This window comes from Lutjanus erythropterus, chromosome 21 (assembly GCF_056507025.1).
Source record: "Lutjanus erythropterus isolate fLutEry1 chromosome 21, fLutEry1.hap2, whole genome shotgun sequence".
In the NCBI taxonomy this organism is placed as follows: Eukaryota; Metazoa; Chordata; class Actinopteri; order Lutjaniformes; family Lutjanidae; genus Lutjanus; species Lutjanus erythropterus.
This window is the reverse complement of record NC_139337.1, coordinates 7,076,753-7,216,742: the sequence shown is the minus strand read 5'-3', so window position 1 is coordinate 7,216,742 and position 139,990 is coordinate 7,076,753. Positions and strand designations below refer to the sequence as shown.

Below are 139,990 nucleotides of genomic sequence, written 5' to 3'. Positions count from 1 at the left end.
GCAACAACTCTAAATTTCATGGTCATTTACTGCAATAGATTTTTGAGTTTTGAGGCCAATTCAAACGATTAATTTTTTTAGATAAACTTTACAAAGTTTTGCCAACCAATAATCTGTAGTTTTCTTCTTTGAATAAACTTGAATCTTTGAGTTTTCATTTGAGTGTACATAAAAAAAAGCTTTTGAAATACAATTTTGTGGGGGGTCTAAAACTCAAATAATCAACTTTATCTAAAGAGGACAAGTAAATTATCTCAACAAAATATTAGTACTTGGTAAAACCTTTTCAAAGTTTGAAAAAAATCCATTTGAGTTGGACTCAAACTCAGAGAACTCATGTTTAAGAATGTTTACTGCAGCAGCAGAACATAGTTAGTTTTTGGCGTCTGGGTTCAAACCTCATCACTCCTCACAGATTATGTTTACATAGAGATATTGATGAGTGATGAACACATATTTTGGACCCTCTGTCGGAGCCTGCAGGTGGATGCTGGGGTGGTGGTGGGGCTGAATGAACAGGCAGCGACGCTGATGCAATTGATCATGAAGTAATCATTAGGCTATATCGGCTTTATAAATTTTCATAACACCAACTCAACTCAACTCTCTTCTGTTTTTTTCATTTTAAGTTTAATTTAAGTTTTATTTTTAACCGCAATTAATGATAAATCATTAACATCCCTAGTCTGGGCTCAAAAATCTTGTGTCATGGATGATTTGGGGTTTACAGTGTATAACAATGTGTGTTATATTTCACTTGATGCATTTTAAATCTTTCATATGTTTGTACAGTAACACTGACCACAGTTTAGGTGGCAGCAGTCAGAGGGCACTACAAGTCTATGAAAACTTCTCTAGAGATCTATCGCAACATTTTGGCTTGTTTTTCTTATATTACATTCCTGGAAAGTTGCGATGTGTCTGCTGAGGATACTGAGTCTCATGCGCACAATATGTTTGACATTTATTAGCAGAAAAACTCTTTATGAAGAACCAGTGGTGCAGAAATTAGGAAAGGGCATTTCCACGACTGGGATGAGTTCGATGAGAGAAGGAGAAGGAAGAGAGGATGGACCGAAGACGAGAAGGAGGGAATGAGTGAGGTAGTGCTCCTAAATCTGCATAATCCCCCTGACAGCAAGGGTGGACAGGGTGGGATGAGTGTGGTGGTACGGACCACCCTGGATCTGGCAACCCAACAAACAGGCAGCCAGCAACCAAACAGGCTGAAACACTGCTGTGCTGCTGACAAGACTGACAGCGACAGAGAGGCCGTGGAGCCAGAGTGGTTGGATTTGTGTCGACCGCTGTCTGTCTGACAAACACAAACACGGTCATACTCACACACACACAGACACACACACACACACATGCAGGCGGAGGAGACGTAAACTACCTCACACAAACAGCCAACTGAGACACAAACAGTCGCACAAAATAGATCCATGCAAACATTCACAGACTGAGAGAAGGAGACATTAGTGTGTGCACGCACACACACACACAAACATACACACCTGATTTCAGACTTCTAAATTGTTGTCCACATCTCCATTTTTTCGTTTCGTTACGGTTTTGTGTTCCTCAGAAAATAACTGAGCCAATCAGAGGTTTGTCAGAGAAATTCAGAATAGCAGAGACTGATGCAGCTTCACAGGTATAAATAAACAACTAAATAACAATTCTTCAACCCTTAAATTAGCATATATCTCGCTGCCTGCTAAACATGAGAAATTTTCAAGTCACGATGAAACAAAAACACCTTTTTAACCCCTTTAGATCACATCATCTGTCAAATTGTGCATCTATTTTACATATTGTGTACTTGAACCAACCAGTTTCAATCAATATCATAACATCCACCCATCAATCAGTCGTTAGTACTTGTCCACTATCTCTCCTGAGACACTGTCTCCAACCATTTAAAAACAGTGTATGCAATAGAATACCATGTGCACAAAAATATGGGACAAATAGTGTCCTGTATTAATTCAGTAAGGTACAGTTTATTTTATTTTTCATTATGGGACAGTCCTGCATTATTTGAAAATAAAAAAAATGGCAACCCTAATTACAGATAAACTCTTGGTCTAGTGTAGCTTTAAGTTAACTGCTTGAAACATGCTAACATTGTGACGACTGAAAGTGACGTCAGTGGGAGCGATACATCACACACTGCTGATTTGATTAGAGTGATATAACCTCTCCCAAACAGAGAGCAGCTGAGATTTCAGAATGTCAGACTGAATAACCAAAATGGCAAATCAGTCTGTTCATTCAATCTGTTGCACGCCCACTTGCAGGGTAACATAGCTGTGTTCTCTGACAGTCATGGTCCTTAACCCTTCCTACGACTGAACATGCTCAAACCAAACCTTTGCCTGCCTGTCTAACACAAAGAGTGGACACATTTGTATTACTGGCTGACACTTTTGTTGAAAATTGCACAAAAATGCAAAGGCATTTATTTTTTGTGCTGATTTTCTAAACTGGTCTCATGCAGAACCCCTGTTTTGACTGCTAGTGTGCAATTAAATGATCTTACATAAATACTTGAATAGAAAATTCTTTTTAATTTTTTTTTTTTTGACCAAGTGACTCCAAATCAATACCAAGCATTATCAGACCTGCTACACAGGACCAGTGGTGGAAAGAGTATTGAATATCTGTACTTAACTACAACTACTGTTACACTACTACAATATTACTCAGTCACAAGTAAAAATATTGCTGTCAGAAACATACTCAAGTAAAAGTTCAACATATTTGTCTCTAAATCTACTCAGAGTATTAGTTACTTTCAACCGCTGATGTCACAGTCTCCTCTCCAAACTTTGTGCATTTTCCTGAATGAGAGATAAGATACAAGACAAATAAATCACTTTTCTCATTTTTATGTCAAAGTTTAAGTCTCTTCATTCAACAAACACTCTGCCAGACAAAACAATGTCAGATGAGGTGCAAACTACTGCCATGAACATTAATTAAATATCCACAAATACATTTTTACATTTTTTTTAATTAATTAAATTCTTAACAACAATCATTCAGTTAATGATTAATCATTATCGTCTTTACTTCAAATGTGTTATGCAGTAGTGTTATGTTTTGTTTTTTGTCCACATGTCCTGGTTTTCCTGTCCTGCTCCATTTATGATCAGATCACCTGCTAAAATACAGATTAAAGGTTTGGACATAAATTCAAATTGCACTCAGTAGTCAAGTAACTAGGTAGATTACATCCTGTAATGCATACTTAAAAAGTAAAGGGTTGAAATTATACTTAGAAAAGTACAAGTACCAAAAAAAACTAATTAATTACAGTAATTATACTGTACTAATTAATAATTAGTATTTGTAATTAGTTACTTCCACCCTTGCACAGGACAAATAAGACACACATCTTTTTGTTGGAGCTGAGTGCATTTTTTTTGACCCACCTGTTGGTGCTTGTTCACTGACCACACTGGAAAGTTCTTTTCTTTATTTGTTCTTGAAATTAAATGTGAAATGTGCGCAGAAAGATTGCATCTGCAGCTGAGTCTGTGTTGCATAAAATTTAGACACTTTTGTCAGTCAAATCATGATTTTGTGACTTAAACAAACTGTTCAAAATGGTCACGTCACGTATGTTCTCCGGCCTTTCTCAGCTTTGTCTCAAAAACATAAAAGAAAGACCTGCTTAACCGCTTGAAAAGGTTAGAAAAGAGCAAAAGGCCCTGGTGATTTGCGTGATCTCAGGTTTGGTCCTCACAATTGCAGAAATAAGAGTAAACACACACATACACACATTGTTTTGATCATCAGCTCACACGGCCTCAGTCTCTCACTTGTGTTTCCTTCCCTCTTTTCCTGTTCTCATCTTGTTATCCCCTCGTCTCTTTCATGTTTTCTCTTGTCGCGTCCCTCTCGCGTGCAAAGCCTTCCATCAACACCAGCCCGACTTGTAAGCAACACGCAGATTGCTTTCTGTTCCCTCTGTAATCTGCACAGCCCGCTGAGCTGTTGCATTATTTATGTTTGTCATTATTCTTCCTTTGAACCGCAGAGACACATGCTTTCCCAAATATTCTTCATTTTTCCATGTGACTTTTCTTTTTGCCGGAGTGGAATAACAGGCGTGGTTGGACAGATATTGATACGCTGTGGCACGTCTGCGGGGTCACAGGGGCTGAAAAGGTTGAGTATGATGCAGAAATGGCACAGTTAATTAATGCCATACATTTGCATTAGATCAGACTGAAAGTTTATCCAGCTGCATCACATTAAAGACAAAAAGTAGCTCACTTTTTCCTGTAACTTCAAATGAAGCCAAAGCTTATAGTTGTCTTCCACCCAGTTTTAATTCTGGATCTACTTAATATGAAAATGTATTAACTGTTGAAAAGTATGAGCAGGTTTTGTGCCGTAATCACGGCGCAAAAGTCTATGATTATCCACGAGCCATGACCTTATTGAAAATTACTGTGTGTTATATCATTCGCTCTGGCTCGCGGCCAAACCATCTCATATAATTTGTTGTTACTTCACAGTAATCATCTGCAGATGTGGATATCTCATTGGTTGGCCTCATCACAGGTCTCAATAATCTTAGAAAAACACAGCCTAGAAAAAAGACATCTCTCTGTCGTGACGTACAGTTTCCCTAATTCAATAGCACACATTTTTTTACACCTGTTTTTCATTTCTACCTCCACTATGTCTGTACAACAGAACCATGTCACATAGTGAGGTCACATGGTGTCGTTCATGTCGACATTATTGTGAAAATTCTGGTATTTCTAAACTCAAAACATGAGCAGAGTACAAATGGATGGATGTTCAAATCTCAAAACATAAGTACATTGATGCCTACTGAAAAAAGGGATAGTTCACTCAAAAATGACGACTCAGTCATTATCTACGCATCCTCATGCTGATTGAAGGTCAGGTTTAGTTTAGTTTTGTAGTCCACAAAACACTGCTGGAGTTTCACAGGACAACAGTGTTGCAGAATCTCCCAAAGAATGGAAGCAAATGGGGACCAGTTTTCAAACGGGACAAACTACTGAAAGAAAAAACATAAAATGCCTCCATACAGCATGTCAGGACTTTAGGAGACTTGGATTGCCCGGTTGAGCAGTACAGAGGAAATTTTTTTATATTTTCATTTTTCAAGTTTAGTTTTTGGCTGAACTGTCCCTGTTTAAAGGACCAATTTGTAGGTTTTTAGTGGTGACCTGCTGTGAGCTTGCAGATTGCAAATACCTTGCCCCTCCCACCAAACATGAAAGGCCCCGTCTAGAGTAATTAGTTACTTCCACCCCTGTAAATTTGTAACTTAAATCTTGCAAATTTTCTCATAAATTAATCTTAATCTCCATAATTTGTTTTAACTAATGGCCCTTAGTTTTAACCACATTTCTGTATTTGCAAATATTGCAACATAATTTGCCTCCCCACTATAGTTGCACAGGCTATAGTCACATGACTAAAAAAAAAAAAAAAAGTCTGATTTACCATGGAAACAAGTCAAATAATCTCACTTTGCTTGGCCTGAATGACAAAGTTAACTTGAACATATTTTACAGTTCAGCTCCGCCTCCAGTCAGGGCTGTTTCCACAGGCCGCTGAAAACATGCAGTTGTAATTAGCAAGGATTTAATATGTAGAGGAAATTTATGGGGTCAGACTGGAATTAAAGTGTACCAGCCAGGATCACATCCATCCTGGAATAGGTCAAGACACACACACACACACACACACACACACACACACACACACACACACACACACACACACACACACACAGTCAGTGAACATTACAGGACATGTCCATTATAAGCACCCCAGTGAAAGATACTCATCTAAAAGAATACAATAGATTGGCAATATAGGAATTATGAATATTTGTTTTCTGTGTGTAAGTACACAAAGTACAGAGCTCCAACTAGCATTAGCTTAGCTTCACATAAATCCTTAAAGGGATAGTTCACCCACAAATGAAAATTCAGTTACTATCTGCTCACACTCATGTCAACTGAGGGTCAGGTTTATTTTGTTAGTCCGCAAAACACTGCTGGAGTTTCAGAGGAAAACAGTGTGGCAGAATCCCCCAAACAATGGAAGTGAATGGTGAGCAGTTTTCAAATACCAAAAAAAAAAAAAAAATGGAAAGAAACCATAAAATGCCTCCATACTGCTTGTCTGGTGTAATCCAAGTCACCTGCAGTCCTGACATGCATTTTACATTTTTATTCTGGTCACCATTCACTTCCATTGTTTAGGAGATTCTGCAAAACTGCTGTGAAACTCCAGCAATGTTTTGTGGACTAAAACACTAAACCTGACCTTCAATCAGCATCAGAGTGAGTGGATGATGACTGAATTTTCATTTTTGGGTTTTGAACTATCCCTTTAAAGCAGGGGAAACAGCCAGTCTGTAGTCCAAAGTTCAAAAGTGTCCAACGCCTAGCAACACCTCCAAAGTTAATAAATGTTTTATCATTTTAGTTTAATCTGAAGATAAACAGAAATGTAAAAACATCACTTTGTGGTTTTAATGGAGTTTCCTTCTACAAAAAAAAAAAAAAAAAAAAAACTATTGGCGAACAGTGCTCAGATACCAAATTCTAATTTTTACATCTCTGTTTGTGTTCAGAGGAAACAAACCAGATACAACATGTTAATCAGTGAACTTTAGAGGTGTTGGTAGGTTTATTTTTTAACTTTGAAGAGAGCCTGGCTGCCTGTTTACCCCTGCTTGTCCTAAATGAAAATAGTTGCCCCTGGCTCCAGCTCAATTAGCACACAGACATGAGAGTGGTATTGATCTTTTAATCCAACTCTCAAAAAGAAAGTGACAGAGTGTACTTTACAAAATGTGAGAAGATTCCTTTGAGTAATGGTTCCATCAAACTATGCCAGGACCAGGGGTGGAGAAACTTAAGCCATTACTTTCCAAAATATAAACTGTTTCTTTTTCTCAAGTTTCCAGAGTATAGATATATTATATTATATTATATTATATTATATTATATTATATTATATTATATTATATTATATTATATTATAATATATAGCTCAGATTGTGACATATATTTTCATCAAAACATAGAACAATGTCTTTTCTTTCAAACAAAATAACTATCAAACCAAACTGATATACACATTGAGGCCATGAGCCTCAAACTAACAGGGGCCTCGTCCAACTGACCCCTTTGACTCCAGTGTCAACTGAGAGCAGGATGTTCAGGGGGGAAACACAGAGAGGGACTCTTCTCTTTCACTCAGTTTTTTCTGACACCACAAACACGGGGGCTGTGGGTCTGACACGTCATGTTTCAAGTCCGCTCAAAATCCCCTGTCTCACAATAAAACTGAAACATTTAGGAAATGACAAAAGTCCCACCCCCCTTTTGCTCTGTGCTCCAGTAACAGACAAGCTTGATACACAGCTTTCTCCATCCCTGTTTCCCTTTCTTAGATATGGCTCCTCTATGTTGAAAAGAACAACACATTTTTGAAGATGGTTAAAAGATGTAGCTGGTGGGCCTGTAGTAGTAAGTTAGCTCACTGCTTCGCTGACAATGATGCCATTTTCTCTGGGTCAATACTGACCTCTGAACAAATACATGTGAACAGGATGCCACTAACTCATATTAGAAGAATGTGAGCTAACTAGCAGGATAATCTACATCCACCGTTTGCTGGCTGGAAATGAAACTGAAAATGAGAAAGGTTCCACCGTGTAAGTAAGGTTCCTTCACTGTCACTGGAGCAAAAAGCAAAAAGAATCAGGACTTAGGAATGGTCAGTTAGGGCCTTTGAATAATAAGCCTAAATTTGATTGGTGCCTTTGAACTTAATCTCTATGAAATGAACTGTCTGACCCAGGAGTAACTAAGCAGTCACCATCGCATGGTAACCTTTAATTAGAGGTGGGGATGCAGTTGATTGAGATTTGCTAATTAACCTGCTGCTCTGACATCTTTGAAGTTTACCAACCGGACTGACATTTCTGTTCAACTATTCCTCTGAGTAACAACATGTCATGTTAATCTCTGTAGTATTTGACTATGCAGCGGGGTAAAGAGCGAGGTGGTCCATTTTGAATCAGCTACATCACCTTCAACACATGTTTTTATGCTTTAAAACACGTTAAAGTGCTGATCTCATTTTGATGGTATGAGTGAAGTGAGGCAAAGTTCACCTGGCTGAGTGTTTGTTCAGGGTCACACTACGCCGCTCTCATCCAGCAGCTCCTCTCAGGGGTGTTGGAGCCCCTGGTGAAAGAATGGTATATGATTGCTGTGGGAAACTAAACTCTGAAAAAGGAGCTTTCCTCTTCTTCTTCTAAAACATAAAGGAGCTCAGCTGGCCTTCACCACAGCGAGGAGGACAAAGTTCAAATCCAGGCAGTGGGCTGTACAATCAAAGCTTTCCTGACGTCCAAGATTATACCAATTAGAGTACCCTGTTGGCCTTGAATAACATCTCATTTGGCTATGTTGGGCATCCACTGTAATTAAAACACAAGATATAGATTGCAGTGGGTGAGGATTCTCTCGCTGTTAAATGGAGCATTGTTGACAACTGTAATTTTCAGCAGGTGAGTTTTTCCTCGCAGGTCATTTCCTGCTCTGAGGCTGATGGAGTGCATCATTAGCCAAGTGGATGATGAGGAAGGCTTTTCCACAACCGTTTTCTCGTGTCTGTTTCTCTCATACGGCCATTATGAGCACAAAAGACAATGCTACTCGCAATCAATAATGATGATGCAAAATGCAATTAACAGTAATGGCAGGGAGGGGTCTGAGAAAAATCAGATCTGCAGAAGCAAACATGGTTACAAGGCGAGCAACAGTCCAGTCCAGTCCAGTCCAGAGATATAAAGAACAATGGAATAAAAGAGGGCTTGTTAGTGTATCCAAGGCTGCCAGAGTACACTGCTAGTTTGACCTCATTACTGTGGCTTATACTAGTCACAGAGTTGACGAGGGGCGGAGCGGCACAGTTAAATGCCCTCTACAGACACGACAACCCCATGCCAAGAATGCACACTCATTTGGCATGCAGCAATGAGACAGACCCACACAAACTCGCCCGTTGCTCTGAATCCTCACAAACATCAGCATGTTCATGACAGATTTGAGATATTACTGAATGTTTTGCAAGATCGGGAGCACAAGTAGTGAGCTGAGCATGCAGGGGAAGTATTTGCATGCCAGGCATTCACAACTTGTTGCAATAACCTTTTGTTTGACCACATTCTTGGCCGGTATTATTCCATTGATTCGGTACATATGAAATTAAGTCATTCTGGAAAAAAAGATGCATTAAGGAAGATTGTTGTAACCTCTGCAACAGGCGATAATAGTGGGGTAATGACATTATGTTATGTAAATGTTATGACATTATTACGATTTCTTTCCAACATTTGTGAAATGTCAAATGAGCTAGAAAAAATGGCTGGTTAAGAGTGAGAGATGTTGGAGATACTGGATGGAAAGTGAAACTCTGACACTAAAACTTGCTGTGAACTTTTCACAAACTGCCTGGATGTTGACAACATGTGTGTTGAAAGACATTCAGTCCACCTTATGTACATGCTCAGCGAATAAAACAGCCCTATCATGGACGAGCCCCCAACTTATGTCACAACCCCCAGAAAAGCTTGCGACCCAAAAAAGGTCTAACAGACAAGGAGTTGCAAAAAAATCAAACAGACCATAAATCAAAGTTACTGCTTAATTAAGGACGGCCAAAATGAACAAAAAAACAGGGATGGCACCTCTGACCAAAGGTCCAGCCAATCAAGGCTCTCCCCCAGTATCATTATGTTGATTGGTACATATGAAATAGCAGGGTTGTTGTAACTTCTGCAGGTGATAATAACTTTGGGATAAAAATATTGTATTATGTAATAGTTATGATATTTTCCTCCAGCAGTTTTTGTGCAATGTCAAATGTGTGACATAGAAAAAAGCCGTAGAATGAGAAATGTTGGAGAGCTGCGAACCTTTTTGGTTGACACCATGTTTCTTGGAAGACATTCACTCCACCATATGTAAACACTCAATGAATAAAATACTCCCATCCCAGACCAGCAGCCAAATTATGTTAGGACCACAAGAAAAGCTTGTCAAAGTCAAGTCAAAGAGTTGCAAAAATCTTGTTTCATTTATTGAAACAATGAAAGTGACCATAAATCAAAGGTACTAAATCAGAAATATTCCATACAACCCAAACCTCAGATTGTCTAAGGACTGATGGGGCGGCCAAAATGAACAAAATAAGGGAAGGCACCTCTCACCATCAGTTCAGACCTCTCCATCAGTATCATTATGTTGATTGGTACATATGAAATAGGAGGGTTGTTGTAACCTTTGCACCAGGTGATAATAGTTTTTAGGTAAAACCATTATGTTATGTAAAAGTCACTATTTATTTCCAGCTTTTTTATGAAATTTCAAATGAGCTTGATAGAAAAACCCTGCTAAGAGTGAGAGATGTTGGGGATACTGTATGGAAAAAGAAACTCTTCAGTAAAGAAATCTCACTGTGAACCTTAAAAAAACATGTTTCTTGGATGAACTGGTGACTTGTCCAGGACGCACCCTGCCTCTCGTTCAGTGTCGACTGGGATATGCTCCGGCCCCCGTGTGACCCATCAAGGGTAGGCAGTTACAGACAATGGATGGATGGATGGATGTTTCTTGGAAGACATTCAATCCACCATATATAAACATTTAGTGAATAAAACAGTCCAATTCCAACCGAGCCCACAGATAACACTACGATCACCAGAGAAGTTTGTTACATGAAAGAGGTTGAACATAATCAACAATTCAAGGAGTGGCAAAAAATCATGTTTCATTTATTGAAATGATTAAAGTGACCATAAATCAAAGCTGCTAAATCAGAAATGACCCAACAATCCAAAACCCAAATTAACTAAGGACTGATGGGCCAGCCAAAACGAACAAAAGAGGGGAAGCCACTTCTGACCAGACCACAAAGGTCCGGCAGATCAAGGCTCTTCCCCCTACTCTAAAACAGCATGCAACTAAACCCCAACAAACAGAAACAAAGCTGGACTACCGGACCCACCAGAAATCAAAGAAATGGGGAAAGAAACAAAAGCTAGATCAGGTCATAGTTGCTACTGCCAAGCCGGATGGTGGAAGAGAGTGAACTAAACTCTTTATTGGTTCCCTCGGTCACCCAGGGCACCCACACCTGCAGAGAAAGAAACACAGGACACCATGAATTAGACATCCTATGCTCAGCATGACCAGCAAGCAGAGTAAAATAATGTAAGATGAAGTGTCACCTAGCAGCTAACAACTGCACTGCAACTTCACTCTACAGTAGTGTAGCCCTGATTTTACACTTGGCAAAAGTTTTTGGAGATTTTGTATTTGTTTTTGTGACAAAACCAGCCCGTCCTAACCATAAAAATGCGCATGTTGGTCAAAAGTGCAACCAGCTTATTATGACTGATATGCTTGTGTATTGTTAGGCTGCTGTAGACGTAGTAAACATGACAGGAGGGGTATAACGAGCAACAGAGTCCACATTTTGACGGAGTTGGGATGGAGCAATAGTTCCAGCAAGAACAGGACCTTCACCCAGGAGACTGGGGTTTGAGTTCTACGTGAAATGAAAAATAAACGTAGACTTAATTAAAGTTTTGAATACCTTAAAATTTTGTCAGGTGACATATGTAAAGTAGTTGTTTTAATATAAACCATGACCTTTTCCTAAACCTAACCAAATAGTTTTTGTGTCAAAGCCTAACCAAAGTATAGCCATTTTACAACATAAACTATGTGTAACATGAGATATGACAGGTGAACCTTTGTAATGTCGTTAAGGTGACTTAAAGATTTCTTATTACAAAAGAGAAAGTTATGTAGTGTGAACATGGTGATCTGATGACTTTAAAAGTGACGCAGTGTGGCCAAGGAAACTAAAAAAAGAAGGAAGAGAAATTGACTAACTAAATTAACTTTGATGTCAGTTCAGTTGAAGCTTCTGGGAGAAGCAGTGTCAATCACTTGGACACCAACAGCAAATAAACACATTTTTAAGAGTTATTTCTTCATCAATTGTTGATATGTTGGGTTTTTGCTTCTCCATGCATCTCGTTCATCAAAGTCTGGCACCAAGCAGAACATAGAATGTTTTATAGTGATGTAATGTCTGTTGCTTATTTTTATTTTCCTTGAGCGTGACCAAGCTTGGAACATTGGTCACATGATAACAGGAGATCAGAAATATATTTAGCCCTACCAATTACGTCCATATTGGATGATTACACACTTCACAGTGTATGTCCAATGCCAATGTTCAGTCATGAGGCATAAAGTAAAGCTGCAGAAGTTGGTATAGTAGATTGGCACAATTTTATCAAAACAAACCATGTTTTCCCCTAACCTTAATCAAGTATTGCCTAGGTTTAACCACAGTTTATTTCCAATAACCACAGTCTTTCCCAAACATAACTAACTGTGCCTAAGAACAGCCTCACAGAGCTGTTAGTGTGCCTTTACACTCTTGTTTTTATCTTTTTACCTGAAAGGGCCATGCAGTGTGTAGGATTTATTGGTGAGCTTGCAGATTCCAAACACCTCACCTCACACTCCCCTTCCAAACGTGTAGGAAAACCCACGGTGGCTGCGAAACTCACAAGAAATGCAAAAGGCCTTATCTACAGCCAGTGATTGGTTTGTCCATTCTGGGCTACTGTAGAAACGTGGCATTGCAACATGATGATCCCCTTGGAAGAGGACCTGCACCCTCTGTAGATATGAACAGCTCATTCTAAGGTAACAAAAAACTTTACACTATTGGAAACCTATGAATATTACATTGCATTTTGCTATATTCTACCAGTATCACCATAATTCCAACACACTGGACCACTTCAACACAAGAAATATCACAATTTTACGGGCAGATTACCATAAAATTTACTTAGCAAAACATGCTCTATGGAAAACGAACCTTGTCTGTTTTGTACGTTCTCTATGTTTGGCTGTAGTACCACCATAAGGCCAGAATGACAAACAGTATAATCACATAATTATGTTGGTAGACTGCCATGAAATGTGTTGAGCACGTTTGTGCTGTAAGGCAAACCCTTTTGACTTTTATTCCTCTAGAGACACCCTCAGGATAAAGATTATATTTTTAGCTGCACGGCTGATAAGGTTCTATGTATAGAAAAATCATTGTTCACTGCATCCGTTCATAACTTCACATCCCTCTGTGGGATGTACATGATAAAACGGCAGCCTGTAAGGGCCATTAGAGGGGCTTTAGACTTTCACTATCTTTGAATATTCTCCTTCCCCCACTGTGACTGTCTGACAGAGGTGGCAAAAGTACACACATTCTTTACTCGAGTACAAGTGAAAAAAGATGAGCTCTGACATGTCTTCAAAGTACAAATATAAAAAGTAACCCTCTGAAGGACGTTTCTTTTTACATCTTTTATTACTTCGAACATTTTGTTACGTCTTTTTGTTTGTTGCGTCTTTTTTGTATCAACACATCTTTTGTATTCTTGCATCTTTTTTGTCTTGTTATGTCTTTCATGTCTTTTACTTCTTGTTACCTCTTACATATTTTGTGTCTTCTTACATCTTTTATGCTGTTTTGTTACCTCTGTTACATCTTGTTACCTCTTTTGTGTTGTCTTGTTATGTCATTTTTGTCTTTTTATGTCTTTTTTGTCTTGTTACCTCTTTTACATAGCTTTTCATTTTGTCTTCTGTGTCTTGTTACATCTTTTACATTGTCTTGTCTCTTTTTTGTCTTCTTAGGCCTTTTTACCTTTATTATGTTGTCTTATTATGCCTTTTGTTTTTTTTTCTTTTTGTTGTGTTATATCTTGTTAACTCTGTTATGTTGACTTGTACATCCTGGTACCTCCTTTACGTCTTTATCCATCTTTTATGTCTTCTTAAACACAAACATTTTGCAAGTAGAAAATACAGATATTTGTGTTCAAATGCAGTGAGTAAAAGTAAGAAGTTGTCAGAAAAATAAATACTCAAGTAAAGTGCAGTTACCTGAAAAATCTATTTAAGTACAGTGATGAAGTATTTGTACTTTGTTACTTCCCACCTCTGCTGGTTGATAACCCTGAATATTGAAGGTTAAAGACTTGCATCAAATATAAATCTTCAGTGGAGTCATTACCACCCCAGACTGATTCTTTAGCTTTGACTCGACTGTGCACCTCTGTGACTATGTTTGTCAGATGGCTTTCACTGAGCCCGTCTCTGTTTCATGTGATGTTTGAGAACCTCGTGGTCACCCGTGCAGTTCAGTATTCGCCAGATCCATGGATGCAACGTCACAACCTCAAAGGCCAGCTGGAGCCACATGTGTTTCTCGTGCGTCGAGTGCCAAATGGAATTGCCATCAAACCACTCCTGAAGTCCTGGAGAAGCTGTTCCTGCTCAGAGAGAATAACAGACTGTGTTTCTACATTTCTACATCAACAACATGGAGCTCATGACACGCATGAAGTAAAACTACTATTACTGGCCTTCATCTTATTCTAAGAAACCATTACAGGATATCTAACCAAATGTTGACTCACGCAAGCATGTAGGAAAGCGCACATACACACACAAATCTGATGGCTTGAAATATAATACGCCACCAGGGAGAGGTGAAAGGAAAACTTACAGTAACCTCACATGACTTACTGTGATAACATTTTGCTAAAACTGCTTCAAAGACCATCTACATCGAATGGAAAAATCAGTTTTCTCCATAAAGCCTAATATCACAGTCACAAATTTGACTCAGAAGGTTTTACAAGATATACATCATACAACAAACTCCATCAGAAAAAATACTAAAGGTAATATTTTTACATTAATAATGGTTAAAATGACTACATATAATGTGCACTATTGCAGGTGTGTTAGCTGTGTGCTAACTGTCCCCATTCAGACACATGTGTTTCCTCACTGTAAACAAGCAGCAACGTTTTGAGGCAGAAGTGTCTGACTATGGCCGATACAGCGTTCAGATGAGGATGTAATTCTGGGAGTTCCTACGCGAAACAACAAGGTCTGTGGATTATCTTGATAATCTGTGGAAAGAGACACTGCTGTTGAATTGTTCAGATGTATTGTTTTTGCTCTTCGGGCACCACAGGCCAACTAGTTCTGTTGTATTGGAGAGAAGGTGGATATCTCTCTGGCTAATATGTCCAAAACTCTGCAACTCACACCCTACAAACCTAGATGCACTACAGGTAAGAAGAATATGTAGTTTTGATTTTGGGGGTATGTGATGGTCAAGGCCACACAAAGTGAAGCAGTAACATTGTTCACACACACACCTAACTACTTTGTTAAGTACACAAGTTAATTTTATTTGCAGTCAACCACACCCCAAACTATTCATATCTAAAATTAAGTCTACATGTCACAGTTTATTTGATTTATAATCTATTTATTTACTTTTAGCCTCACACTGTTCAAGTGGAATGTACACATTTTCACATTGTAGGGTTAGAATGAACAATTTTATGTTATATGAATCATTTTCATTTGTTTTTTTGTCCTGAGTTCCCATGCTGGTGGGAGGTCTCTTCTGGGAGGAGCAAAAGGCATGGCAAAGGACGGAGCACTGTTAAATCCTGTACCCAGCTCATCAGGCAACACCATCTACTTCTAGTTTGTTTTCTCCTCTTGTGTCACTTTGCTCAGTTAACACCTTGCCTTGTTGCTGTTATTTTGAGTATAGTTCTATTTTGCTGACCTGACTTCTTGGTTTATATTGTTTTGCATTTTTTGAATAAATAAAAATCTTATTTTTTTCCCAACAAACTCCCTGACAGGAGTGAACTGTTTCCATTCAATTACAGAAGGAAAGAAGAGAAAGTTCTCCAAACAAAATAAATATATAGTGAAGAAATTCAAGTTGTCCCATTACTTCTCACATTTTAGTGGCATGTCTCAGAAAAAAAATAATTTGTCCTATAGTATAAATTTCCTGAACTATTCCTATCCATTCCTATCCATGTAGGTATAGAGACTCTTTAGCCATTTCCTGGGTTTTATTACAATGTCCTCTGTTTCAGTCTGATACATGCAGCTCAGTATGTTCACTGACAGAACCGTTCAGTTTGCAGGTCTATTTCTACTCAGAGAGCAGTAAATCATCCGATATGAGCGGTAACAGCAGAAGGTCACTCGGCAGTCTGTGCTCTGCTCGTCTGCCTCCTGCGTGTCTGATGTACGACTTTCACATCGTAGATGATGGCGCTTATGGAATGCGCTATTCAACAACATCACTGTCATCCTTTTCAGCCTTGTTTAAGGTATCTGGTCGCAGCTCAGCGGCAACAAAAGCATTGTGTGTGAGATTCCTCTTTTGTAAACAAAGAGTCCTTTATCTCTCATGGTTAACACATGATTGAGATACCAACATAGAGAATATATTTGCAACCACAATGCTGCATAACTTAGAACATCGCCACGCTGGAGAGGCTTCAGGCCTTGCTGCCAACCTACAGATCCATCCTCCAATTAACTCCTCCTCTGTGTTTTCCATATGGCTGCTGCTGAGTTTCATGTTCACTACAGGCTCATCAACTATTCTGACTGTGGTCGGGGATCATTTGTTTGCCTTTGGCCCGTTTCCCTTAGCAACGCGCTTTGAAACTCGCCACTGTGGAGACTATTCAAAGGAGGCAAAGTGAACAAAGAGCAGAGGTGACAAGTCAGTCTAACAAAGTCCCATGGTTACCTTTACTACTCTGTGACTCACATCTGACGGAGTGCTGTGACCTAAACGTCCAAATAGGGTTTGACAGCGAGAGAGGACGATCCGCTCACCTCCAGCGTTTTGCATTTTACAAGCCTATTAAGAGCTGGAGTCACAGAGATGGGAGCAGCTCAAACTGGATGTTTATCTGGGCTTGTTTCTAATGGACAGGATATGTGGATTGTTAACTTTGCCATTAGAGCGGCAGACTAAGAATTGATTGTCTGTTGCACAGAGGCTGACCCCATAAGTCACTGCAGGAAAAAACACTTTAAATGTGTTTGTGTTTGTGTGCATGTGTATCATAGAGATGACTGCCAGGCTCGAGAGTATTTTAAGTCAAGATTAATTGAAAAATGAGCTTTTTTTGTGGTAGGTTTGTGTCCATTGTAAAGTTATCTTACCTGTTCATATTTTTTTTTTTTTTACAAATCTGGGTCCCATGGGGCGCAATGGATGGTCGTGACCACACATCATTGCACAGCGATCCCAGTGAACACAGCTGGACTAGGACCAAACACAGACTCCAAGACTGACAAGGAATACAGTACTGAGGTCATACAGAGTTTTCCCGATGGAAAGATCTGTATAGAAGCTTTACTTGTTGCTGTAACTAACCGCTAACTGCTGTAAGCTCAAGTTCCCCACGCTGCTAAGGAGCCAGACCTGACAAGCGAACCATCTTTGTACTGTATTCCCTGTCGTCAAACCTACGTCGGTCTTGGATGCACTGTTTGGCCCCAATCACGCCGTGTTCTCTGGGTGTCTCAGTCCAGGAAGAGTCAAGCCAGGTTAATGGACCAGTGTTTATAGCTGCATTGTTTTTACAGGAAGCACATTAAGTACAGAAATAAGGAAGTAAATAGCACTCTGCCTTCTGTTTCATGAGGACAGGTGAGAAAACTGCAAACCTCAATTCATCCATGACACAAATATTCAAGACTGTCAAAATGTCATGAAAACTTTATGTTCACTCGACACAAACACTCATCCCTTGTGAGACTGACACATTTTAAATGATAAGTTGACAAGTTTTGATTTTTGAGTTAATTTTACTAAAATTTAGAAACTCAAAACTTTAGAATTACCTGAAGACCAATTAAAGCTATAATATGAAACATTTCTGCATTAAAATGTTACAAGACAAATGTTACATATTTTGTTAAGTTATGTAGTTATATTATCCTAAATGTTTCCAACAATGTTCAAACGCAGAGAAATCCATAATTTATTCAAGGTTCAATTTTCTGTGAATCGTTGCTAGTTAGTTGCTAGATGCTATAACATCCAGGAAAATGTGAGATATGTTGGACATGTCAGAGAGTGAGGAAGGAAGTCAGCAAACGTGACTAAATGTTAAATGAATAAAACTTATTATTTCATTCATGAACATGATTTCTCCACTGTATGTCTCATAGGTTTTCATCAGCTATTGTTTAACAGTGACGACAATAACTCCCATGATCCTACGCTACTTCTTACCGACATAAAACTACATCCTTTATTATTGTTATAATGTAATAGTTTGAAGAAAAGTCATGGTTATTTGTTTTCACAATAATAAAAACACTGTTAAGTTTAGGAATTTTGTATTCAGTCCCTAAAAAAAGTTTTTAAATTCACTGGGGACAGTTTGACATATTGTCTTGTCTGCTTGAACAAAGTAGCTCCACAGAAGTTCTTTGTGTGAAATGAAGAACAGACTCTTTAAACTTAGAAACTGTAAAAGGAAATTGAATTTGCTTGTAATGTTTGTCAGTGTGACTGAAGAGTTGCTCGTTCAGCTTAATGCCTTATCCTTATGGAACATGTCTTCTCAAGTTCTGTTAACTGAGCTGCTTTTTATAAAACTCAAATAAGACTTTGTTCAACTTAATATCAGTTAACTGACATTTCAAGTTGAACCAACTCAAAATTAACTGTGCACATCAAAATGTTTGTGTGCCAGCTGTTTCCAATAAACATTTAAGCTGAGCGAGTGAACTGGTATTTATAGTGAAAGAGGACCTGCAGCGCACATGGTTGATTTATTATAAAGAGAAAAGTATAGAGGTTTAACAGACACATGCTGCTGGACCACAGGTGGACACAATGTAGCTGATTAGAGAGGATTCAGTTCCTTTAAGAGGAAAGAGCTGAGTCAAGCCAGACCGCAGAGTTCAACCAGAATATTGAGATCAATGCTAATGCAATTGTGCTTTCAAAATAAAAGCCTGAGACGAATCACTGGAGAAAATAGAGGCGTGCCAGAAGAGGGGGGCATGCCAGAAACTATTTGGGAACCACTTACAGGATCTTTTTTTTCTTTTACATCACAAGAGCGGAAATGGCCACTTAGGTGCACTTCTGTTCTCAGTTTTTGGTCATATTAGTGAGCTTAAAGTCTGCAATAATGACTGATCAATCAACCAATAATAGATAAGATAAGATAAGATAAGATAAGATAAGATAAGATAAGATAAGATAAGACTGATTCCAAATCTGGGATATTACACTTGTTACAGCAGCTCAATGATCAAAAGTTGAGATCAAAAATAGTGTGATAAATAAAATACAAATAAATAATTAAAACAAACATTATATCCTACATTGTATGCTAGAACTGGCATTATACGGTTTATGTTTTCTGAGGTATTTGTGTATTTTTTGTATGGAATATTTTGCTGTTTTCTTGTTGTTTTTTCTGTGTAGATTTTTTCATTCAATTACTTGTGTTGTCTGTATCATTTTTCTTCTATTACTGCTTTATTTGTTTATTTTTTTTCCTTCTTGTCTTCTCATATTACCTATCTGTGTGGAACCTATGTTATAAAAAAGGGAATAAAGGTTCTGAATCAAAATATTTAGACTCAAAACTGATTTGCTCCAGTGTATAACTAGAGGAGACACATGATAAGCCTTTTAGTCTCCTTTTACATATTTTTATTATTTATATTTTTTTGTTTATTTTCTTTAATATGTGCTAAATAAATAAATCACATATAAGGCTTATACAAACTAAATTCACTATATATACGTTTCAGTTACACACATCTGTACAAAATCCACTGGAAAACAGACCTATACTGTCTATAGAAACAAGTCAGTTTTAGTCAGGGCACAGATGTTTAAACCGGAAGTCTATACTACGCCCAAGCTCAATTAGGCTTTTATTTTTGAAGTTCCGGCCGTCAGCTCGTTGTGTTATTCTCGTTAACTTGACAGAAGTGAAGAAGTTTACAGCAGTGGTCGGCGGCTGTGTGTGAATGACAGTGAAGTGTACGTGCCTCTGTGTATCTGCAGGATATTACTGGAGTTTGTGTTTGGTGGCGGATTCACGGACAGCTGTCAGAGGGAAGTTGTTTCCTGCAGGACAGCGTCGGTAAGTTCATTTGCCTGAATGTTTGTGCAGGAAAAATTCAGTGCATGTCGTTTTCTAACGTGAGGAAGGATTTAAAAATTTTTGTCAACTCACTGGGCAGAAAGAGAGGAGACAGGTTTGAGGTCTATCAACGCGATAACGTTCAGCAGAACATGTTGCTAACATATCACCTTACTTTGTAGAGTTCAGGTGGTGCTTTTAAGGACGTTTTGTCTGACATGGAATTCTTAAAACACTAAGAAATAGTTTGCTGTTCATCACGTGAACACGCGTTCATCCAGGTGAGTCCATCCTCCCGACAGGTGGAGACTGTTCGTATTAGGAGACACCATCCACACCCCAACCAGACAAGTAAAAGGTGGAGTAATGAGTCTGCGTTTAGAAACTAGAGACGCAGTCCCAAGGCCACAATAGACTATTTTATTATCTCTGAACGAAGGCCACGGCGCCAGATATTCTGTTACACCGTACATGACATTTAATACTACAGCAGAGAGGACAGGACATTGGTCTGCGTCTGTGTAAGCGCTCCTGGTTGAGGAGAGAACGCGCCGCCAAACTGCGTTGAAAAATCTGGCAATTTAAATTGCCCATGCTTGTCGGCAAAGATACATAAAAAATAGTATGTGACTTAATATCTTGCATAATTTAGTACACCATATCTTGATTTCGGCATGTGTCTCTTACACCATGCAGCGTTTATTGAAGTGAAATTCTGACTTTATTATAATTTTCCCTTGGTGTTTTGGCCACTTAAGACCCCAAAGATGGGCTTTCATTAACAGCTAACCAAATGATAGAATTGTTAATATTTTCAAATGACGTCCTGCATGGGGGATAATCCGATAGCCGAATCTGCAGTCGGATGCTGACGATTCATGAAAGTTATTAAGTTATCTCGTGCCTGTAATATACCGAGAATAATAAGCAAAGTAAGTTAAAAGTGTAGTTTTTCAAATGGTGTTTGGCGCGGCATATGCAATCATCCTGCCACAGTGTATGTTTTATAATTATGCCTCTCTTTATCTTTAAAGCAAACTGCATACTGCCGTGCCTTTATTGGCAAACACATCATTGCACTGCAGGTGTGTACACTAAGTCAGAGCATGTATTGCAGCCAATATGCCTAATTACAGCTGAAAAGTTGAATAAATGCACATTTAGTCAAATTGTATCACACACTTTATACAAACACACCCCCACATACATACACAGTGCACCATCCAAGTGTTTTTTCCTTTTCCTTCTTATTTGGCGGGTCGTCTGGTGCTCATAATCTGCCAAAATAAATAACCTGGAGAAATAGAAAGGCTACTTCTGTGTGTTGCTCCACACTTGGAAGTGCATAGGGAAGCTAATTAGCAGCCATTCCACTCCACCAGACCTTCTAGATGTGAGGTCAGTGAACCCAGAGGGATTGTGACAACACTTGAGCACCGTATGCTTGATCATTCTAATAGCTAGAGAGTGGGATGACTTTAGATTGATCAGTTTTGCTCTTTTCCCTCACATTTGCAGCTGAAACCTGTGACTCTTAACTGAATCACTTCCCTATGCCAACTTTTGCTACATTATATTTGTTTTCCCATGGTAGATCTGCTGAGGATATTGATGCATTTAAACAACTTTCAGGTGTTCTCACGGGTATAACAGGAAACTTTCCCCTTTGTTCATGCTCCACGTCTTACATAAGCTTACTCAAGGCACAGCCACATCCTATCAGCATTTGGCACAACCATAAATTGTACATTTTGCCCCTACTTTTATGTGTTATGTCTGCCTTTTCCTGAGTTGTAATGAAAACATGTTTCCTTTGTCCACATTGAAGGTGGACTTATCAGCCTGACCTTTAGGCCCGTTTAGCCCTGCAAAGAAGAAGAAACAACTTTCTGAAACATTCTTCTTGGAGAATAAGTGTTCATTGTCCTTTGACGTCAGTATCCGGTGATGTGATTAGTGTCGGTACATTTTTGGACAAAGACATAATAGGGTAACGGATGACTCCAGTGGAGTGGGATCAAAGTGATAATTAAGCCTCCGACCTGTCTGCTGTTTTATGACTTTGCAATTGTCTCTGGTGAGTAGCTGCGTAGTGATAGTGTTAAGCTGCACTGCACATTATCTCCACTCCAGTAAACAACAAGACTGTCTGCCAATAAGGTGTCATGTTTTCACTTAAGGAGGCTCATTCTAGTGCAGGGTCTCCCAAAATGTGGTGCATGCTCCCCCTGGGTGTACAAGCTTTAGGCCAGGCAATATATCCCTATATTGTTTATTGCCGCATAGCCTAAAAATACTAGATTTATATTTCAGAAGCCATACCGTCCAGCTTTATGCAAGTTGCCTCTAGGGCGTGCGTCAGATGAAAAATGTAATGGTAGTTTCATTTTCTCTGTCCTGAGCCCCTCCTACTAGATGAACAGCATGCACTTCATGTGCACGCGCAACAGTTTACCAATGCAATTGTGAGTGAGCATGGACTGACAGACATCAGCTGTGTTTGTGTGTCAGTACTGAGAGTACTCACCAGAGAAGTCTGTTCTTTCCTTTACACCCCTCCTCTCTTTACTGTCATGATGTAACTTTCAAATACGTTTCTCCTCGGGTCAGTAGTCAACGTGGACAGAGTAGTTATCTCACTTTAAACAGCATGGTCAGCTCCCCGGTGGTCGCTGCTGCACACAGGTTTACAAGCAAACGTGAAGATGAATCCACTTTTTAATCCCAAAAGTTTAAAAACCAAACGGTGAGCTCTCATTTGTCCGGTCCGGGAGGCTGCGATTTCTCTGTGGGTTGCTGCTGCAGATGCATTGAGAAGTGGGAGTGAAATAAATCCACTTTTTAATCCCAGAACTTTGAAACATAGATAATAATAATAATAATAGGAATGGGAGAAGTACTCAATTCATTGATGCACTTGCGATGCACTTGATTAACAATATGCTGGGAGGTTATTATAGAATTATTGCTCATTGATGCCAAAAATGTTGCATACCACAGTGTTAATCAGTGTCATTGGTAACACCTGGTTTACCCTACTACTTCATGTCACAATAACTATTATGAAAAAAGTCTTTGCTGTTATTGTTTTCAATCAGCTCATTGTTAGCATTACCTTAGAAACATACGAGAAAGCTAACACACTAGCAAGCTACGGGTGATAAAATCTGCTAGCAACAGCCTGACAGAGTGGAGTAGACCTGTTCACAGTGGATATTTGGACATGTCATAGCAGAAAAAGCACAGGCGTAGTTGTTAACATCAATAATGACTGTTGTGTATGCTGGTCCCAGAGCTCTGCTGTTGTGCAGGTTGGCTCACAAAAACAGCATAGTGGACACTTGATGACTTGATTATTACCTCCTGTGGTTTCCCTGATTAGACTAGTCAAATGTGTTTTACTGTGTAAAAGGTCTGTGGGATAACAAGGAGGAAACAAGCTTGTCTCCTGCTGAGTTTACTTTTGATTTGACTTTTCTGTTAAACCCACAAGTAAAGTGTTTGTCTGTGAGATGCTAAAACACAAATAGAGAAGAGTCAGAAGGTTAGTAAACTGACTCAGTAATGTCAGTCATCTAACTAACACTAGCTAATATCAGCCATCCTAAGCTAATATGTTGGTCCTAACAGACCAAGTAGTTTGTGGTTTAGGAAGATTAGGATTTGATTTTGCAATCACATATTGTATGACTGAATGACTTTGAAAAAATAGCCACTGGTAATTATTTTGACTGATATTACGATTGTTTTACAATCCACGATATTAGAGGTAATGATCATTCTTTTTTTTTTTAAATTTTTTGCTGGAAACTGTACCAAATGTTTTTTTTTTTTAAGTCTGTAGAATCTGATTTGTATGGCAGGACATCTCTGCTTCATGACATTCATTCATTTTATCGTTTTTGACACAAATCTTGCCTTTAACAAATATTGCACCTCCTATGATTTGAAAATTGCGGAAAGCTGTATTTGGATTTTGAAACATTTTGATTAATTGTGCAGCCCTGATATATAGTACAGTCTGTAACCTGACCAACAACATTAGTTGGTGTATGTTTTACATGAACATTTCTGGTAAGGATCCCAGAACTTTTGATTCATGAGGAGTTTTGTCTAAGACATGTACTGTCTGTAATAAGCTGATATCAGCCGATATCTAACCAAGATTTTCTTGCTGCCAACATACAGTAAATCTCTAGGATCACTCTTACCTGACAGTGTATGGTTATTAATCAAGATGGGAAAAAATGAAAAAAGACACGCTGATCCCTGAACCCAAGGGGTTGGGTACTGAATCCCAAAAATACCTGAACAGAGAAGGAAAAAAGTCTGCACGGCAAAAAAAGCACCCATTCAAGACATTCATTAATGTGACATTTCACGCTCAGGGCTCTTCCTCAGCCTGCCTTTAGAGATGCACAATAATATTGACAGGTTATTGTTTGGCTGATTAAAACCTTAAAAAATATCTGTATCAACCCAAAGTGAACATTTCTGCTGATATAACAAGCTGATAACATAATATTTGAATTATGCTCACACTAGGGCTGCACAGTTAATTACAATATTATTGAAATCACAGTCTGGTCTAGTGTACCCAAATTGCAGATCAGAACCAAATCACCTAAAAAATCTTGTTCTCCAGATGAAAGAAAACATACCCCAACAAATATCACATCATCGTGGATTTAATAGTTTTTATTTTTTGCAGTAAAAGTGACAATGACAATGCACAGCATGGAGGTTTTTTGAAATGTCCAAATGGGAGAGCAATGTTGCTATTGGCAATGATTACTCAGCGTCGGTCATGTGAAGAGGAGCCCTTTCGCATTCGTCCAGCAGTACTAGAGCTGCAACAGTCAGTTAATCAATCAGCTGATCAAAAGAAAATTAGTTGCCGTCAAAAATGTCAGCTTCTTTAAATGTGAGCATTTGCTGCTTGTCTTGACAGTAAATGAAGAGTCTTTGGATTTTGAACCGTTGGTTGGACAAAGTAAGAAATTTGACGACAGCTCTGGGAAATGGTGAGGAACATTTTTCACGTTTTTTTTTTCCTGACATTTCACAGACAAAACAATTAAACAATCGATTAATCATGAAAATAGCTGGCAGTTGGAATTGCAGCCCTAAACACTACAGATTTAATATCCCATCTTAAGTGCTGTTGTCCTGATCATTACAATGAATTTGTGAGAAAAAAATAGAAACCGGCACTAGTGAAAAAAAAAAACAGTTAGCAATAGTTTTCTGATTTTGTGCAGTGAATATTGGTTCATTTTGAACGAAATGTCTGTATGTGCCAGTGGAAGATCATGATAAGAGCAGGCATAATAATGTGCTGAAGATAGACTTGATATTGATTGATTGGAAAATATCTGTATATCGGCAAAATTCTAGTGTCATGAATCCCTAACAAGGCTGGATAGAACAAGGTGTAAGTGAAAAAATGTCATTCTGGACTGTGGTTGTACGAAATCTTAAATATGATTCATGCACTGTGTCACTGTGTGTGTGTGTGTGTGTATGAGTGCAATCTGAGTGTGTGTGTGCACACTGTGAATCAGTCAGTTCCCAGGGTCTCCACCTTCTGTGTTTCAGAGTGAGAAACTGCCAGCAGAGGTTAGTTACATAAGCCTGTTGGGTGTTACATCATTGTTTTGGGGGCCCCGGTCCGGAGAGCTGGGTCCAATGGGTCCACTGCCTCCCTCAGACCCCCTCTGAGGACGAGGAGGAGGAGGAGGAGAGGGAGGAGAGGGGGGCTGGGCGGTCAGGGAGGCTATTGGAAGCAGATGCTCAGTGAGTCTGTCCTGGTGCTGGTGATGGAACGAGGTTCCACCTGTAACAGAGTCTCTTTACATGTGTGTTTGTGTAGTTTTTGTCCGACAGTGTTTGCTGATTAGCTGACGTCCGTTGGAAGTATAGTTTGGGTGGGCTCGGTTGCCATGACATCAAAGGGAAAACATGCAAAACAGGAATGATTTATAGGTCTATAATCTTCCAAACAACCCCACCTCTTTTGTTCACCGCCAGTAAATCAATCTCTAGAAAACTCATAAATATTCATAAAAAACTTTGTGGGCAACAGTTGATTTGTAGTAAACTCAGAATTGTTGGGATAAACTAAAATAAAATCACATAAATGTCATTTTGAAAGAATTCTGTAGCTTTTTTCCACTTTTGTGCTCCTGAGCAACAGAAACCACAAAGATATAAAAGCCATTAGTCTGGAATGGCATGCTTTTTAGTGGCTGTGTGACCTTGCGGATCTGCACCCATATCATGTTCCAGATCACTTGATTGTGAAAACAAGCTCTTGTGTTCCCCTCAGGTTCCCGTCTCTAAAGATAAAGAACCACCTAATTGCTGTTTTAAGCTGGATCGGTGTGTACCACGTAAAATCAACAGTCTGTTATGAGGCTGCCAGTTTATCTCTAAATCCTGTTGGATTCTCCTCTTTGAACTGTCTAATAAAGGGAAAGTCAGTTTTAAGTAATTCAAAACCTTTTATCAGCCTCTATTGGCAGTTAGAAGGAACTGCAACAAGATTCAGATTGACTCGAGGCATTCAGACTGGAAAGTGAGTTTAGAAAGCCAGATATGTCAGTACTTGGCAAAGTAATCACTGACTCAGTGCTGATATCAATTGACACACAGATTGTGATAATTATGTGTTGTGTGAGAATCAAAATTTGTGCTTGTTGCCACTTAAATATCATTCCTGATAGAAGGGGGAAATATGGATAAATTACTCTGTCATGCTCTATGAAAATTTTAAAAATCAGGCTGCGACATTTATTTTTTCCCTAACATAAAGTGCCAATTTTAAGTTCCAAAAGCTCCAGGCGATGTCATCAATTTGCTTGTTTTGTTCAGTTAACACAGGGATGGAGCCAGAGGGGTGCCCAAGGTCGTCTTCTTTTATTCCATGTATTCTTCTTCCCCGTCAAAACCCTGCACCCACATTACCCACAATGCACCTTGACTACCAGCAGTTCATTCAAAGCCTTGAGCTTCAGGCAGAGCTGAGGAGCGGACTAAAGAGGTGCTCGATTTTTTTTTTCATTTTCAAACTAGTAGTCTTCAGCTCCAGCCAACGCTGACTCAGATGACATCACTTGAGGACAGTTATCAGACATTCTAGTCACTATTTTATTGTACCAGGGCTGCAGGGCCACTGGGTTCACAGACCTTACATAGTGTGTCATCCATCATGTGTAGGGTGGGTTTAGGCTGATTTAGGTCACAGAGACAATGCTGCAGTGTTGTTCAGTAATTGATAGGCATTTTATGCGTGAATGGCTTTTGTAAAGGTTTGGTTCACTCATTCATATTCATTGTTTTTTGATGTGAAAATAATCAGTCATGGAATGTGATGACAGTTTACATTGTGTATATTATTGTGTATATTTCCAGGTATGTTCAGTGAACAGTGAATGGAGGTTTGCAGCCTGTCCTGCAACACCTTTTCACTTGTCTTCATGCAGTTCAAACTTTATTATTTGTCGTTTTATTTAGACTGTACAAAAGAAGTGGATGTAGCCTCAGGGTTGAAAAAGTGAGGCCAATGTGGAAGTGCCTTGAACCTGCAGTCTTTCTAATTGTCAGTAAAGGGCAACTCCATTGGTTGCAAAAAGAGGTCTGATTCTATGAAAGTCTATGAGAAAATGACACTACTTCTCACTTGACTTCTGACCTCAGTAAACAGTTTCCTAATGAGTTTATGGTCTTAAGCTATAGTTTCAGGTCGTCTTCTATACAGCTTGATGTACACTTTCTAAATAATGGTCCCATTTAGAGTAAAAATAGACAACAAAGTAGGGTATGTTTTAGGGTGTGGCTACCTAGTTATTGATACATCAATGCATTTTGTTTGTTGTCTGTGTTTTTGTCCTACAACTGACCTTTTCATGTGTTTTCACTTCATGAAAGTTGATGAAAGTTTGGAGGCCTAAAATTGTCTTTTTCAGCATTCAGTAGTTCCAAAAGTTGACTGTTCATTTTTCCTTTTATGTTTTAAAGCTATAATATGTAACATTTCTGCATTAATTGTCTAAAAACACCTATATTATATATTTTGAGACGTGTACTTAGATTATCCCAAATGTTTCCAACTACTTTCAAATGCAGAGAAATCTACGATCTATTCAAGGTAACAGTGCATTTCCTGCTAGCCATTGCTAGCGAGTTGCCAATTCCTATAACTTCATGCAAAACACGGGACACATCGGATATGTCAGAGTAAGGAAAGAAGTCCTAATGTGACCAAATGTAACATGAATAAAACTGTAATATTACTTCTTCCATGAACATATTTTCTGTCTGTCACATTAGATGTAGATTTTCATCAGCCAAGGTGGTTTTTAGTGAAAATAACAACTCCCATGATCCCATGGCACTTCACGATGTCATCAGACTATATCTGTTATTATTTCAATGTGAGAGATTCCTAGCAGCCAAATTTACATGTGCTTAGGCCTTTTTTTTGCTAGCCAAAAATGCATACTAATTAATGTAACAGTTACTATACTTTGCTAACCAAGCTAGCTACCTAGCACTAGTGCTAGCTGATAACTTAGACCAATATCACATTCAAAGGTGGTCACTTCTGGCTCCAAAAACCCAAAATAGCGATAGCCAAAATGCCAAACTCGAGGCTTCAAAACTCTTTAAGTGGACTAGTATAAATCTTAGGTGCTCAGTTTTCCAAGGTACTGCTTTATATAAGGGAAGAATGAGATTCTGTCGCAGCTTTAATATGAAGTTGAAATTCCAAACGCACTTTGGTGACGAAGTTCATTTGTTTTCAGGACCAGGTGGCGTTCAGGGACACAGACGCTGGAGGGAGAAAGTTGAACTCCTCTGTCTCACTGGTCATCTTGTAAGTACATCAGTCAGTTTGTTCCTCTCATAAAAGCAGACTGTCCTCTCAGAGTTTCTGAAGTTTCATGGGACAGAGAGACACATCACCTGCAGCCAAGAGGACACGGCGTACATTACCGAGCAGCAGCATGGCCCATTGATCACAGCAGGAAGCCGGGGAGGGGGGATACGAGCCTTTTCCTTCCCCGGGGTCAGCCAGACATGAGCTGACCTTGACGAGGCCTCTCTGTGTTTTGCTGCTTCACATCCACCAGTCAGTGTAACCGTTTGTCACTGACATCATGTGCAGCTATGATGAGGTGAATCAACAACAGACCCTGGTTGTGCAGACAATGCCTAACTTTACACTCCTCGCCATGGTAACAGCTGCTTGTTTAGTTTGTGTGTGTGCGTCTTCTGTGTTTACAGCTATTATAGCTTTTGATTTGACATTAGTTGTTATTTTTAAGTCTCTCTTCTCGTTATTTAGCTTCCAGTTTTTAGTGTGGTTTTGGTCGTATTACTTTTGCAAATGTTTACTTAAAAGTTCTGGCTCCATTCTAATTCCAGTGTTTTTTAGGAGGGTCGTATATTTTTATGATATAATGAAAGAACCTCAGATCATTAAGTATTTTTAAAATAGCTTTATCCACATAAATCCCACATTCAGTGTTGTATCCAGACCTCACTCTCTAATTTTATCCTGCTCACACACAAAGTAACACAAAACATTTAATGTACATTTTCATTTCATACAAAACCAGCTGCAGTCCCACAGAGCTCCAATATGGTTGCTAAAGAGTGCTTTTTGGGGGGTCAAATTCTGGAAGTGAGATGCTCAAAATACCATTTGCTATTGTTAAAAAAGGGACAGTTGGACATTTTTGGATATACACTCACTTGTTGGGTTGAGAGTTTGGTGAGAAAATTGCTACCTTTGTCACATCTGTACTACAGTGGTGAAAGAAATACTGAAATCTTATATAAATCCTTTCAGTGAAAGTACCAATAAAACGGTGTAAAATACTTATTTAGAAATATGTTCTGCATTTAAACTGACAGCATTCTATTCAAAGTATTATCAACATAATATATTTGAAGTATCAAAAGTGAAAGTACTGGAGGATGAGACAGGAGTTGCTCAGTGAGATGCCTGATTACATTAATTATTTTGTATTTATTTAGCATATTTCATGACAGAGGAAACTTCTAACTGGTCGACTGTTTGTCAGTACTGACCCTGCAACTTTTAGGATGATTTAAAACAGATAACATGTTGAACCATTTTGAACTCATGTAGTGCAGATTTTTATAAAATTCGTAAGACATGTCAATAGTAACAGTATCAGCCCTAATCTGTTTCATCACAACACAGTCATACCATTACATTACAATTCAGAAAGCATGTTTAAATGCCCAGTACCTCTTTATTTGGGCAAATAAGAAAGAAAAAAAAATCTATTTTGCTACACAAATTAGTTTTCATTCGTTGGATTTTCTCCAAACTTTTCCTTTTGTAAAATATTGGATTCTTTTATGTCACTACCTCACGGCCCTGTATGAAACTTGACAGGGCTCCTCAAAGAGACACTGTTTTTTAATAAGATGTCACAAACCAAAAAGATTTGAATCCACTGCTTTTATCTTCAACTGTGTGTTTTATAAAGACACTTTTTTTTTAATGAAATCTTTATCTGAAAGGTTACTTGTAACTTTAGCTGTCAGATAAATGTAGAGAACACACAGTATAATATTCCCTCTAAAATGTTTTGGAATACAAACTAGAGAGTAGAATAAAATGGAAAAAAGCTACTCATGTAAAGTACAAGTTCCACAATGTGTCATTCATACAAAAAACAAAAGTTGTGGTTCTAGTGTGTAACTTTCAGTAAAACCACAAAGCTTTTACTGCAGTCAATCTAACTTACTCCTCTTTCCAGTCTTAATGCTATGCTAAGCTAACTAAGCTAGGCTAGCAAGTCTTTGCTCTAGCTACATAGGTACATAATGCTCTGATGTGAGGGTGCATTTCTAAGTACAATTCCAAAAAGCGAAAGTGTTGGTTTCAAATTTTATGTGTACAGTCCAAAAGCACAGGTCACAAGGAGGAGAATAGCATCTCAGCATCGTAGCCATATATCAATATTTCCCCATAAGGTCCCTGTCATTTTGTTGTAGTTCCTTGCATGAGGGGAGCTGAGTTTACAGTGAAGAGGGATCTCCTGCCAGAGGACCTCCCCTCTGTTTGCTGATGGTCTGCTAGACTTTAACAACCTGGAGGAGCTGGACCCAGCAGCCTGTTTGTTTTTTTATTGTTGGCTACTGGCCGGCCTTCTCGGTCAGTTTGTCCTAAGAAGATCTTGGCACGCACACAGAGGCCCTCCTGCCTCAGAGCTCACATTCTTTCTTGTCTACATGGATACCTGGGTCGTGTAAATCACATTAGCCGGTTAAAATTTATTGTGCGTTATCTCATCCTACTGCGAGCATTGTGGATGGAGTTGTTTCAGGTTTGGTGTGGGTACCTAGAGCATTTGTGCAAATCTGTGACCATTGTGTGCTTGTATCTGCTGTTCCAAAACAGTAGGGAAGTGGGCAGTTCATACCGATAACATGATCTTCTAATATTAATAAACCAACACCCTCACCAGCACTGATGGACAAACTTTCCGCTGTTTCTAGATGCTAGAAAGATTAGACCCCAGCAGCTGTTGTGTTGACACAATAGGCAGCGTGCTGCCAAGTGCACACACACATACACACACGTACACATACATACATACAGGGGCTTGAGTGGCCTAATTGTGTCAGAGTGGTGGAGTGCTCTGAGTGCTTTAGCCGAGACCCTGATGGACTTTGATCCACTCACGAACAACATGTTTATTTCTACTTCACTCACTCTGATATTCTGACACCAAGAAGCTGTCACACATTCTTCATCAGGGCTTTTCATAAACTTTTTGTCCATAGGTCAAGTAGGTCTGCCTGTATTTTTTCCCCCAAGCATTTGTACTCAAAACAACAACAGTATTGGCATTTATGAAATAACAAAGTTGTGGGTTAAATGCCCCGGAACCTCACTGGCAGGTTAGTACATGTAGAATTTTTCCATTGTCAAAAGTTGTGGATAGTACCTGTTACTTTTTTGATATGATTAAAATCATGATGATGTGATATTTATTGAAACAAAGGAGAACAATATTTTTAGGCCAGGACATCTGTGCAGCACTACAGTACATTATTATAATCCTGTTTTCTCATGCATTTTGACTTTTTCAAAAAAATAGTGATTTGGTTCTGGTTCTGCCATTTGGCTATTGGACTTGGCCATATTCTGATTATACTGTGATTAATTGTGTAGCCTTAGTTTCAAGGGAGCTGAGCTTAGACTAAACAGTGGAGCAAAAACACTGTAGAGCACTGATTGGTTGCTCCGTGTCATGGATGTAATGATTACTGATGATTGTCTGACCAGAGGCGACTCGTCGTCTATGCTCTGATGTGGGATTTCATTCTTTTGTCTTGCTGCCTTCAGCCTTTTCTGAAACAAAGTTTGTCTCCTCGCTGTGACAAACAGCCATCCCTTCAACATCCTCCCATTGTTCCTGAGTTTATGTCATGTTGAAGATGATGTCACGGCAGTTTCTTGCGGCGTCGCTATGACAGTCATCTAAGAATCCCTATTTGTTGAGGAAGTTCTATCTGCAGTAGAAAATGAATTTGAGGAAACCAAACTGTACCATAAGTGAGTCAAGTTGAGAGCTGAGCTGTACCACTCAGTGGAAACATAGCTTCAGTGAGACAAATAACACCTTTAGTGGCCAGTGATTTCACATAATTCCAGCTTTATCACCATTTAACATAAGTAGATGTCTCAGTCATAATTTTTGAAAAGACCTCTGTGGGTGTAATGGGCCTTTAGAGGAGAATCCCTGTTCATTACATCTTGGGCCTATTTTTTCTGCTTTTTGTCTAGTTTTGGTCATTTCTTCTATCTGTAATAATAATTTTGTACTCACTAAGTCAACTGCTAAGCTCTGAAAAGATCACTAAAGATAATTCAGATGGGTCAAAAAAGCACAAGTAGTCAGATGACATTATCTTGTTATCCCTGTGTTGGGTGATTCTGCAGCAGGGCACGATTCAAGTCCAGTACCAGTCCAGTTGTCCAATATCAACATTCTTGTCTGGTGATGGTTTGTTTAACAGACCATGAGGTTAGTCAGAGTTATCTGGGAGAGATAACAAAGGCAAAAGATAAAGTTATTACCAAAAGTGTTCATTGTAATTATGTATCACAGTTTTCCAGGCTAATACTCGGTTCAACTACCATCCTTCCCATAATTGTGTGCACACAGTTGACCTCTTAAACTGAAGATATGTCTCGTTGACATGAGTGTTGGGCAATTCCACCATTTTTTTTCCCTTCCTTTTTCAGATTCTGACACATAGTCCAAAAACTATTTCCTTTATTTCACAAGGAATAAGCAAAACAAAACACAGTTCTGTGTACCACAGATTAAGGCTTTTCACATCCCTTCAATCATCTTGTGATCTCTTGGGGGGTCCCAACCCCCAGGTTGGAACCACTGGTTTGGATTATGCAGCTAAACCGATTTACAGCCTGTCTGTTGTTTCTTGCCTACGGGTTCTTTCTTTTTGCAATGTTGCCATGTTCCCACATCCCAGCAAGGGTGTCATTTCAGCTGGCAATCCTATTTTTGTCTCCACCGCTTTTGCAGTTTCAGTTTGATTTGTGCACTAAAATCTCTGTAAACAGTACACTTGTACTCTCTAACCACCACAAAAGCTCTCAGTTCATTAAAAAAATGTTAGCGATAAGCTTTATGAGCAGCATGCAGTTCTGCATGGACTTTTTGTCCTGAGTTTTTTCTCACAGGCTTCATTCAACTCTCTGATTGGTGGAGGTTGCTTGGGCTGCATATGACATGTTTTTTGAGTAAAAGCACATCATCTCAAAAAATGCTTGAAATCTGTCAAAGATAAGACGGTAAAGGATAATGTTCTTTTTTGTAAAGATGCAAAAACATTTCTAGCAATATCTAACTAGCAAAACTTTACTAAATTAGTACATTAGGGATAGTGCAGTGAAATTTTACTGCATAGTGAAAGCTTACTCCAGGAGGCTTGAAAGGAGGCTCAGGCAGATTGTTGAACCTCAGATTCAGAAGGAGCAATGAGGAGTCCATCCTAGCTATAGAATAGAGGAGCAGGTCTTTACCCTTTCCAGAGTTGCTGGGGAGATCATGGGAGTTTGACCGTCCAGTGTGTTTTGTGGACTTGAAGAAGGCTTACAAGGGATTTCTGGGTTACTATGAGCTGTCCGGCCCTTGTATAACCAAAGCGAGAGCTGTGCCTGTGTCCTCAGCACAAGGCCAAACATGTTTTCAGTGGGTGTTGGACTCTGCCAAGGTTGTCTCTCATCTCTGGTCCTGATCATGAACAGCATCTCAAGGCGCAGCCGCAGTGTGCGGAGGGTCTGGTTTGGGAACCACAGGATTGTGCTTTTTGCTTTTTGCAGATGATGTGGTTCTTCTGGCTTCATCAGACTGTGAGGGCGCTGGGACAGCTTTCAGCTGAGCGTGAAGCGGTCGGCACCCCAGGGTCATGTTAATGAGTGATGGTAAAGTGGAGTGCAAGATGGACAAGTGGACTGGTGCGGTGTCAGCAGGAATGTCGGATGTTGTACTGAACCATCACGATGAAAAGGGACCTGGACAGGCAAACTTTTAAATTTACCAGTTGATCCTTATTTCAACCCTCACCTATGGCCTTTGGTAGTGACCAAAAGAATGAGGATGCAAGCATGAGAAATTAGTTTCCTCTGTAGGCTGCACTCAGCCTTAGAAATAGGGCGAGGAGCTCAGGGTAGAACCACTGCTCCTTCGCATCTAAAGGAGCCAGCTGAGGTGGTTCGGGCATCTGATTAGGATAACTCCTGGGCGCCTTCTTATGGAGGTTTCCGGTCATGTCCATATGGGAGGAGACCCCCGAGTAGAGTCAGAACTCACTGGAGGGGTGACATATCTCATCTGGCATGGGAATCTTCGGATCCCCCAGGAGGAGCTGGCACTTTGTTGGTGAGATGGACGTCAGGAATACCCTGCTTAGCCTGCTGCCACTGTGACCTGACCCTGAATAAGCTGACTAAAATGGATGGATGGGGTAGTGGATTAAAATGCAGTGATTTAACTAATTTCATCATAACTGTAACATCTGCTGACAGGTTTCTTAAAGCTTCCTGCTGTTTGCCCACACTGTAATTTACTCCTTAGCCCTCTAAACTCCTCAGGACTCTATACATACACTAACACACCTCCAGTACAAATAAACAGTCACACCACATCCACCCACTTTGTCTCCTCTTTAAATTAGGATCATATGTGTGCTGTGTGTCTACTGTACATTCTTATAACCTAACAATTCTGGACATTTACCCATCAGTCTAACACTGAACTGTGTTGTTTGTACATCCCTCCTTACATGTGTTAATGTCAGATCCATTGTTTGCTTCTGATGAAGCTTGTTGCTCTCAGAACGAAATAGACATGACTCACGCTGACACGAGATACTCCCAGTGACAGCAGGATTGAATCAAGTAGAGGTTGCAAGTTGCTGAAGTTGTGCCAGTTGTTCCAGTCCAAATATTTGAAATTCACTTTACTTAGTCACATCTGATTGACAGATGGGAAGGGAAACCCCACCCATCTGCCACTCTACACCAGTTTACTCACCCAATAAAAAAATATCTGCAGCATACTGTTTACCCCACGTGTGATTCAGATAACACACACTGATGCAGCTGAGCGTGAGGTCACCCCCCCTCCCTTCATGTCTAGTCCTATCAGTGATATCACCATCAGAGCTGGGTGATGAGTTAAGGGGGATTCATCATAAAGTCTGACTGTTCTGAGTTGACAGACGCGCATGAACACACACCTCCACCTGGTGCTGCTCGTCATTGTCCCTGGTCTGATGCCATGAGCGAGCTAAGAGATCGCCTTTTATAGGAAAGCATTCATACTGAATGCCTGGGATGGTAGGCCTGCCTGCTGCCATGTGCAATAACCTTGATGCAGTCACAGAGCTGCTTAATACTTTTCATTACATATACTACATATTACTATACTGATTTATTTATTTATTATTAATCTGGTTAACTGAAGCATTTCCTGTCAAAGCCTGATTAGGCTACAATACTTGAGGTCTTTAACCGTCCTAATATACAGTAATTCAGCTATAGAGCTTAAAAGATCTTTGGCTCTTTTTTCTTGTTCCTGTAACATCCACTGACTGTTTTCCTGCTTGGTTTACCTGAGGTCTGTCTCAGCTGGGGACCATTGGTTGACATATTTTGACTGAGACCATAAACAGCTTTGTTTGCATGTTTTCCAACATTATAATCACTTGTCTGATGTGCTCTTACAGTAGAAGTCTTGGACTGATTTTGGTTCTTTGCTGCTGCATCTGGTCGATATTGCTCATTTAAGTATCAGATATCAACTGGTCACTGTTCTCCTATTCCACTGTACTGGATGATCCTCCAAGATTGTGGCTATTGCTCTCATGCATTTTGGTGACATGGAAGTGCTCCAGCTTTTATTATTATATCTTTTAACTTCCTTTCTACACTGGTGGAATGTGTTGTGTTGTGTAGGTTGACATCTGCTGCTTCTGATCATTTTTACCTGTGTTTTAGCAGGTTTATAATATAACATACAGCTTGAGACTGACAGTGCTGGATGAAATTCCTCTCAGCTTCACAGAACTTTTTAGTCACTTATAGCTCGACGTATTTGTTTCCTTACCCCACGAACTCCACTCTCATCAACCATGTTTTTTGTCACTTTATTTTACTAATTTAATGGTCAGCCTCTGGGGAACAAGTGAGAGCCGCTGCTCAGCAATGTACTTTAATTCAGCGGCCGAGGAATGACTGAGAGAAACAGCCTCCAGAGCAAGAACACACAGTTGTCGATTGCCAGAATAGTGGAAAGACTAACCAAGATGGCTTGGTTGTTATTATTATGTAAATACAGATATGTATATATAGATTAGCCCCCCAACTCCATTCTCATATCTCAATTTGCTAATCCAACTGTAAACAATGATCGGCCCACAGAAGAGGAAGTCTTGGCTACACTGGAAGCACTAAAATGTCCTTCATCCTTGCCCCCAGAGGATAAATTGCCACCAGGCGATTTCCAACAACTTCCCAGATGTGTAATTGCACCTTTTATTTTCCATGCTGATATAATGAAACCTTAAACCATGGACATTTTTGGTACAAATTAGGGCTGAATGTTTTTGAAAAAAATATCTATAATCTTGTGATAATTTATACATTATTAAGGCCATAGAATCTGATGTGTGGGACAGGACATCTCTTTAATTTAAAGTTTGCCTTTAACAAACACTGCACCTCCTGTGATTGGAAAATTTCGATTAATTGTGCAGTCCTAGTACAAATGTTCAACTTACAGGCTATGTTATCATAAAACTCATGTTATATCATCTTTCATCTCAGCATTTGGTCAATATTAGCCGTTGGATAATCAGTTGTATATTGCTTTTGAAATGAATAGTCTTCACTTGCTTTTAGTCAGCCTTGAAGTCTAATATATTGTTCTGCACCAGTTCAGTCTTGCTAACCTCTGACCTGGAGGAAAACCACCTCTCAAACTGTCAGACGGAGCGATGCAGTACGCTCACTTATCTCCTGCAGGAGCTGGAGTAATGTTTGTGTCTGCGTTTGTCAGTTAGGGCCGTTGCTCTTCAGCCATGTGGGAAAGTTGTTCTCACTACCTCTAAGCTGTTGCTTTTTCTGGTTTACTGTCCCTCTGCTTGACTCATCAGGGCCGCTGGAAGGGACAAAAAGGAATTCCTCGCCCATCCTATCTCTGCCGGGTGATTCGCTCTGACCCCCTCCCGACCTCTTCACCCTCATTCCTCCAAGTGGAGCTCATTAGGACAAGTTCCCATTTCCATTCACTGCCGTCACGGTGTCCGTTAGCGCTGTTAGACACACTCCAGGTGTGCGTCGCTCTCAGTGATAAATCGTTGGCTGGTGTCCTGGTGACCCAATCCCAGATACCAGCCTGACTCTCCAACTGCTGCCTAAACAGGCCAACGCTGGTGTCACCGCCAAACCCACCCTGTGGTTTTGTGGGCCGTGGTTGCTGGTGAGCCTTCCAGTCTGGTCATGTGACGCCTAGTCCTCGCAGTCCTACCCTCTGGCAGTCTCACTCGTTCTCTGTCCTTGCTATCTCTTTCTGATTTTCAAGAGTTCTGACTGTGGATACTGACTTTTACTGGAGATCTTTTCTACACATATCAACCAGAAGCAGAGGAGCTATGAAAGGTACAGTCCCTTGTTCATCCATCATCTAATCTCTCTGTTTTTCCCATTTTGTCTTGCTTCAGCTGTACGGCTGCTCTTATTACTCTCCACGGTGGATGCATCCGCTCATTAATGTCCTCTGAAAGCTTATTTATCTGCTGTGAGCCTGGGTGGCAGGCTGCGGTGGAAAAGAAAAGGGGGGTCTGGTTTGTGTAAGAGCGATTTTTGCTGCTGTTGAGCAGACATGTAGGTCATGGCAGTGTAGGATGATAGAGGTGAAGACTGGAAAGTCCCGTGATGCTTTCATCGATGGGTGCTGTCAAGATAAGGTGCTCGCAACATGAACAGAGCTCCCATTTTCAAAGAACAAACTTTTACTGTCTTCTCTTTCTCTCTGTTCACTCTCTTGACTTCTGGCGCTGTACTTTAATGACACTCCGGCACCTTCTTCTACTTCCACCCACTAACCTCTCTATCTGCCCTCTCTGAAGCTCCTATCAGCTCTTGCGGCGCCTATTTGTGGCTGCAGGGTGACACCTTAATCTTGTATCTCATGCTGTACCAAAAGGTGCCCGTCGGTAACCTTTACCCCGAGGCCTCGTGTTGTGTGCGGGCCTGATGTGCGCTGCATCAGAGGTGGAAAGAGGAGTGTTTAGTAAGAGGAAGAGGCTTTGATCAAAACCACTCTGGCACATCTGGAAGCTGACAGTACAGTCTGGAGGAGCACAGTTTGGTTGAACTGACTTTGTTGGGTCTCTGATGGGAGTGAAAAAGCCGCAAAGTCAAGGTGAGGTTTTTACTTTTGGGTGCCTGTTGCTACACAGGATGTGATTAACAGAACAAACTGGTCCATTTCACATTTATATAGAGGATTTGAAAGCCACTCACAAATTTAAGGGTGCAGAACATGTTGTGTGCTTGTTCTATGACTTGGTTAGAGGTGAATTTAAACATCAGAAAGCAGTTAGAATGCATGCAAATGTCTCATTTGTCCAACCAGCAGCCCAAAACCAAAGATATTAATTTACCATAATGATGCAAGACAATGAAAAAAACACTATCTAACACACATCTGAAAAAAAACTGGAAACATCAATTTTTTGGAGAATTTTTGCTTGAAAAATTGCTTAATGAATTAATCATTTAATAAAATTGTGGCAATTAAAATCTTGTTAGTGGCTGATCTTGTCATCTCCATACACAGATATCTGCATGGAAATGCAAAATCTGTTGGCAATGGACAGGATTTTAGTATCGAAAGCTTTCACTTTTCTGCTTTTAGTTTGAGTTATAATGACCAATCACATTTGAGCAGGCTTGGGTTGCATGCAGGTTAGGGCTGAATGATTTTAAAAAATATCTAATTACAGCTTTGGCACATATTGCAACTGAGATATGATTTAAGTTTTTTTTATTATTTTGAACATTAAGTTGTTTTTTTCTCTGTAGACAGAATCTGTAGATCTGATGAATAGGACAGAACATCTCTGTCTCATGGCATTCATTAAATAAATTTTTTTTTGACACACATTTTGCCATTAACAAATACTGCACATCCTGCGATTTGAAAATTGCAGAGAGCCATTGCCATTTCAGTTAAATTTCCATCAACTGTGCAGCCCTAATGCAGGTAAACAGTCTGCTGGAGAGCAAAAGAGGCAGGACACAGTGGCAGAAATACAATCTCAGAACCCTTCGGCTATCGTCTGATGATGATTCAGCTCTTTATTGGCTTTTTAAAAAAACTCCCCTCTAAAACTCCCCTTTAAAAATCTCCCCTCACACTTGTGAGGTAATTTCTCAATTCCAACTAGCAACTTGTGTCACAAGTAGTTAATCAGACTGTAAACAATGACTGGAGCATGGAAAAGGAAGTCTTGGCCTGGATTACTGTTATCCGGATATTTGCTGGCCGCACTAGGAGCCCCAAAACATTGGCTGTTGGCCAAAACTATAGCTTGGACCTGAGATTGCTCATCAATCAATCATTTTAAGTACAGAACAGTGGGCTTAAAGTGTTTTCTGTCTTCCACACAAAGTCCAAAAATGAGATATTAATCAGGTAGATATATAATTGAGTTCCTATTATTCTTGCAAACCAAAAGCACACTTGATGGTTCTGACTTTTTCTTTTCTTTCTTTGTTTTATGTACCAAATGATTAATCAATAAATCAAGAAAATATTCACCTCAATAAAGAAAGTTAGTTGCAGCTTGAGTTGGTTCACTTCTTTGTATTTATTTTTACCTTTGTTTGGTTTTTCATTGGGTAAAATATTTTTTGATGACATTATCCACCCATAATTGTCCCAACTATTCAGTTAATATTCACCCTCTAATGAATGATCATGTTAAAGTTCCAGACTGATGTGTTTTCTCCTGCTTTGAACCCTGATTAAGAACTTTAAGAGATAAACAGCTGTGTTTTTCTAAAGATATTATTAATAAGCCATGTAGATGTTTTATTCTAAAGTGGTGCTTGAGTGCCACAAATTTCCTTTTGTATAAGTATGATGAATTCAACCCTTTTTTCTTTAAGACCTTCAGAGTTTATACATCCTAAAAGATGTGTATTTTAAATTCTGCTAGCATTTCATCAACCTCTTGAGGCCCAAATCTACTATTGTTGCAGATCCTGAAATCTTTGTGGTCATATAATGTATAAGATAATAATGACATGGATTTGTTTTAAATAACCAAACTGTTTTCTTTGTCTTTCTCTCTCCAACCTGTTCTTGTTCTCTTCCCCCATCTGTTATTTCTTTTCCCAACACTTTAAACAGACTTTTATTGTGTCTCTGTTTAATTGGCGCTGGTGGTTCTTGCTCAGTGCTCAGTGTGAATGGCGTCTCCCGCTGCTGGATGGTTTCAGGGCTCAACGGCCCCAGTCTGGTCTGATCTGTCCTCTTCTGTCTCAGGAGTCGTCCCGGCCCACGTTCACGGCTGTTAGAGCTCCGCATGTTACACAGAATATTCCTTTTTAACCGAAGCTGCTGAGTGTGAGTTTTCCCACATGGCTGACCCTCATCAAAGGCAGCAAAGGAGGGGAGAGGGTTTTAATAGAAGGCATATTTCCAGTTTTTCTGCATCCCAGGACATTGTTGTGGTCTATGTTCAACTGTTTATGGAAAAACAGGAGGCGAGTTCTTTTGCCCTCAGTGTTCTGTGTTGTGCTGACAGTTCAGTGTGGTCGGGGCATGTTAGCAATCAGCATTCAGCTCTCGCCTAACAAGGGGCCTAAATTGAAATCACATTTGCTCCGACATTTCTCGGCCGGCTTTGGAAGAAGTAATGTTTCTTCCCTGCTAATTAGCTCTGGAGTGGCTGAACCCCGTCGTTTTCAAAGCTCATTCGGAGCACAAAGGCCCTGCTGAAGAACCTCCGAGCCTGGCCCCGTGCCCGGACCCGCTTTCTCGAGCAGCTGAAAAAATCATGAATCAATTTTAGGGTTTACCTTTTCACACAGCCATAAACAAATCGGTTGGTGTGATATGTTGAAGAATGAAGTGGTGTTAAGACTTACAAAGCCAACAAAGCAGAGCAGAAGCCACTGAGGCCTGACTGAACACTGAGGTTGTACCTTGCTGTCAACACTAGATGGAGCTCCAAGCTACAGTGGAAGTAAGTGATTGTACCTGATGGTGGTGAGTGCATGACAGTTCAAAGGTTTCTGTAGTCCACTTTTTTAATAGACTACTCTTCACAAAAAAAACATGTAATGAGAAGTCTTTGTCTGTCTTTTTATATCCCCCTCCTCTCCTCTTTTCCCTCAGACTGGCAGTGTCCCAGTGTCCTCTCCTTTGCCCAGTGTGTCCTTTGTTCAGTGGCCAGCTGAAACGGAGCCCTGTCCTTATCTTTGGGTCTTTGTGTGTGTGTGTGTTCGATTCCCTTCCTTCCTCTCCATCTGTCCGGTGTTGTCCTTCACTGTGCTTTTGAACCTCAAATGTGTAATCAGCGTGATGAATGAGGCGTTTGTCTGCATGTTGAACTGAGTGTTCAAGTATTTTCATGTCACTTTTTAGCACTTATGAACTTTGATGTCTTTGTTTGATGTCCTTTGTGAGAAAGGATTATACACCCTACGTGCCGAGCCACTGTTTTGTTTTTTACTCTAGTGCCTCTACTGATATTGGCTGCTACATCTTGTTGGTAGACCTTGACCTATGTGCTACATGTTACCAGCAACTAAGAAGTCAAATTACATTTGGTTTAAAATGCCAGAAGTGGATAGATGCAATGAAAGACCTCATATAATGCCAACTGTGCAAATACTGTAGTTAAGTAGATTTTCCTGGTGTCTGTACTTTACTTGAGTATTTATTTTTCTGACATGTTTTTGCATTTTAACACAAATATCTGCAAATTGTACTTTTTACATTTTTAAAATATTATATTTTTCATCATTGCACACCACCTTTTCAACATCAAGACTTATTTCAACCTAAATGGATGGGATAGTGACACAAAAGATGATTGATCCGTGTATCCACAAGTGCCTAGAGTCTCAGACTGTGGTACATGTGCGAGTTACCTCTTATGGCACTTGGAAGAATGTCAGAAATCTAATTTTTAAATGAAATAAAATAATTAAAAACATCTAATATTGTCAAATTGTTCTTGTATTTTAGTTTCATTATCAGCTTGCGACGTGGTAATGATCATGCACGTAGCACAGACGTGTCATGCATGATTACTGGTATTTACAAGCGAAACTGAGATGGCAACACAGTCAGTGGAAGCAAAATAAAGAGACTGAAATGTGTGTTTCCAAAACACTGCAACAGTGCCTCCAAATGGGAACTAGTACAAAGAGAAGTGCAAGTCGGTAAGAGAATAAATCGAGCTTCCAAAATGTTGCACCAAACAGTGCAAAACAGTAAGGTGGTCCCTGGAGAGATCCGTGTTTTATATAAAAAGTCTGAGAAACACTGCACTAGTGCAGATCAAACATGACAGACCCAACAAGATGAAAACGACATAACAAGATGAAAAATATCATACTGAGACATTTGTCAAACAGTAATGAGCCAATAACTGTCACTGAAGGAACAAAAATGATTTCTGGATATCATTCCATCATTTATGTATTTGAATGTAACAGGCCACCTTCGTCCATCGTGGCCTCCCTCTGCCCCCAGCCTGATTGTCCTCACGACTGCCACTTGTCACTTTCGTCACTGGATCGATCTGGCCTGGCGCTCATGGGAGTGGGAAAGCACCGTTCTAAATTTATCAGCCACCCAACCTCCCTCCCCTCTGCTTCTTGCCTGCTGTGGATCTAGCCACAACACATGCGCCCCTAAAGGAGGGTTGTAGATAGAAAGTGGGTGGGGGGTGGCGGGCATGTGTTGGCTGGCGGGGCCTGCAGACCTGTCAGTCTATCTTTATGTCCCAGTAGTCCTGTCCCACAAGCCTCCAGAGCTCTGACCTTCTCAGGGACGCTGGACCCAGTAGATTCAGAACAAGACAGGAAAGACTTGGAGACAACTTCTTACACCTGAAACACTTCAACTCTAAGATTCAATGGCTGTCTGAGAAGATAACCTGCATTAAGAAGGTATGTGGCTTTCATCTGGTGACTGACCAAAGGATTGGTTGTCTGTCACACCTAGTTCAGTTGTTGAATGACTTTGGTGGTGAAACATTTTGCTTCAGTTGAACTTTTTTGTGTTTGTATCAGTTAGATTAAAAGTTTGATGGTTCAAGGATTGATGCCCATTCAGGTAGATTCTTAAACTTCACAAAAAGTGGTTTAACTGTACTTTTTAAATTGTATTTTTGGGAAAAATCCATGCTGGATTATGGACTATGATTTAGATACACTCTGGTTCACTCTGATGAGACTTTTAGATCCATGATGGACTGGATTTTGACCTAGAAGCAGCTCAGCTACAAATTCCAGCACACCCTCCTTTTGTCAGTGATTCATTACTTGTTTGGATATTTATGTTAAAAATGTGAAGTTTGTTCCAATCTCTCCACTGGAAGTGATTCAGTGGATAACCATACCAATATAACTTTATTTATCTGTGTATGTGAGTTGAAGAAATGAACAGTCTGAGTGAGATTTTGGATTTTGAGGGTTGCTGAGCTCGTCCATGTGTGATCCATTCAGTGGTGAGTGACTGGCTGGTCGGGGGAGACTACAGTTGTTCATTGTGCTGCACCTGCTCTCACTCTGTCACAGACATAAATAGAGCGCTGCCTAACAGGGCAACACACACACACACACACACACACACACTAAACATTTTACACAAGTTTTTCCATTGATACAAACTCTACCTTTAATCATTACTCATATACACTCAAGTTTTAGCACTATACTCAACTCCCAACAATCTAAATGCGTGTTATAATTTGGCTTCCGTCTCCGCTTAAAGGGATAGTTTGGGTAATTTGAAGTGAGGTTGTATGAGGTACTTATACATAGTCAGTATTACATGCAGTAGATGGTGGTCGGCTCCCACTTTAGAGAAGCAGCAGGAGTACCGGTGTAGGAAGCTAAGCAGTGTAGTGCTGTGGACACTGTTAGCAGCAACATTTATAGCAGCTACCTAATTTAAAAAAAAGTCTATATCTGTGTAAGTGTATGCTATATTTGGAATATTTTCACCACTTTCCCTTGCTGCTGGACAGTCTTTTCTGGCAGGAAAGCAGCGTTATATAAGCCACATATCGCTTCCCTCTGACCAACAAAACTCCTTTGGCAAAAACACCAATTTTACACTGCTGAAGAAGGAAGGTGCTGGTCTGCCAATGCCTTGATTGGTGTTTGTGTTATTGTGTGACTTTGGTTAATCTGAACTAAGCCTTTAGACCACAAGGCACACAATAACACAGACAAACTAACCAATCAAGGCAACAGTAGACCAGCAACTCCTGTGTTCTGCAAGTTAAAATGACTGATTTCACTCATGGAGTTTGTGTAATGTTGATTTATCATAGAAAAAGGCTGTCTGATAGCAAGGTGAAGTGGTGAAAATGGTGTGAAAGTGTGCAAAATACCTGGTGGTAATTGAGGGGGGTCCCCCTTACCTACATTTTCATTGTTGTACTGATTCAGCCTTTCAGAATTGAATCCAAAGTTAGCAAATCATGAACTTTGCTTTCTCTTTGACAGGTTTTCCAGACCTAATGCTTAGAGGTTCCATATTTTTAACCAAGTGTAACAGTAAAAAATCAACAAAACTCCACAGCTTTTTAAGGTTGTATGGAGTGACTTTAGGTTTTCCAAACTACCTTGCACAACATTTCGATTGAGGACCATTTGCAACAGCGCCACCCTGGAGTATTGAATGGCAGTATAAGAGAAAACACCACAACAATATTCTTCTTGTAAAATAAATTTTTGACCATGCAAGTGACATCTTTTTCTTAAGATATTACGAGATAGAAATTTTGCTGTTGATATTTTCAGGGGGTCTCAAGTGTCAATCAAAGGGTCTCCACCCCCCTGTATTTTGGTAAACCATGGGTGAAATAATTCTTAATATAGCGTACACTTAGCTGCTATCGATGTTGTTGGGCCTTTTTTTTTAATTGGCTAAAATACATTTTGCTGCTGTCCCTATCCACAGAAGCACATTGCTCAGCCTGTGCTGCCTCTCCAAAGTGGGAGCATGCTGACCGCCATCTACTGTAAATACACTGACTATGAATAAGTACAATCCCATTCCAAAAAATCCAAACTATCCCTTTCATGTGTGAAAACTCTTTAGGACCTGTAATTGATGATAGTATCTGGAAAAAAAAACACTAAAACAGACTGTAATGTTGATATTCAAGTGTTTATAATAACTCCAGATTTCTGCTTGCTCCTGTATGCATCATTTAATCATGTCGCCCTGAGCGATTGGTTTATTTTTACCAGCTGCTCCAAATATACACGAGCCCTAGTTCACAGTTACTTAATTGGCTGAGGTCTGATCTGATTTCCGGCTCTGGGGGAGTGGAAGCAGAGCGGTGATGTTGTGACTGTCTTCTGTTACACATTGTCAGTGTGTTACCGTCACTCCGGCCGTGTCGCCGTCGCTTCTCTCAGCTGTCTGTCGTGGTGTCAGACTGCCGTAGGGGGAATCGCTGTGATTCGACTGGCTCAGATCCAGAGCAACTGATCTCTTACTGGGGTTGAGAGGAAGTGCACTGTGTTCATGTGTCACGCATATTGATGCATCTGTGTTGTGTCTGGGTCCAGGTAATCATGTGGAGAGCTACAGCCAGTCAGAGAGTTTTATTTTCCTTTTGGGGAGTTGAGCTCGGGCTCTGATGGCTTATTCACCTGTCAGCCCTTGTCTGTTTACCTGGAGCTGATCTATCAAAGGACAGAAAGACCTACAGCAGTGTTTTTCAGCCCTCACAGAAAAGACAACAGACTGTATGTGGATTCATGTCTCACTGTTAGAAGCACCATGCCTGAACATGCCTCACATGCTGCTCAAAGCCTTATTTTAGCCTGGACGTCCTCTTGTCAACAGGCAGGAGGAGCAACATGCAGAATGGACAAGTTAAATAGGGCTTAGTCTGACCTAAGACTTTGTTTTGTTTACTGTCCTGTCACCGTAGCTGGACATGCACTTTGTGTCTCAGCTCAGTTACTTCACTTCCTGTTAATTTAATCCTTTTTGTCAGACTTTGCCCGTATCACCTGACGGCAGAGTGTAAGATTTGTATGTGAACAGAAGCGCTTCAGCTAACAACTGTTTTTTTTTTTTGTTACTCATTTGTAAGTACAGCGTTACAAAATTGAGAAAATATCCATCAGAATTTAACAGAATCAAAGCGACATCTTTAAATTCTATGTTTTAGTCAGATGCAGAACAATATTACCATGCATTTTCAATTATCACCTGACAAATATCTATTTCAATATCAAATTTCTATTTCTACATGTTTTTCCCCCAGCAAAATTATCAGGCAGGCAAGTGTCTTTTTTTAACAGGTGCCCAATGTGGGCCAGCAACAAACTGATGGCAGCATTAAGGTCGGAGCCTATTGTTTTGGTGATGAATTGAGAATTTAATGAAAACCTAACACATGTTAATAGGTCCTGAGATCAAGTTGTACTGGAGATTTGAAAATAAGCTGTTACTACATAATGTGTTGTCATACATAAGTAATTATTCAACTCAACTATAGTCACGTTTTACAAAGAATCTGACAAAGTAAAGTCGTGGAATGCCAAAATTTCCCAATGCTTAGGCCTGGTGAGCCATAAGGCTTGTGATACACTGGGGGAAACCCTGGAGAGAAATATGTGGCTCCACTATAAGCCCTTTCCCACCCAATAAGTTCTGATTCTTAAACCAGTTCTGTTCAACATTCTTGGAACCTTGGTGTTACGTCAAAAACCAGCCTGTGTTTCTACCATCATCAACAGAGGGCATTGCAGAGTGCTCAACACCTTGAAACATGATTCACCCGCTTCAGTTCTCAATCCCTGCTATTTTTTGGTTCCAGTTGGGAACCACCTTTCCGAGTTTAAGAGCAATTTATTTTTGGTTGAAATTGCATGTCGGTGAAAAAGCCCTATCTGATCACCAGCTAGTTGCTAACTTTGTTTGGTGCCGAGCAGGTAGTGTCCAGTGGGTTCATCACAGCTTTTTAGATGAGGGGATGTAAGCACAGCTCATTTTTAGCCTGAGGCTCCCTAGATTCACAAGTCAGTCTCTAAACACTTTGCTCAATCCAGACTGGAGGCATCCTCACAGCTTTCATTGCGCAAACTGAGTGGGAAGAAGTAAAGGGTTAAGGAAATCTCAGAGGAAAACAGCGGGGAGAGCATTGTTTCCAGTAAGGCTAGTCATTGAAAAAATGTAAGGGGTGTAGGTGTTTTAGCAGCTGTTCTTGCCGCTGTTCTAACAAATCTTTTGCATTTAGAAATTTTCATGCAATCTGTAGGTGGTAAGATCATCTGGTGTTGCTTGACTAGGAGCCCCATAGCAGGTCATTCTGGCCCTGCTAATGTATATTTGAAAACCAAAGATCTTCAATTTACTGTGATGCTGTATAAAACAGAGAAATCGGCCATATTGAAGATTGCGTAACCTGAAAATGTTTGATATTTTAGACAGAAATGATGAACTGATTACAAAATTAGAACTGTGCTGTTGTCACTGAGCAACTGTTACATTTAGAGTAATGACTTTCCTGTCTACTGTAACTGGACCCTTGTCCATCAGTCTGTCTGAAAATGAAAGATGAGGCTACAGTGTCCCTGTCCACAGACCCGCATGGACCCGCTCCAGGCTTTATGTAGCAGCGAAGGTCTTGCAGGAGGCTTAGTCCCGGTGGTCTCACGTGGTTGGTCTTAAGAGCATATTTACTCTTCCATGTCAGCTTTTCCTTTATTTTAAACCCCCCTGGCTCCAGTTTAAAATCTAATTAGTGGTGATTTATGATGAACCACTAATAGCATGAAGGTCTTTGAGCCAGGGGTCTCTGTCCTTGGCGTTGACCTTAGACTTGAGCTCTGACACAGGCTGCTATGGCTGAGGCGCATTACAGGCTGTGGATAGGCAGAAAAGACTTAGTAAAATACAAATAAGTAGAGAGACAAAAGTGACGTAAATACAAAAATGAAAATAAACTAAGTCATAAAATAAAATAAATCATAAACCTTGTCCAAACCAAGCTCTGGCATTGAAAACAGCCACAGCAAAGTTTCATGTTGACTGCTTTTTGGACCTTCCCTTAGAAATCATCTCTGCTTTGCATGATGTCAGGCTGGACTCTCTTGCCATTTTCTCTTGATCAGATTTTATCTGCACCACTAAGGTTCAGTATTGATTTTAGAAGATGAAAAGTAGCTGGAAGAAAAGGACAGCTCATGAGAAAGAACGGACTGTCTCATGCGATGCTGTGGGACTATACTGGCAGCTGTGTGTTGACAGTCTGTCGACAAGTCTTTGTAGATGGACTCATGAGCAATTTCTACAACCTTGGATAGGATGTATCTGTGGAAAGGAGGAATCATCATGGTTTGGATTGTTTGGTGAAAAAGATATCCAGGGAAAATTTGTAAATTTAAGGAGAAATAAGGGCCATAAATGATCACATATGCATCTTAGTAGTTTGTGAAACAATGGCTGCTCTCGATTGCAGCCTTTTTTGTTTTTGATGACTGAAATGACAACTATTGCAGGGAGACTTTGTGGCTAGCAAAAAGAATTAAGCTGTCATTAGTCCCATGATTTGATCGATGAAAAATGTCTCAGGCTGACTTTTTATTGTTTCAAGCTGACTCGTATTATATAAGAATCTTGTAAAAAGGGAAGTATAACTAGCTATAGCGTAGTTAGCTATGAATATGATAAGAGAAAAAGAGAAGAAAATAATGTTATTCCTCTCCAATATAATCCTGCTTCGCTGATACCAGCAGGTGACATTTCAAAGTAGGTGGCCTCAGTATCCAATCCAATCATCAGCTGACACCGGTATGCTTGGGAAAAAAAAAACACAAACAGGGCAACGGCACCACCCTCTGGTAAGGAGGGTGGTGCCAAGAGCAAGACCAAGAGTAACCAATATTGCCGTACAATACAAATGAGGTCATAACAAGTGCATGTGCTGGTAATGGACTGGGCTTTTTCAGTGTAACTTGAAGCCCCATAAACTAATGCAGTCAGTTAATGATGTGCTGTTTGGCTTTGGAAATAGCTTAGTAGTACCTTCAGCAGGTAGTAAGCTAGTTAGCTGGACATGCTAATGATGGCCGCTTATGTTAAATCAAACAAACCTGCTTTTTAATCCAATCCATACACTTTTGCTCTTGTGTTTTTGGTTTTGGAAAGGACACTTGTGGTATCGCAGCTAAAAATTCCCCTACAGCACTGTTATAAAAGAGACGTCTGTAAAACTGTTGACAGGACACCTCAAACTGCAGACAAGCTCAGTTATGACTCTTTCTATGATGTATTTTTGGTCCAGTTTATGTCTTTGTAAATCTTTCCTAGAGCTGAGAAAAGCGATCATAAAATCTATGACATCATCAAAGTGTCGAGTCTATGGGCCATGTGGGAACTCACGGGCACAGGCAAGGACACCAGTGCGCATTTTCAGTGGGCTGTATAACCAGGAAGTAAACCTGGATGCTATGCGCCAGGTGAGCAATTTTCATTGGACTGAATGGCCACCATCTTTGCACATACTGTCTAGTTGTTTTAGACAGAATTCCACCATCCTTGGATGTGGTTTGGCCAATCACAACCATACAATACAATGTTTGATACAGGAACATCACTGGTCTAATTTAAAAAAGTGACATGGCCCATGTTTTGTTGCTCTGATTGGTTGTAGGTTTGTATAATTGCGTCCAGTCAGCAGGTCTGTCCAGCACAATGGCTCCGGCTCATGAAACTCAAACTGTCACACTAAGCAGTGCTGATCAAATATGGGTCAAGATTCTGTTACAAGCAGCGCTATGTCACACGTTTTGTTGCTCTGATTGGTTGTAAGTCTATCCACTTGTGTCCGGAGGCATTTTGGCCTGTGTGTGTTGATAATGGCCCTTGGAAATCCAAGATGAAGCGAGAGGTTCCAGCCAAATCACATTTGCGAATAAGTCTGGCAATGCCAGGCAACAAGTATTCCAATGTCTCTGGCTGATTAAATGTTCTTAACTGATCGAGCATGGTTATGTACCCCTGCCATCAATCATATATGTTTTTAAACACAGCAGATCTGCACTTCAGAGCTCGTAGTTCACCAAGTTCCCAGCTCTTGCTCTGGAAATAGGTGTATCCTGCCAGGCCCCGATCACTGCTGCTACATTTGGTTCAGCTCACCAGTGGCAGCCTCCACTCTGCTGGCTCGCCTCACGCTGTGTCTCGACTCTGGAGGGAAATGAGAGAGACAAGCTTTCCACCACTGTCTCTCCATCCCCTTAAGCGTTCCCGTCCTCCAGGATGACAGATCTTGGGAAGGTGTCCGCGGTGCGCGGGGATGGAAACAAATTCCCTGGCAAGTGGGATCGATGAAGAATTCTGGTGCTATAGCTCTCTCTCCTGACCAGATGTGCCGTGTGTATCACACCAAAGCCGCACACGTGTGTTTATTTAACAGCTGAAGACTGTACGTGTGTGCACGGACTTTGGTTTATATCTTTCCCCAGGGCTCTGTTTGAATCAGGTAGTGGAGATGTGTTTCAGGATTTCAAGGTGCATTACACGCCTCAAGAGTCACATCATCACCGAGGAGCAGATGGTGTTATATTGGTTTATAATTACAAATTAATCACGATTGCAATCATGAGTATGGAAAGTGTGCAGTGCACTCAGCGTTAGTATTTAGTTACTTCTTCAGTGGCAGGAATAGGGAAAATTGAAAAATCACAATGAAAAGAGTTTTTTTGGCATTCTATTTTTAAGTCCTTTGGTCTGTTTTTGTTGTTTTGTGCAGTTTTGATTCCCATAAAGAACTGGCCAGAGGTAGACAGCGTGACTTCAAATGGCCTTGAAGTTTAATAGCAGAAAGAAAAATGGTAATAGCAAATGTCAGGTTTAGGTTTCAGCACCATGGAATCACAGAGCTTTTTTCTCACACTCCCTAGAGCTTGAGAGGCATCGCAGGAAATTCATGATAGCATTAAACACCAGATTGGTGATACTGGATGGTTGGAAATATTTTTCTTGAATCCCCTTTGTAAAGACAAGCCATGAAGTTTCTGGACAGGGCGCCACTAAAGTTGGATACTTTTTTCAGTACTTCTTGAGTACATATCATTGGCATCAGTGAGCCATTAAGCATGTGGCATGCTAATACCAAGATTTAATAAGGCTTTTGATTGGCTTTGTGATGTTACAGGTTGTAGAGGCATGCAGGAAAGAGCCTACGTTAACATTAGGCCTAGAGAAAAGGGATCATAGTTTTGTTCTTTCACCACCAGGTCTTTGGACAGCTTCTTCATTTATGAATGGGTTCGGTATTGAAAAAAGTATTGTTCATGAACTGGTAGTGAAGCCAAGGTATTGGTACCTTATTGAAAATTTTACCCAGGCCTCAGACCTCAGCCGCCTCAGTCCTTCCACTGGTCTGAGGCAGAGCTAATGGGGCCAAATTTAATGTCTATGACAGGCCCTGAGGCACCTCTGGACTCTTGGACTGTTCCACTTGGAGTCACTCAGTCCTCCTCTTAAGAACCCTTATCTGTTTTATTTTGGGAAAGCCATGCTGAGGTGTGTGTGTGTGTGTGTGTGTGTGTGTGTGTGTGTGTGTGTTACAGTGTTAATACACTGTACAATAGCCAGAGAAGGTCAGTGTTGTCTTGGCATGTCTATTTGCAGCACGACTGTAAAGTTTCAAAGACTTGAGGTGGTTGTGAAAGGAAGTCGATAACGAGGTTTGAAGCTCTCGTCCAGGAGTGTCTCTTGAGGTTTGAAGTCTGTCATATCTGACCTTTGAGGCCCTGCAGAGGCCGCGGGGGCACTGAGGGCACATATACACAATGACATTTAAGCCAGCTGGCCAACTCTGTAAACACTTTACATTTACAGTAAAGGAGAACAGATTGTTGAAATTAATGCAGAATTTTTGCTGAATGAGTGTCTGTTCATGACTCACAAGTGATCATTAATAATCTTGTAGGTGTAGTTGTTTAAAGTTTCACTGTCTACCAGATGTTATGGCTGCAACTCGCTGTTTGGACTGATGTACTCACTGCTGCACGCACAATCGCTATATATCGTATATCGTATATATATCATTGCGATAAAGAAGATCAGCACATGGCTTGTGTAAATACTATAGGATGGCTTTTGAATTCATGCTAAAGTCACATTTCTGCTATCATACAGTCCTGCAGATAGTTCCCTTTGGTTCTGCTCCACAAACAGCACCACAGCTCTGTTTGAACTAGACCCATCTCATCATGTGGCCTTGTTGCACTTGCTCAAATGACCTAAATGAATCTGACCCAAACAGACACACACACTAGAGTTCTTTTAACTTTTATTTCACAGAACTGTCAAAAGGTGAACTTAAATAGATTAGATAAGGATTTTGATGTTCAGTAAGTGATTCTGGATTCCGATTCAAGGTTTGAGTTTAATATCAAACCTCAATACTAGAAATAATTCCCTATGCAAATCCACAGAGTTGTTCCTGACATGTTGTAAAGAACATTTAATACACCATTTTTACTCTTTTAAGGTCGAGGGGCACGTTGAAGAATCTGTTTGCTTCATACTGAAATCCCATCATGCCTTGTAAAAGACATCAAACAGCGTTGCAAATGGAGTTTTAGCCTCGGTTTTCCTCCCTTTAACTCCCTTTATGTGTGCATATGAATATCTTTACCTTTCATTCTATACCCCCCCATCTGAATTTATGGCCATGGTGCAGAGGCTCAGACTCTGTTATGTGTCTGCAGAGACGGCATGGCCGCGCGCACTGGATCCCTCCGCCGCTTTCTCGCCAGACAAGACGGATATGTTTCCTAGGGGACGCCATAAATCTGGACTTTATTTCTACAATGGCTGTGAAAGACCCCAGAGCAGGAGACAAGCCTCTGCTAATGCTTATTTCTCCCCCTCTCTCTCTCTCACCGTTCCTCTCTTCTGAAAGACTTTCCGACCGTGAAGGTGATGCAGCCGTTAAGCGCTCCTCTCCGAGCGGACCTGTCAGGATGCCTCTGCGCACTCGAGGTCATTTTAAGTGCAAACATGGACTGTCTGGAAGTGTTTATCTAATAATGACCCACTGACTGGCTGCACATGTGAGCTTGTCCAGGCTGAAATAGCATCCACTCTGAATGTGTAGCTGACTGAACATCTGGGAGGATGATTAGTGGAGAGGTGTGTCTCTGTTATTATGATATTAAACATAACCTGCCCTGCTCTCGGTGCTGTTTAATTTCAAGAACCTGAGAAGCCTTTCTCTTACCAATATATCAGCCCGATTCTGACAGTGTTATTATAATTAACATTTATTAATAACACACAAGCTGACACTTAAACTATTTGCAGTGCAAATGCGCAAACAATCTTCGGCACGTCAACTGAAACTTCAATTTCCTCATCATTTATAGTTCAACTGATTGCATGTTTGCAGCTGTCAGCTCTTACACTTTAACTGTTGTTTGTTAGTGACTGTGCTTATGTCAGCTGACATTTCAATTACTTTCACTGCACACTGGAGTTGGGCGATATGTTATACTTTTCCAAAAGACATGTTCACTATGTCCAATAAACAAAATAAACTTACAAAGTGTCAAGAACTTAAATATTCTCACACGTATTTTCCTTTTTAAACAGAGAAATGCAACTGTACACCCTCTAAATTCAAGTTTCTCTTTTACTGAACTAATACGGGCTTAATTGGGTTGTTAAATCCTTGGAAAATTCATTTCATTCAAACTTGACAAACATGTAAAACTCACTAAAACCATCTGTGTTAGTCTGCCCACTCTCCCAGCAACCACCAACTCTATTTTGGTTGAATTAAATCCTTAATTCACCGTGTGAGAAGAGTGTAAAAAGTCTAATTCTGCAGGCTGTTTATCTCTCACTCCTCACCCAGCTCAGCGCACTCATGGTCGACTGAGTGGGCGTGTACTGTGCTGGTGGATGAGAGCGCACCCTGCAGATCATTACATTAGCAAAATGAACTGGCAAATACCGTCCCATAAACATATTCAACTTCCCACAGGGCTTATAAGTGAAAGAAAAATTTCAAATGGCAAAACATTTTAGCTCTTATTCTTAAACTCAACTGCCTAAAGGGCTTAAACTTAACTCAGATTTCATATTCTCATTTTCTCCTGCTTTCATCCTCAGCATTATAACTGTCAACTCAACTCCTTTTATGTTTTACACTTAATTGACACTTCAATCCCTTTTAATCCTGACACTTAAACTTCTTCTATTGTTTCAGTTTTGTCAACTACAACAACTACTGCAAGTCCTACACATCCCACATGCAAACAATTAACAGTTAAAACATTTCACTGTTAACACTTGTTGTTACTTGTTTTCTGTATAAGCATGCACACATTTCTTAGGAAAATGTGGACTCTGTCTAGTTGTCAGGGCTCTAGTAAACTTACTGGAATCTTGCGACCTACTAGCCCGATCAGACAAAAAAATGAAACACACGTCTTTTCTGCAGCTAATAAGTGAGCCTTCTCACTGCCTTCTCATCTCTGTTGAGAGTTGCACTCACGAGAAAAGTTTATGAGCTGAAGCGCAAGCAAGCTTTTCAGTTATTCTTGAAGGAGGAGATTAGTTTGGTGGCATTAGAGGATGTGGTTAAAACTCCAGCTATGTTTTGGACAGTATGCTTTGCTTTGCCGTTGTTTTGGAGGCACATCAAGTTTCCAAAAAACATTTCTGGAGTGCCATAACAAGACCCAACAGTATCTTGCTTGCTTGACAGCCAAGGCAGCTGCTGACTACCCCTTCTTCAAAGCCTCGCCAGTGCTTGTATGAAACGTCGAGGCTGTGGCTACTCAGGCAGTCGCAAAACTGATTACCGCAGCGTAGCATGTTTCAAAAAAATGTGCAGCTGTTGACTGTGTACGACAGCGCGATTCCTCTTCAGCAGAAGAATGAGATTGACCGAGGTGTGCAGTACCACACTGACATCTTTCTTCAAAGGCAGTATTTGATAACCAAGCAACATGTTTAAGATCAAGTAAAAATTAACTTTGGATGAATAGATTTCTGACCAACTGGGCAAGTGGTTGTTGCATGACTGTCTTGTCTGGGAATCCTACACTTGAGGTTTTTGTGAGTCATGAAATCGGTTGAATTTTGCGCAAGAATAAATGGATTTGGTTATCCTTCTTTTCAGTGTTGTGTTAAGTGTCACTAAATGGTATTTTAGAGGTTGTCGAGAACAAAAGCTTGGGGCTAACCCTAAATGCTTGTATGTTTTGGCATGAAAATTTCACCACCGAATCCTTTGAACATCAGCAGAAATTATTGTCAGCTGTCAGCTGTAATCCAAACATATTGGTACTGTAATGGTCTTTGAAACCTGTACGGACCTTAAGTGTAGTTTCCTGGAATGCTCTCCTTAATGCTTTCCTGGGACGTATCTGTTTCACCACTTTGTCAAGTTTTGCAGTGTGGTGGCAGAAATGGCTTCAATTTTCATTCTCATCGACCTTTGATCCACTTTCTGGTCTCTGTGCCGTCATTCCTTTAACCATTTTAGGCTGGTTTATGGTCAATGTGTAAGCATTTACAGAAGCAAGCTTAAATCAGTTCCCACAGAGTTTCAAAACAAAGTTGATGGTCCCACTGTGGGATTTATGGGATTTAAAGGATTATAAATAGCTAAGCATTAAAGTTTGAAAACTCTTTTTCACAGCCAAATTCGATGTAAACTTAGGCCATTTAAGTTTGTAATTGCATAATCAATATCAGGGCTAACTCTCAGAGTAAACACTCAGCTGGTTTTCCTCAGTTTGTTTGAAGTGTGGCTTCCCGTTTGGCTGTGATGTGCAGGAAAAGTAATCCCTCTTAATGCAGCACTACACATGCTCACATTCCTCATACCTGCTGCAGCATACTCACTCATTATCAGTCAGTGTGTGAGCCAAATAAATACCATTTCTTTTAAGTCCATCTGTGCATTTTTGCTGCTGTGCATGCTTCTTAGTTTATATGCACTTTTCTCCTCTCAAGGGCCTCTACCGCTGTCTGAATGAGTCCTACAATCCACCGCAAAGATTAGAGAACAAGAGCAGAGTTGCATCATTGTTGCAACCTGTAAGGTCTTGCCCATCCTTGGCAGTAAAGACTCATCATTGCTAATAACAGGGTAGAAACCGTCGGATGGTTTTGTAGGTCTGATGTCATCCCTGTGGCAGATGAGTCAAAGAAACAAACATTACATACAAGTCAGACAGCCAGATGGTGGATGGTAGGTGGTAGGTGCTGAGGTGATGATGACAGCTTGGATTGTAAGACCTGCTTTGGTTGGCATTGGATCAACACAATCAGTGATCGTATTTTATACCATTAAAGGAGCATCGCAGAGCATTGTTAAATAGTTAGCTACGCTCCTTTAGAAATATTGCCTGTGTAGTTAGAATAGATATCAGATGTTCAAAGATAGGTCGAAATCAACGTCTTTCTTTTGAAATAACCACAAAATGGTAGCTGCTTGAAGGCAGATAATTAAAAAAGCCTGTCAGATTACGTATGCGGCAAATAATAACTGGAATTACCGTTAATCTCCAGCAAGTTCAAATAACAAAGAGAAGAGAGTTCCTGTAAGTGTTTACAAGACCACAGGGTTCAACGTTAATGTTTTCTTTCACCTCTGGTCGAGCAAGTGGGTCAGAAATCTTGTCCAGAGTCAGTTTTTACCTGCTGTCAGACAGATCGTACATTTATTAGTGGTTTATGAATAAAGTAGCTAGTGGAACTAGTAACCATTATATTTTGAAACATGATATGCTGTCATAATCAGCCTGTCAGCAACCCCAAATGAGGTGTTGTCAGCTCTCAACGTAGGACAGTAGTTCTGCAACTTACGATTATTTTCATCATGAGTTAATCTCTCAATTATTTTCTCGATAATCAATTAGTTATTTGGTCTTTGACATGTCAGAAAAGGGTAAAGAATAATGATCAGTGTTCACTGAAGCTCAAGATGACGTCCTCAAATGTCTTGTTTTGTCCACATCCCAGAGATATTCAGGGGTAAAGAAACCAGATAATATTCACATTTAATAGCTGAAATCAAAATATGTCCTTTTTCTTCTTAAAATATTGCTCAAACTGATTAATTGATTATCAAAAGATTTGGTGATTAATTTAATAATCAATTATTTGATTAATCATTGCACATTCTACATGCTGTGGGCTCCTGCTGTGGCACTCTTGTTAAAGTTTTGCAGAGACCTGACACACCTTTAAAAAACGACCCTGTTTTATCTGCCTTGCTCTCAAACTTGTGGCAAACTGTGCAGTACAATGTGAGTTTTGCTCACACCATCTTAACGCCACCCAAATACACAAATAAATGCTCGCCTGTGCCTCAGCTCATTAAGTCTGTCCTTAACCGCTGCCATTTTCCTTTGAGTGCCCGATCGGTTCTACGCTTTTGCAACTCTCAACAGAGATGAGAAGGAAACGAGAAGGTGACTCACTCCTCAGCTACTTTCATCATCCGCTCCAGAAAAAAAAAATATCTCTATAATTCTTTCTGAGTTGCTAGATTTGCCAGCTCAACTTGGCATTTTACTTCCCCCGGGCAATCCTCCCTAACATCAGAACACTGTGAACTAAACAGTTCAGCTCAAACTAGTTTGTTACGCCTTCATATCCACAGAAGACACCAGCTTCTTGAGTCTCACACACATCAGTCCTCACCTTGGCGCTGCAGAGACACACATGAATGTCAAGTGATTAAGAGAGTGATTTCAGTTTGTGGTTTCCACCCGAGGTGTCACACTGGTTAATGAAATAGCAAAGAAGACGAAATACACTTAATGTGCTGCAGAAATAACACAATATTAATGTTGCCTGCAGGTAACACTCTTCCCGCACTCTTCCTATCCACTCACCCCTGGTGTGAACTGGCAGTTTTGTGATGTATGTGTGCAGTTCACATGCTGAGCCAGGTGAGCTCATCTCAGAGGAGCAGCCAGACATGCCACCTTTAGTTTACACACCTTAGTCAGTCAGACAGACAGGCTGCATCCTGACACATCTGTGTATCCCTCGATGGTGAGGCCGGACAGATTTTTGTGATTTAAGAAATGTTATGATGTGATAAACCATCTCTGTGTTGGTGTTTTTGAAAGAGTCCATCAACCTAGCTTATATTTACAAGCGGTTTACAAGAAATGCACTGAGATCAGTGTGGTCTGACAATCCCAGCGAGGCAAAAGCATTCTCAGGCTTCTTCTAAGGCCACATCCAGGCAGAATCAGGAACATCATTTCGTTCGTTTTGAATGGGGGTAGCGCGTTTAGGCTGCGGAGATGGGGTCGGCAGGGGATGCTGGAAAAAAAAAAAGAAAAAATGCAGTGGCGTGCGGTGGAAAAGTTGAAACAGAGTCTGGAGAAATGTAACCCAAAGTCACACTGCAGTGACCAATCACAGGCCAGGAATCAGACTCTCTCTACAGTCAGCCCAAAACATCTTTGAAAACAGGTGCTATCCAGGCGGAGCTGCGTCCATATAAATCATTATGGTAGAGTTGCATATATATGATGTATATACCATTGTTATCACAGTGATAATGCGCTATATGTCCTTGGTGTTCTGTAATGTCCTTAATACTTTGGTTATACTGTTCAGCAAACATTCATGCTGGTGAAGAAAATAGACTTGAACTGAGAGACCATGCAGCTTTGTGCAATCAGGGTAAGGACTGAATAAGGAGAGAAAGCGCTGGTAGTGATAGAGCCGGTGAATCAGAGATATAAAACATTTTATTTTTGATGTTGTCAGCACAAATAGTCACCCCTGCAGCTAATCGCAGCAACGCCTGATTCTGTGTGAACGTAGCCTAATTGCTATTCTTGCCACCGAACTGAGAAACTGACATTTGCGACCGTTTGTGTACACTAGGTCTGCTTTATTTTAAAGCCTGGGTGTTTAGTGGTGACAGCTTTTTGCTCTGTATGCTGCAGACAGATAAGATGCAGCTCACCGTTTTCCCAACAGAGCCTGAAAAGCAGCGTTGGGCTCCGTGCCAGCCTCACTGCAATGCCCTCTTCAGTGCAATGATAAGAATGTCATTGTCACAGTGATGCATAGGTGAGGTGTGTGTATATGTGTGCAGCTGCCTTTGTCTCGTTCTTGGCGTTCACTTGGAGTATAATCATACGAGCTAAGGGGTTTATACGCACCATGACTCACGGGGAATATGGCTTTATGCGTGCACTGGGACACACTAACACTTCTGATGAGTGTGTTAAAAGGAGAATTGAGGAGCAGTCGATAAATCAACCTAGTTTTCTTCCCCTTGTGCCTTTTCTCAGCTGCTCTAGGAAGAACCAAAGCGTCAAGCATAATGTTACCATTACTCACAAGTGGACTTAACAGAACTCCAATTCTCTGTCCGTCTCATTAGTGTTTGCACGCTCTCTCTGTCTCTCTTCCTGACTTTGTTTCACTATTGCTCTCCTCCTTCGTCCCTCCCACCTCCTCTCTGCATGCTGTTCCTTTTATTTTGTCCCCGCTGAGAGATGACTGGAATTTCTCATCTGGCTGAGAGGGTCATTTTAACTTTCTCCTCTCTTCTCCCCCCCCCCCAGCTCACTTCATTTCCACTCCCATCCACCCTGCCCGTGCGCGCTCTCTCGTTCTCCCCTCCTTTTCTGACGCTATGCACCGGTTTCTTTGGCATCCCGCTCGTGTGCGCGAGCCAAGGGAAGGCAGCACTCTCCTGGGACACTCCTAGCTATCTCAGTCTCTCTCTCACACACTCTTTTTTCTTTCTTTCTCCCCTGTGCCATTCAGGCTCTTACTGCACTGTAGTATGCAGGACACTTTTCTCCAGTCTCTAGTCAGGACGGGGCCTGATTTGCTTGCCTCTGCTAATGAGCTTAGCCCGTGCTGAGCAGCTTTGAGCCCTGCAGGTTGTTGTAGTGGGCACTGGTTAGCCCTCAGTGGTTAGCAAGAGGCACCACAACGGAGGAGTGTATCTCTTTAGGGGCAGAGCTGCAGCCACAGCTTCACCACTCCTCTACTTGCCTGCCAGGACCACCTCTACTTGTGCCGGCACTGCGGCTGGGACGTCTCTCTCTCTCTCTACTCTCTCCCCTCGCTCCCTCCCTCCTCTAACGCTACCTGACTCCCCCTCTCTGTCTGTCCCGGAGCACTGACTAACTGCTTTTTGTAGCTGCATCACCTCTCAGGCGGCTGCCCCGTCTTTTCCATCTCTTGCACCTCCTTTCTCTCTGACCCTCTTCACCGACTTTGTTGCCAAAATGTACCGGAACCCGTGGATCTCGAATTACCTGACTCACGTCAAGTTTTGCAGCCAAGGTAAGGCTCAGAGCTGAGATTTGGAGCTCGGGGACAGGTTACTCTGGTTGTGGAGCTGGGAATCTGAGCTCTGAGAAGTTGGCAGGCAACAAACTGCAGACTCCCGTCCTCTCTGCTCACTGTCCTGCTTTCCAGCCAGCTGTCCTTGCACTGCAGCTGTAGCCTCCAAGGACACTACGTAGCAGAGATAAGGGACTCTTAACAGTGCAGGGGGCTGTTTTAGGGAAGAAGCTATTTCTAGTCTCCACAGCTACTTCAGGAAAGTGTAGTTGCATGTCTGGATGTATTCAGGCTGTATTCTTAGACAGTTGCCCTGCTGCTGTGCATGTGTACATGTGGGCTGAATAACAAACCAGATTTATTGACATTATCTTAGAATTGTGATAAGAGAAAATTTAGGTGAATAAGAGATTAATTGTTTGAGTTCAAAATAACTAAACCTCTAATTAATAGTTCGACCAGTGACTCAGCCCAAAGTCAAAGAATCTAGTTTCACAGCATTTAATTTAGCAAAATTTTGCAGCAAAATAAACTGATTTCAATAAAACTGCCACAACCAGTTGATTCCATTGCGATGCCAAAGTAAATATACACAATGTTTTTGCATTGTGTTTAACTCTGGTGAACTTTGACATTGAGTTGGGATCAGTGTGATCCAAAATCATGTGTCAATAGTAACATAAATGCACCAAAATGGTACTAATATCATCGATCCACATACCGATCCATAGACTGATGCTTTTATGAATTATAAATATGTTGTAGTGGATATATGTCATGTGTGCAAAATGTTGTAGCACAGATGAATTAATTAGTAACGCCCTGCGTAAGATAACAAGAGACAATCTGCAGTGAGTTAGCTGGTAATGGGTAGCCAACTCTGGGTAGCATGTCCTTAGTTTGGAGATATTTCAGTCTCGAAACACAAAAAAACAAGACAGCAACTTGTAGTGTGTGAGGATATAGGTATACAAAGCTGTCTAAGTTCAGGTATCAGAATCGGATTGTAACTGAAAAAAAGAGTGTCTGTGCATCTCTACTTTGACATTCAGATTTGTGCTATTGATCAGTAGCAATGCTGACATCTGAGGGCTGAAGCTGAAATGTAAAATGAAATAATATGTTATTAGCTGTGTTGCACCATCAACTTTTATTTAGCTTTTCCTGAGAGAATATAGACCGGTCCACAACAGAAACATGTTTTTGTGTTTCTGGTCTGCATGGATCATGTTTGAGTTGCAGTTTGAGTAGGTTCAGTAAATGTATACTTCAGTAGATCTGACATATCGGTAGCTAGCTGGCAACGAGTAAACTACTGTTCGCTTTTTACTTAGAATGTTGAATTAAAGGTGCAAAGGAAAGGAGACGTTTGTGCAACTGCAACGCTGTGTTGGTGAAGCTTCGAGAACTACATATTTCCTGAGGATGTGCAGGTTTATCATGTTTCACTTTGTGGTGTGACCTGCCTTTAATGCAGAAGTCTGGTCGTACTGTACTTCCTCAGAAGCAACATGAGTCAGCATGAAAGAGAAAATATCATGTACTGATGCAATAACAGATGCTTGTATTTACATTTTTGTCATTGCTTAGGTACATTTATGGATATATCATCCAGTGCTGCTGTACAGAACCTGTGTGTGTGATAGATGGTTATGCACCACTGGCTGACCACAGGTCCGTGTCTGCGTCTCCGAGTGCTTCTCATTGCCACCCTTCTCTGTAATATTTCCTGAGTGAGAAGTGAGTGTTGAGATCTGGCTTTTCCATGGTAAACTGCCTGGGAACCCACAACAGGTGGCCCACGGTTTCAGGCTTTTACATGAGCAGCGAGACTGGTTTTTAGGGGAAGGAGGGTGTGTGCTGAAGTTTGATGAGGGTTTAAATGTGACAGTGTCGCTGTCCTTTGCTCTCTGTTTCCTCTCCGGAATTGAATTTGAGACTGAGCTGCTTGTATACTCATTGTTAAAGACATAATTGGCTTATTGTCACGTAAGTCTACTGTTTGCAGCCATGGTCTCACCTAATTTCTGATTCTCCATCTGTTTTTTAATACTTTACTTCTTAAGCCTCTCTCAGTGAGGCTTTAGTTCCAACTTGAGTCTCCCAGCAGGCAGGGTGAAGGCAGAGTAGGTGGGCCACTGTTGGGGGGTGGGGGGGTGGGGGGGATGCTAAGACTTAAACACGCAGACACACGCACATGTAGTGTGATGTAATGCAGACTGTTAAAAGGTGACACATTTCCTTTTGGGCTCGCCGTAATCCCAGGAATTGAAGTTAATCCTGTGTCTCAACTTGGACATATGCTTAGACCCTGATGCCTCCTCGGTTACCACACTGGGTCTTTTTGTGTGTCAACACATGGAGAGGACGTGTCTTGTTGTGGATGATTATTTGTAATGTGTTCTAACTGTTAGGGTTGGGCTGATGGATGATGCCATCATCCACTGTGACTGTGCCTTCGAAATGATGAATATGTTGTTAAGGAGTATCAGCCAGAGAGAGCAAAAATTAAGGATGGGTTTAGTCTAATTATTATAATAGCATCATGTGGCTGATTTACAAAAAAAAAAAAGCATGAAGTACTGCCCAGACAGTAATTGATATCCAGCATGCATACATGGATGTAAAAAGTATAAAAGAAAGTACAATGATATCATCCATTGCGATGTTTCACTCTGCACATTTCATTTCACTTCAGTAGCTACTGCCCAATCCTAGAAACTGTGAGGTTGGTTTTAAATAGTGGAAGTGCATTTAAACCTGCATTTTTAATTATGGTCAGCAGGGGGCGACTCCAGTGGTTGCATAGAGAGGCCCGTTTGTATGTACCTTTATGGAAAAAGTAGCCTTTTTCTCGCTTCATTGATGATCTCCTAATGAGTTTGTACTTTAAAGTTTTCTTTGTTGCTGATTTAAGGTGGAGCTGCCTTGAGACTGACAAGTCATTTTTAGTAAATCCGTCCAGTGCAACACACAGAGCTCACAAATCTCAGATCAAACTGTCTAACTAGGCAGGGCTGATCAAATATGAATCAAATTCTGTTCCTACATTGCCTATTTCTTGCTAGAAATGTTTTCAGAAACATATTTTAGTGTACTATTTAGCTGTAATACGAGAAAGATTGCAACTTGAGGCAATTGTCATTGTTTTTTCAGTTTCTAACAGAGCCTCTCGAAACTTAAATCTGCAAAACCAGGCACTGCTGATCAAATACGGATCAAGATTCTGTTACTACATTGCCCATTTCTCACTTGAAATGTTTTCAGAAACATATTTTAGCATACTTTTTAGCTGTGATACAAGAAACTTTGTGACCAGGCAGGCCATCGTTATCATTATATCATTATTTCCTGCTGGACAAACAAACCAAAACCATCCACCAGCCTTGTCAGTGCTGAGCATGTTCTGCTTGAAATCCATGATGGCAACCCCCATAATGCCAAATTCAGGGCTTCAAATGTTAGTCCACAAACCACACATCGGTGATGTCACAGTTGGTTCACACTTGGGTTTGACCTCCTTCCTTCACATAAAAGGCTTTCCTCACTTCAGAGCCTGAGTGACACTCCACTGAATCATGAAATCATTTTATCCTCATGTTTTATCAGTGTCAAGCCGCTTTTACAGCCTCATCAACGCACACACGGGCCACGGTGCTGAGGAATTCCCGGCGCATTCCCTCCCGGCTACAGCAGCCATATTGTTTCTGTAGATTACAGCCAGCATCAAAGGCTCTGCCACATCTGTGATCATTGTGCAGGTTTTATGCCTGAGTCTGGAATGACGAATGTATTGAGGCACTTGGGCTTTCCGAGGGGGTCACCCCTGATGGCCCACATGCCACCACATATCGGCTGTATGAGGTGTAAAAGGAGTACAGGTCTGGGTTGTGGAGATCTATATGTGAGACCTGACAATAGCCTCAGACAGCTTGTTATTTTCATACTAGCAGTTAATTAACCTTTACTGTTGCATCTGGTTTTGTTTCACACTCACGCTTAAAGGGAAATTCTGGTACTTGTCAGCTTGGGTGTTATTGTTACATTTTTGACCTTTTATGACTTTTGGTCATGATAACATTTTGCTTACCACCTGCATTGTAGAGATCTGGTTAAAAACATGTGTGAGGCTCCTACAGTACAGCTTTCCAAAGATCCTCTGCTTCCACTGTAGCAAACTGCAAACAACTGTAGCACAATTACTGCAGCTACAGTCTGAGTCTTCATTTATCATGTAGTGGTACTCAATAAAAACTGCACCTTGTGTACTTTTTTGCAAATTTTGCAACTTGTAAAACAAAAACCATCTCATGCATTTGCTATACAACTTCACAAGCGTACACACGTTAAATCGATGGAGGACCACAGCCTCACAGGAACATAAACAGACCAGTCTACATGCAGGTTAATGGCCAAAAATATGAGAATTAGAAATAGGTTGACAGATTTTCCTTGCAGGTTTGGTCCTTTTTGTTCTTGAAGCAGACCATAATGTGCACCTCTTCCTCCCACAGTCATAATTCAGTCAGAACATACAGGCATCATAAACACTGCTCCAGCATCAACGCAACTCATCCTTTCCAGTGACAGTATTTGTTGATTTAGGATAGATGTTCTTGCTTAGTCATCATTATATGTTAATGTTTTCTTCAGTATCGAAAACAACCCATGGCTACAGTGTAAAAAGGAACTATCAGGGACTAATGCAGCATGACTTCTATGGTGTTGATTTGTTAAGAGTGTAAAGCAAGTCAGGTCAAGAAGTGGAACTCAGGCCCAAAATCTTTTCAAGAATTAGAAATTGGGAAAAAATATATTTATAAAACCGGGGTTCATACAAAGTCTCCAAAGTTTTCATTTTAACAGATGATTTCATGGTTAGGAATATGCTTAAATGTTGCTATACTCCTTGAAAAAAGCTAAATTTGCACATAATCTGGTGTCTCATCTACACTCATGTAAACCAGAAAATGTAGTGGCATTTGAAATAATCTCATTGTCAAATTAGGGTGCATTAAATAATCATGATCAAAACATACAATCAAAATGACTACGAACAGACGGTAAAATTAACAAAGTGTGAATATACATTGATTACTGTGGGTATAGAAGAATTCTGTACAATTCTGTTCTAATTCTGTTCTAATTCTGTTTTGGCAATTGCATTAATAGTAGCAATTTAGATTAGTGCTGGGAGATCTGGACAAAATCAAATGTAATATTTTTGACCAGATACTTAGATATTTCTATCACTGTTGCTACAGTGTTGCAGGGATGATTGTTGGTGTTTTTACCAAATATTAACACAATGAACTCTTCTGGTAAATAGCATAATAACAGATTGTGTTGGTAAATTACATCACTGTACTGTAATGTAGCCTTGAAAACCAGGAAGACACAACACTTATGTCATTATCACAACAAAATCAAGACATTTTTAACTTATTAACTAACTTATTCTGAAAACATTACCTTGCATGCCTAGACAAGACATGCAGCGACAAGAGATATTAATGATTAATCACTGATCAATCAATCAATGTTAAGAATATAACTGATTAAAAATGCATTATTGGATTAATATATAAAGTATGTTTTGTGTACCAATGCTTGTGATTCCACCAGTAGTGCCTCGGTCAGTTAGCGCAGAGCAGAATGGACAGACAGGAAGTCAGACACAGAAAAGGCAGGGAGAATCCGGTTAATTTTCAAAATAAAAGACTCTGTGCAGACTCACAATCATAAAGATAGACAGAAAAGAAACTATTTAACCACGTAGCCTGCTTATCCATGGTAGAAGCACAAAGAGCAAGGAAAGAGGACCTGATCAACAAAATCTGAGCAAGTAAACATAATCAGGCGGGTAAGACGCTCCGCTGTTGAAACGCTTCTGAAACGCTGCTGGTGGGGCTTGCAGCTGTGCAGAGGATGGATCAGAACCGTGGCGCAGATGTGCCATGCCTGGTGGAATCAACCTGTTATTGTTCTGTTATTCTGTTCATTTAAATAGTTTGTTTCATAAATTAATGGTTCACATAACTAACATGCTGCTAGAATTGTTTAAGTAAACTTTAAACAAAGAAAAAGACATGCATTTTGTAGCTTATTAATTATTAATGATTAATTGATTAACATGTTCAACTATCAGTTAGGGAAAATTCGCAACCCTAGTAGTGACTATACCGAAAGCCTGCAGACGGGCAAGAAGAAAGTGAAAGCAGAGCCAAAAGGAACAGGTTTAAAGGGTTAATGTGAAATTTACATGCTAATTTATGTATCGAGTGAGTTCTGTTAGCCCCTGGCTCATGAGACACACCCAAAACCAGTTTTTGCGTTGCAGATATATGTAGATGTTAGTGACAAAGTCATTTCAAGTACATTTCTTCAATTCTTAGAGACAAATCATCTGCTGTGAACACATGGCTGGTTATTAGACATCACTGCATCATAACATGTTACTGTTTCAGTTAGTAAAGGCAGGATTTATCTCAGCATTGTTTTCTACTTTGAAATATCTGCTAGATTGGTGTCAAACTAATCTTTGGATCATTGTCAAAAGAAAACATGATGGTCTCGGATTACCAGGATTATGATTCAAGGCTCGCAAGGAATGAGCCATGTTTTCACCAGCCGTATTCCAGCCAGCTGAAACAATACACCACTATCTCCAAACACATCCAGGCACACCGCCCTCTCTAAATAAGCCTTCTTTCTTCTCAAATGATGTTTTGCCTAAGTAGGAGGGATTTAAAGCATCAACCCAAACATCCTTAATAAGGACTAACAGATCTGGAATGGGTGGTTAAGGGTGGGCGGCCTCGGGGGAGAGGTTAGGGGGTTTTGGGTGGAGCGGCGGGGGAATCAGGGGGGCGTCACGCGGCCCTGATGTGAACCCGGAGAGGATGGAAGTGGGACCACATGTTTGTCCCGAAATTGCACGGCTCCGGCCACTCTGAGGTCCGAGGGCAGCCAAAACCGCACGTTTGAGGTTTGGAGCGGACGCAGACATTCCTTAAAGGGATGTTCAACAGATCTTGCATTCCTCACAAGGCTGTTTATGATGCTTAATACCCACTAATGCCCTTTTTCTGGCTAATGAGGCTGTATTTCTTTGTAGGCAGGTGTTTATGTCACATTTTGCCCTCGTTTACCGACTTTGGCCATTTTCCTAATAGACACCAGACTTTATTAGCTTAGATTGTTAACTCTTGATTGAGTTTAATCACATAGCTTCATAATAGTGTGTTTACACACTGTAAAAAATAAAATATTTGTTTGAAGTAAAAATTTTAAGACAGCCTGGACACTAACCCTTTTAAGTTTAAAGACTGAACTTGAAAAGACAAGTTGAGCTCATTTTATAACGACTCAAAACAAATAAACTTTTCTAGTCACATAAAAATTAATTCTGTTGTACTTGAGAAAACATGTTCACTAGGATGAAGATATTGAACTAGTTGGAACAAAGAACTCATCAGTCACACTGATGAACATTACAAATTTGACTTCCTAAACATTCAGCTCATCATTTCAAGTTATAAGATTTCAAGTCAGAAGAACTCTAATCAAATAAATGTATTTCTGTTGTACCTGAGAAAACATGTTCAATAAGCTATTATTCATAAGATATAAGATATTAAGTTGGACCAATAACTCTTCAGCTATATTGATAAACAATACAAATAAATTTGGTTTTCCTCTTACATTCAAATCAACATTTCAAGTCAAAAGATTTCAAGTTAAAAGAACTCATGTTTACACATTCATAAGTGTTTTAAGTTTTTAGTGTCCAGGCCACCTTAAAGTTTTAAGTTGACTGAACTCCAAAGACAGATTGGGGTCATTTTTAATGATTCAAAACAAATAAACTTGATATTAATCCCATTATTCATGAGAAAACATGTTCAGTTCATGTTCAAGTTCAATTTAATTAACAAATTTCAAATCAAAAGAATTCTAGATGGAAGAGAAATAAACTTTTATATTTCTGTTAAGTGAATGATAAAAGATTAGTTGATTCCACTAAATTCCTGTATGATTTTTTTTTTTACAGTGCAGCAAGCTTTTGGGAATTTGACAGCATGCTTTCTCTGTCTCTGTCTTCATGCTGTCCCCTGTCTATCTGTATTCATGGAGGGTGTGCAAACGCTGCCCAGCGACAATGATGTGCTGGGCTCCTGCTGGCATCGTCCCAGCTGCACTGCGCTGCAACCTTGACGTGTGATCAGACTCTACAGTGACACACACACAGTCACTCCTCCATCACAAACCCTTTAACTATGACTTAATGCACAGCACATAGACATGACACTTAACATGGAGACAGTCTCTGTCTCCGGATGTAAGTGCAGTGATGATTTGTTTGTGGGGGCCGGTGGGCGGAGGGGTGGGAGTTGGAGCAGTGCGAGCCTTTTAACTCCACTCCACAGATCACTTATTACTTGATGTGATTCAGTCAGGCAGCCAGGTTATTGTTTTCCACATCGTTTGTTTTCTCGGTGCAAGTCCACTTAATTAATGTGGTTCAGTGCCAAGGAGCTGCACACAGACTGGCTGCTTCACCTTAAGGTGCCCCGCTGCAGCAGCGTGTGTCTGTTCATTAACAGCTGAAACTGAAGGTTCTGCTGTGCAACACTGAAATCGGTGAATGAGCACTAAATGTTATGCTCTTTTCTTCTGTTCACAGGACTCGGGAGTGAGACCCCCATTAAACTAAGTAATCCCAGATTGCTACAGAAGAGAGCTTTGAGGTAAGAGATGCCAAAAACAACTTGTTGTGCTAACCAGTTTCATCAGGTTTTTATTTCTATTGTTTGAAGTCACTTAGTTAAAGCTACTACAAAGGATATTTTAACTGGTTATGAAACGGCCTCAGTGCATTACTGATGCCTCTATATGACCTACATAAACAAACGAGTCCATCAGTGAGAAGATCGGCAGTTTCTATATAGTTGTTCTTTATATGTGCAACTGGGTTAGATTCTACTTTAAATCAGATTAAATGACCCTGTATTTACATTTTTCCAGGCAAGTTCACAGTGAGTAGTAACTGATAGCCAGTTAAAAAAAAAAGCAGGAAGAGATTTTTCCCCAGATAATTTCTTATTTTTGACGTTATGGAAACACTACTACTTTTGTCCACAGGTTCCTTCAAAATAAACACAGTATGAAAGTTCCTTGTAGTAGCTTTAAGGACCTGGTGAGCAAAAACCTGGATCCTTATGAAAGACCATTTAAATGTGATTGCTGCCATGTGTACTTCATGTGTACATTGACCTGAATAAATGATCATGTCATGTGTGGCACTTGAAAATATCACTGTCAGTGGTAGTACTGCAAAAGAGATTGTGGTAGACAGCGGTGCACACTGGTGACAGTTGCAGTCTATGTATTGTTTTATCAGTGGGTGTGTTTTGTGTTTCAACAAACAAAAATTTCTGCCATCAGATTGATTTTAAAGACACTGCAGTCACATAAAAGATGTGCATGTAAACACCATAAACAGTCAGATGACAAATAGATCATGAAGAAAGGTTTTTACTACCTTCTTCTCTGGAATGAGAGTCTTGAATCATGATGAAGTATTGCATTAGAAAAGGTTGATGGAAACGGAACAATCTGAGAACAAAACAAGATAAAGTTTCCGCTCTGACAGCTTCCTTGTGATGTAACCTTGCTCTTGAATCAAACAGAAATGTCTTATTTGTATCCTGTTTTCTGTGTTGTTTTCCACTGTTTGAGGTTCGACTGCCACTTTTTTCATTTTGTCATCTTGTTGCTCTCTCATGTTTAATGGTATAATAGTTTGCAACTGGAGAATTGGCTCCACACACTGTTTATCTCTATGAACCATCTCCTAATATTTCAATTAACAGTAGTGGATGGAAACAAATTGCTTCTTTTGTCCAACCAACACTCCAAAACCCAAAGACTCTTCATGGACTGTCATAAATGACAAAGAAAAGCAGCAAATCCTCACGTTTAAGAAGCTGGAAGCAGCAAATGTCTGACTGTTTTGCTTGAAAAACTACAAAGACAATAAATCAATTATTAGAGTAGTTGGAAATTAATTTTCTTTCGATTGACTAGTTTTGTGGACTATTGCAGAAACATACAACAGGGTATCAAATAAAGCTTTAGAGCTACAAGAGCTCAGTGAGAAACTGAAAGGTAAGCTCTCTTTGCTGCTTGGCAGTGTCAAACCTTCCTGCTGCAGGGTTAGTAGGATTGCTCAACAGCAGGTTTTGGCCAAATGTCAAATATGTCACCCGCTGTACATGTTAGCCTGCATATAGAAAGTTTCCTTTATGGCAGTGAGGACGTTGGCTCACAGTGACACCAATTTGGTGCCAAACTGTGTGGGTGTGGCTTTGACTTGAAAACATGTCAGATCTCAGTCATGAAAACAAATCCTGCTATGATAGAAAAGGATCTACAATGTCTCTGGCTGGGTTTCATCAACAAGTATTCATACATCAACTTTACTTTTACACTAGTTTAAAATGATGAAAGATTAAATTTAAACCTCTAGTTTAGTTTGTACTGAAATTTAATTCTGTTGCACCAAATTATGTGATCCAGTATGAACTTTGAACTTAACTTGAGGAGGTTTAACTTTAAAAATTTTGAGATGGATTGAGCAAAATAACGCAAATTGCTCCAGTAATTCTGCCAGGTTTTTCTCAAAGGAGGACAAATTGGAGCTTCCCTGCCAAGCCTAGCTGGCAAACAACTTTTTAGCTAACATTCGCTTGCAACCACTTGCAATGATTTGTTAAATGTTTGGCTAACATTAGCTTTTCATTTATTTACTTAAAATGTGGACCGTGCATATTAATCAGCATTTACATGTGAATATGGAAGATTATAGCAAGAGGCTAATTTCCATCTGTAGCTCTTGGTAGGTTGATGTTATGTAACAAACTTCACAAATTACAATTGTACATGAAATTCACAACAGCAAATAAGTAAAAGAAGAAATAGAAAATTATTTATAACAAAAACTGCACTGTAATTGACAAAGACAGTATCTAACAAACAATATAATGCTTTGTTGACTTTTTAGCTAATTAGTTATGATTTATTAACTGTTTAGCTATTATTAGCTGGTAAACAATGCACTGATTTGCTAACTGTTTAGCTAATATTAGCTGCCAAACAATGCAATGATTTGCTCAGTGTTTATCTAATATTAGCTGGCAAACAATATAACCTTTGTTAAAGAATACAGAGTAGCAGTAGTAATGGTTTCTCCTGGTCTTATATACTTACCAGATACCAACAGCACTCAAATGTTTTATTTAGTTATATAAATTTTGGAAATCAAGCAGCTCCAGAATAATTAAACTGTATTTTAAAATTTGTTTAAATGAATAAATTATGATTTACTAAAAAAGGTTAGTTTTAATTGTGCACAACAGAGCTTCTTTGAATCTGGATTTACTATAGTCAACTATTTTTGAAAACATAGTTTTGCTAAACTCTGATTAGGACATATCTTACAGATGAAAGTAATCTTTGTTAGTGCAACCCACTCAAAGTGTATCAGTGTGTTCACAACTCTGTGTTTGCTGGAATGGGCAGAACCGCAAAGTCATGTTTTCCCAATTCTTGGCTGTTTCCTCACATCAGTGATCTATTGCAGTTATTTTATAGCTGTATTGTAACTCTGTGGTTTTGAATCAAATCCATAAATGACTTCAGTATGTTTCTGAGAGAGAAATTAGCTCCGTGTGTGTGCGAAGCAGAGGGTGTGACGAGGGCAAAACTCTCATAATTTCTAGATAAATATTTGGGAATTCAAGACTTGATGAAATTTACAGGTTACCATCCAAATGTATTGTTTTTGTAGCTTCTTCCACAATCCAGTGGCTGATTGACGGGATTCCTGAACATCATTCAAACCGATGCTGCTCAGAGCAACATTTTTTCATGATTTGGACGACTGTTTGATCAAATTCAGATTCATTCAGTGAGCCTCTTACAACTGCTTACACTGTCGGTCTATAAACAATCCTGTTTCCCACAGCTCAGCCCTGTTTCAATAACAGTTGGTATTTTTCCTGCACCCCTCAGCTTCCAGAAAGAATTCTCCTTCGACGAAAAAGACGACCCAGCCAAAAGCACCAAGGATATAGATGTTAGTCTCTTGGCCAATCTTCCCAAAGGTGAGTAAGGAGTTTTTTATTTCTGCCTGCTTGCAAATGGACCTCACAATGTCAACTTTCCCAGGGTTTCTGAAAGTCACTGTTGTGCAACAGCCGCCTCTTTGCCAGGTGGATTCATGTCAAGATTTGTCTAAAACCAGTTTTGCTACAAGTACAGTCCTCAAATATAATTAACCAGGGCACTCTGTATTTTCTTGACAGACTCAATTTACAATAAGATGTAGGTCCAATAAAGAGATACAGTCCTGTGGGGGGTTGTGGTTCTGACAGGTCCCACTGGATTGTTAATATTATAGTTTGACGAGCTGTTGAAAGTCACTTGTGATTAGCTTTTTACAAGTTGTGATTTGGACAATAAAAAAATAAACCCTGAGGATGTGAAATTGTAAAGTGAACCAATTGCTATGAACCTGATGGAAAAGCAAAAGTGGACATGGAGAAGCATGATTTTCTGGGCATTAAGCCCAGATCAATCTTATGCAGTTTTACTAATTGATTGGTTGTCTTCCATTCCCAGTATTTCACTTTTTTTTTGTAATGTAGACACAAGTCTATGACGTTAACGTGTATGATTTTAAATGTTCTATGGCCCACTAGTCAATAGTGACACTTTTTTCATTTTTAACTGTACAGGAAGACTTCAGATTATAAGGGCTGGGTTCAAGTAGCTGTTTGCATTTTGGATATGCTTTCTTAGCATAGTGATCTCTGCAAATAGGTGTGTGTACTTGATAAAAGATAGCGAGCCAGTCATTAACTTTGTCTGCTGGATGTGTACTGGATCATTTCAATCGATACCTTGAAGGTACTGAGCACTGATACCATGCCCTAGTACAGTGTACAGTTTTTTCACTGAAAACAGCTGCCTGCCACAGCTGAAGACTATTCTAAGCAAAAACAGTAAAGTTCTGACACAACTTAGTAGAGCTGAGATGAGCTACAGAGTTGGGTGATAATTCTCTGTGGGTTCATCGCTACAAGTGACACCTTTCAGATACATGCAATAAAAAAAAATAATTTTACTTAAAAATACTGTAATTGAAAGAATTCGAAAGGCATTCGAAAGAATTCAATTCAATTTAAAAGCAGATCTAGTACTGGATTCAGACTCAATAAAATGCTACTGAACCCCAACCCTATAAATAATGGCAGATGCTCTTAGCACCCAGGTGTCTGTAGTCAGTGATGCTATTTTACATCTGCATGGCAGAGACAAACCGTGATATTTTCCTAAACTTCCTTAAACAAGTATTTTTGTCACCTAAACCTGACGAAACTCAGGTCTCAAGCCCTGGCCTCCAGGCAGAGAGTCTTGTGTTTAACCCATTCTTCCATCACAGTCTCCTCTCTATAGAGATAGATATATGTTGCTCCAGCTATACTATACTAAACTAGGCTAAACCAGCTAAGCTAGGTGTAAATAGCAGAATAGCTGCCATGTGACTATTGTCACCTGAGTGCAGATACACACACTGATAAAGGATTGACAATAATTGATCAAGAACATCGCAAGCAAAAAATTCACCAGCCAGATAAAATAATGTTGTAGGGAAAAGTCTGACAAGGGACAAGATTTTGGAATAGGAAGAGTTCTGGTTTTGACGTACAGTCTAAACAATATTGACCAATCACATTTGAGCGGGCTTTGGTTGCATGCAGGTAAAAAGTCTGGATGGACTCAATCTCAGAACCAATCAGCAATTGTCTGGTGGTTTTGTTAGCTTTTTATAACATTAATCTGTATTCATATGCAGACATCTCTTTATAAAGATAAGCCCCTAACGCCAGATAGGATATCTCCTGGCTACACCAGAAGCCCTGAACCATTGTTAACACTGTTGCCCCCAGAAGCTAAATTATTATCAGTCAATAGCTGGTGGGTCTGTTTTGGGTTTGGTTAAGATGACACTGCCAAAACCAATTTCATTTCCTTTCCTTTCACTGAGCTGTAATATTATGTTTTTTTTTAATTCTTTCTTTAGTCTCTGAATTGAGGAAAAGATTTGAAGGCATCACCACAAGCTCAAGTGACTGGGACATGAACCGGTGAGAAGCTGATGATATGTGTGTAAATGATTTTTGATAATGTTGTGGAGAGTAATAACATGTCTAAGACTGACTACTTCCTGTCCATGTGTAGAAAGGAACGTATCGCTCGGCGGTTGGAGGGCATAGAGGGTGAGGTGCATCCGTCTCTGCTCCCAAGCTTGGTGGCCAACCGTCTTCTGGAGGAGGACACGCCAAGATATACCAGGGCCTCTGACCCCTGTGAGCCCTGTGGTGGTGAGACAAATACAGTACCTACACAATTTTTTGACTTTTTTTGTGCGTTTATTTGTGTGACTGACTTGTGTCCTCTCTGCATTCCCCAGTAACAGTCCAACGGTATGGCATTGAGGGATTCGAAAGCCCAGAAATGCAGCTGACAGCTCCAGAGCGCCAGTCCAGAGCTCGATGCAGACCTGACCCTCAGTCCTCCGTCCACACAGAGCCTGTCTACAGCTCAGGCTCCACCACCGGTGCCCCAGAACTGGAGTCCAAGGCCGAACGCATTGCCCGCTACAAGGCGGAGCGGCGCAGGCAGCTGGCCGAGCGTTACGGCATCTCTTTGGATCAGGAGCCGGACATGGACTGTCCCTCCCGCTACACTCGCACTCGGAAGGAGTCGGAAGGCTCTGAGAGGAGAAACAGAGAGGAGGAGGAAGGGAGGGACATCACCCTGAGTTCTTACACCGGTACCTCTGTCACTAGTCCAAGGATGGGACGCACAGCACCGCAGTATGGCCACCCCGACCCGGGTTACGAGATGGGTCACAGCAGGGTGGACTCGTTCACAGAGAGGGAGAGACTGATGAACCTGGAGAACCAACGCAGAGCTGCTCCTCCCGAGCCGCCGTCCTCTTCCTCATACATGGATGTGACCTCATTGTCCTCAGCTGCCAGGGTGCCCACCAAGGACTATGCTGTCACAGGGATACCACCCAGTTCACCCAAGCTGAGCAGGCACCATTCCCTGTCCTCACCCAAACAAGGGGTGTCTCCTGGGGATCTATTCATCGAGCAGCAGGCCCACAACATCCTCAGCAGACAAGGGTGAGTGGTCTCAATCACTGTTCCTTTTCACCCTCATCTTTTTTGATCTCCCAAGTAGTTTCTTTCTCTTGTTCCCAAATTTCAAGAAAAAGAGTAGACAAGTCTTTCTTCTGGGGTCCAGGCCCCAGGTTCCCTTCAAACCCATATACACAAGGTTCCAGCATGGTTTCCATGTGGCCAGAACACTGCTGTATCATTCTCTTTAATAGATGCACTCACTTTGACAGTGTTATCCATCACTCTCCCTCCCTCCATCTATATCTCTGTCCCTCTTGTCCACACATGTCCAAGGTCGTCCTGTTGGCAAGAGCATGCTTTCATACCAGGTCAGGCAACCTGAGCTTGTTGTGGAACAATCTTTGAGCACAGACCAAGTCCCACTGAGACCTACAGCTGGGCTTCAACACACGGGCAGATTAATACAAAATGTGTGTGGGGATTGTGTTTCTATTCCAGAGATTTCAGGTGCATCTGTTGAGGATAGCAAATTGCTGTACTTTTTAAACTCCCGGAGGAGCTCTTACTGGCCAAGCTGTTTCTATTTTGTTAGGAAGAGCTATTGACGAGGCTGTTTGGATGAAGCAAACCTCTGGCTCTGTAGCTGATCCCACATTCTTTAAGAGAACTGATCCTCTTTGAGAGGTTCACCAGTGCTGATCACAGTATCAAGTGCTTTCTTAAAAGATAGTTCCAGTTTATTACAATGGTTTTATTTTCATAGTTTTGATGATGTTTCCAAGCAACAATGACAACAAAGATATTATCACCCAAGTAACTGCCACCAAACTGTCTGGTGTCAAGATTAATCACAGTTTTCAGACCAACTTTGTGTTTCAACTTTTGCATACTGCATCAAACATGCAGAAGGCTAGATTACCAGCCCGGGCAAAGTGGGCAGCTACCCCTGGCCCCAAACCCTCAGGCGCCCCAGAGGGCTCGTGGTTTTCATTGTGGTAAATTGATTGCTTGCACATTTGTTCAGGAATATACACCGATAAAACACAGACACAAAAAAAGAAATGCTTAACGCCCTAATTGGCTCCTGCTTACCTAAATCAAAACCAAATCTCTATTTTTCAAAATGACTCTGTGTCAAAAATCTAATTTAAATACCTTAAATATTTCAATGGATGTTAAGCTTTACAAGGTCCCCGTTCTCTAAAATAATTGTGTTACGTCAGTTTATTGTACACTTACAGCACACCTGGGACAGGGCAGTGTTCTAGCTCATTAGAACACAGGTGGGTCTTTCCCTGTACATTAAAGGTACTTACATGTTCCACATCTGCACGGCAACAATGCAAACTTTGTTATCTACCTGTAGTCCACATGAAGCCCAAAGTTTGTGACTGTATGAACTTTACACATGGACCTTACACATTGACAAACATGTGTGAACATGTGTGTGTATGTACACACCCAGTGTAGTGCATTTGCTGAGTGCATCCAGCCATTTATTACCGCAATTTATTACTATGTTATAGTGATGTTGTAGGAGATGATGAAATATGATCATATTTACAGTGAAATGTAGCAGTGGACATGGATATATTTGTTGGGAGGATCAACTCCCAATAAGCAGATCAACTCTTAACTTATAAGGGTCTTCACCTCTGCACCACATGTCCATAACTTAGTTGGGTTCAACTTCTGAGACTTGAACTAAAGTTACAAGTGAAACACATGGGACATGGATGTAACTTGTAGCGTAGGTGGAGCAGAGCGGGGATTTATATCTGCTGCTGCTAATTTTTTGACGAGCAGTGACTCAGTTGATTATAGTGCACATGTGCATCCCTACACAAAGAAGACCCAAGTTGAAATAAAGTGCAAGTATCCTTTAATTGATTCAGCTAATACTGAGTAATGTCAGTGCTCACTAAATGAGGCGTTCATTAAATACATTGTGAGCTTGAAGCGTGTTTATTCTTACGGTGGGCATTTCCCAAAAGAACTCTGCAAAATGAAGCCCAAAGTTTTACTTCAAAAACTTAAATTTTGCATTTTTATGATCTGATTTTAAAGACTACAACAGACAGAAAATTTAGATGCAGATAGAGTCATTTCTGCTGCAGATGTTAAGTGCTGAAGAGTGTTTTGGCTCCACTACTGATAGTACAGATAGTATCAGTATGCTCTGCGCTATATATCTCTCTTCCTTAGTTCTGATGTAACAAACAGCTGGCCCAGCCCAGGTCCTGACCAGACTTTGGCCCCGTATAGTCATGTTTCGAACCAACAGATGAAGATGATTCTGCACACATGACTACGCTGTCAGACTCTATCCTATGTTCTTGTCTGCATCGCCCACTCTCAGCGTTCTTCAATCCGTCTCTCAGGTTTCAAAACTTGGCCAGTGTGCGTGTGTGTCTATGGTGCAAGGGGGGTGTTGTGTTACTGGGCGGCTCAGTGTGACTCTGCGGTCAGATCTGTGACCCACAGCTGGGCTTGATCAAGACCAGCAAGGCCTGATGGGAAAGAAGCACATGGGAGAGCGTCTTCTCTGCCTCTTCTCAGGGTATCGGTGGGCCCCTCAGAATTCTTTGACCGGTCTGACAGGAACGGCTACATTTTAGAACTTAGTAGTAAAATGTTATGAACGAAGGTCATCATTTTTTACCATGTAATGACGAGTTTCAACATTGTCCACCTTCTTTTTACATTGTTTCTGGTGGTGTTTGTTCTCCAAGTTGTCATTCCTAACTTCACAGACATTTGTTACAGGGGCACAGTTTGACTCTGTAGCCAAGTGGTATATTGACAGCGAAAATACTGAGGTGGACCGTTAAATATCTAGTGGATTAAAATACAATGCTTGAATGTCATATCAGTTTCAGGGGCCACATAAAATGTTTCCGAGGGCCGCCATTGGCCCACAGGCCTCATGTTGGGAACCCTTGCTCCTGAAGAAGGCATTTGTGGCTGTTTTTTCTTTACAGTGCGAAATACATCTTCCACAAACTCATCTATTCCTTTGGGCTAAATACAACAAAAATAAAGCTGCCCTTTTGTATTATTATGAAAAAAATCAAACATCTCCCTCCTAATCACATAAAGATACAGTTCTGTTTTATTGGTGTATATTACCAAATAAATGTGCAGAGTTGAAGTGAGACTGGTTGTTGCCATGAACTTGATTATTTAAATGACCAGTGTGTAGCATTTAGTGGCTAGGCTGAGAGGTTGCTAGTCGGCACCTCATCACCTCACCCTCCCCTTCCAAGCACGTAGGACAACCTGTGGTGGCTGCAAAACTCACAGAAAGTGCAAAGGCCGTATCTAGAGCAAGTGTTTGGTTTGTCCATTCTGGGCTGCTGCAGAAACATAGAGGTACAACATGGCAACCCACACCCTCTCTAGATATTAACGGCTCATTCTAAGGTAACATTTCATTTTCATTATACACTAATGAAAACATGAATATTATTATCCATTTTTTTCTATATTCTGCCAGTAAATCCCCCTAAATCTTACACACTGGACATTTAAAAACAAAACATGTGATAGCCATTTTTCATCTTTATTGGATAAGACAGTTTAGAAGCAGACAGGAAAATTATATAAAATGCTACAGTGGTCCTCAGCTGAGATGGACAATGCAGTCCAGGGGAACAGTGCGTCTTAACCATTCAGCTATCAGGACGCCCTGTCCTGCAGTGATTTTGACCCGATTAGACTGAGCATGATTTGAAAGTGCTCTGACTGGGCTGCTCTCTTTCTGTATTCACGACTGGGGGACATTCTCCTTGATTTTGTTAAACTCAGGGATGAGGCTGTTTGTCTTTATGCAGCATCAGAGGGCCAGTATGACTCATCTGCTCTTTGGCTGGAGTGAGATGGTATTTCCTCTGAATATCTGCCTCAGTAGATAAGACCTTAGTTAAACAGGTCTGAAATTAGTGAACCCTCTCTTTTGACACTTTGAAGCATTGTTAACGCTTTTTATTCCACATAACATATTGTAGGTGCAGTCTGTGGCCAGATCTGATCTAATATAAGTCAACACACATAATCTGTTTTTCTAGTCATTGCTCTTAATTTAACAAACATTAAAATGAAACATAAAGATCATATTTTATTAAGTGTGATGTCTCTGCCAAAACCACAATAACAATGAAATGTCTCTCTGGGGACTTGGACTTGTATTCTTAGCAGGATCTGAGTCTATTCTCACTCTGCTCAGGCTCAATGTGAAGTCAATGGTGTGTGTAATGTAGTGGTGTGTGTTCCAAGGAAAAAAGGGCTGAATACTGGATCTCTTTGACCCACTCACTCACCCACCCACTCACGTCTCCCATTGGTACAGTGCGAGGGCGAACCTGAGCACTGATTGGTTCCTCCAGACTGATGCTGAGGGCGAGACCAGTTCCCTCATCAACTGGCCCTCGAGGTACACCCAGACTGGTTGTGTCTCACCCCAATATCACCCCAAGCCAACCAACCCTTATGAGCAGAGCTTCTCAAACTGTACGTCAGAACAGAACCCAACACTGTTGCCTACATGACTTTGTTTTTTTTGAACCTCATAAACAGTTTGGGTCCTGGGCTGATGTTCAAGAAGCTCTGCTCTGAGCTTTGAGTCAGCTGACATCACATCCTGATCATCCTCATCATTGCCACAAGCTCCTTTCCCCTTTGCTTCGGACCATAACTTCATGTCCCCTGTTGCTGTGTTCAGTTTAACCTCCATGTGAAACAAATGTTTGAAGGAACATGTTATGTTAAACATATTAAGGATAAAACATTGGGTGGTGATGTTGCAGTGATGTTGGAATATGGACCTTACATCTGAGAATATAGATTTCTTTAATTCTTTCTTTAATTCTTTTTTTCTTTGCTGCTTTCTACTCATCTGTTAAGATTCAGGTGAATCAGGTGCTATCTCTAATAGCGCTGGGTATCATTTCAAATTTTTCAGTACCAGTATGAATACAAAACAAGTTTTGGTACAGATACTAAAATGAACTTAAAATGAACCGCTTCTCAAAGAATAAAGACACTCCTTATAACTTTAGATGTTCCCTCTAATCAGCATGTCAGGAAGTCTTCTTCAAAATCTATGTAATTGAATATTAATCTGTATTAGTCTGGGTAAAAGTACAATCAGAAATTGTTGATAGCTATTTGAGCATGAGTTTTCATGGTGTAAATCAGCTGACTCACTGAATCCATGGCAACCTTATATTTCTTGCTTGCATCCTCTTGTGGGAACTGTAGTCCCAAAACTGACAGCATGATTATCCTATATCAAAGCAAGAAAAATAATGATAATTCATATTGCTTTTTGTTCAAAACTTGTGGACATAGAGACCAAAAACTCTCTTACCTAACCACGCCTAACCACGAAACATAGTGGCTCTGCTTAAAGCCTGTAAATAAACAGAATGAAATCAAGCAAAAAAAGACGAAGGGTAATTGACAGGCAAGTAGTTGCAGTCTTAGTTACAATATCTCCGATTTCTCAGAAGATCAGGATTTATTGTTGTAACACAAGCAGCCAAAACACAGGAAAGTTGCCTCATGGATTCATTGATGTTTTTATAAAACAAAAATATAAAACTTAGCACCGTTATGATTTAGGAAATATTTGATCTAACAGGATTAAAAATCTGACCAAACATTCATCTCTATGTACAGATATCTGCATGTTAAAATGTATCCCCATCCATGTGCAGATATTTGTATACAGAGATTAGCCTCCATTCTCAAGTTGCAAATCAGATTCTAAATGATGATCAGCGCTCAGTAAGAAGTCTTGGCCCGGATTCGCGAAATACACCAGAAGTCTAGAAACATTGGCTGTTGAGACTAAATAATCATCAGACAATAGCTGTTAAGTTCCGAGAGTGACCAAGTATTTGAAATCAACTTTTGACATTTTGATGATTTTTGATACTTGTTTCTAAGGACACACTGGACCAGTGTTTGGAAAAGAATTGTATTTTGGTACCCAGCCCAAATATCAAACAAGAGAAAGAGTGAACTCCTCCCTTCATGCTGTCAGGCATACACTCAAAGAATCATCTAGATTAGAGTATGAGCTGAGTGCTGTGCTTGTCTGCTCCTTTCATTAGACCATCAAAGAACAGTCGTCTTTGAGTGTAAGAGACATTTGCTGTGTGTGTTCATGTATCAGTGCTAACCAGCCCTTTGTTTCCCTGAAGAATCAAAGTAAGAGAGAGGCTTGCCAGGGAAGAGGGTCGCCAGAGGAGCCCAGAGCTGGGACATGTTACAGACCCCTCAGTGTACCGCAGACAGTTTCAACACCAACCTTCTACACACTACCACACAGACCCCTCAGGCCCCCCACAGGCCTACTCCCATCCACACTATCACCACCAGGCTCAGCTCACTCGACCTGGGATGCAGGGAGGACAAGAAATTGGTGGCAACCCTAGTTACCTGTCCATGACCTCTGGTCCTGCATCCAGAGCCGGACAGCAGCAGCAGGAAGAAGAGACAGAGGAGTCAGAGGACGTGAAGACAGAGGGTCTTCTGAGGAGCAGGAAAGCGGTGCTGCCCTCTGAGATCCGCCGCAGGGAGAGAAGCGTTGATGACCCACGGAGAGGAAGAGGGGAAGAAGAGTTCGGGATGTCCAGAAGTCTCAGCCAGGCAAGGGAGTCCGAGACACAGGACCCCCCAAGAGGAGGACACAGAAGCAGGAGGGACGAAACAGAGCGTGAAAATGCCATTTATGTCCACAAAGGGACTGCTGCCACCCACATCCAGCCGAGAACGGCACATGCAGGCCCAGGAAACTCCACCGCCAGCTCAGTCCAGAGCCGGTCAGTGTTGGATACAGGAGATCCACGAGTGCCCGCTCAGAGGAACCTGCACCACCAGGCCCACGACCCCCGGGACATCAGGGAGGGTGAGGGTTTCAGTCAGCAGGATAGCCGAGTGTCTGTGGCCCAGCTCAGACATACCTACATGGAGAGCACCACCACCCCACCAACCAGCCGCAGGAATCAGCTGTAGGTGGCAAAGTAACACGCTCCTCACTGGCTGGCTTCTGTTGAGCTCATCCTGATGCTTGTTACCTAACACCGGCTGGCTACTGAATGACTAACAAGCAACTGAGGCTTGAGTGGAGTAAACGTCAAAGCATAGTTGTTTCTGAAATGGCATTCATGTGCTAATCACCAACACTAAGCTTCTTGTGATGTTTGTTTTTTGGCACTGTGACTTGTTTAGTTACTACTTTGGGCCATTGAATGTGTGCATGCTTTAAAGGGACAGTTTGGATTATTTGACGTAGGTTTGTATGAGGTACTTATTGCTTCTCAGTGTCAGGCCTGGAAAGTAATTGTCTTAGGTGCAGGGCCTTGGTGTTGTCAGTTTTTTTGAGGGTAGAGAGGCCCAATGCCAGAAGCCTTTAAGTAAAGCAATGATTTATATCCACAGAAATAATGAATAAAACTTAAGCATTAAGGATGATATTTTTTAAATATATTTTTTATATATTATACACATAGTATCTCAGCCATTATTTTGAAAAATGATCAGGCTTCATGATCAAAGAAACCACTGTTATCAAAGCTGAATATCACTGTCTCCAAACCACCCAAAGTCCATAGGCAAACTCACAGTACATTGGAGTTGGCTGCGGTTTGACCAGCAGTTCCTGTGCTCTGCCAGGTAAAATGACTGATTTCACCTATGGAATTTGGTTGCTTTGGAGAGAGTGATATTTGGCTTGTGAATCAGCAGTTTTCCACTCAGAAAAGGCTGTCTGAAGGCAAAGTAAAGCAGTGAAAATGTTCTAAATATAGTGTACATTTAAACATGTTTTGTTGCTGACCCTGTCCACAGCAGTAGATTCCTTAGCTTTAGTACTGGGGCCCCTGGTACTGACTGCTATCTACTGTAGGTAATACACTGACTATGGATAAGTACCTCATACAACCCTACTTCAAATAATTCCACCTATCCCTTTAATCGCTAATAAATATGCATGGTCTTCCTCATATATTTGATTTTCAAAACCAGGGGTGTGACTGAATATTCACACCTACACCTCCGCTTTTAAGCATTTGCATTTTTGCTCCCAGTCCCTCTCTATCTCTCCCTCACCGTGCTGTATTTTCTCTTTCCTTTGGGTACTCTATCTGTTGCTCCCTCTCCTTGGGTGGCCCCTTCCAGTGAGGTTGAGGGGGACAGGGCACCCGCGGGCTACGAGGCCCCATGGAGAGGGGAGAGGGACAGGGGGCGCAGGCCCCGGCAGTATATCTGTCCCGGGGAGAGTAGAAAGACCTCAGAGAGGTTTAGGACGCAGCCCATCACTTCTGCTGAGCGCCAGGAGACTGATAGGTACTGCTGTGGACTCGAATGCATGGCTGAGTGTGAAGAATGCTGGGAAATATCACACATGATCATGCATGTCAAAGAAATCATGATATAATGTTGATTTTAGTAATATTTTATGCACTGAAATGTTGATTCCAATCAGGTTTTATTGCACTATACTGATAATCAGTCACCATTTTCACAAGGCAGCCATTTTTCTCTGACATCACGCTCAAAGTGGGAGGCTCAAATGTTACTGTTGTGTTTTTGGTTGCAAGTCATACAAACATAGACAATCTGGCACATTATTTCATCACTTCCCCATTGACAAGCAACTTAAAAGACAATGGACAGTGAAAATTTTGTGGAACGTCAGGCCATATTTGGAGTTAAAACAACATTTGATAATTATAATTATCATTAGCTACTGTAGCTAAGATTAGCATTCAGCCACTTCCTAGCTAACGTTACTGTTTGATAGTGCTATATGATACAATAAGTAAGGCTAACGCTGATATTGAACACACTCATTTAAGTAGAAGTAAAACACACTGGTTGTATTGTGTTCTGGTCAAGTCAGTAATGTTACATGATATTTTGATCACTTGAACACATATTTCTGGATAAATCCAACACAAGTGTTTTACAAGCACTTGTGTATTTTGCATGGCAGTAATGATATTGGTAACGTTACCTAGGTAGCAGATGAATGCTAATGTTAGCTGTTGTCTCATGGAAGCTAATACAGTATCAAAATTGTTGTTTAACCTTGAAATATGGCCTGATGTCCCTCTGGATTTTCACTGTCCATTAGGTGCTGATCAACTGGGACACACATAAATGATAGCAATTTGTCAGATTCCCTATGTTTATCCCCCGTCCTTAAGAATCGGGGCAAATTATGTCTGACCAAATGATCACTTTCATTCAAATTTTGGGGAGAAAATTTTTTCTTTAAGGATTTATATGTATGGAATTTCTGTAATTTATAACATGTTTTGGTTTGCTTTTTTTTCCTAAACTTGTTCTGTGCCAGAAAACCCCCTTGTCCCAGAAAAAAATCCACAACTTTAATTAAAAAATGTGTTAAAAGCCTTGTCCTAATTTCCAAATGACTGTTACATGACTTTAAACCTGGAGCACAGCAGTACGACATTTTAGCTTCCCACCCTGAGCGTGACATCAGAGGAATATGGCCGCTCTGTGAATATCTTGTTTAGCGTACAGTAAATAATTCTGTAATATGTAGTAAGTCCAAAATCAGATTCATTTCATAAGCTGGATCATAGTTTAACACAGACACACACGCACAGACATGCACACACTCAGTTTCTCCTTGATTTACCCCTCACTCTAACAACATTAGCAAACAGGGAAGCTTAAAGGCCAAAGGTCCCTCTGATTGGGCCTTGGCAGTGGTCATCACATGTGACCATAACAGGGAAGCATGAATTGGCCTTTGTTGGTAATCACTCCCCAAAGACCATGGAACTGAACGGACTTCTGTAATGCCGTCTAATTCTACAGCTTAGTCTGCTTTACCAGACTGTTTCCCATTTTTTCATTTCTGCTCCTAACACTCGCCGTCACATAACCAGCATACCAGAAACGACTGCATCTACTCACCTCCTCTGTGACCAGCTTTCTCTGTCCTGTCTCCAACTACTCACTACCCGTTAATAACACCGAACTGTGCGTCGTTGCATGGATGCTACTAGCCTTTTGCTAATTTTCTTTTTTCTTTTTGCACTTTTGAAGGTCCTGTGTGAGTTCAGATCTCGCTTCCACTGAAGGTAAGCCTTTTTTTTCCCCATGATTGTCTTTTTGAAGATTGAAGATTTTGAAGGTTGGGATGCAAGTATATTTGCTTCTGAACTTAGTTGTAGACACTGAGGATTTATTGCACTATTTTCTACAAACACATGTATGTACATCAAGTAAAGCTCATGAGAGGCTGTAGCTTCTGTACACAAGCGTTGGTGGAGTAATTGATTAAGCATGACTAGCTTTAGTGGAATTATCAGCATGGCTTTATTATGTGTTTGACCAATGACATTGCTTGACTGGGTTGCATAATGTTTGAAGGCACATTACAGCAGTAAAAAGTGACCTGGTGTTGTTTGTGGCTCATGGATCATGTAGTTGTGTTTAATTTCATGGTGCAATTTTGGCTTTGCAACCAAAAGCAAACATTCCCACTATATTTAGGCTCTTTAAAGGGTAAGTGTTATGTGCCAGTGTGTAGTTCTTACTGTACCTGCTGTGTTCAGGTCCGCCTTGCAGCTGCAGTGATTGGCAGCAGCTGCGGTCAATCACTAATCGGACCTGGCGCTTAAAAGCGGGAAGGGAGCAGCAAGACGGGGCCAGCGGGCCATTGTGCAGATTTCAATCTGTGTGGCAGTCTATGTGATAGCATGTGGCTAGTGTGGGCCACGTTTGGCCAGTGCACTCCCTTCTCAGAGGGACAGGGTTTTTTGTGTGTCTACGTTGTGTCTTCTCTGTGTTTTGTTAAGTACTTTGGGGGAAATAACCTTCCTCCCCTTTGGCTGAAGAGTGTCTTTTGGTGTGTTTAGTCTGTTGTCTCTTGATTTAGTATAAAGTTAGCGGTCATTTGTTGTTGATAAATGTTTACTTTGACCATAATTTTTGGTAATGACCACATCATTAAACTGCCTCTCCTCTTATTTATAACAGATTTTCTGATAATAATAATAAAAAAAAAAAAAGTCAAGTCAAGTCAAGATAACCCTGATGACATCACTATTACATCATCCGGGTCAATTTCTCACACTTGTCAAAGCTCATTCAGAGTCACAGATGGCATTATTGACCTGTTTTCATTGGCCGGTAGTACTCTCCATGATGTTAAGTGTAAAATCTGTGGAGGTCCCCTTTAACCCCTTAAAGGGACATTTCACCCCAAAATCAAAAATATCTATTTTTCCCCTGGCTGATAGTGCTGTTTATCCATCTAGATAGTTTTGGTGTGAGTTGGAGAGTTTTGGAGATGTCAGCTCTACAGATGTCTGATGAGAAGGCAGACGTTTCTACTTTTTCTCTTCAATTATGTTGGAAAATAAGATCAAACTTTTGGCTATTAAACCTTGTAATGTGCAAACCTAGATGTCAAATGCTATCGGATGGAAAATCTGATGGAATGTTAATTTTTTTTCATTTCACAGCATAGTCATAATGAGTAGCCTTTTTTTTTAAAGCTGCTCAGAGAACTCTTAATGTTAATCAGATGTTAATCAAAATAAACATTTTTATACCATAATTCTTACTTAGCTTTGATCAAGAAGGGCTATGGAGTTCACATGTTATGGTTGAGACACATCCACTAACAACATAGCTTAATGAATTTGTCTAAAAATAGAAAGTTTAGCAGTGCTTGAGCAGTATTCCTTTCTTTTTTAAACCAGGAAGGGAGACAGGGGTCCTTAGGGTATAGCTAACCCTCTTTATGCCTGATTAAATCATGTTTTTGTAAAAATCTGACAGAGTTGCTGGAAATCTGAGACATAACTTTAAAGGGCCAACATTTTCATGAATGGGATGAATGAATGAATGATTTTTAAAACAAACACAATAATAGTAGATTTTAATAACTTTGTTACCAGTGGATATTGTTAGTTTAGATTTTGAAGGCTTTTAATACGTTGTTAAATTGTTTGAAGTTGTGAACTCTTCTCTGGGACAAGGGCGTTTATGTGTTTATTTTTCATACACATAAATCCTTAAATAAATTTTCACCAAACCGTTGGAATTAGAGTGTCGGTATGAATAATTTTAAAAGTTCTTTTTGTTTTTCTTTTTTGGTCCCAGTTCTCAAGAATTGATGTTTACAAAGTCACTTGGATGTTAAGCTAACATTGGCTAAGCGTCAATCTGGCAACCCATCACTTATCATCTGAAAATGGTTTAGCCTCTGGGGGCAACAACCAATGTTTCGGGGCTTCCTGTGTAGCCAGGGTGTCCAGGCCAAGACTTTTCTGTACGTCGCTCACTGTTTACAGCCTGATTAGCAATTTGAGAGAATGGAAATAGAGGCTAATCTCTATAAACATGTATTTATACATAAATTCAAGTCACCTCTTACAAAACTAAAGTGGTCATTGATTCATGGCACTTTCTAAGTGACATACTTTTTAATCTGTGGGCTTGGGAGAGGGTGTCAAGTATTTTCAAGTCAAAAGGTCACAAGTCGTTGGTGTGAGAGTCCAAGTCGAGTTGCAAATATCTTTTGTTTTTTTTTCAAGTCGAGTCTAAAGTAATCAAATTAGTCATGTGACAGTGTCTAGTCCATGTATATAAAGTGCCAATGAAAACAACATGATTGCCATTATTATCTGGAGCCTCACAGTTACACCCAACCACAAATGGATAAAATGTGACTTTATATCAGAGCTACAAAAATAGACACGAGGGTGGAGAACAAGTGACTCAAATCTCCCTTTTTAAGCTTTTGTTTTTTTTGTTTTTTTTTAAAGCAAAGCCCAACATTTTGAAGCGGAGTTTATAGAGTCGTTACTGGTGCTCACAGTAGCATAACAGCACAGCAGCTCATCTGCTTCTTATAAGCGCACACTCAGCCGGGACGCTTTCTGTACAGACAGAATTAGAGGGAGCAGAGCTCAGAGCAGCGGCGTCAGTCAAAAGGAATAGTTGTTTGGTGATGTCATGTCATATGTCTTGCAGAGCGAGCGTGTGTGTGAGTGTGTGCGCGCAGCCGTGCCTCTCACACCTGTCTAGCTCTGCATAGCCTCCCCGATGACGCCAGTCACAGGTTTATGTGGTCTATCTTTGCTCCCAGCTGTAAAACCAGATGGTGCTGTATAATGATGAAGGTAAACATGATGATGGTGATCAATGGATTTGATATGCATTCCACTTATGGACTTTGTTGCTTAGAAAAGAGAAAGTCTTCTTTTATCACAATGAATTGTTGAACCTTGGAGGAGTTTTGTAGCTCAACAGTGAATTTCCTGTCATATATTAGTAAAAAGTTTCCCCCAAAGAGGATTACACAGTTAAAACTTAAAAGAAAATAGGTGTAAATAGTCATATTATACTATTTACACTTGCCTTCAGAACCACAGGGGACATTGTATCATAATTATAGTTGCACTATGCCATCAAAATGAAATATTCCAGATGTTTTGTACATAATTTTAGACACATTTCTCCAAGAATTTAGACCAATAGTGTAGACAGAATTTAAAACAAGTCTTGTAAGTTTGACCCATGTTTACTTGGTCAACATGAGTTTCTAATGACTCACCCACCACTGAGACACTGCTTGGTAATGAAGATCATTCAGACCATCATTTTTAAGGAGACAACATCCAAAGTTTCTAATGTCTTCTTCCCCCTCTGCCTTTGTCTCCGCAGCTGATGAAGAGAAGCTCGACGAGCGGGCCAAGCTGAGCGTAGCGGCCAAGCGCTCTCTCTTCAGGGTGAGCTTCAACCATCGTCTGTTTGCTTTCTCGTTTCTGCGGAAATGTGCTTCCAATCAAGGACACAAACACTGACACTGATTTTTTTTCCTCTCCCTCATTCCTGTGAGGATTTAGAGATGAAAACTTGGAAATACTCATGATTTGGTTGCAGCGCAGGAATTCCACCGGAACAAGCATTTTAATGGAGCACATTTCACTCCACATCTGTGAAATCTGACCTCAAACAGGCCCTGTAGTCTTAGTTGCTTAAGCTCAAGTCAGTACATGCTTTAATTTCCAAATAGCTTTTATAATACTGTAGATTTGATCTTAATTTACTCAATTATCTGTCTTTAATCTCTGTCATGCTAATTTCACTACTCCAGTAGCCAATTCAGTCATCAAACCCCCGTCACTCAGTGCAAATATTCTCCTGTTAACGTCTGTGTTTCATCAGTCTTTGACTTGTAACCCAACCTCATAACAACCGAGTGAACGTCTCCTACTCGAGCTAAGTTGAGTTGAAATATTCCTCTGATTTCTTATGATTTTCCATGTTCGTCCCAACGTTTCCATCCAGGAGCTGGAGAAGAGCATCGATGGCGGAGTCCCTAAAGTGCGGTCCAGGAACGCGGCGGTGGACAGGAGACTGAGACGGACACAAGACAGATCCCGAACTCAGCCAGTCACCACAGAGGAAGTCGTCATCGCTGCCACGTAAGTTGTTGCAGGTTACTTCATTTAATGCTGACGTTGAGGGAATAGTTTGACATCTTTTTTTGAGGTAGATGAGAAAATCAGTACCACTTTGAGGTCTGTGAGCAAGTATGGAGTCAGATCAAATAGAGGATTAAGGTTGTATCCTTTAATTATAGTATCAAAAGTACCAAAGCTTTAAAAAAATGATCTAAGTGCTCATTCTGGGCCTTCAAGATCAGTTCAGTTCAACCTGATAGTGTTTTTCTGCACCAGCCGAGGGCTTTTGTTCTCCTTTTGGTTGTGGTATCAAAAGAGGTATTGAATATCATGTCTTAATACTTGTTTTGTACCAAAGTTTAAAACTCTGGCATCATGACAACTATAGAGTGGTTTATCTTAGCTTGGCATAAAAAGAGACCACTCACTGTTCCTGACTGCTGCTTGCCAAGAAATTGTGACAGTGTGCAACTCCACGTCATTTTTACCTTTCTTGTTGTGTAAAAATGAAACAGACAAGACACAGTGTGTCTTTGTGAGTTTTATGGGTACTCAAAGACATATTTTCGAATTTAAGAAAGAGCCAGGCTAGCTCTTGTCCCTTGCTTCCAGGCTTTATGCTAAGCTAAGCTAACTTTTAAGGTAGCGAGCTTCATATTTAGCACTCAGACATGAGTGGTGTCAATCTTTTCATTTAGATCTTACGAGGAAAGTGAATGGTATGGCAAACTACTCCTTCAAATCAAGCACACTTTTAAAGGGTTAGTTCACATAAAATACCAGGTATACAGCCACATTTTCAGAGATTTAAGATTTCCACCTCCACCCCAGTACAGCAGAGGTGAACTTGATTTGGTTTGTGGAACGCACAGTATTGAAAATAACTGAAAATGTAGAAAAACATGTCTTGTAGGAAACAGTGTTCCCATGGATTATTACTGGATTATCCACAGTCCTCAGTTTAAACAGCTTTCTAACTTAACCACAGAAACAGAAAGTCTGTTGACTATAAACATTGGATTCTGTGGATTAACCAGAGTGGCAGAAGACACTGATTCTGGAAAGACAAGTTGCTGACTTTTTAATGTAACTTTCCAATGCAGTGAGTCAACAAAAATCCATCCATTTCAATTGTATTAGGATGGAAGCAGAAATGTCAGAAATGGATTTCTCTGTAAAATTAAACTATCTGCATGGCTAGAGTTCAGCTGGAGTGAGTAAGACAGTAGGCTATGTTTTATTTTTGTGATTTGGCTGAACCTGCCTTTTTCAATAGTTGAAACTCCTATCCTCGTGGTTTATGATGCAGCGCCAACCTCCTCTGTTGACAACCTGATATCTAATCCATCACGGTTTTCTGCTCTGGATGTGATTCAAAGTCTCATTTTTTATCTGAAATGAAATTTTGGTTAAAGCCTTATCCATCTCTCTGAACACCTTTCTGAACTCCAGTCCTCTTTATATTCCCCTCCTTTAGCCTGTAGTCCTCATTTTTTTTCTTAATTACCTAGAAATCATGTGGTTCATTCCTTTCTGTCACCTGTGTGTTTTCTCTGTCACCTCTCTTTCTGTCTCTCTCTCTGTGACTTTGTCCCCGTCCTCCGCCACTGTAGCGTCCCCTCTCACGTGCCACACACAGTGACCGCTCACACTGCTGTAGCGCGCGTCCCCAGCCCCACCCTAGTTTGCAGCACTGTCCCACCATACAGGTACAAGGCACAGATGCTGAATGCTCCCTCAGTGCCGACCTCCAGTGTGTGACTAACATGACTGATCTTTACTGAATGCTGCTCGTTGACCACGACATAGCCTTCTGTTCAGAGTGGTATTCTCACAAGTGGGTTTTAACCTTCAGGATGTGTCTTTTTGAGTTTTGGTGCCCTCTTGTGTGACTGGACAAAAGTACATGAATGAATTACCAAGGGATGAAGAAGACCAGTGGGATTTTTCTTAATATCAGCATTTGGTAGCACTTTATAATAACCACTATTAATAAATGGTAACTATTGTTAATGGTTATTTCACTGTTAACAAACAATTAAATAATAATTTATGGCCATTAATTATTAGTAATTCTATAATTTGTTTTATTTTATTATTAGGTTTTATAATAAAATAATTCATTTATAAATTATATATTTTATCGCTTATAAGAGACAGTCACAATTACATTCTGGACAAAAAGGTAAACTAACAGTTGATTGTTGCACACTACATAACTTATTTATACCATATTTTATGTATTTGTTAATGTTTTTGAAATGATTTGTAAATGTTTAAGAAGTCATTACTAGAGAGATAGAGCAGACTTTATTAATGGTCAATAATTAGTTTGTAAACAGCCCCCAAAAATTAATTGGATAAAGTTGCAACTGATGATTATAATACCACACAAGTGTAGCTTACATATGTTGCATTACGCACATGAATTCATGTAAGTTACATACTTATTTTAGCCCAAAGCATGATCTATTCCTAAACCTATCCAAGTAGTTTTTGTTGCCTAAACCTTCTAAAGTAGTTCTTGTGCATTTATTTTGAAAGTCTCTGATTTCCCTGACTTTGCACACTTATTTTATGCAGCACGTCTATAAAAAATATTTGGATGATTCTAAAGTTGTAACTCATGTTTATAATATATTAAGTGGCTTTAAGTAAGTGTTATTTAATAGGCAATTAGGCCCTTATTAGATTCTTATTAACTGTATTAATAAGACATATAAGTGTTAATAATAGCATTATAAACACATTTGTAAGCTTATAAGACATTTATAAGCAATAAGAAACCTGTTTACAGTTTGACTACTTAAGAACATTAATAAGTTTCTTATAATTATTTATAATCCAAACACATGTATTGTGTTTAACCAACTCACCGATAATGTCATTAACACTTTACTAAGCTTTTGTTGTTGCTTCATCAAGTTTTCTACAGCTTTTTTTATGAACTTATTAACAGTTAACTTTGCAGTTATTAACAGCTAACTACTTGGAGGTAGTGGATCTAAAGTGTGAACAGTGCTTATTCAGATTAATGAAGCTTTTATTATACACTCATTAACAGTTAACAGAGTAAGAAGAAATGATGATCTAGTCTTTACCATAGGACCAGCCTAGGCCATCATTCCTGCTTACTCTGTTCACTGTTAAGAGGTACACAATAAAGGATTTATTAACCTGAATAAACACTGTTCACACTTTAAATCTGGTATCCTCAAAAAACATAGTTAACTGTTAAAAAGTGTATGGGTAACTGTTAATAACTGCATTATAAAGTAGTAGTAGTTAGTTCAACTCAATAAATTTGTAATGCTTTTCTAAACAATTATCAGAAACTCATTTATTGATTTTATTAATATTCTTTAGCACTCTATAAATTTCTAAATGTTCTTATACATGCTTATGAATGTCTTGTAATCTAACAACAAACATATTCATGATGCTTATATGGTCTTAACACATTAACGTTAATGAACATCTTATAAGGGCCTTATTACATTAATTAAGGCTTATCACCAACACTGTAATAAAGTGTTACCAACAAGTTTAATTAACTATCAATTTACTATTTATAAATGATGGTTATCATCAAGGGTTTCATAGTTTGGTTTGTGGTGGGCATGACTCACTGTGTGTGTGTAACAAGCTGTTTTCAGCTCCGTGTTAAACCTTTTACTGGATGTCATAGCCATCTGATGCTCCACAGTGCTGCCTGTCATGTAGCATGCCACTTGCTAGCTTGCACGAGCTCCCCCATGCTTACCAGAAGTCTCCCTTTGTCCCACCTGTTTGTCTCTCGGGTGTCATCTTCCCCTCAGACTGCAGGCATCCTCGCAGCAGAGCGCAGCCGCAGCTGCCGCCCGGGAGCAGGCGCGGGAGGCCCGGCAGGTGCAGGAAACCCAGGACGCCTCTAAGCCGGTGTCTGCGATGGAGCCCATACACCAGACTCAGAGTCAGAACCAGAGTCAGGAGGAGCCTGACCTGTGCACCCTCAGCCTGGCAGAAAAGATGGCACTGTTCAACAAACTGGCTCAGCCTCCCACCAGGGTCACCCGCACCAGAGGGGACACACGCCAGCGCAGGAACAACACTCGCTACCAGACACAACCCATCACACTGGGAGACATGGAGCAGGTAGGGGAGGAGCAGCATCATTGTCATTTATCCTGCAGAATAACTCTGTCTTTCTGTTTGTCCTTAAACTAAACTAAACTGTTTGTCCTTAAACTAAGTGATTCTAACTCTTTACCTTTATTCTGATGATATCATATCCCTGCTCCCATAATTTGTAAAGTTTTAGAAAGCAGAGGCATTTCTTCAGCACTCTCTATGAAGATCATGTCTATAATGCATTACAAGCACACACACAAGACTTTGTAATGCATTTATTTGGCTTTTTGAACCTCTTTATAAATGTTTATTGTAAATTATTTTTTTCTTGCTCTTTATTTGCAGCCAGCAAATTCTCAATACTCATAAGACCTCATAATTGTGACATAGTATCATACAATTGCTAATACAGCTTTGTACAGTGTCACTTTACTTAAATCTTGCAAAGTCCTTCTGTAGTGTGTTATTGGTGTTTAATAATGTCAATTGACATTATTCCATTTCCAAAACTTTCTCTGTGTCTTCATAACTGTGTGGTAGCGGTAATGTGCTGTGTAACCCAGGACTCCGATTCTTCTTAAACACTGCTGACACTTTGGCATGGAGCAATAAAGTATTATGAATGCTGAACTTAAAATAGATTATATCCACCACTTATAATACTTAAAAAACATTGTTAAAAGTTGTCATGCATGATTATATAAAAATATATTATTATATGAGTTTTAAAAAGCCTTATAAATACATTATTGTGACTTATGAGTATGGTAATAATGCATTATAGACATGACCTTCATAGTGTTGTGCACAAACCAAAATAGAAAAGTTGGGGAGCTTCTGTATATCAGAGCCCTGCACAGGTCCAGTTTTGCAAACCCATACCTGTTAATAGAAGTCCACGACCCGACCGGCTCCTGGGTTCAACACACACACACACACACACACACACACACACACACAAACACACAGTCGCTCACTTGTGTTCTTATTGGTCCAGCACCCGTGCTCCTTCAGCGGTCTTTTTGCCACTTTTTTCCACCAGCAAACCCTATGACAACATATTTTTGACGGTCTCTGATCGCACCAAATTTCTTCCAAATGTCCAACTTGGCCTTCCATAATGTAAATTTGTTATACTCCACTGGTTATTTTTGCCTATGTCATTCCTTTAAGCTCTCAGCTTACCTATGTCACTGTCAGATCTGAAGTCCCATTTTTTAGCAGGATGTGGGATCAAACATTTTGTGTCATACATTTTCATGATAAAATAAATCCTGCTTCCTTTGTGATATTATTGTTCTCACCTGTGGCCCACATGCAATTAGTTCATTTTTGCCCGTACCCATATGTCTATATAAATAATTTAAAATTTTACCTGTTACACCTGGTTACCTGACAGCTACTCGTGGCTGAAGGACTCCACTCTATATCTTGGTCACTAACAAAAAATGTCTTATCACTGTGAGAATGCCATACAAAGCTTTAGATATTTTAGGAGATAATCACCCCAGAAGAGAAATACTTAACTCCTTGTGACACCTCAAACCCACGTATATTTTAAGAGGGCTTTACAGTCCATACAGTACGACACCTCTGTGCTTTGAATTGTAAAAGGAAAGGAAAGGAAAAAAATCCATGGACAAACTCTAAATGGAAAAGATTGAGAAAAGTCAGAGCAACAGCAAAGGAATCCCTCGTCCTTAATGTCATGATACATACGTGGATCATGCGTTGTAGCATGTACGTGTTTCTGCCCCAGGAGTCTTCAGACATAGACATGAGGGATGAACAGGAGCTCTGTGACAGTCCAGCAGAGCACCTACAAGTAAGCCTCCTCTGAACAAGCACCATGCATTTGCCTGTGACAGTGACGGAGGCTGACACGACTGGAGCTTCTCAGAAATGAGAGCACTGCACATTTCTGTGAACCACACGTGCTGTATGGCATCTCATATTCGGCTCATCACATCCATGTTGTGTGATTTCATTCTGAATGTGCAGCGCATGGCCCGGCTTCTGAGCAGGCTCTGACTCAGGTCTCATCACGCCGCTGTGTCGATAAGGAGGCTGTGTGGTGTGTGGATGGTGATGCTGTTGGCCGGATTTCAGCAGGGCCGTGGGCTTGAAAGATGCCTCTGGGTTGAAGGGGAGGAGAACAAAAGCACTTCAACTCTCCTTCATCACCACACGGACTGAAAGCTGCTATTTATCATCGTCTCGTTTGAAACGGAGAGAAAACTGAAACGAGTTAAAGGGCTCTATTTGCATAAACGATTTTGCAAGAATTTTTCTCAGCGGTTTTGTAGTTTCCATGGATGTTTACTGTTGCTTCTCATTTAATAGTCAGCAGAAATGTCAGGTTAGTTGGCATGTTTTTGATGAAAATATAAACTGTTTGGTTTGACTTAAAGTTGCTTCTAAACATTTAAACTACTTTAAAATTTTAAGTTGACTGAATTTGAAAATTTTGACCTCTCTTTAGAGGCAGGTTTTGCCCTTGTTTACTGACTTTGACCATTTTCCTAATAGACACCAGACATAACTCAGTTAGATTGTTAACTCCTGATTGAGTTTAATAACATAATTTCATAATAGTGCTTTTGCATGCTGTAAAATTAAACTATTTGCTTGCCCTTTAAAAAAAAGTCCAACCTGTCGTAAGTTTTTTAAGTTGACTTAACTTGAAAGGAGATGTTGAGGTAAGTTTGCAGTTATTCAAAACAAACATTTCTAGTCAAATAACTTGATATATATATGTTCAGTAGACTCAAAATATTAAGTTGAACCACCCACTCTTCAATCAGACTGACAAACATTACCAACAAATTAAATTTTCTGCTGCATTTTCCCAGTTTGAAAAGTCAGTACTTAATTTCACAAAGAAAACTTACAGCTGCAGCAGTTGGAGCTACTTCTTTCCAGCATTGGCACAAAGACAATGTGTAAGTGTTCCTGATAAATTGATTACATTTTAAGTAAGGGGTAGGGACCGAATTCAGTACTTGTGTACTCTGGTAATTTTGTATATTTTAAAAGATCAAACTCTTGGCTATTCAACCTTGTAATGGGCCAACCTCCCAGTGATTCAATTTTTTATTAAATATCGATGTCTGATGGAAAATCTGATGGTGCTGACGTCTTACAGAGTTGACAAAATGTTACATTTATTTATTTCACAGCATAGTCTTAGTGAGCAGACATTTTATTTTATTTCAGATTTGCTCAGAGTTGACATGTTCTGGTTGAGACACACCTGATAGCAGGATTATTTAATGAATTTGTCAAAAAGTAGAAAGTGTACCAGTGTTTGAGCAGTATTCCTCCCTTTTTAAACCAAGAAGTGAAACAGAGGTCCTTAGGGTTTAGCTAACCCTTTTTATGCCTGATTAAATCATGTTGTTATAAATGTGATAGAGTTGATGGAAACCTGAGATATAACTTTAAAGGGCCAACATTTTCATAAAAATACATTTTAAAGCAAAGATTATAATAGTACATTTTTACACCTATGTTATGAGCAGGTATTGTTAGTTTTAGTTTTTGAAGGCTTTTAACATTATTTAATTGTTTGAAGTTGTGAATTCTTGTCTGGGATAAGGGCGTTTTCTGGCACAGAGCAGGTTTAGAACTTTAAAAAAACTAAAGCAATCCAAACCATTTTCTTTGAATATATTTTCACAAAAAAGAAATAAAGAAATTAGTGTTGATATGAAGAATTTTTAATGTTTTTTTTTATCTAGAAAAGAAGGTTCTCTACTCTCAAATAATGCATCCTGGATTGAACTCTGTGCAGTACATTCATTCAACTCATCAATTCAGGTCAAAAGACTTCAAAAGTTAGAAGAACTCATGTTTATTAGTTGTGAATGGTTCTGAAAATAAATACTAGAAATTTTAAGTTTAATTATCCTTGATAAATAAACTTTGTATATTTATGTTAATGAGGAAAGACTAGTGGATTCCACTCAATAAAACATTTGTAAAGTCTTTGGCTCCAGCTGGATGTATTGTGCGTGGGGGGATTGCTGGCATGGCTTTGTGATGTGGGCTGCACTGACCGGCGAGATAGGCTGCTGCCCTTTGATGCTCAGGAAGTGCAGTGAGTCACGCAGGCGGTGATTAGTCAGCGTGATTCTCTCAATTTTGTGCGTGTGTGCAGTTTGCCCGACTTGTTTCTCATCCTCTGTTGCAAACTGACCCACTTCTGTCTTTGTCTGTGTGTCTTTCCGCCTCCTCGTCCCTCAGCTCCAGAACGGTACAGGCTCTCGGTACGGTCACCTCCCCACTTCATCATCCTCCTCCTCCGCTCTGAGAGCCGGAGGCACCGTCTCCACTGACCACGCCGGAGACATCCACATAACCAGAGCAGCGCCCCAGGTTGAGCCCCTCCCTCAGTCCAGCTCTGACACCTCTCTGTCCCCTCGCCACCTGGACGGCCCGGCCTGGAGGTCCCAGGACGTTGTGGACCACCACAGGTACAGAGTCGCTCCTCAGGAAGAAGACAGAGGTGATCTGGGAGGAGGGAAGAGGAAGCTGCCCTCTCCTGAGGGAGTGGTCAGGCAGGCCGCTCTGCCCCAGCCCCAGACTGGGAGAGAGAGGAGGGGGGAGGAAGAGGAGGAGGAGCAGCAGCAGTGGCTGACCAGACAGGGGGGAGCGGTGCAGAGCTCAGAGAGCCACACGCTCCAGGAGCGGCAGGAGGCGTATCTGAGGGAGGACGGACAGTTTCCAGACAGTCAGAGGAGCAGGACCATCAGTGGAGGTAAGAACATCAAAGCATCTGTTTGAGCTGTGTACTTTCTGCTGCCTTTATATTATAGAACTACTACTTTGATTTTAAAGTCTCATCTTTTTTTCATTTCTTTCACTCTCTCATTTGCTTATACAGCATGAACTCTCTGTGAACTTTGAATATCTTTGAGGATTTATCAAATTACTCACTGACTGTTACAGTGTCTGAATCAGACACCACAGAAAATAACATTATCCAAACAGGCTATTTTTCCTGTAAGAGCAGTTAGTGACTGGATTTTCTTTTTAATGGAAAAAAGTAATGTTTTATATTTGAAGGACTACAAATATTGAAAGAGCTGTCTGTGAGACTAAAATTAACACTACTGTCAGACTGTGTTAATGAGTCAGTTTTAGCATGCTAACATGGAAAGCTAATATGGTGAACACAGTTAACAACAGCAGATTCTGAAATCTAGGGCTGCAACTGACGCTGAATTGGCTGACTGGCTGAAGTTTTTTGATTAATAGTTGTTTCTTTTAAAATGTCCAAAAATTGTGGAAAATGATGATCAGTGTTTCCCCAAGGACAAGATGATGATGTCCTCTATTGTGTCTTTTGCCCTCAACCCAAAGATATTCAGTTTACTGTCAGAGAGGAGTAAAGAAACCAAAAAAAAAAAAAAAATCACATTTAAGAAGATGAAATCAAAGAATTTTGACTTTTTTCTTCTTTCTTCTTCTACTCAAACCAATTAATCAGTTATCAAAATAGTTGGCAATAAATTTAAAGAATGATTAGTTATCAATTAAGCATTGCAGCTCTGCAAATTAGCAAAGTTAGCATGCTAAACACACATGATAAACATTATACCTGCTAAACATTACCTTACTGTTAGCATTATTTTAGTACTGCCTTGTTAGCATTTAGCATTTTAAAATAAGTTTTTATGTGCATTTTATCCACAAAAGAGTACAAAGAATTTTGTGGGAAAAGGTTCTACGATATTGGCTTTCTTTAAAAGAACAAAATCTTTTTTTTTTTTTTTTTTTTTAAGTGCAGATGTTAGCATGCTGAAATTCTAGATGAGATGGTGCACATTGTAAACCTTTGCTACATTCAAATGGAACTTGTGAACTTGTAATTACGACACAGAAGACATGAACAAACTGTTGTGAACTGGGAGCTAACAGAAAACTTCTAGTACACACTGTAGTGAACATGATATGAGGGAGGGCATTCAAGTGGGTTCATCTTGTATACACCAAAAAATGTATTTCTATATATTTAATATGCTATAGGGATCATGGATTATTTTGTTAATTAGCAGTTGGTTGACCAGAACAAAATTTTAAGGAAGGAAGTGATTCTGGTGAAAAGAGTGAATTGGGCTTTAAATATTTAAAGAGTAAACTGTCAGACTAAATAAACACTGGTGTGTATTTCACTTCACAGACAACAACCGTTTCTCATTCAACCACACTTCCTGCGTCTGTGAAAATGTTATATTCAGGTTGTGGTTTCAGGCTTCCTTTATGTCTCAGCTGCAGTAATTCAGAGCCGGACGCTTTGATTGGCTCTGAATCAGTGTGCAACTTGTCAGAGGGAGCAGAGATCAGACGATTGTAGTGGAGCGAGGACAGAGCAGAGTGGTATGGATGCACGGACGAAAAGCAGGCAGTAGTGCCCCGACAAGTGAGCGTCAGTGTTTCTGCAGGACAGCGTGGGTTATTTGATTACAGCTGTGGCAGGGAGGTTTAAAGCTGTAAAAATCATCTGCACTGCTTCTCACAGGCGGATCAGAGCCTCTTGGTAAGCTTGAAAGATGTTTGCTCCCACGCCGTTTAGTGCTGCTTACTGTGCACTGTGAGACTGATGACTGTACTTTAATGCAAAACCCTGTAGTCATGGGATTTTTGGATTATTGTGTTATTTAGAGGGCTGTATCCTAAACAGGGAATATCAGGGAGTTTGATGAATGGATCCATTTGCACAATGCATTTTTAAATCTTGTTTCACACTTCTTTTTATTCACATAAGCCCTTCCTAAGCAGAAAAATGGTGCCATTTGAAATCTAATCCACCGTGGGAACCGTGTTAACAGTTCCGTAGTTGCTGTCATGTTATTGATTTTACTCACTCTTCTGTGCGTGCCTGTCTGCTCGTGCTCACAGAGCTGCAGGAGTCCGCTGTGGTGACGTCCAGGGCGGCATCCGGTCAGCCCAGGAGCGTGTGTCAGCCTCCGGCGGCGGACGAGCACACAGACGGCGGCGGATACCCAGCGGGCCTGCTTCAGCACGAGGAGGACGAGCTGAGTGACATGATGACGGCCAGACACATGTCCATCAAAGAGAGGTGAGCCCAGCGGCGTGCTCAGCTCTTACTCATTTTAAACTAAGAGTGAGCAGAGCTTTTTTTTCTTTTTGTGTGTCCAGAATGTTGTGTAAGTACTGTTTAACTTTTCAGTCAGTAAATAAAGCAAACACAGCTAATGATGAAGGAAAACAAGATTCCCTTTCTTTTTATGCTTGAAATGTGGGTTAGATGGAGACAGACTGAGATAATGAGGACAAAACGGAGCGAGTGAGTTGATGGTTAGTTTTTTCATGTTCATCCTCTGCTGCTGAGCTGCTGAGGGCCAAATCTATATAATGTTATCTATGTTATCTATATAAGTTATCTCAGGGAACTTTTCATAAAGCATTAAAGTCTAGACCGTTGTCTTTATGATGTTATTTACAGGGATCCAACAGTTCCCACCATGAGCAAGCACTTGATGACAGTAGTGAGAAAAAACTCCTCTTAACAGACAGAAACCTCAAGCAGAAGCAGGCTGTGGGTGGGCGTCCGTATAGATGACAGATATCTTTTATAATAAGAATTTTGCAGGTGTGGCTATTTATAACCTTAAAATCATTTTTTTTACTGAAGGTAGCCAGACTTCAACAAATTAGTAATAGTCAGTTCTATATTTTCAACTTCTGGCCTTGTTTCTTACATGGGAGGGAGTAAGGATTCCTAGACATGCTACTGATTTTACTCACTTTTACTGCAGCTCATTAAATAATATTTTATATTTTTGTTATTATCCATAAATCCCACGTCTCTCAATACTTTCCATCTTCCCTAATATGTTGTTTCTGACTGACCTTTAAAGGTACAGTCAGTAGGATTTGTTGCTTGCTGTTTATAAACAAAGGTAGTTCATTGTTGAGTCTCGTTCCCAGGATGTCAAATACAGATGTTTTGCACTGGAAAAAGTATCCCAAGCACAGCAAAAAAATTTGAAGATGAGAAGGAGGGCAGGGTCTCTGCAGATGCAGGCACAGCTACACACTCCTGGTGGGTTGTGGATGATGATTGAGAGGGATTATTTTTGTATGAATACATACTTTTATTTTCACATTTGTACAATAGTCTTTCGTTTCCTGAAACAGCTGGACACTGTTGTTTGTAAATCAAACAGGAGAGAACTGTACATCTGCAGATTTATACACATTTGATACACATGGAACAGAGTGAAAATGAACTACACTGTGTGTGTGTGTATTGTAATGATAATAACGATGATGATGGATTATATTTATATAGCCTGAAGCTTTATCATAAATACTCAAAGTGCTTCAGAGTGAAGGAGGGAAAACTCACCTCAACCACCGCTAATTTTTAGCACCCAAATGCGTGACGCACAGTCACCATAATGTGCCAGAAACATTGAGCCCCACTGGGGCATCGGGGGGGTTGTGATTAGGCGGTCAGATAAAAAGAGCCAGGTTGGGAATTTTGCCAGGACACTGGGGAACCCCCTACTCTTTGCAAAGATCTCTATTGATGACAGTGAGTCAGGACCTGGGTTTGACGACTCATCCAAAAGGACAAAAGGAACATGTCCCTCAGTGCAATAGTGTGGCTTACTGATGCATTTTTAGTAATTTTTTGAAAACAGTAGAACACTATGACACTACTATGATCAGGCTTTGGATACACAAAACTATGAAACATCACCAGACTTCTCCCTTGCAGATACACAGATTTTTTTTGGCATATTGTTTTTTAAGCAGACACCATGCTTTCATGTTACACTTGTCCATCATGCAACTTTGTGTTTGGACTGAAGCTCTGTATTGGATTCCCTCGACAAATGAGGTGATTACATAAGTAGTTATGTCACATCAGTTAACAAGCACAGTCTGCTGGTTTGACACACTCTGAATTGATTCATGACGTAATAGAAGTCCACTTTAACTGGTGTCAACTGGTGTTATTGTGTTTTCTGTCACATTTCACTCACTTTTTCATCACATCAGGACGCCTGTGAGCCTCTCCAAAAGATATTTACTGTGGACAGCAGCTAAAAAAAAGTTTAAAAGTTACTTTTTCTAAAGCAAAATTATGACTGTCTTAGCTTAAGACCAGTCGCAAGTCCCCTGTATCCCAGACACAGCTGCCCACATCTATTCAGTATTACTCTCATCCTGTTATTTGGAGCCCCCAGGGCAGAACAGGACGTCCCCTCACTGGGTCACAGAGGGCTGGTTGTGAGAGGGGCAGAGGGCACTGCCAGCACCCTGACCTCTCTATTATGGATCTCTTCTGCTCCTGACTCAGAGATGAGAGCTCAATAATTGAACCTCTGTTCTTGTCACACTATACTTCAGTTTGTCATCTTACAATCCTCCATATGTCAGTTTTCCACAACTCATTTTAAAGCTTGCAAATACAAAAGTTAAGTTAGTGTTTGTCATATAGCCCACTTTTTCACAGTTTGGCCTACTTATTTCAGCTCAAGTAAATCCCAGCACCTTTTTTTTTAAAATTGCTTTAACTTGTAGTTTAAACCAAAGTGTGTCAAACACTCTCCCAGCTCCAGTTACACTGACTGACATCTCTAAGTGATCTGTATGTTTAATTGCACTCTAGCTGTCACCAGTCTGTTTAACCTTACATTATTTCTAACTGTGGCTGCTAAGTGGCGAGCTGTCCGCCTCTGCTCAGTGTCTTCACTGTAAACAGTCCCATAGATGAGACTAAAAGACGCGTGGCAGCGTCCCTGTTTTCTGTTGGCTTCAGCGTTTTGACAGGTAGAGTAGAAAGCTCAGGGGAAGCAAAGTTGAGGTTTTAACAAGTGCTAACCCTGCAGTGACCCGGCACAGAGGCCTGTTGAGTGTAATCAATATCTATTTAAGTGTACACTACATTTGGAATGTTTTCACATTTTACCTCGCTATCAGGCACCTTTTTCCGATGGAAAACTGCTGTTATATAAGCCAGATATCCCTCTTTCTCTCACTCAAACTGACATCTTTTGCAAAAATAGTAATTTTACTTTGCAGAACATGCTTGTCTACTGCTGTCTCGATTGGTTAAAGTGTAACTTTGGGGGTCTAAAGGGTTATTTTGTATCTGACCTAATGTGTTAAGACACAAGTGGATGTACTTTGATGGGCACACTTGCCCCCAAGATTTATATTGTAGCCACTGCAGTCTGTTTTGCAGGTGCTGAGAAGATCCAATAGAGTAATTCCAAAACATTTTTTACATTTTAGTCATTTAAAAATAGGGCCCAGGTTTAAAAATACCAGCGTTACCCTTTCCAATCTTGTAAAATCAGAATTTTGTTTTTTCTGTGGATTTAAAACAAGTCAATCTGTACAAAAACGTGTTAATTAGTAAGATTTAGTAAGATATAGAACAAGACTGTTTCCAGTCTTTATGCTAAGCTAATTTAATCAACTCCCAGCTTTAGCTCAACTATGAATACACAGAGATGAATGGTTTAGACATTATAATAAAGGCTCTTTATTTTGTTACTATTATTTTGGGAGTGCCTGGATTTCCCTCCTGAATTTTCCTGTTCTTTTCCAAATTTTCCAAGAGCAACTGATGCATTGTTCATCTACAGTTGAGTATATAGAGCAACCAGCCATCTGTCTTTTTCATGTGTTACTATTCCTTTAATGAGAGACTTTTGTGCCAACCAAAAATCATATTTCATGCTGCTTCTATAACTTGATTACTGTTCTAAAAATAGTAAATATTTTTGATTAAATTTTAAGATCACCAGTAATGCTTATATTATTACAGTGTGGTTTCCGATCAAAGCCACTCAAGCTACATTGGCAATGCAGTGCAGTTGTCCTTTAATAAATTCATTTTTTCAGCTATATCAGAAAGAACGTCTTTCAGATCCACCTCTGACCTCATCAATAATACACTCAATGAATATTGTTAGTGATGTTTGTACACTTCTATCAGTTCTTAGATGTGTTGATAAGAGTTTGGGAAATTTCAAGTTAATTTTAAGTCAAGTTCATCAATGTTTTTTTGTTTTGACTCATGATTATCAGGTTTTGAGTCAGGTCCACAGCATGTTGTATATTTGAGCTGTTTTTTCTTTCCTCTCATGAACTTAATTGTACCTTCTTCCCTCCCTCTGCCTCCCCTCAGAGTGGCCTTGTTGAAGAAGAGCGGCGAGCAGGATTGGAGGAACAGGATCAATAAGAAGCAGGATGTGGTGAAGGTTGCCGTGGGTGACCAGCAGGCTCAGCTGTGGGAGGTGGAGCAGAGCTTCAAGACGAAGGTAACCACCTGACCTGCACACTCACTGCTGACTGAACACGTCAGCAGACGAGCCTGACACAGACAGACAGACAGACAGACAGGCGGTCTGTGGCTTTCATGTCTATCACGTCTGTTACATCTTGTTTTTCATGCAGTTCTGGTTGTTGTTTAAAAGATGGTGGAGTTTACTGTTTGAACTGTCTTACCTCAAAACAAGTTCAAACACATGAGCTGCTTTTAACTGTCACTCCACCACTTTATACCCATGGGACTTGAATGCAGCACTATCACAGTGGCAGTGACACGCCACTGAGACTTCAGTAATTTGATTTGATCCTCTGTGTCGCTTTATGACAGCAAGCATTTCCTGTTTGAGCCTCTGAAGTCAGGCTGTTTAGATCTGAAGATGTTTCTGATCTTGTGCTGATTTGAAACTCTACAGTCTCAGTAAACAATCAGTTTTGCAGCAGAAACCTGCAAATGCACGTGGAAACAGTTTTGAATATCTCTAAACAGAGAGGTTGTGTATTGTCCATGTCTGTGTCTTTTGATCTCTTTGTCTTTGTCCTCTGTTTTGTCTCATAAACAGCTGTTGCATGTTTGTGTTCTTGGACTGTATCAAGAGTTAATCTGCATTAATTCATCATGGCAGTAGAATAGATACTGCTGCATCTGGATCAGTCGCACATCATTTCATGGTGCATACTGTTCTAATTCCATGGATACAGAAGTGCATCGCTGCCAATATTCAATTGATATCATTTCATCCAATTAGGGATGCGCCAGCGTAAAATTCTGCGCTCATGGCGGTAATTATTAGCTGATAGCTGATGCCGATGTTTTTTTATGCCAGCTAAACAAAGAGAAACAAAACAAAAATTCTCTGAGATTAAAGTCATAAATTTGTGAGGAAAAAAAGCAGAAATTCTAAAGTCATAAATTTGCAAAAAAAAAACAAAAAAAAAATGGAATTCTGAGATTTAAGTTGTAAATTTGCAAGAAAAAAAAACAGAAATTCTGAAATTAGTCATAAATTTAGTCATTTTTATTTAGTAAAATAAAATCTGACATTCTGAGATTAAAGTCATAATTGTGTGAGGAAAAAAATCAGAAAAAAGAATTTTTTTTTTCAAGGCATAGTTTTATGCTTAGTACACTTAAAATTCTATCTTTCAAGTCACATTTAGTTTTCATTTTGAAAGTAGTTATGCTTTTTCAACGATGAAATTTGATTTTAAAATTCATCATACATCACCTTACACAAATGAAATTTCAATATGACCAAATATTTTGTTTTAATATTTGCAGCCGTAGACTTTCATATGTAGCTGTTTGTCTGCAGAATATCTGTTGTATGTTTGATACAGTGGTTTTGATTAGAGATGATGAAGATCAGAGTACATTAAAATGACTTTAAAAGCCTAATTCTGCCTAAATTACACACATTGAGATGCGAAGTCTATTTTTTACTTGAAGGAAAGTTACTTTGTGTAAAAGTGTTTGAGTCAGTGACAGTAATAACTAACTGTCCTGTGTCATGTATTCTGTCCTGCTTCTTTCCACTGAACTGCATGTTTCATGTAAGCTTTCATTCTTCTGTTTGCCTTTGTCTCTGTTTGCATGTCCTTTACCTTTCAAAAAACAAAAATAAACCTCATTTCATCCTCTGCATGTTGAGTGGGTTTCTGTCCTCTGTTTGTTTTTTAAAGGGAGGGTTTGGGCGGGACGCTACCTCTCTGTTTAGACATATTCACGACAGCCACCGTCCACATCAGCTGGCCTGTTTTTGTTTCCAGCTCCTTATCAGGGTTTGTTCAGCTCGGCTCGACAGCCCCTGCCTGGACGTATTCAGTTCATTTGAGGTCAGGAAGAGTTTTGCTTTTAACGCTCTGCTGCTGCTGTGAATGCCCTGACACGCTGCCTCCTCTCGATGTTTTCTACATGATGTTTTAATCGGATCAGGAAAGAAAAAGATTTTTTTAATCAAGTTCAAGTGATAGTTGAGCAGAGGTCAAGAGGAAGGACTGTTAATGTTGTTCATCTTGTTTCCATCCTCCCATTCATCAGGGCCGGTGGACACAATTCAGCCAATTTCCTACTTTAGATCAAAGACAAGCGACGTTAAAGATCAGGCAGATACAAAACTCAGCAGAGTCGACCAAATACCAACAGAAAGAGCAAATAAAGACGTCCATTGTTCTACCCAAGGACATGGTTCAATTCTTAGTGTACCATATACATACTGTGTCTTTCACAAAAGTAAATACATAGTTACTTAAAGGGCCTAAAGGGATAGTTTGGATTGATTGAAGAGTTGTTCTACGAGCTACTTTTTGATAGTCAGTTTTGTCTACAGTAGATGGCGATCAACACACACCTACTTTGGAGAAGCAGTGAGAAAAAGTAGCGCAGATGTGAGGCATTATATTGCTGTGGGCAGTGTCAGCAACAAAACATATTCCTGCCACTTTAAAAAAGGCCCATTTAAAAAGATTCATATCAGTTTAAGTGTACACTATATTTAGACTATTTTTACAGCCTTGTTTTGCCGTCAGACAGTCTTTTCTGACAGGAAACCACCATCATATAAGCCAGATATTGCTCTCTCTCACTCCTCCAAAATCAGTCATTTTACCTCACAGAAGTCAGGAGTTTCTGGACTTCTGCTGCCTTGATTGATTAGTTTGTCCTCTTGAGTGACTTCCAAACTGTCGCACGATACCACAAACAAACTAACTGATCGAGGGCTGGTAGACCAGAAACTCCCACATTCTGTAAGGTAAAATGACTGATTTTGCCAGCGAAGTTTGAAGAAGGCGATATTTCATTTATAAAACGGTGGTTTCCTGTCCAAAAAGGCAACAAGGTAAAGTGATAAAACAATATTCTAAACATGGCTTATATTAAAAAACTGACATTGGGTTTTTTGTTAATGTTGTTAGGAAGGTCTTGTTTCTGTGGGTCTTTTAAGTCTTAAAAATTCTTTAATCCAACAATCTTAATTTTAGGCCATGAAATGTCTTAAATACAATTTTTGCAGGTCTTAAAAATTGACTCTATTATGACGTTTATGTTTCATTTACTTTGGTCTCACTTTTCAATATGTTTTTGGGACCAATTTGTATAAATCACACTAGCGATTACAAAACAAAACCAAGATGAAACCAATAACCACTAAAGCAAGCTATGCAGCCCAGTCAGAATTTATCCACCCAGCTGACTTCATATTCTGTCTTCAAGTGTGGACGAGGTCTGACGTTACATCTCATTGAGATGTTAATTAATAAGAGATGAATGAACTGACTTTTTTGCCAATATGGATGCGAAATAGGTCTTAAAATATGTTCATAATGGTTTTAAAAAAGTCCTAAATTTAACTTTTTGGACCTTGCATAAACCCTTTTTTTAGGTGATTAAAATACATTTTGCTGCTGTCCTTGTCCACAGTCTGCATCAGTACTCCTGTTGTTTCTACTGTAGGTGATATGCTAAAGTACCTCATACAACCCCACTTCAGATAATCTGAACTATCCCTTTAAATTGAAAGCAGTGGCTCAGAAAGTCTGAATGTTGTATCAGAACTTTCTGTTAAGGGAGTTGATCATATGATTTAGCTGCGATATCATTTTGAGGACAAGAGAACCTTCAGAAAACATGTCCCTTCTCTCCTGCGGCTGCTTGTCTGCAGGGCGATGAAGCGCTGATGATGATCGATGAGTTGGCTGTGTCCGACCAGCTATGGGTAAGGCCAGCGTTGGAGGTCGAAATCACACACACATACACACACACACACACACACACTGTGGTGGTATCTATCAAGCGCATTTAAATTGGATTGGATTAGTGATCTAAATTCCACATCCTCAAATGTGTTTCCTGGCTGCTAACACACGACGTCTTGATAAATACATCCTGTGTGTAACACATTCACACACCTGTGTGTGTATGTGTGTGTATACATGTGATGGTAGAGGTGGTGGTACACTGTGTGGGTGTTTCCCTTTACAGTTGTGGTGATGGTGTAGTACTTACGGTGTGTGTTTGTCTAATTCCTCAACCTCTGCTCGTTGGTTTGGAGTCATCACTGTGTCTCACACACTGTGGGTGTGTTTTCTACGTGTCTGTGTGTTTGGTTGTGAAATTAAATCTTTCTTTGTCTCGACATAACTTTGCTGAAGATATTATATGGTAATGTGAGCTGTGAGTCAAGGGACTACGAGGAGGACTAGAATCCTTCTCCCTCCTCCAAAATCTCAAGGGTCAGAACTGTTAAATTCAAAAACAGATCATGACATGACATGAAGATAATAACACAAATTTTACACATGATTCATTTTATTTAAGCTGATTATAACATTCGAGAAGACTGATTATCTTAAAATTAATCTCTTTAGGCAAAAAACAAATAAAGTAAAGCTGAACTAATCAATATATCTTCAACAATTGATTAAATTACTATATATAATAAGGGTGCTGTCATCCATAAACTCTGAAATCTACATCACTTTCTACAACAAAGACCGTGCACACCAACAGGGACTTCATGGTGCATTCATTCAAATCGTGTCAACTCATAAAACAGAAGTTTTTCCTTTCCTACATCTGTCATTACTTTCTTGCTCTTTCACAACAGCATTTTTTGTACTTAGATAATAAAATCTTAACAATTTCCAGTCATTTCTGCATTGGCAGATTTGAAAAATTCAAGCCATATTCTTGCACAACAGGTCCCCAAAAGTATCTTGTGATAATTTTCAAGTTGTTTTATATACTTGTTTTTAGTATACTTGATATATATTGCTGCTAAGAAAAGTTAAATAAATAAATAATGCTACATAATAAATAGAAGACTTTAAATAGACTCAGTAATCAGTATCAGCCAGTGCTTCTTCCAGAGATCAATGATCGGCACTAAAAATCCTGATCGGAACAACCTTACATATGTTATGTGAAAGAAGTCACTTATTCTGAGAATTATCAACCAACTGTGCAGTTCTCATTTAATAAACCCACCATACATCACCTGCACAGCACTAAACACACACAGTTAGCAGCTAGCTGGTGATTATAATGGAGCATTTAAAAGCTAACAGGCCTCAGGAGTTTGTAAAACCCAAAGCAGAGTTCAAGAAGAGTGAATATTAGACTTGCAATTGTCTGGTGGCCAGAAACGTGACTCCAGTTAGCCAATAATATTCTGGATATGTAAATACACAAATGCTTGTACACTCTGTATCAAAGTGAAGCACCTTTCAACTCAAAGGATTTTGTTTTTTTCCACCCAGAATACAAAAACAAAAACAGAATGGTCAAAAATACAGCAGCAGATGCTGAGCCTCACTTTTACATCAAGGCATTCTTATGGCTCCAAATCACTGGATTCTGCAGTTCCCAGAATGCATTGCTCATCTCTCTCTAACTCTACATCCACTGTTTGTTACACAGGCATTCTCTTATAAATTTATGGTCTCCAAGCTGATGCCAGAATAACTCTAATGCCATCACTCTGACATCATTAAGGGTTATTAGGTGACGATATACAACAGTTTTCACTGACTGCCTTGTATTAACCAGGACTAGTAAACTGATCATCGTCTGTAAAATCTTTGGAGTACTCCTTTAGATACTAGTATAGTACATTTCTTGGAGAAATTTGTACCCCATGACCCCAGTGTTTCTAAAATCCTGGCTATGGTCCTGCCGCTGCTTTACACTTGATAATATCTGTGTGTGTGTGTGTGTGTGTGTGTGTGTGTGTGTGTGTGTGTGTGTGTGTGTGTGTGTGTTTCCTCCTCCCGTGGCTCTGCCTCTGTAGGGGCCTGTCTTTGCCTCTACTTTCTCTCCTGAGCCTCCTTTCCATCCTCCTTCTTCCCCTGATGAGTCAGCCAGTCAGGTAGGAATTAGCTTTAGCTCTTGCTGGACACATCGCTTGCCCTTTGCCTGCTTCATCCACCTCCCCGCCCACTTCGCTGAGCTCTGTCACCCATACACACATCACAAAACCCCACTGCTGTAAAAAGCAACTTCATTATTTTGGACTTTAAATCACTTGTTGATTGTGAGAATCAGAAAAAACATCCTGCACAGAGTGAGACTTCAGCCATTCCTGTGTGTGTTTTTGGCACTGCCCTTTCATCACCAAACTCCACTCTGTCTCTGTAGTGCTGTGCAGTCGTTCACACCCTGCTTCACCCTCGTCCCAAAGCTTTGTCACTCTGAGGTCAGCATGGCGCCCCAGGCTGCAGCTTCTCCCGCCCGCGCAGAGCTCTGACATTTTCTACCATCTTTTCATCCTTATCTCTAAATCCTCATCCTTTCTTACCCTCCTCATCCCATCCATCCCTCTGGTTGTGAAGGCCACCAGATCTTCCAGACCCATGCAGGTGGATGAGAGACACCCCTGGAGACGGAAGGTGACCCTCTGTCAATACTGAATGATGCAGTGCTCCCGCAAATCCCCCAACTCCCCCTCCCTAGTGGCGCACATCTAAAGCAAAGCTGTCGGTCAACGAAAGACTTTGTTCGCTATTGTTCTTTGTTTTCACCTTGTCAACTAACATTTCTTTCATTTTAACTTCATGAGTCACACTAGAATATGTTTGAAGTCATGTGCATCCAGCAAAAAAGAAAGAAAATCCTACATTTCCCTTGGTTCCTTGTTGGTAAACAGCTTGTTTTCAGTGTGAGGCAGGGATCAGTGTGCTTTTTGTGTATTAGTTACCCCACTGTGGTGTACTAGTTTTGCTCGGCTACTTTTGTCTGTTTGATGTTGTCCTTACTGTTAAAGGATATTCTGCATTTAAACACTTTTAAATGTTAAAAACAGCCAATGTTTGCAGTTCAAGATGCAGTCCTGGTTCGATTTTAATTTTTGTGGTACTTTTTTTCCTGTTGCCGGTGTTCTGACCACATGCTTCCAAATAGCCTGATTGCTAATCAGCTTTACCTTTTTAATTTTGTTTCTCTGTCTGTCCAAACCAAATGTTGTTGATGTCCAAGTGTTCAAGTCATTCCAGGAAAATAATTGAACAAAAGTACTCTACTATAGTTTCATCAAAAGTTGTGTATGAAAGACAGAAACTGCTAAAATCAGAAAGAAAATGAGTTAATATCCCATTAAATACAGCAAAAATATCAATAAAAATATTACATATATTGGTATTTCTGCTTTAATTTGCTTCTGTATTAATTTACCTTTGCATTAATTCCCCCATTTATCTACTTTATTATATTTATTAATTTTCCATTTTATTTGTTAATTTATTCATTTATTTTTTTTATGTATTTATTTCTGTATTTCCTTTTTACATTTCTTTATGCATTTCTGCTTCATTATACAAATGAGGGAGCTGTCATTCAAAATGCATCCTGGGGTCAACTTTAATAATACACAAGTATATAAGACAGAAATAAATACATACATTTAAAAAGTTAATTGTGCATTGTAATAGTGCACATACATTTTTGTCTTGAGTCATTTATTTCTTTATGATTTTGGCAGTTTTGGTCCTCTGTAGTTTTGTCCTGGACTGAACATCACAACATGGTGATAAATCACAGTGCACAAGGACCCTAATGTGGATTATTCCTTTAATTTTGAGTCCCTCTGGAGGATTCAGTGTAAGTGACAGTACCTCGTCTCTCTTTTCTCAGAGAATCACAGAGGCTGAGATGGAGTGCCAGAGCATCGAGGCTCACATGTCCATCCAGGAGAGGAAACAGCTGATCGTCGCCCAGGAGGAGGCCTGGAAGACCAAAGGCCACGGAGCCGCCAACGACTCCACCCAGTTCACCGTGGCTGCACGCATGGTGAAGAAAGGTCAGAGGGCCACAGTCTGATGAAGAAACGAAACACAAATACTTTCTCTACAATCTTCTCTCTCCACACACACATGCTGAACTGCTCTCAGAGAGTTCAGGCTCAGCTTTCTGCCCTGAATCCTCCAAAGTCCCCTTTCTCAATTAGCATTCAGGGGGAACATGACTCTCCTTTTCCTTCCACCAGGCCCAGAAGTAGCTGCTCAGAAGATTCTGCTCAGGCAGAAAATGACTTCATGATTGCAGTTTTTCCCTATTAACTACAGGCTCAGCCAGAGGGGGCAGCTGCTGGAAGCTTTAATTTGGGTTTGGGGGAGTCAGTGGGTTTGGCCAGATTATGGCTCATGGAGGAAAGATCAGCATCAGAATTTTTTACTTCAGTCACCTTTAAAGGCATCTCAGACTGTTTCTCCGTAGCTTTTGGTACCGTTAGGGCCAGTGCTGTTAGCAATAGCTCCAGTGATTGTTTGCTAACATAATTCCAACAGAAGGGGACCTTTACAGCTGCTGCACATCATGCCTCTTTTGTGTAGCATTTTTCACAAACCCATTGCTTTCATAGATACACTACTAATCTATTTCTCACTCACTACCATTGTTAAACTAAAAACAAAAAAGACCATGATACAACTGTCCTTTGAAAATGAATTAAACTCTTTACAGCAAAGAGCAAAGCTTGTTAAGATCTTTGTGTTAAAGGTACAGTGTGTAAGATATGGCCAGAAGTATGTGAGTTTACTACTTTCACGAGCTCTTAGCTTTTATAGTCCAATAAATAAACAAAACAAAGTCACAAATGTCAAGAAAGGAAATATTCTTACACTTTGCTCCTTTTAATGAAATGAATCTAACCTGTGATATTTCACAAACTGACGTGCCGTACCACTGTGCAGTAGCCGTGTTGTGCTTTTTGGGTCATTGGAAGCTCATGTCCGTCTGTGTTCGTACAACAGGGCTGGCCGCCCCCTCAGCCCTCCAGTCTCCAGTGACCTCCAAACCCAAGAGCAGTGGCCCCGCCATCTCCAAACCACAGGAAGGTCAGTATTACTGTTGTTTTCCTCTACGTTTTATACTCTTGTACAATCCTGTTAGCACACTGTTGTATCCTCTGGTTACCTGTTATGTCACACTGCTGTCATGTGGAGCGGTTCAGCTCATTTAGCTGGTTAATAAAGACCACAGGGCTCAGCTGCTGCTCCAATCTGATTTACACTTAATGACATGACTTTGTTACATCAACCGTCACCAGACGCATTTCCCACAACAAATTCTGCACACAGGTAATTAACTGAATCACCTTTAATTTAGGTGAATCAATGCCTGTGTAATATGATTAGGGAGGATATCTAGAACTGATACTTAACTGGTATCTGTTCCTGACTGATCAGTACTGAAATACTGATAAGTTCCTGGAGAAACATAACTATCTGTATTTATGAGATGTTATATAAACAGCTGGCAGGCAAAATGTTCACAAGTGTGGGCTCATTTTGCCTAATTTGATCTTTAAAAAAATGCAGATAAATGTAATATCACAGGACAGAATATAACATATTTCCAAAAAAAGTACCAACAAAATAACTATCAATACTTTTCACATTTTCTCATGTCATGGCTTTATTTTTTGCACCAAATTATTTTGAGTATCAGTATTGATGATTGAAGTAGTTTCAGTATCTGTAGCTATCAATGAAACACTAACGACACTCATCCATAAATCTGATTTCTGATTCTTAGCCATTTAGCTGACAGTTTGTCCACTGATGCCTTGTCAACACAGTTTAATTGATTGTCTTTGCTTCTCTTTCAAAAGACATGGAGGAGATGTCTGATTACGAAGGTGTCTTCCCTTTCTTACTTTTATTTTTTTGGTGTTGCACTGAATGCAAATATTCATCACCATCACCGAAACCACAAATGTCATCATCACTAATGTGGCTGATGTTGCTGTGAGACTTCTATTATGCTGCGAGAGCCTAATAGAACATAAACCATGGGACAGAGTCTCCATACATGCATGAGTCTGAGGTGCAGAAGAGTTCATATTTAGTGGCTGTTAACTGTCAAAATGCTTGTGACTGACCGGCAGCTGTGGAGGTGAATAAATATGTTCAGATTAACTTCATTGTGACTGCATACAACTGTTCATGCTCAGTCATTGTTCAGAGTCAACTAGAGGCATCGGTGATGACGATCTGTGCTGAAAATCGGAACACATTAAAGTAAATTTATGGTCCTAACAGCTGAGTGTGTGTGTGTGTGTGTGTGTGTGTGTGTGTGTGTGGTTGTGCAGAGATCAAGGCCGTACCAGATCTGAACCTGGAGTCTGACATGAAGCTGGATAAACTGGAGTCATTCCTTGGCAAGATCAACAGTAAAGGTCAGTCTTGTTCGGCACGCTGTCTGCAAGTCACCGAATACACAATCAGGCCTTTCATAAGAAGCTAAATGTCATCCCTGATTTATAATTGAGACCAAACTTCATGAATAGAATGCAGAATTTTCTGCCTAATTCACTATAATTTATTTGAGATGACAGAATCTATTATTGTTGTATAAACACTGTAATAAAAATATAACTTAATTATCATCTCTTATGCACTGAGAAAAGAAATCGGCTTACTAAGCCATGAAACACTGTGACTGAAGCAGTTTGATGTTGTTGAGGAGATTTTCTTCTGTCAAATCAGTCTGTAAAAAAAGTTTCCATCCCCTGCTGTGTGGCAAAAATATTTTTTTTAAAATCCGAACAACCTTCCTACAACTTTTTCTATTCAATCACCATGATAGACTGGATTTTTAGCTAAATAGTTATGCAGTTATTAACTTATCCTACTTATCTCATTATGGCTGGTTGCCAAAATCCAAATCACAGGAGCTGTGCTTCTTTGGTTAAGGTAATTTGTGTCACAACATACCATTATAAATGAAACATTGTGGTGCCAGAGAGACCCACAAATCATATTCTCCAGACACAGGGAACACAGCAAAAATCACATCATAATCATTTTTTACAGATTTTTTTTTCCCAGTGAAAATGAGCTGCAAAAATTGCCATTCTCACTGAAATCATAACTCATAGCATCCATCAAAAATAATTGTAATATGATTGTTCTGTTGTTCAGCTTGATAAAGAAATAGAAAAATAGAGTAAATACTTTTTAAAAAGAGATGCAACAAAAGATCTGTGTAGTCTGCAGCCAAACAAACTGTGGACTGAGAGGATTCATCATGTCATGGTGTTTTAATAAAGACAATCAAAAACCAACTGAACTTCTACTAGTCTTCCATATTACATGAAATGCACCCATGCGTATCATTATGTCTAGTATGTGATTTTCGTATTTCCTCTTCATGCATCTGTAGTTAATTTAAGGTCTGTGCAGAAAAAGTTGCACCCTGCCATCAACACAGACTTGTACTAACATTGTTTAGTTTTCTTCATGAATAAAAGCTACAGTGTAAATTTGACATTTATTCATAAATAAATAAGTACTACATTCATTATCTACACATGACCCCCAGGGATGCTTGCAGTTTTTGTGTCGCAGAATGAATGAATTCTGGGTATTGTATGATTCTGACTCAGCCTCTTCTTGTCCTTCCTCAGTGTCTGGCCTGCCAGAGGCAACCATCACAGTTACAGAGAAGAAGGTAAAGGAAGTGATGACCCTGGAAGATGAAACATTTTCCAAGTTCTACCGCCAAGTGGAGGAGCTCCCCGTCACCACCAACAAGGTGGAGATAGACGATGACTTTGATGCCATCTTCGGCCCCCAGGTGCCAAAGTAAGCTCCCGCCGCCACAGGTCACTTTAACAACCTACATTAGATAATCATTGTGAGATTTCTCTGTTGACCACTTCCTTCACCTCTGACCTCTCCCCAAGGCTGACCTCAGAGATGGTGCAGCACAAGCGGGCGGTGCGCCCGGCGCGTAACGTCCAGGCGTCCAGGAACCCTCTGAAGATGCTGGCAGCCAGGGAGGACATCAGACACGAGTACACTGAGCAGAGACTCAACATCGGCCTGCTGGAGAGCAAGAGGATGAAGGCTGAGAAGAGTGAGTGAGGATGGATGGATGAGGAGAGAGACCAAAACACTCAGGGATACAACATGTGACAGGCTGCTCTGTCAAAAATAGTTCTAAATTTGCACAATAAAACTCTCAGGACAATTCTTGATGTAACAATATTAAAACTTTAACATTTTCATGAGAAATCTGTACTTTATCAGTCTCTTGAATTTGGTCCAGTTTGTATACAGCATCAGATAGTTTTAATTAATCAGTCCAAGCTTGGCCAGTCACATGGGCATTTCATGTTTTTAATAAATGTTACTGCATGTTTGTTTGTCATCCTGTTGTCACCTTCATGTCCGACTGTGCTGTGCTGTGAAAAGTTGCTGAATATGTGCAAATGTGTGTTAACAGTTTAGTTGTAATCAGTGAGATCACTAACTGTAATAAATGTCTGTTTTTGTTCTGTCTTCATAAAACCCCAATTCCAAAAAAGTTGGGATGCTGTGTAAAACAAAAATAATACAGAATGCAGTTATTTGCAAATTCTATATAACCCATGTTCCTACTCATCCCTAACCTATAGATGAATATAGTACAAAGACAATTTGATATTTGAACTTATTAAAGAGACAGTTCACCTCAAAATCAAATCTGTTTTTTTGGCATTGAGCACCACAGGACTGGTGCCATCTAGTTTTATTATATTGGAGAGAGGGCAGACATCTCTATAGCTGATATCTCCAAAACTCTGCAGCTCGCTCCAAAACAGTACAGATGGATAAGCAGCACTACAGACCAGTGGGAAAATGTGTATTTTTCTATTTTGGGGTGAACTGTCCCTTTAGCACTTAGACTTTGATACCTGCAACATGTTACAAAAAAGTTTGGACAGGAGCATATTTGCCACCTTTTCTTTGATCAACACTCAGTAGACATTTGGGGACTGAGGACACTAATTGTTGAAGTTTAGAAAGTGAAATTTTTTTCCCACTCTTGCCTGATTTATGACTTCAGGGGTCAACAGCCCAGGATCTTTGTTTTTCAATGGGAGACAGATCTGGACTGCAGGCAGGGCAGTCTCGTACCTAAACTCTTTTATGCTGTTGGACACATGCAGAATGTTTCTTGGTATCGTCTTGCTGAAATAAGCAAGAACGTCCCAGAAAAAGACATCTGGATGTCAGCATATGTTGCTCCAAAACCCTTCAGCATTAACAGGGCCTTCATACATGTGACAGTTACCCATAATGCCAAGGGCACTAACACACCCCCATACCATCACAGATGCTGTCTTTTGAACTTCGTGGTGTTAACAATCTGCATTCTCAACAAGTTTTTTTCCCTCCTATTCTTTATACAATCATGTCAGTTTTTAATGCAGTTCTGCCTGAGGGGTCAAAGGTCACAGGTCACATTCAGTGTTGGTTTTCAGTCTTGCCCTGTACGTGCAGAGATTTCTCTGGATTCTCTGAATCATGGATTGCAGACAGTGAAATGTTGTTGGACTATTTGTAGTTTTCCACAAAGTGGTGAACGTCACCTCATCCATAATTGTGAATGAACTGAGCTTTTCAAAAATGCCCCTTTAATACTCAACCATGATACTGTCACCTGTTACCAGTTCACCTGTTTTCCTGTGGAAGGTTCCAAACAGCTGTTTCTGAGAATTCCACAACTTTCAGTCTTTTGTTGCTTCTGTCCCAACTTATTAGAACGTGTTGCAGGCATCAAATTTAGACTGAATTATATTTACAAAACCAAAGTTTATTAACTTGAGGATTAAATATCTCCTCTTTGTGCTGTGTTCAGCAGGATAGAGGCCGACAATGATTCGCAAATCATTGCATTTTGCTTTTATTTTTTGTCCCACCTGTTTTGGAATTGGGGTTTGAAACTAATAGCTCCAGCTTCCACTGCAAAAAGAAGAGATGAAAACATAGATCTGAGTGTCAAGATAGAAAATGAATCATCACTGATGTGTCGTCTCTTCATGCTGTGAATGCACCCACTCAGGCTTTGGGACTGACACTGACCTGCATGTGGACTGGTGTCAGTTTCCTGTCATTGTACGGAGCAGTCGTCAAAAGCTCAGTGTTGTTTTAACACTGGACACAAAGTCAGTGTCATGTTCCTCCCATCAGTTCCTCTGACAGCAATAAAAACACTTAAACTGTCCAGACTGTTCTATATTTGTCACAGTCATACTGGATAAAGACCTTTAGTGTCGGGCTGGAAAGGTCACTGACACTGTTGTCTCATGACTGAATGCTGCGTTGTGTCTTTTTCTTTCTCTCACGTCCCCTCTCTGTCCTATGTCCCCGTCCGCTGCAGTGAATAAGAACTCCGGCTTCTCTGACGTGGCTCTGGCCGGTCTGGCCAGCAAGGAGAACTTCAGTAACGTCAACCTGCGCAGCGTCAACATCTCTGAGCAGATGTCCAACAACAGCGCCGTGCCTTACAAGAAACTCATGCTCTTACAGGTCAAAGGTCAGTCGAGTGCACCGGCCCCCTCTGACGCACACAAACAGGTGCACCTGCACTCACAACAGGGTCCTTATTTCCCCTCTATTTTTAGTGTAATTCCAATAACACATGAAAACATCTAGTGGAAAGTTCAGATTAGACTGACAGTTGTAATGGGCACTCACTGATAATGGAAATGTAAAATACAAAACCTCTCTGATCATCTTTGTAAAACAGACAACTGTCTCTTTGCCAACATTTTTACAGGCTTGTCTCTTCAGAAATGTGTCATCAGTAGTATTTCAGTAAAACAGTTAAGAGCTGTGGTTCCCAGCAGCTCCAGTTCTGGGTCCACATCTTAGGCCAGCTTAACACCCGTTTGGTTTCATTTCCATCCACTCGGTCCATGAATCAGTGGATTTAAACCTAGGCCTTTATTGCTTTGTGGAAACTGTGCTCACCTCTGTGCTGCCTGTTCAATATTATTTCACAAAATGAAAATAAAACAATAAGAAAAATTGCAAGCAGATTGAAATAGTGCTAAAACAACAGTACATATATGCAATAACAGTTATAGTTATTCAAGCTTTTAAAAAAGAACAAGTTAAAAAAAAAAGTTTGTGCTTTTCTGAAAAGTGTGCCTTTCTATCACAAGAGTCTACAGCTCTGCTAGCTGCTCTGTGAGGCTGTACAGAACTTGGACACAGGTGCTTTGAGCTAACATCAACATGCTAACACTGATGTTTAGTGGGTATGTTTACAATGTTCACTATCTTAGTTCATTTGGTTAGAAACATTTCCTTTTTTTGACTGCATTGTTCAACATTTAAAAGGCAGACAGTCAGCAGATGAACATGAAATGTACATTTCTCACAGATTCTCATATGTTAAGTGTATAAATCAATGAAATAAAATATGAAAAAAATGTTTGTACATATATATATATGAAAATAAAGCATCTAAACATAAATTACAATCACATCAATAAAGTCTTAATCAGGGACTACAAAATATGATAGTGTGTGTTCACTGTTTGTCATGAGGGACAATGTATCTAAAGCTTATGATTAAAAGCTTGTGATTTAAAGAATTTTGCCTTGAGTGTATGTGAAATTTACCTATTAAACTCATAAGACTTGGTTTGAAACACAATGCCTTATTATTACATTCAAGTTTAGTGATGTCTATTTTATTGTTACATGTTATATAAATGTTATACAAGATCTTATGCAATTAAATTTCTGATCTTGTTGGAAACACAAACTTGGAAGCAGCACAACCGTGCTTTATGACAGTTAATATTATCTGTTTGTGAATTCTAAAAGAAATTCCCTTTGGGTGAAATCTTATAGTCCTCAAGTGCTTTCCTCATATGTTTGTGCATTTTATATCTGTTAATTTTATCTCACAAACTTTACTTTACCTCACAAAGTTTGTGAACATTAACATCTTGATAGTCTAAGTCACATTTCATGATCTCAATTATACCTCTGGAAATAGACAGAAGCAAATTCTTTCTATTGGAATATGAAAAATAGGAAGAGGCTCTTTTCATAACTGAAAATGTTACATTTATCATTAAATAAAGTTGTAACAAAGATTAGACCCCTTTCAATGCAGTCCTCTTTATATATACTCATGTTAACAGTAATAATACCGTTATTGAAATTATATCCTTGTTTTACTGGCAATTTAGAAAGGGTGGTGACACTTTAGAAACTTAATATTTTGAAATATGTTGTGTTGTTTAAAGTTCCATATAAAGTTTAGTTCTTCAGCTCTCTCTAAACTGTATTTCCCTTTTGAAGTAATGTTTTCTGTTTTTCCTTGTAAATTGCTAACATTCACTAATTAACAATAAACACAAAGCACAGCTGAGGCTGATGGGAATGTCTAGTTTTTAGGTATTAAGTCATAAACCAAAGTACTGGACAAATTTTGACCTGATGACGGCGCTACTGTAGATGAAAAGTGTCACAACACTAGTTTAAAATACCAAAATAAAAATGCTGTTCAGAATTCAGATTTCAAAATTCGCTACACTTCAAAATTCAAAGTTAAATTATGGTTTTGTTTCTTTTTTTTTTTTTTTAATTCACAACTTGGAACATACCAAACTCAACTTTTGAACCACAACCCACAAACTGGGAACCACAGGTTTACAACAGGCACTCCAGACAAATGTCAGGCAGCCACTTTAACAAATGAGTACAACGACAAGAGCTGTGTGGTGGGTAACTGTGACTGTAATCAGGATTTGTCGTGGAGCAAAGAGGCACAGAGGCCATCATGTCATACCAACTCTTATAAAAGTAAAACTGAGGCCAGCCTCCTCTCATAGACTTCAGGATGCAGCTTGTTTATCACACAGATAAGCCGCCATCGACATTTTCCTAATCTTCTAAATTTGCTTGTTAGTTTCGGACAAATCTGTGAAATAAAGTGTGGCAGCATCTTTACCAGCAGTTAAATTCAGTAGTTTAAGAGGATAGAAAAACAAACAGCTTGTTTTACACAAAGCACTGGAGGATGCTGCTTCAAGGGTGTCCTTCTCAGAGGAGGATATCTAAAATGGGAGACGGGAGTTGGTCTATTTCGGTGTCCCTGCACCTCCTCCACACGACTAGTGGTGACAGCTGTGGCTCTAAATCATTCTCCCCAGGTCACCTCACACTATCCTGGGCTGATCCTCTCCTCCGGACCCCCACGGACTGTAATCCAGAGCAAATCCACCACGCAGGGGGGACCACTTTTGTTAGGAGAGTCAGAATAGTCTTTGCTTGGATCACCTGAAGGGCCAGAGGGGTCATGAGTCACTGACTAAAACTAGAAACCCCTACAGTTTGTAATCAGACAAGTTTGAGTTGTTTTAGATTACATCCTGGCTACATGAATTAGTTGGAAAGAGAGGACATGGCAGGTACATGTGCTTGCATGTCCAGGGTCAAATGTTGACACATGACCCCTGTATGATAATCCAGGCATCCTGACAGTGATAATCAGAGCTGTCGATGATATAAATCACCTGTCTGTGCATCACTAGGCCGACGGCACGTCCAGACCCGGCTGGTGGAGCCCAGAGCGTCCTCCCTGAACAGCGGCGACTGTTTCCTGCTCATCACGCCACACCACTGCTTCATCTGGACCGGAGAGTTCTCCAACGTCATCGAGAAGAACAAGGTGTGGATTTTGAGTTCTGAGGAAAAAAAACAACAACACAAAAACAAGAGTAGACCTGAGCTTCAGTCGCAGGTGGAGTAAGGTTGTCGTTACGTGGGGCAGACCTCACGTGCAGGATGTAAACACAGTGCTGACAGGAAGCAGCGGTGGCACAGTGCAGGAAGAAGTGTGTGTTTGTGTGTGGGTCTCCGAGTTGTTGCAGGAAACAGACACAAAGACAAAGCTGTTGTTCAAAGCTCAGACTGGTCTGATGACCTTTGATTGGCTGAACAGAACGCTGACCTCAATCGGAAAAGGAAAGCTCTGAGCCGTGACCCACATTATTTATGAGGGGTTATTAGAGTTCAGTTCATTAAAGGTTGCAGACTCGTCTTTGTATTTTGGACATCCTGATCAATGAACTTGAACACCCCTCTTCCTTAAACCTCACCTAAAAGTGAGTTTTAGTCACTCACTGAAAATAGTTTAGATTTAGTCAGCATTGAGCCATAATTTTCTCCTGGCTGTAAAAATTCCAGTGAGAAAGTGAGCAAAACTTAAACTACATGTTTGGTCATACATCCTTCAACATATTACCTGACATACTTTTATATATTGTTGAGGTCTTCTGCTAAATTTGGCGTTTCACTCTGTTAAACTCTGTTTTAATAAATCATCAGTAAAAATGTGCAAACCGCTTGGTTAAGACAGACGAGCATTATGTGGGATTATGTTTCTTCATTCTACATGGAGCTAAAATTAATACAGAATTATGTTAAGTGTTCACTGGATGAGTCAGTGTCTGTTTATGAGTTGTAACAAATGTTCACCTTGACATAAGCTGATTTAAATTTGAATCCAAAAGGCACTTTGCCCTCATAGGGAACGATACACTCTGTCTTTCTTTTAGTTCAGTGTTTCTCAAACTTTGTACACTATGTACCACCTCAGAAAATATTGAGCTCTCTGTTTTGCACCGTTTGGTGTTAGCAGGTTTAGTGAACGCTTCACTGGTATTTTTTTAAGCAGCTATTAGCACCAGTACTCAGTTCAATTTCAATATAGCCATTTAGAAATGTTTTAGTAGTTGCATAGCTTTTAAACTAATTCATGTAATTAAAAAAAAATTCTGATGTTCCTTTGCGTACCACTAGAGGGAGTTTGCGTACCACCAGTGGTACACCACAGTTTGAGAATCTGGGTTTTAGTTTAAATATAAGAGAAAAGTGTCCACAGGTCATCTCTCCTCTTTTCTTCCACCTGCTGGTAAGATGGCTGAACAGAAGCAGCTATTTTGTCATCATTTTTGTTGTCAGATTTTTTTCCTTTGTGCTGTAGTTAGTCTTGAAATTAAGGGGCATTAAGCATTGGGAACATTTTCATTGACTAAATTAACACTGGTGTGGATTCCTTCCTTAAAGTAAAAGCACAGTCTTTTTGGATTGAATAGAATTTATCAGTGTGATGTAATAGAAGTTTTTCTCTGTCGTTTCTCAGGCTTCAGAGTTGGCAAACTTCATCCAGAGCAAGAGGGATTTGGGTTGCCGTGCGAGCCACGTCCAGATCATCGAGGAGGGCGTCAACACACACAGCCACGCTTCCAAAGAGTTCTGGAAGCTTCTGGGAGGACAGTCGACTTTTCAGGGTAAGGATTCAGATCTGAGGCAAACCCAACCTCGAGCAAACAGTCTCTGAGGCTGTGAAATGCAAGCTCATGTCTTGTCTGTCTTCTTGCAGCTGCAGGGACACCGGATGAAGACGAGCTGTACGAGGGAGCCATCGTGGAGACAAACTGTATTTACCGTCTGATGGAGGACAAACTGGTTCCAGATGATGATTACTGGGCCAAGATGCCCCGATGTTCCCTGCTCAACCCCAAAGAGGTCAGACAACCTGACATGTCGAGTCATTTTAAAGATGTTTATCTTGAATATGTTGTTTTTTTTACACAGACAGTAAATGCCTGCTGGTTCAGTTTGTTCTGAAAAATAAAACCTGTCTGTGGGTTTGTTGTGTGTTTGTGTGCAGGTTCTGGTGTTTGACTTCGGCAGTGAGATGTACATTTGGCACGGGAAGGAAGTGACGCTGGCTCAGAGGAAGGTGGCCTTCCAGCTGGCAAAGCACCTGTGGAACGGCACCTTCGACTACACGAACTGTGACATCAACCCGCTGGACCCGGGAGAGTGCAACCCACTCATACCCAAGTATGGAGACGTACAGTCCACATGGATGATTAGATGCATATATGCAGCAGATCATTAACAGGATGTGTGTTTACAAAGTGTTTCAAATGCAAAGTCAGTGCAGAAAAGTCTGTGTTGTGCCTCAGTAAACTTCACAAACTTCACAAAGTAAGTGGCAAATTAAATATTCCCTAATGCACACCTGGTAAACAGACACAAAGAAAAATCATTCAAAATGAAGTCTTGAAAGTTTGGAAAACATTTCATTTTACTCACTATGTTTTCAAGGTCAGGAATATTCTTGCATAAAATAAATTTGGTGTTTCATCTAAAGTCACTCATGTCAACCAAAAATCATCTAAAGAAAAATCTAATATTAAAATCTACTATTTGAATTGAGTGAATGGGTGAAATGACAGTTGTCTCCTGGCGTCTCACACCGGACGTAGAGCAGAACTAGACTGACTGACACGGGTGCTGAAATGAAAAGAGGGAATAACAGTTTAGATGTGGCGATTAAAGCTTCGAAAAGGGCTTGAAATTGACTCTTAAAAAGCTTTCAGTATTTCAGTGACTGAAGTCTTGTTGTTGTGTTGCTGACGTACTACATCCTGTTGGCCTGTAGGAAGGGTCAGGGCCGACCTGACTGGGCCGTGTTCGGCAGACTGACACAACACAATGAAACCACCCTGTTTAAAGAGAAGTTCCTGGACTGGAGCGACTCCAGGAAAACCCCCAGTCCCACCAAAACCACCAACGACCACATCACTGATCAGAAGGTATCGAGGAGCACTTCACTGTCATAAAAGTCTCACTGCTGTAATCAGTCTGGCACAGAGGAGAACATCATCTCTCTTACTCCTCTCTTTAATTTTAATCTCCACCTCAGGAGCAGTCCGGCTCTGATCAGCCCCACGCGTACGACGCCTCCCTCATGCTGCCCCTCCACGAGGGGCCCGTCTGCACCAGACTGGACGGCTTCAACGTGGGTCGGGGCTACGGCCTGGTGGAGGCGGAGGACTGGCGGAGCTATGAGATCACCACGCTGGCGGTGGAGGTGTGGCACATCCTGGAGTTCGACTATAGCCGCCTGCCGCGCCAGAGCATCGGCCAGTTCCACGAGGGAGACACGTACGTGATGAAGTGGAAGTACATGGTCAGCACTGCGGGTTAGTAACAGTTTTACTCACATCACGCACCATCACTGAAAAACGCTCCTGCACAGACTGGAGGACGCTGGTCCACAGAGTCCACTGTATTTATATACATACAGAGAATAATTTAGAGCCAAAAAAAAAATTCAAGCTATCAAACTACATTATTCCAAACTATAAGGTTCCACAAAGGACACAAGCTCACAGCGATGTTCTGTTCTCTGCAATGTCATTGGCTGTGGTGCTCTTGTGTGGGCCTTCCTAAGAGGGATACCTGTGTTTTCCAACGGAAAAAAAAAACTTGTGTTAAAACAATATTTGCCAAAAGTCTCTGACCATTACCAGCTATTTAGTTACTGTTAGTTAGAAGTTTTCTACTTAACTACAAAATTACATATATTGCCTGACCTTAAATTTCTGCTACCATCTAATTAAGGTTAACTATTCAAGTTTTAGTAAGTTTAGTGCTGGTCTGGGTGAGACTGGTATATGTGAACATATATGTCAATTATTGTCCCTAAACTTTGAAATAATTTGTCACTTAAAAGTGCTTCTATTTGTTTTTTCCAAAATTGTAAGAAATGCAGGAATTCTTGAGAGGAAAACTGTGAGTTTACGTTGTTAAATACATGAATATCCCGATTTCAATCACATTCAACCTTCATCTTTTTTTTATAGAATATGTAAAAGACTTGGATCACACTCACTTGTTAAATAATTGTTTACTTAATTCAAGTTCTTCATTTTCTTTACACTATGCAGTTACTGTAACATGCAACACTGCAAAACAAGTCAGGTAGTTTGATCCCGTCTGTGCAGAGACAAATATAATGTTTAGTCTGACTATGCTACTAATAAGATGGTTTGCAATTTGTCTTTTCCTTAGAAGCCACATCACTGGCTGATCTTGTATGTCATTCATGTATGTATGTATGTATGTATGTATGTATGTATGTATGGTATGTATGGTATGTATGGTATGTATGTATGGTATGTATGTATGGTATGTATGTATGGTATGTATGTACGATGTATGTATGTATGTATGTTTGTATGTTTGATTGATTGATTGATTGATTGATTGATTGATTGATTGATTGATTTCAGGCTTGACTGTATGTATGTATGTATGTATGTATGATTTCAGGCTTGACTGTATGTATGTATGTATGTATGTATGTATGATTTCAGGCTTGACTGTATGTATGTATGTATGTATGTATGTATGTATGATTTCAGGCTTGACTGTATGTATGTATGTATGTATGTATGTATGTATGTATGTATGTATGATTTCAGGCTTGACTGTATGTATGTATGTATGTATGTATGTATGATTTCAGGCTTGACTGTATGTATGTATGTATGTATGTATGTATGTATGTATGTATGTATGTATGTATGTATGTATGTATGATTTCAGGCTTGACTGTATGTATGTATGTATGTATGTATGTATGTATGTATGTATGTATGATTTCAGGCTTGACTGTATGTATGTATGTATGTATGTATGTATGTATGTATGTATGATTTCAGGCTTGACTGTATGTATGTATGTATGTATGTATGTATGTATGTATGTATGATTTCAGGCTTGACTGTATGTATGTATGTATGTATGTATGTATGTATGTATGTATGATTTCAGGCTTGACTGTATGTATGTATGTATGTATGTATGTATGTATGTATGTATGTATGTATGTATGTATGATTTCAGGCTTGACTGTATGTATGTATGTATGTATGTATGTATGATTTCAGGCTTGACTGTATGTATGTATGTATGTATGTATGTATGATTTCAGGCTTGACTGTATGTATGTATGTATGTATGTATGTATGTATGTATGTATGTATGTATGTATGTATGTATGTATGTATGTATGTATGTATGTATGTATGTATGTATGTATGTATGTATCACTATTTTATAGAGTTATCATGGCTGCAACCATTATTTTCATTATCCATTAATCTGCTGAGTGTTTTCACAATTAATCGATTAATCGTTTACTCTATAAAATGTCAAGAAGTTGTGAAAATGCTCATTATGATGCTCCAGAGCCTAAAATGACGTCTTCAAATTGCTTCTTTTGTCCAACCAACATCAAAACCCAAACACTCTTCATTTATTATCAGAGATGACAAAGAAAATCAGCTCTAACAGTTACGCAGATGTACGTATGTTCAAATAGGTGTGTAAAACTTAATTCCAAATGTGGATAAACTGATTTCAGTGGACCAAAATCATACTAAAAGTTTCTTGTAATGCATTATGCAGCGTTTTGTATTGTTCTGAGACTTTAGTCACAGACTGGATGGATAAATTAGTTTCTTTCGAACCATCTCTTGCGATCAGTTGGGAGGAGACAGAACCCGGAGCAGATAAAGACAGCAGGGCCGGGGAAGGAGAAGTGCTGCTACTTCTTCTGGCAGGGCCGCAACGCCACCGTCAGCGAGAAGGGAACCTCGGCACTGATGACGGTGGAGCTGGACGAGGAGCGGGGAGCGCAGGTACGGAAAAGAGTTTGCGTGTGAGCAAGAACGGTCACAGTGAATCATTTTGTTTTCTTTGTCCATTTATTTTTGTACACAGAGTTGTGTGTTAGGCTTCACTCCTCTCCTGTTTGATCTCCTCCTCCTCCTCCAGGTCCAGGTGCAGCAGGGTAAAGAGCCTCCATGTTTCCTGCAGTGCTTCAAAGGAGGGATGGTCGTCCACTCGGGGAAGAGAGAGGAGGAGGAGGAGAACTCACAGAGTAAGACCACATCACTGCTTTAAAGCCTCTGGAAACCCAAACCCACAATGTGCCCACTAACTGTGTCATTTCAGAGCCTTATGAGCCCAAAAGCATTAGAAATTAGTTTTAACTCAAAATATTGTCAATTTTGTTCACTTTTTTGTGTTATGTCTGAACTTGGAATGCTTCTGTTTATGCTCAGACATTTATTACAAAAATTGCACAATTAATTATGCAAACCAATCACAAAAAATCAACTTAAGTTTTAAACAAAACCTGTCTGCTCTTGTTTAGTCTGTAGCCGTTATATCACTCCAGACTCCTTTTACAAAAAACATAAATAACCTGTTAAAACACCAAAGTCACACACACAAACACATTTGTCGATCTAGGCAGCAGTAGACCAGCAGCTGCTGCATCCTGTGAGGTAAAGTAACTCTTTTAGTCAAAGTAATCTGATGGGTTTGAAGAGAGCACACTTACACTGATATCAATCTTTTTAGATACATTGATAGGTTTTACTGCTGTGTGCAGGTACTCCTGAGGGAGCTGTCAATCAAATCATGATCAGCTGTGACTACACAGTCTTGAGAAAATGTTCTTCTTCTTTGTTCTTGTTTTCTAATAGTTATAAATGTTTATTTTCACTCAGATTTTTTGTGGATGCTTAAAGAGACACTCACCATAGATAACACATGTGCATTTTTACTGTTACCAAGAGAAATTTCAAGAGACTTTAAGATCGTCATCCACTGAGACAAATACAGTTTGATCTCTGCAACTATTGCATCATTTTCTGTGCAGGTTTAATTAGGAAATAGTCTGTGTAGATGTCCATATTTTCTAAGTCCTATTTAAGCTCTGACAGCTCTAAATGAACGAAAATGATTATTTCTGTACTAGTCTGCCCATAATGAGTGACTCATATTTCTGAGAACTGTGTTGCAGTCTAGAGAAGAATTAGATTTTAAAATAGAAACCATCCTGGGGGATCAACACTCCCACTGAAACTTTCAGAAGCTTTGGATTTTCCCACATCTCAAATCACTGATCTTTTCCTCTACAGGCTACACGTTACACTTTCTTCTTAACACAGCTCTGTGGATCTGAGCATCGCCTAAATGTCCTAAAATGTTTTTTTTCTTCCTACCATGTCCGTCTCCCTGACCTCTCCCTCTGCCCCTGTTCCCCCCTCCAGATGACTGGCGCCTGTACTGTGTGCGGGGGGAGGTGGAGGTGGAGGGCCACCTGCTGGAGGTGGCCTGTCACTGCAGCAGCCTGCGCTCCAGGGTCTCCATGGTGCTGCTGAGCATCAGCCAGGCCCTCATCTACCTATGGCATGGCTGCAAGTCTCAGAAACACACGCGGGAGGTGGCGCGCACCGCCGCCAACAAGATCAAAGAGCAGTGAGTGGAAATGTCGTTTTGTACACAAGTCAAAGTGACACAAGAGGTTAAATTTAGACTAGTGGGACAGCTGCCAACAAATACCCAAACCTCTACTGATTATCTCACAAAAAGTATTGCCAATACAGCCATCAGTTAGTGTGACACCTTTGTCTTCGTGCAGCTGTCCTCTGGAGACCGGCCTCCACAGCAGCAGCAAGGTGACCATCCGGGAATGTGACGAGGGAGCTGAGCCCACAGGATTCTGGGAACCCCTCAGCAGAAGGGACAGGAAAGCATACGACTGCATGCTGCAAGGTGACAGAACCAGAGAATGTGAGACCGTTTTTTTCTTTGCTGTAATCAGACCTGTGGACGGTGTCATTAACTCGTGTCCTTTGACCCTCAGACCCGGGCAGGTTTAACTTCACACCTCGTCTGTACCAGCTGAGCAGCACCTCGGGGGAGTTCACAGCTGTGGAGTTTCTGTACCCGGCCAGAGACCCCAAACACATCAACTCCATGCCGTTCCTGCAGGAGGATCTTTATGCAGCTTCACAGCCAGGTACACACAGCCAATACTCTCACTGTACACGTGAGAATAACACCAGTACATTTTATTTAGAGGCGTCTTTTTAGCAAATTCAAATGCAAAACTTCTTCCACTGACAAAATCCATTTCTTCACTCCAACCTCATATAACATATGAGCAGATAATATTTTTGCTACATTTAACACATAACCTAAACAAACATTTTTGATGATGATCCCTTAAAATTGGGGTATATTAGTTAAGAATTGTGATTAATATGTGTGGACAGGAACTTTTGCTGTTTATAACTGATCACAGACATATCTGGCATTTTAGGTTAAATTAATACATATACAATAATTACATATTGACCTATTTGTCAGCCTTTAAAGCTACATTTTAAGGAATTTTAATTAAACTGCATTTACTAGGGATGTAATACCAAAACTCAAAGGACAATAATGCCACAATAAAAATTCCACAGTACAGTATTTATTGTGATATTAAAAAACAAAGAGAAATGATGACTTGTCCTTTAATAAATCTGATGTGTACATAATTGTTTGTTTGTATAAAATTCATTTTTCTTTTAACTTAAACTTCTTTAATAAAAATGAAATAAAGGTAGGCAGCCCTGACCTAAGCATGTGTAAAAAAAACATTTCTAAAATAAAATAAAAATAATAACATGAATGAAGTAATTAACCATGTAAGATCATGATAGATATAGTCACAGTTTATTTTTGGCAATATCGCTAAATTCAATGTATTGCTACATCTCTAGCATTTACTGTAGCTGGGTTTGGCAGGTAAAAGTTCAGAAAACCTACTCTGAAAATCTAAAGTATGTTGGAACTATTCCAGCTGTGTCAACCAAAGCGTTTTTCACAGCTGAAAATGTCAGTCGCTCTTCTGAAAACGGCCAGCTGGGAGACGTTGAGAGCACTTTGGAGGTGCAGGTAGTTTGTGTCATCAACAAACGCCGTACGTACAAATGTCAGCAAAAGGTTGAGCACTTGCTCTGGATGAAGGGACGGCTGAAGCATGTAGAGAGAGAGGTCAGACCTGCTGGTTGATGTTTTTTCATGATGTTTAATGGGCGAGAAATCATTATTGTGAATACCATTGTTTGGTTCAAGAGCTGAAGTTGGACAGCTGGACACCATTTGTGGTGTTTGTCCCAACTCTCCTCCACTCTGATTGGACAGTTGCGTAAAAAGTCACACAAACAAACCAAAGTTGAACATTTTTCAACTCTTTTTTGACCAGAAAAAAAATGTCAGACGTGCATCACTCAGTGCCGAAGAGATGCTCGGCGCCTGGTCACACTGCTGGCATTTGTAGTTGGGTGTAAATATGTGACGCTACCTCAAAAAATACACTGACCTCAGGAAAAAAATGCTTTGGTGGACACAGAATCATTGCTAAGGATTATCAGTCCACTTTAGTATGTGCTGAAAAGTTTCCATGTGTTTTTCATTAATCATCAGCTTGTAAACCCAAAACCAGCTCCCACCCATAAACCAGCTGCCTGAAGAAAACGATCAGCGACCACTTAACGTCTTCACTCTGAAAGTCTAAAGGTGTCCTCACTATGTTTTCTTTCTCCGATGTCCAGCTCTGTTCCTGGTGGACAACCACCACGAGGTGTATCTGTGGCAGGGCTGGTGGCCTCAGGACAGCGAGAGCACCGGCTCAGCTCGAATCCGCTGGGACTCAGACAGGAAGTGCGCCATGGAGACGGTGCTGCAGTACTGCAAAGGTATAAACTGAAAATGATGAATATGAAGTGCAGTACAGAACCACTACAGCAATGCCAGCTTATCACCAAAATAAAAATAAAAAGAATAACCCAATCTGATGATGTGTTCTTGTTTCGTTTCCACAGAAAAGAACATGAAGAAGCCTCCCAAAGCGTATCTGATCCATGCCGGTCTGGAGCCGCTCACCTTCACCAACATGTTCCCCAGCTGGGAGCACAGAGAGGACATCGCTGAGATCACTGAGAGGGTGTGTGGACCTGATTACTCACAGCTACATCATCTGACATGAAGCACGTTGCTCTCAGTGTCTGTCTGTATCCATTAGTGTACACACTGTAGTGAAACACATGCTCTCACTGTACAAAAATAGAGAGCACAGGTCAGTCCAGGTGTCGGCCATCATCCCTTATTATCTGCTGTCCATTTATCTGTGTGCTTTTTGAAAAAACAAAAATGATTTTGTGTGTGCGTTCTCAGGAGGCAGAGGTGTGTAACCAGATTATCCTGGTGGAGGACGTGTTGGCCCGGCTGTGTAAGACCACGTACCCTCTGGCAGATCTTCTGGCCCGACCGCTGCCTGAGGGCGTCGACCCCCTTCGCCTGGAGGTCTACCTGTCTGATGAGGACTTTGAGGTGAGAACACACCATCTGTGATGTGACTTTAAAGGTGCTACATGTTTCTTTTTAGCACTTATAAATCAATAAAGTATATATGCAGAGATATAACATAGAGATTAACTTGTTGACTGTCAATGAGTAAGTAAAAGTTTGTAAAGTAAAAGGATGTGTTAATCTCAATAAAGCCTCAAAAAGCTTCGTAACAATGATGTAATAGTTAAGTTAGTTATATGTGATTGCAAAGCCGTAATAAATAATAAATAAATAATTATAAGAAACTCATGAGGCTTTTATTAACGTTCTTAAGCAATCACTTACTTCTTAACATGTTTCTTATAAGTACTTATAAATGTCTTATGACCTAACAATAAGTAAGTTTATGATGCAGTCATTAACACTTCAATAGTCCTAATGTTAATAAGCATCTTATAAGGATGTATAAGAACCATATTGCCTATTCACTAAGGACCTTAATATAAAGTTTGTACCCTGGTTGTTAACACATTAGCCATACAAAGTTTTTATGTCCATAATATGTCAGTTGTGTTTAACCTGGACTCATATAGCTTGTATTGTGTTTACTGGCTGGACTTAAGGGAAGACTCTTACTTAGAAATTCTGTGAGGTGATATGAATATGATAATCTGTAGTAGTCTGATTACTTTTTGGAAATGTTTTATATTCTTACTGACTCGTCTGTGGCTCTATTCATCATTCAGAATTTCCAGATTTCCCTTATGTTCTTTGCTTCTTTCTTTTCACAACCTTGTCTTTCATCATGTTCCACCATCCTCTCTTCATCTTCTTTTTGTGAACTTATCTGTTTCATTCATTCCACCCTCCAGGGTGTAGGGGCTTATGGGAAGGTGAGTCTTCTGACTTGAGCATGGACGACCCGACCGAGTGCTCCTGTTGCACAGCATCCTCACTCCTCAGTCAAACTTCACCATCATCCACTTTCTTTCCAACTCTCCCTTTTCACCTTTTGTATCTTCTCTCTGATGAATCATCTAACACGTGTTCTGCATGCTGTTCACTCACGATCTACAAACTGCCGCGGACGCCGCTCTGAATCCTGGAGATATGAACGGATCATATTTTACTGAGGATGTGAATTGAAGAATGATCATCTCACTGATGCACGAGTGTGTTCTCAGAGGTCACTCAGAGCCTGTTTACACCTGATATTAACGTGCATCATGGGTGATCAGATCACAAGTGGACAGCTGTACATCAGTTCTCGCCTGACTTTAGAATGTGTTTCTGTGTGCATCATTTCTTTGGCTGCAATGAACGATTATTTTCATAGTCGATGAATCGGTCAGTTATTTTCTCGATTCATTAACAGTCTTTTGTTTTAAAATGTCAGAAAATGCTGAAAAATGTCAATCAGTGTTTTCTAAAGCCTAAGATCACGTCCTCAAATTTGTTTTACTCACAACCCAAAGATATTCAGTTTATTGTCATAGAGGAGTAAAGACATCAAAAAATATTTCCACTGGAGAATCAGGAATCAAAGTATTTTGACTTTTTTTCTTAAAAAGTTACCCAAACCGATTAATCAATTATCAAAATAGTTGCTGATTAATTTAATAATCAAGTAACTGTTGAAACTCTATAGCAAATATTTATTGTATTCTGTACTGCACTCTGATTTGTTGCATCTGCTTGTTAAGTGTAGGTCCATAGATCTAAATTAGCGTCTCACTAAATCTGGTGTAACCATGTTTTCATTTCATGTAAATGATCAGTGTCATTGCACGCTGTCCTTTTATAAATTAAATCAACTAACCATGCTGGGACAAACAGACACAATATTTTTACACAAATAAAGAAAAATAAATTCATGTATAACATTTGGTGAATTTTCAAGAAGGCCCAAATAATAAAGAATTTGTTGTAGACAGCATTTCACAAAGTTCCTCCAAACAGCTCCTATAGCTATATTGGTCTATCCTGATTACTGTTTAGTGTATTTGTAAAATTCGACATGTTTACCATCAATAAAATGTTGTCTTCCTTCATAAATGTTGCATAAATTGAGTCAGCCATTTCAAACAGCTGCTAAATGTTGACAGGTCGACACACTTCAGATGGGAGTTATATTTGACGCCAAATTCACAAGATGGCATGAATGATTAAGAATTTGCTGTAGCCATTGTGCAAAGTTTTATTAAGTTTCTTCTCATGCATCAGGTTTCAAAACTGCTTGCTGTTTTTAAAGAGATGTGGGGATATTATGGTCACTAGATCAGTGGTGAAATCAGCTGAAACAGGCAGCAGGTTCACAAACATCTGCTCTTTATGTTGGCAGGTAAGAGTCTAATAATATAATTAGCATTAAAGTGAACCAATGATTCACATACAGGATGTCAGTTTAGTAGGTCCCAGACCACCTCTGATTTAATCTCCATGCATCCTCAATGCATCTTGGGTACGTTCACACGCCTGCACTGTCCTCCTGTGATTGGATCACTCAATACACATGTTAAAAACAGATGTAAACAGGCTCTTATTTTCCATCATGCAAGCGGCTGCAGGATTTGTTGGTTTGAAGTGCTGAACAAATCTGTCTGATAAACTAACACGTGACTGCTTCACGCTGGCTGTGTCTGCTCCCACAGAAAGCCCTGGAGATGAGCAGAGAGGAGTATGGGAGTTTGCCCGGCTGGAAGCAGGTGAACTTGAAGAAAGCCAAAGGACTTTTCTGAACGTTTGAGACGGAGAGCGGACCTGAAGACATCAGGAAAAAGCCAGCGGGAGGTTGTTTCATCTGCCGTCCTGTTTAGGCCAGGACACAGCAGAGAGTCTGGGGGCGGGGGCTGCCTCTCGAGGGTTTAACCCCCGTGATGGAGGGTCGAGGATGGACGAGGGGAGTAATGAAAGTGTTGAGAGTGAATGCTGCAGATTTCCTTCCCAACAGTTTGGTATTTTGCTTGTATACTGTAAGTAGGAGACAAATGTAGGCGGGTGCACCTCTGAGTGGATGTGTTAATAGTTCTTCCTCTAAATGTTTGTACATATGTACCATACAGCCAGTGCCGTTACATTGTCAGCCATGCAGCCACGTGTCAGAGTGGGAGCAGGTCTGTCAGCCTGTTCAACACACTCCACATCACACTCTGCTATTCTTCTATGTATGCTTGTGCATTACAAATAATTTATATTTATATCAAATCTATATAAGGATTTAAAAAGATGGACTGAACTGTATAATGAATGTTGAGGTTTGTGTCATATGTGAATAAATAATACTGAATATTACAGAAGTTCTTTCTTGCTGTACAGTTCACCGTTTGCCATTTACAAATCCAATGATGCAGCTTTATTTGGATGTGTCTAGTGTCGTTATTGTTTCAGGCAGAAGGAAGTAATCAGGCTCGAAGACAGAGTGATGATGAAATGTATTTGATTTTTAAATCCCTACAGTGTATAGTGCCTTGCTTTGTGTACAGTTTGTATACAGATCCTAGTCTGCATTTTGAAGACTTTTTGTGATATAAAGAAATATTAGAGAAATAAACCCTGAAAGTTGGACATCAGAACATTTTGGTTGCCTTTTGTTGGTTACACTTCTCTAAAATACCATTTAAAGTGTCAAACTCAAGTACAAAATTAAATTCACTCATTTATACTGTAGTGTGGTTCAAATACTTGGTATCACTTTAATTGAAGTGACGCACAAACAGTTAGTACTCACAAGGTAATGAGGTACAGCTCAGTAACTACTCAGTATTATGTATTACTTTACTTTAGGGGACACAAAATGGGTAAATAATCATAAAGTAATGAGGTATTACTCAGTAAGTACTCAGTATTATGTATCACTTTACTGTAGGGGACCCAAAAGCAGTTAGTGATCATAAGACAAAGATGAATTGAAATGGGATTACAGTTGAAGTAATTAGTAATGAATGACTAGTTTTGTGTCGTTCACCAGCCGGTCCAGTTAATCAAGAACTATTCATTAAGACAGAGGTCAGTTTGATCACTTCACAGCTATTCATGAACTAATCACTACATAATCACAATCACAATAATACCTAATGATTGATTAACTCTAGCAGCATATCATTATACTTTATACTCTTTCATCAGGGATTATGATGGAAGTACATATTAACAGTTATTAAATAGTAAGGTAGTGGTTAGATTAATTAACTAATCATTAGCAGCTCTATGAAATTTGATCATTTACTAATGGTAGTTCCTCGTTTGTCCCCAGGATCTACTCAAAATTGTGTGTGTGCCATATTGTAAAGTGTTACCAAACTCTGATGTGAGACCAGAGTATGAATGTTTCTCATCCAGTAGAGGGCAGTATAACACTGATGTCTGTGGACAGGAGACATGACTGGTAAAGAAATTCAGATGATCAGTTGGATTCATGGTGAGTCACATTTATCAATAACACTGAACACCGTGTCTTCTCAAATCAAACATTTCTTCTTTTATGGTAAACAGGTGAATATTGACTGTATATTTATGTCCAGGAGGACAAAATACTCACATTCCACTTGTTTATTTGGCTCAAGCATTTGTCTGTTGTGGTGTGAGCCAAATAAACAAGTGAAATGTGAGTGTTTTGTCCTCCTTGACTTGAAGACTTGAGAAGTGGAACCTTTTTAATTTTTTGGAATATGCTCGCTGCGTTTCTGGTTTAGTGTTCCACTGAGAGTCCCACTGTTGAAGCACAACCTCCTTTTCCAAATAGAACTCGTTGTCCCCAGGAAACCTGGGGCTCTGTGCCCCCCCGCAAGAGGTGGAAATAAAAACCTGAAAACATCTCTCCTGCAACAAATTATCTTTCTTTGTCATTGCTTGTTTTTGTTTGTTTTTCTAAAAAAATGAATGCAGGATTTATACGGGACCCTGCGAGGCAAATGAAAGGGAAAAAAAAATCTCATCATCTATTTTCTAAATCTGCACTAAACTGTTTTCTCTCCTGTGTTTGTAATCTGTGTAAACAAGTGAAAAAACAAAACATTTTGCCCGGTGATTGTTTTTTTTTTTTTTTTTTTCAGCATTTTCTAAATATTTTATTGGTTTATTGATTTATTTTTGTCAGCCCATTCCTACATACTGTGCCAGCAACAACAAAAAAACCCACAACTTTTTGTCTCCTGTATTTAAGTCATTAACACTAGATTTTTAATTATAGATTTAACCTCAGTCTATAATCTATTTGTCTCTCACTGAAATAAAACAGAAAAAAATCCTTGTCATAGCAGGAAAATGACAGGTGTGACTAATAACATTAACAATGACTCATGAACATGTGACAGTGAGCCAGTGTGAACAATACAGGGGCCTTGAAACTGAAAGAACTAAATGGAACACATCCATCATTCATTTTGTTATTTACACCTGTGAGTTTCCCTCTGTAACATGCAAACATGTCCTCTGTGAAGATTTGAGAACAATAGATCTTTTTTTACAGCAGTCATACTGATATCAAACAGCAGGGTAAACACAGGTGTTACCAATGATTATTAAAGGAGTAGTATGTAACAAATGTGCATCCAAAAATACTGCAGTCCAAGTAGTGAGTTGGAGCCATAGACAGTATATTAAACAGTTTGAAGTCTTTTTAATACACAGTCTGTGGTTGAAGTGAGTTGTTTCCCCCTGCCTCCTCCTCCTCCTCCTCCTCCTCCTCCTCAATAGAGTCAAGGAAGCTCAGGCAGCCTTTCAACCTATCATGTTTCCTTAACCTCTGATGACATGTTATGGTCATTTTATGATTTATTTCAGTCATTATAT

At 40.0% G+C, this 139,990-nt stretch overlaps 1 protein-coding gene across 24 annotated transcripts; it reads left to right on the top strand.

The window, feature by feature from the left end:
* Positions 1-19,999: 19,999 nt before the first annotated feature.
* On the top strand, positions 20,000-137,772 carry svila (supervillin a). 24 transcript variants are annotated; one of them, XM_084747139.1, is made up of 45 exons: positions 20,000-20,140; positions 28,948-29,018; positions 69,995-70,058; positions 73,384-73,475; positions 75,458-75,521; positions 75,616-75,758; positions 75,848-76,568; positions 80,875-80,958; positions 82,733-83,542; positions 84,711-84,878; positions 86,613-86,647; positions 90,246-90,310; positions 90,873-91,009; positions 92,602-92,697; positions 94,807-95,122; positions 96,858-96,923; positions 99,344-99,857; positions 102,002-102,182; positions 106,275-106,407; positions 110,077-110,130; positions 112,204-112,281; positions 112,745-112,801; positions 114,042-114,207; positions 115,160-115,243; positions 116,020-116,046; positions 116,500-116,586; positions 117,817-117,994; positions 118,096-118,268; positions 120,558-120,713; positions 123,733-123,869; positions 125,346-125,493; positions 125,586-125,731; positions 125,877-126,052; positions 126,657-126,810; positions 126,921-127,200; positions 129,551-129,705; positions 129,842-129,947; positions 131,128-131,335; positions 131,499-131,632; positions 131,724-131,879; positions 133,465-133,608; positions 133,735-133,856; positions 134,087-134,242; positions 135,073-135,093; positions 136,852-137,772. In XM_084747139.1, the coding sequence occupies exons 5-45, from the start codon at positions 75,514-75,516 to the stop codon at positions 136,936-136,938; spliced, it is 6,867 nt and encodes a 2,288-aa protein (XP_084603265.1). In that variant the 5' UTR covers positions 20,000-20,140; positions 28,948-29,018; positions 69,995-70,058; positions 73,384-73,475; positions 75,458-75,513; the 3' UTR covers positions 136,939-137,772. The 24 variants fall into 24 exon arrangements, with proteins under 24 accessions (XP_084603265.1, XP_084603263.1, XP_084603245.1 ...); XM_084747137.1 differs by lacking the exons at positions 20,000-20,140; positions 28,948-29,018 and adding an exon at positions 43,730-43,916; XM_084747119.1 differs by lacking the exons at positions 20,000-20,140; positions 28,948-29,018 and adding an exon at positions 60,948-61,308.
* Positions 137,773-139,990: the final 2,218 nt, after the last annotated feature.

Bases quoted from the DNA above. Each gene is read 5' to 3' on its own strand.
- svila (XM_084747119.1), top strand. From the start codon at position 61,251: ATGTACCGGAACCCGTGGATCTCGAATTACCTGACTCACGTCAAGTTT. The intron at 115,244-116,019 runs GTCAGTATTACT...CTCTTTCAAAAG, and splicing joins CATCTCCAAACCACAGGAAG to ACATGGAGGAGATGTCTGAT. The intron at 133,857-134,086 runs GTGTGTGGACCT...GTGCGTTCTCAG, and splicing joins TCGCTGAGATCACTGAGAGG to GAGGCAGAGGTGTGTAACCA.